A 144,179-nucleotide genomic window follows, 5' to 3' on the forward strand; every position below is an offset into this window, starting at 1 on the left:
ATCTTTCAAACTTCAGCGGAGTTTTTCTCTATTTCTCTATTTTAGCCTGCTATGTGTCATATACTATGGAGCTCTCCTTCTCTGGTTTGTTTTCTCACTTTACCCCACAGATTCCCTGAAATCATCAGCCTCTCTGATGTCGTTACATCTTTACCCTTAAGGTGGCTCTTGACATTGGTTAGACAATTTAATTAGAATAGCCCCTGAAATTTCTTATGGCAGCTCTGAATAGATGTTAGATATTTGGGTTTAGCCTGAAAAGTACAATAGTAAATAAGGAAACATAACACATACCTGTCTGACCAGTTTGGAGAACAGCATAAAGCCCAAACTTTCCCTTGTTTATCCAACTATTACTTCTAGACGGTAGAGTACAAGCACACAGGATACAATCATCGTCCATTCTTAGGTCATTCTATGTTCATGACCATGTGAATAAGAGGAGAGCACTGAGGTGAGTAGTACATAGTTAGTACAGTTAAAAACCATATGTTATCTGGTGCTTTAGAAATTAAATATGCTTTATAGTGTATCCTATGGTTGTAGGAAACTAAAAGTAGAAGCTAAAGTATTACTATATGGGGGCCTATAAATAAGGACACTTACTGCATGGGGGCCAATAACGGGGCAGTATACCGTGTGTGGGGCCAGTAAAGAAGGCAGCAAACGGTTGTGTATTGTATGTAAACCTTCACATGTATAGCACCATTAAAAATAAATAAAAAATAATAATAGTAAAGTGGAAGTGTTTGGGAACCTAGTGTAATTCAGTCACCATACTTTTGTCCATATTGTGTAGAAGGCAGTATCTAAAAGCTGCAGCACCAATCTTCCGAGGACACAAGCCTCACTGCACACACCCTCCACACACACGGGATGGAGGGGGGAAATCTCCTATCCCTCTCTATTCCCAGAAAAATGGTGTACATGGGAATAGTTGTGCACATCATTGGCGTATGGCCCTTTCCTCCTTCAAAGATGAACCACTTTCAGTGACCTGTAAGACAATTTCTAGTGAAAGTGGGTGTAGACACTTTTGTCTGAAAAATTTACGTCCCAGAAAGTGTGTAGGCTATAGGTGTGCAGTTATAGAAAGACATAGTCTCAGACCCTCCTCCTAACTGAAGCTGACATTAGGGGGATGGTAACATAGACTTTTATTTATATCAACCCTCCTTCTACCATAAACCAGAAATATGATGAGTGTTTTCTCCTCTCTTCACTCCTCTATGTCTAAAAAGGATTGTATGATTGTATGCATAGTATGGAAACAATAAAACACCTGCATTATTGCATTAACCCCTTCCCGCCGATGGCATTTTTTGATTTTCGTTTTTGACTCCCCTCCTTCTAAACCCCATAACTTTTTTATTTCTCTGCTCCCAGAGCCATATGAGGTCTTAATTTTTGCGGGACAAATTTTTCTTCATGATGCCACCATTAATTATTCTATATAATGTACTGGGAAGCAGGAAAAAAATTCAGAATGGGGTGGATTTGAAGAAAAAATGCATTTCTGCGACTTTCTTACGGGCTTTGGTTTTACGGTGTTCACTGTGCAGCCAAAATGACATGTCCCCTATATTCTGTTTCGGTACGGTTCCCGGAATACCAAATTTATATGATTTTATTTACATTTTGACCCCTTAAAAAAAATTCCAAAACTGTGTTAAAAAAATTTTTTTCTAAAAGTCGCCATATTCCAACAGCCGTAACTTTTTTATACGTAAGTGTACGGGGATGCATAGGGCGTCTTTTTTTGCACTTTTTAGTTCTACCATTTTCGGGAAATGTTATTGCTTTGATCACTTTTTATTCAAATTTTTATCAGATTCAAAACAGTGAAAAAACGGCGGTTTGGCACTTTTGACTATTTTTCCCGCTACGGTGTTTACCGAACAGGAAAAATATTTTTATAGATTTGTAGAGCGGGCGATTTTGGATGCGGGGATACCTAACATGTATATGTTTCACAGTTTTTAACTACTTTTATATGTGTTCTAGGGAAAGGGGGGTAATTTGAACTTTTAATACTTTTTATATTTTTTTTCTTTTTTTTTAATTTTTTTTTTGCATTTATTAGACCCCCTAGGAGTGTTGAACCTCAGGGAATCTGATCATTAATGCAATGCATTACAATGCTAATGCATTGCAATGCATTGCAAAAAATCATCCTCTCTTTTGCTCTTGCGCGGACATTAGCATCGAACACTAGCTGTGTCCATTACATTTTGCATTGATTTAAATGGATATCGGGTGCGTTCTTTTACTGTCCGTGGGTGTCCTTAACTGTTTCTTCACAAAGATGTCCGATTTTTCAAGCGTACAGCAAAACCCTACATTTTGTTGTTTTTTGAGCCAAAGCCAAGAGTGCATTAAGTAGAAGGTAAAAGTATAAGAACTTCCTATATATTTTCCATTCTTCATGTAGCCACTCTTGGCTTTGGCTCAAAAAAACACAGCAAAATCTTCAACAGATAAAGCTGCATTTCCGCAACGTGGGGCCTTAGCCTTAAAGGCTATTCCCTCCTGATAGTACAAGTACGGGGGGGGGAGGAAGCGTTCCTCACCGCTCTCACAGTACAGCACAATAGGCGCTGCTGTGAGGAAGGGCATTCCTGATTGGCTGTCAGAAACACCCTTCTGACAGTGAAGAGCTACGGTACCGGCACAGATCATGCAAGCCGAGCTGTCGGCTTTCTAGCAGTATATAAAACCACATGTACCCCAGGTGATGAAAGGTCCTCTTTAAGGAGTTTTCCAACTCATTTTTATTGATGATCTAGACTCAGAATAGATCATCAATAAGAGATCAGTGACTCCCCACTGATCAGCTGTATGAAGGGGCTATGGCGCCTGTATATATCACATGCTGTCTGTTTATAGTGACCGTGTGATGTAATTACAGTCTTATCAGACGTATATAGAACGAGGCTGTAGTTACATTACATGGCCTCTATGAGATGAATGACACTATGTAGAGAGAGAAGCAGTCACAGCACTTACATAGACACCACCGTTCAAACAGCTGATCCTGGGGGGCCCCGGTATTGGAACCCCACTATTTTTTTTTTACCTTTTAATTAGGAAACAACTGCCTGCCCATTATTAATAGGGGGCACTATTTATGGGGTTACACAGGGAACTTATTAATTTAAAGATGCACTTGTGGGTATTATTCATTATGGGGGGTTATATTATATATTTTATAATTGGGGTAGCAGCAGGATGGATGTACAAGTGAGGACAATGTGGGTCAGGTGCCTGGAAAAGTAAGGAGCCAAAGATGTCTGTGCTGAAAACTTTACAGTGACAGGAAGAAGTGGTCATGTCGGTCCAGATGTTAGAGACTGGAAATGTGAATGATTGGTCAGAGACGTCACTGGGAAGTCACTAAATGTTACTGCTTTTTATTCAACTAAATCGTCTGCAGAGTCCCGTGTAGAGACGATATTTACCTCTATATGGTCATCATATAGTGATATCAGTATACTTGGACATGTCCGCCCCCTCTATGTTCGGGGCCCACTTGGACATGTCCGCCCCCTCTGTGCTCAACCCCTAGCTATGCCTCTGCGCATATTCATTATAACTAGTGCTTAAATTGGGCCAGAACCCAGTTCCAGCATAATTACAAAATGTCTTTCAGCGTTTCAGTATAAAGAAATGTGTCTGACGCGGGATGCAGAACATAAAAAACACTCTCCTGGCTCCGGTAAGCTTCAGGCTTACTTGGTGACGTCCCAGATGTCAAATGGGCCGGGGCTTGCATCCTTATGCGGTGGGACACAAGCCCCGTGACGTCCTGTAAATCATTGAAGATGGTCGTCATCTTCAGGAGCCAGCGAGAGGTAAGTAACAGTGCTTTTTATGTTTGTATGCCCCTTGGTCTCTGATTAATCTGGGGTGTGAAAAGACTCCAGAGTATAAAAATTGTTCATGGGTGTCCACAATGGGGTATAAGGGCCACTATGAGGCATAATACTTTGCTCAGGGGTCGCTATGGGGCATGATACTTTGTGCACGGGCCACTTGGGGCATAATACTGTGTGCAGGGGGCCAATATGGGGCATAATACTTTGTTCAGGGGCCACTATGAGTCATAATACTTTGTGCAGGGGCCACTATGGGGCATAATAGTGTGTGCAGGAATGCAGGGTGTCGTCGGTTGGTCTCTCAGGGTCTTGGGGTGGGGGGCATTATTCCAGAGTTCCCCCTAAATTTTTTCCCCAATTTAAGCACTGATTATGACATACCATCAACAATCGGTCATGTAAATTGTCCCCATAAACATACATTGATTTTACTACGATTGTCTCAGAGCTGTGAACATTGTAGGTGTAAATACAGGCTAAGGCTTCACTAACTTTTCTCTAAACTCCCTCTCACCCCTTGTCCACACCTGTCCCCACTCCTGTGGCTTCTTATTTGGGTGTAGAAGATGACCTATATAGCCTCCATAGAGACTCATGCAGTACTGAAAGAAACGGCGTGCTGTGTATAACGACATGTCAGTGCTGTACAGACACACAGACCATGTTATCTGAGTAATGACCGGGCAAGAGTGAAAGCTGTGAGAGACTCCCTTCAAGACAAGGGGAGATGACGTCTCAGCTCTTGTCAGGCATCTTCCAGGCTGCTCCGGCAGTTCTTGCAATTCAGGGCTGAGCCCGTCCTGTGAGGCAGGGGAGCTGCACACTCACTAGTATTGTGCTGACATCCCCCGCCCCTCCTCCAGCCTCTGTGAGCTGCCGAGCTGCCCTGCTCTGGTATTTACCCCTCCACAAGTAGTTGTGCTGGGCTCGGGGTACAGCACTGGTAGTGCCCCCGCTCTGTGGGCTGAGACATCCCGGGTGTAAAAGAAGAAGGAAGCCTCCTGCCAACTTAGGAGACAACACCCTGCAAACTTTCCATCGTCGCCTGCAGCTGCAGAGAAGAGCTCACGTCCTGCATTCACTATGGCTTTTCACAACGATGAGACCTCCCTGGAGCTGGACGAAATGTCAGAGGACGGGGAGATGATAGGTGGGTAGTACGTGTGGGTAACATGCCCTTCTGGGAGATGATAGGTGGGTAGTACCTGTGTGGGTAACATGCCCTCCTGGGAGATGATAGGTGGGTAGTACCTGTGTGGGTAACATGCCCTTCTGGGAGATGATAGGTGGGTAGTACCTGTGTGGGTAACATGCCCTCCTGGGAGATGATAGGTGGGAAGTACCTGTGTGGGTAACATGCCCTTCTGGGAGATGATAGGTGGGTAGTACCTGTGTGGGTAACATGCCCTTCTGGGAGATGATAGGTGGGTAGCACCTGTGTGGGTAACATGCCCTCCTGGGAGATGATAGGTGGGTAGTACCTGTGTGGGTAACATGCCCTCCTGGGAGATGATAGGTGGGTAGTACCTGTGTGGGTAACATGCCCTTCTGGGAGATGATAGGTGGGTAGTACCTGTGTGGGTAACATGCCCTCCTGGGAGATGATAGGTGGGTAGTACCTGTGTGGGTTACATGTCCTCCTGGGAGATGATAGGTGGGTAGTACCTGTGTGGGTAACATGTCCTCCTGGGAGGTGATAGCTGGGTAGTACCTGTGTGGGTAACATGCCCTCCTGGGAGGTGATAGCTGGGTAGTACCTGTGTGGGTAACATGCCCTCCTGGGAGGTGATAGCTGGGTAGTACCTGTGTGGGTAACATGCCCTCCTGGGAGGTGATAGCTGGGTAGTACCTGTGTGGGTAACATGCCCTCCTGGGAGGTGATAGGTGGGTAGTACCTGTGTGGGTAACATGTCCTCCTGGGAGATGATAGGTGGGTAGTACCTGTGTGGGTAACATGCCCTCCTGGGAGATGATAGGTGGGAAGTACCTGTGTGGGTAACATGCCCTCCTGGGAGATGATAGGTGGGTAGCACCTGTGTGGGTAACATGCCCTCCTGGGAGATGATAGGTGGGAAGTACCTGTGTGGGTAACATGTCCTCCTGGGAGGTGATAGGTGGGTAGTACCTGTGTGGGTAACATGTCCTCCTGGGAGATGATAGCTGGGTAGTACCTGTGTGGGTAACATGTCCTCCTGGGAGGTGATAGCTGGGTAGTACCTGTGTGGGTAACATGTCCTCCTGGGAGGTGATAGCTGGGTAGTACCTGTGTGGGTAACATGTCCTCCTGGGAGGTGATAGCTGGGTAGTACCTGTGTGGGTAACATGTAGTGCATATTGTATCTGGCTGAGGCTGTGGTGTAAGCAGTGGGGTTCTACAGTCCTCTCAGAACGTCCCACCTTACTGCTACTATGCAGTGTACTTGGCAGAGCCCGGAGTGGGCACTGGTCAGCCTGTAGTAAGGACCCCAGCACAGGTAATGCACAGAGCACTTCCAGAACACTGCTGACATATCAAGCAGGACATACCCTATTGTATATACTAGACAATTGTGCAGTGGTTTTGTGGATGGACAGTTTTTACAGGTAAAATGCATTTCTTTTACGTTTTGCTTGTAAAACAAAAAAAAGACTGCTGTAAAGATACCCTAATAGGAGTAGGACCCCTTTTCTCAGGCAGTATGACTGTGGAATATGGCCAGTATGAATGAGGAAGAGTGCATGCCGAAATCTCTGGCAGTCAGATGTTAATGCTGGGGGAGGGGGGGAAGCTGACATTTACCCTCTAGGCTAAAATCACACATGCAGGTTTGATGCAGTTTTTTTTTTTTTACAGAACTTTTGAATAAATACAACTAAAACCGATCAGTCCTTCATACTATTCCTTCTGTTTGGATCCATTCCTGATTTTAGCTCAAAAACTGAATATGTGAATCCAGCCTGAGGCTATTTACACATTTTTCATCATGTTTTTCTAGCTACAACTAAAAGTGAAACTTATACAGAGAAAACATATATTGGAAAGTTTTGTGCCTGTACTTTGTAATCCCTTGTGGCACGGATTTACAAATGCCAACTAAATCCTGACCATGTGAAAGTGGCCTTAGCCTCTATCTAAGCGAGTAATGTGTACAACAGCCATGAAAAAGGGACATTCATAGAGCACCTGTATTCATGGATCCCTCATAGAATAGTGGCACCTGTTTTCTCCCTTATATATTTGAGTGTATTGAGGGATACGTGAAATGCATAGCCCCATTCACATATATTGAATTCAATGCACCCATGTTACGGTCGTTAACATTGGATATGTGAATAGGACTTTATAGTAAGTTTGTCAGGCCGAGTGTCCTCATGCCTGTCTTAGTCTCCACCCTGCCCTATCACTTTCATAAAAAGTGGGGAGTGGGGCACAGAACCAACATTATGGGACATTTGTGGTCTGTGTGCCAAAGATGTGCCACATTACACCCATCAAAGCCAGTAAACCAGCATAGATGGGCTAATACATTCCAGAAAACAACTCTTTCAGTGCCTCAAACTGGATGATTTGACTTGATACAGAAATTTCTGTCATTGAGGCTAAGGCCCACGTGGCGTCCAGCTGTGGGAAAAACGCATTGCAGTTCTTCCCGCAGCGCTCTGGACAGAAAGTTTGCAGAGTTTTCCACTGTGGACTTTCTGATTCACTTATAGGGAAACCGTCGGCGTTTCCATTGGTATAATTGACATGCTGCAATTTCCAAAACTGAAATCAGTGGGTTTTAAAATGAACCATTCAAAATCAGTTTTCGAGGATTTTGAGACTGCTTCAGAAACTGATTTTGTAAGGCGAGCCAAACACAGATGTGAACCCAGACTAAGGGATTCCTTTATAGTTGCCATTGCTTTTGTAGCCACTTCTGACCTTGGTTCATAAAAACGCAGCAAAATCTGCAACAAAAAAACCTGTGTTTTTGCAACGCGTGGCCTTCCTTTAAACTAAAAAAACAAGAACAAAGTAAATGGCACTACTACTTACATTCTGCCATAATTCACAATAGCTGCACACTGGAAGCAGTAAATGTATTAGGAGATTTCCATTTTAGACATCTATTGTGGCATGGTGCTCTACATCCCGTAGATGAAAAACAGTAGATGTATAATCAGATTAAAGAAGAAATAAACGGGGGGCACTCAGCCAAATCTCATGTATCAAACTTTTTGACACATTAGGCTTGAGAAAGCGCCCGTAGTCGGCGTGAAACGGCTGTTGCCTTCGCTTCCATGTCATTTCTCGCTCCCTGAATGTTTTTATACAAGTACCGAATAAAGGACTGTTTTTAAACGAAGACATTTGAGATTTGGCTGAGTGCCCCCTGTTTATTTCTTCTTTTGCCTTCCTTTAAGCTGTTGATTTGGTAAGGACAGTTTTCATCAGTTAAGGAATGACCTTCAGCTGGGGTAATGTTGGACACTATATGGGAATAAATGTGTTAGAAAAAAGGTTTTTGGTTAAATATAGTAAAGCCAGCCCCCCATAGTACAGGAGATCAGGAGAGGAGGGTGGTTAGAGGGCTGGATCCGCTCACATGACTTGGGGGTTGCAAAAAACCCGGAATCCTGGTGGTTCTTCATCAATAATCTGTTATATGAATTAAGATAATTTTAACGCCCTGGACAACACCTTTAATGAGTACTGGTCCCCCTCAGAGTTATCATTGCGTGTATGGGCACGTTATCATGTTGTATCTGTCTCAAAACATTCACTTGTGGTAAATATAAAAATTCAAAGTTGCCATCGCTTTACCAAAAAGAGGTTAAAAATACAGGAAGGTTAAAATAGATAAGCATTGTAATTTGGCCCCTGACCTTCGGTCCTTGGGTGGGATCACTACACATGTATAATGTAATTTCTAAGCTTTTCAGTGCTTTAAAACGTGTTACCCACAGAAACCCATGGACCCCATAGACAAGAATGGGGTCATCTAGGTTTCCACCCTAAAAATGCAGCATGCAATGTTATTCAGCTGCTTCTAAGGCCAGCAGGCTACTGTCTTGTATTAAATGAGGTATGGACTCACAGCAAAGGGATGTAATATTACCATTTTATAAATCATTGGAATGTCCCCATCTGGATTATGCAGTTCAGTTTTGAGCGCTCATATAAAGGATGTCCTAAAGTTGCAAAAAGTACATTGTAGGGCCACAAAACTTATAAGGGGTTGGGAGGACTTCAGTTATGAAGAGAGATGACGGCTAAAGCTCCATGTTGCCGAAACACAGAGTTTTTTATTATAGCTTTTGCTGCGCTTTTTGAGCCAAAATCAGGAGAGCCTACAAAAGAAATGTAAAAATATAAAGAAATCACTTAGGTTCACACCAGCTCTTGAACTCTGTTCAAATATTGCAAGAAGTGCTTTTCTCTCCATATTTTTTGGGCAGAAACCTGGCAGACCCTGTTGTAGTCTATGGGATCTGCGGGTAACTTCTATTTTAACCAGACCCCCTAACGGAAACCCGAACGCAGGTATGAACCTAGCTTTAGACTTTTCCATTCTGTTAAAGTGGACCTTTCACCACTTGGGGCACAAGCAGTTTAATACACCACTAGAAAGCTGACTTCAGCTGAATTCAGCTCACTATCAGCTTTCCCGTTCTTTGCCCCAGGTGAAGAGCTATTGGTGCCGGTACCGTAGCTCTTCACTGTCAGAAGAGCATTTCTGACAGTCAGTCAGGAACGCCCTTCCTCACAGCAGAGTCTATTGTGCTGTACTGTGAGAGGAGGAGCGTTCCTTACCGCGCAGCGTTGACAAACGCCCCCCGCCAGTATTCGTCTATGGACAAGTACTATTAGGAGGGGAGGGAGACGTTCTCACAGTACAGCACAATAGGCTCTACTATGGGGAAGGGCGTTCCTGACTGACTGTTACAAACGCCCTTCTGTATAGGTGGCATTAGGATGGATGTAAATCATGGAGCAAATAGTTGTGTAGTAATTCTTCTGCCTCTTCTGTAAATATTTATTATTTTTTTTATTTATTTATTTTTTGTTCTTACACATTAGGTTAGTATTCAGTAATACCTGAAACCATATTTAATTGTATGGCTGAGTAACCTTATTGACATGCAGTCTTTATCATCCGCTATCTTTAACTGTAAATTGCTCAATGTTGTGCTGTTCGGTGGAATTCCAAGCAGCTGGACTCCGCCTTTGTAATAAGAGCTGAGCTGGGATTTTATACAAGATCCCGTTATATCTCAGCATAGGATTGTGCAATTGACGTTGTTTTTCAGGTCTAGAGGCAAGTGTGTGATTTCAGTACAGTTACTGCATTACTGTTCTATACATATCCAGACTTGTCTGTGATTTGGGGCGTAACGTGACATTTGTTCAGGTTATGAAGACTTCTACACTTCCTGTAACATGATAAATTCAGTTACTATAGCATAGTAGTGTAAAACCACACAGGACACAATCTGACTTGGAAACAAAGCCTTTCTGTTTCCTGACAAACGTAGTTCATATGCTCTATTACGCTGTCTGTAGACGGAAGCTAGAAAGCTGCTGATACACAATATAAGGCACAAGTGCCACAACTGTTTGATTAAAATTGTACCACTGAAAATACAGGTTTACATAAGAATTGTGAATGTTACCATTCCCTCCCGTAAGTCAAATAAAGGGATGAATGCGTTTATTACATTGTATAAATAATGAATACATGTATTATGTACATAGTATTAGCAATGTAACTGTTCTCAATGTACTGGAAAAAGCTTTGTTTAGATATCAGCTGCGTGAGTACACTATAGACATTAATACAGATGATTCTTTTGACATTAGGTAATTTGGCACGTGATCATTTTAGGCCCATTTCACATGAGTGTTCGGGTTTTTGTTCGGGGAGTCCGTTTGGGGACCCCGTGAACGGAAACCTAATCTGCATAAAAAGCGGTTACCTATGAAAACCCGCGGACCCCATAGACTATAATGGGGTCTGTGTGGTTTCCTGTCCGTTTTTGCATGAAAAATGTAGAGAGAAAAGTGCTGTTTGCAGGACAAATGCGGAGAGGGGAACAGAATGGCCTGAACGCAGATGTGAACCAGGCCTTAGTATGTACATCCAGCCATATGCCTGGTAATCTATACAATGAGCTGAATGCATACCAAAGTTCTGCTTGCTTGATATGCACCATATAACATATAAACCATATGTACCCTAGTTTCAGCTGCATTGGGAAGCAGAGTTGTGCATATCTTAAAAAGTATTGTTCTGGATGACTTTTTTTGGGATAGATGTCGATGGCATATGTATGTAATGGTATGCTATACAGATAATGTAAATGCCTGGCTTAATAGGGAAGTGTTCATTTGGAGCTGTGTGTGTGAACAATGCCTTAGAAAGCTGTCGAGACTTCATATTTTATCACTAGGTAGAGGGGATTATGGGAAAAATATGCAAATGGTTTCCCAGGATGTAAATAAGGAAACACTGCCTCAGTATGCTGCCCTCTATTGGAAGCAGCTCCCTTGAACATCATGCCCGACTTTTCAACAAGCCTTTAATTGCAATGATGTGGGATTTTGCCAAGTCAGTATCATCCCAACTGTGGACGGCCGTTTCGATCTGATTGGATCTCATCAGCACAGTCTAGCAAGAACTGACTTGGCAGAGGTGAGAGACTTCTAGACCAGATTAAGGGGATATTGTCACTCCATGTAGGTGTGTGGAGTCTTATAAAGCCATTTTCGCTCCACTGTGGGGGATTGTGGGAAAAATATGCAAATAGAATTATAAGACTCCACACACCTACATGGTGGTCTCTCCCTAAAGAGTGACAATATCCCCTTAATCTGGTCTAGAAGTCTCTCGCCTCTGCCAAGTCAGTTCTCCCTAGACTGTGATGATGAAATCCAATCAGATCGAAACGGCCGTCCACAGTTGGGATAATGCTGACTTGGCAAAATTCCACATCATTGCAATTAAAGGCTTGTTGAAAAGTTGGGCATGATGTTCAAGGGAGCTGCTTCCAATAGAGGGCAGCATACTGAGGCAGTGTTTACTTATTTACATCCTGGGAAACACATTTGCATATTCTTCCCACAATCCCCCACAGTGGAGCGAAAATGGCTTTATAAGACTCCACACACCTACATGATGGTCTCTCCCTAAGGAGTGACAATATCCCTTTAATTAGGTAGAGGAATACAGATAGACTCCTAGCTTTAACTTACAGGTGAAAATTGTCATTGACAACCAGTCACCCATTCTGCAGCTGACAACTGGCTGCTTTCACCGGGTGACAAATTCAAGGATCCAGGTACTGTCATTTCATCAAGCCATACTTTCCCAAGGCAGGAGCAGCCACTGTCCATTCCAATCAGGTAGAAGAGACCTGACATCACCTGTCACCTGACATCACTGTGTGCCCCTCCTTCATCAGTCTCTGTTACCTGAAATCCATGCAGGATGCTACATTATATGCTACCTAATGTAAAGCCTCCTGACAGCAGAGGCAAGTGGGAGGAGGCGCTTGAAGGAGACCTGTTGTGACTGCTTGTTGAGGAAAGAGAAGGGACTCAGCTGTGACTACTGGAAAAGTGTTGTTTGCTGTTACTGCTGAGGAACTGGAGAGGAGATCTGCTGTGACCGATAGGAGAATTGTAGGAAAAAATGTAAGACACAATTTTTGCTACTAAAGGGAAAGGGGGGATCTGCTGTGACTACCATTAAGGCTGAGGGCCCTGATGCGGAAACGCAACTTTTTTGCAGATTTTGCTGCGTTTTCTATAAGGTTAAAGCCAAGCGGGGCTACAATGGGAATGGGACATATATAGTGTTGGGGACATTAAAGTGTCATAGATAATACTTATACTTCTAGTTTCTGCTCAATCCACTCCTGGCGTTAGCTTAAAAAGCCGCAGCAAAATCTGCAACAGAAAAAGTTACGTTTCTGCAACGTGGGACCTCAGCTTAAGAGTGCTTTCTTGCAAACAATGGGCCAAAATATCAAGTGAAGAGTAATGCCTGGCTTTAGTTTTTCTTTTAAATATGCACAGATCTTGCCCTACCTGAAGTCAATGCTGTATCATATCTTCAAGAAGTTAAGATTTGAGTACAGTAGATGGATTTTATTATTTTTCACTTGGTTTATGATTTTTCTGTATTTTCTTAATTTACTTTACTATGTTCTACTCTATAAACAAGTTAATGCATTCGTGACATCTAGTATTCTCGAGGGAGAATAACCATACTATTGCTAATAATGTGTAGAGACAACTTTCAGTACATAAACAAAGGTGCGTGTGTAGTAAGTTCTGTGCTTTTCTGTAGGGACACAAACAGACCATATCCTTTATGGCTGTTTCTGTGGCCTGCTTTAACATCATTTAGGTTCGCATGGTGACCTGAAAGACTGAGAGCCCATTTGCTAAAAAAGCAGTTACACTCAGACCCTATAGACTATAATGGGGTCCATCGGGTTTTCGCGAGTTTTACAGATGCAGGACTTTGCCAATTTTGGACGGAATCTGCAGTGGAGTCTCTTACGTCGACTCCAATGCAGATGTAAACCTAGCCATGGCTCTCATCTGCGTTTGGTAATCTGTTTGGGGAGTCCACATGGGACCTCCCAAACGAACTACTGAACGCATTTGTAAGCGGTGTGTAGTAGAAGTACATAGACCCCATAGACTATAATGGGGTCTGAGTGCTTGCCAAGAGATCTCCGCCCGAGTCATGCGGAGAGGAAAGTAGATTGTGAAGTACTTTCCTATCCGCATGTTCCCTGTGGAGATCTCGCGGCAAGGACACGGACCCTGTTATAGTCTTTGGGGATCTGTGTGCTTTCACTGCACAGCGCTTGCAAATGCATTTGGTATTCCGTTCGGGGGGGGGGGAGTTCCCCATGTGGACTCCCCGAAATCGAATACCAACGCAGATGCGAACGAGGTCTTAGTTACACACTGTAGTCAGTAGGGAGAGTCAGTTATAGAGGGAAGTGTAATAAGTTCACATCGTCACTCGTATGCGGTGAGTATCTCTATACTTGTATTGCATTTCGGATGTTAAGTACTTTAGGGCTAAGGCTCCTGGTAGTGGGTTGTAACGAAAAAGTACTGCGGGAAAAACCAAGACAGAAATGCATTAGTTTTTCCTGCAACTCTTACGCTAACAGCTTTTACACAGAAAGTCCACAATTTTTCTCTGTGGACTTTCTGTTTCAATTATACCTATAGGGAAATGCCAGCATTTTGATCCCAAGGTTGCTGCAACTGCAACTTCTAGTGTGGTTATGGGAGAGGCAACCAAAATGGCTCTGCAGGCCTAGCCTTAACATCTCTTTCTGCATGACATTTTCATTTCTGTACGGAAGAATAAGCAGTTTTAAGGGGTCAAAACTGCTGACATACTCCCTTTAAGAGGTGCATGAACATGTGACTTGTACATAACCAAGACCTGTTGTAGCCAGACTAAAGGGCAGTGAAAAATAATAGAGGAAGCCATATTTGTAATAAAAATCAATAAAGTTAACTTATTTCAAGTTTATATATCCTCTGATTATCATGACAAATAAAAACAATTGTACCTGGAGAACAACTTTAGTTATGAATTGGCAGAGGATAAACTTGCTTGGTGGGAAATCTGAAAATAATTGCAATACCTCTGGATTTACTCTGCTCAGTGTGTGTTTTTTTGTTTTTTTTTTTGCTTTTAGTGAGTATGCTTGGTTGTATTGCATGTTGTTGTGTTTTTTTTTTGTTTTTTTTATTTAATAATCTTTCCTATTGTGATGCAACTATAATTGTATCAGATGTCTGGAATGATATCTAACCTTATTAATGTCAATTACAAGGACTGAAATTGTGTTACATGGCTCTGCAGAGGATGATGGGGCATACACCAGCTCACTAAGGACTTGTTATACAAATGGAATGGTAAATGTTTGCATTTCTACCTGAGGGTGTAACTATAGGTTTTAGCTGTTCTTGGCTGCAAAAGTACAAAAGGACAGAATGTTAGCACATTGCATATACTTAATGGGAATCTAGACAGATCACTACAGGAATATTCTATTCTGGGGCGCAATGAGTTATCTTAGATGTAAGTAAAATACTTACTGTATACTATTTTGCTTATTGTAGCTTTTAATATGTTTGCTTATAAAAGTCAGTAGGAATTCATATAGTTACTGTTAATGTTACTAATATAGTAAATGTCAGTGAGGGAGATTTACTAAACCGAATGTGCCAGAATTTTAGCTTTGTTTGTGCCAAAAACTGGCCTGTATGCTGTGCACCATATTTCTGTGTTTTAGACACAATGTGGCCCAATTGCTGCAAAATTCTGGCACATCGTAAGACGAACAATAGGTGAGGATAAGACAGTCTAAACATTTAGGATGTTACGCTACTGTGTTTTAAGGAGTTACATTCGGCTGGGGATACTTTACATATATCTTGTGAACTTTCCCAATTATTCAACGTCTTTGGCAGTCCCTCCATCGCTTTTTTTTTTTTTTTTTTTTTTTTTTTTTTCTTCCCCCCCCCCCTCCAAGTGGCATCCTCAATTCTTCTATCCCTCTCTTTGCTTCCAGTCCAGGCTCTCCGGGTCAGCCAGTCACATGCCCCTAGGCTGGACTTACTATCTACAACTGTAGAACTGGGATGACCATATTCTTCCGCATTCCTTTCAGTTATGCATCAGGGCTATTTTAAAATCATTCACTGCAGTGTGTGTGTGTGTGTGTGTGTGTGTGTGTGTGTGTGTGTGTGTGTGTGTGTGTGTGTGTGTGTGTGTGTGTGTGTGTGTTATTTATTTTATTTTTTTTTTAAATATCTATACCCCCTTTCTCTGATGTGAACTGTTAATTTTTTTTTCATAGAACTGATCTATGTATACTCTTTGTACTTGTGCTGCCTGTAACCTAGTTTTCATTGGTATTGCTTCTGGACGCATATTGATACGTTTGACTGTGAAGTGTAATGTGTTGATCACTGTTGATGATCTTATATATTCTATTAAATTTAATAAAAACTTTTGAAACTAAAGAACAGTCATCAGACATGATTCAGTCTGTAACTGTAATGTTGTCTCTGTTCATGACGGAAATCACATTACAGTATGCATTGTACAGAAGATACTAAAGGCACCTATTGGACTGGTGATGGTTTCCTTTTGGATTCCATTGCGATGTCTGTTATTTTCACAGGAAATAGTGCTGTTCCTTCTATCAAATCTGAAATTTGGAACAAAGCCTCCAGTGCAAATGTGAACACAGCCCAAGTTTATAGTTACTACTACAAGCATTGGGATTAGAGATGAGCAAGTACTGTTCGGATCAGCCGATCCGAACAGCACGCTCGCATAGAAATGAATGGTCGTAGCCAGTACGCGGGGGTTAAGCGGCCGGCCGACGTCAAAGCGGAAGTACCAGGTGCATCCATTCATTTCTATGGAGAGTGCTGTTCGGATCGGCTGATCCGAACAGTACTCACTCATCTCTAATTGGGATGTCTGTGCCTGGCCTAGTTAAAGTACTATATGGTGTTTTAAATTAACTTGAAAACGAAAAATGGTATGACGCAGTCTTTTCAGTTCCTTATTGACTTAGAGAAGATCCTGGCAGTCAGCCATCACTTCTCTCACTCGGCTGAAAGCAATCTTGCAGTATTGTGTAGAACAGTAGTAGAGTAGAAGAGATCTAACATCTGTAATCTACTCTGCCTGTGTCATCATACAATTAAGTTATTGTGTAGAACAGAGATGGCTCAGGGATATGATGTGTATAAGAGATTGTGAACACTGGATGTTATACACTGTTCTGTTTAGCTCAATTTAGTATTAGCTAATAATAAAGGGAAGCTTGAGAAGAGATCCTTGTAATTCTTGTTTAACAACTCTTACTTTTATTTTAGTGTCTGATGAAATGGAGCAAACCATACTACCAGCCTATGGAACCATGCAAGAAAACGTAACGCGATTTCACTCAGCAGAAATGGTAAATCTCTGTATTTATGGAGTAACACTGTCACTGTACAACTCTGTACTTTCCTGATAATTTAGTTTAGGCATTAAGTTAATGTACTGAACATGTCTCACCGACTTATTTTTACTGACACTATTCAACAATACATTCTCTCAAAGTAGATGGTATAAGCAACATTCTTTGATCTGCTCACACCATAACACATTAACTTTACATTGTATGACTTCTGAGCTTGTCTGTTAATACTACCTACAATTTGCAAGTGGCCCATATGCTATGTTAGACCTCTCTTTTCTTTTTTTTTCTTATTTAGCAGATTTTTATTTAACCTACCTAATGTATTTGTATAGTGTAAAAATTGGTCTTGATTGCGTTTCACCATGCTATAAGATACACCCTCACCAAGCATACTCAAAAACCCACTATAATTAGAAGTAGCATGAGATCGGCTGGAACTCTTTAAACTGCTGTCTATGCTGTTATTGGTCAATGTGTGACTCAATGGGTGAGTTCTCACAGGGTTTTTTGGACTGGATGGGAATCCGCCTCAGAATCCGGTCCAAAAAAACGCCTCCCGCAGCTAGCCGCAACTGTCGCGGCATCCTGTCAGTTGCGGCATTCCGCTCCGGATTAGGCCCAAATGAATGGGCCTAGTCGGGAGGGAACCCGCGGCAAGAAAGGACAGCTTGCTTCTTTTTACCGCGGGCGGGAAGAAACCACCCGTGGAAAAAGTGAACGGCTCCCATTGAAGTCAGTGGGAGGTGTTTTTTCGAGCCGGAATCTGAGGCGGATTCAACATCAAAATCCGGTCCAAAAATCCCATGTGAACCCACCCTTAACAGCCTATTAAGCATCATGATATTCAGTGCAGTTATTAGAATAAATGTCTTGTTCCGCTGCTGAATAGCCAACCAAGGAGCTTATCGGTCGGTATATTGCATTTAAGTAAAGAGGTATGTGTTGCCGATAATAAATGCACCTGAATGACGGAGGAATAATCACTGCAGTGATCCACTTTGCCTACATTAGTGTATATCGGTAGTTGCCAGTCATTCTATGTCTCCATTTTCAGGTGTAGTAGGAATATTAGACTCAGGATAATTAGCTTGGAACCCATCAAGTGCGTGCCAAAATTAAATTCATACATTGGCCTGGGCTCTGGTAGAATCACCCTTGCAAGTAGTCACTAAAAACTTGTCTGGTTTGGGTCAAGTTAGCATTTCATATTCCAAGAAACAAGAAAAGACCTTCCTCCAAAACTAAAATTAGAAATTTTCTTCATTTACACAAGTCCTTGATCACTGAACAATTAAATACCGCAGAAAGAAATGCTGCATTTTAAGTCCCAGAGAATCCCATGTCAGATTGTGGGAAAATAGGCATCGGGGACAGGCTGCGATTTCCAAAACTGTTGCAGCTTTGGAAATTGTGTCAGCAGTTTCCCTATAGGTATATTTGAAGCAGAAGGCCCGCAGAGGTTTTCTGTGAAAAGCGCTTTGGGAAAAACTGTGATGCGTTGCGTTGCATACTTTAGGTACTCTTGTATATCCCTGCAGAATATTAAAGTCTGTGGGAGTTATGGAAAGAGAGCAAGCAATGTTTATCTATCCATTGAACAGTTTGGTGAGTGCAGTGGCCAGCTGTTATTGAATGGGGAGGGTCACCACATCCCTGTTCTTCTGATATGTGGGGGTTTTAGGTGGGACTTGCGTTTTTTTGAAGACATGTAAATGCTTTTGACTCTTTTCTGACATTGGAATATGAAGAGGAATGCAGGGTAGCTTTCCACTTCTGATTTAGACCCCGGTGAATGGGACTATTTGCAGGGAGTCTTGAGCTAGATCAGCAGAATGCTTTTTTTTTTTTTTTCAGCCTCTTCATTGAAAATAATAATAAATAATAAATTTTATTTATGTAGCGCCAACATATTCCGCAGCGCTGTACAATTTGTAGGGTTCAAATACAGACAGAAAGATGCATTACAATGAAAGTCATTTCACACAATGGGACTGAGGGCCCTGCTCGCAAGAGCTTACAATCTATGAGGTAGAGGGGGTGACACAAGAGGTAGAAGAGGCGGCATTGACACAATGGGAGGCAGAATCAAGATGGAATCTGCTGCTGATTATGTGGCAAAATTCGCCCCAAAATGAGCAGCTTATTCTGTTGTGTGAACCGGCATGACAGCACATGTACTGTATGCAATCGTGCTTTAAAGAGATGGAGAATCCTCAGTAACAATGAACAGTCATGAATTGGCTCCAACATTTGCTCTTAATCTTTCCCAATTTGAAGAGAGAAAATTAGAGCAATCTTTGTATAACGGCTTTCATATATTATAAATAGATTGAGGATTATGAATGCACTCGATGACCGAGTAATATTTAGCTTGCAAAAGTTTGGGTTTTTTATTTTTGCTAAATATTACATTGTGAGGCCCACAGACAAATGACAGATGCCTTAACTTCCTTTTATTGCTCTAGTTAAATCACCACTTCCTCCTAAAATTCATTACTGAAGTTTTCAGACAAAGACTATGCTGAGAAATTTGGGTTATTTTTTTGCACCTCTTGTCAGTGTTTGTTGTTACAATACAAGAGGGTAGTCTTAATAACCTATGATGTATTGGATCCTGTAGGCAACAAAGACTAAGGAAAAATAATACAAGTGTAAAAAAAAAAATTGTACACTTAAATGTGGATGGGCTTGTACTTTCTAGAGGAGCATTGCAATTGCAGTAAAATGTCTGTGGTTCTTTCACAGCCCTGCAACTTTAGAAGTCTTATGGCTTACTTCTACTTTCTTGAAAAATTCTGATGTATTTATGCGACTTATCAAAACTTTCCTGTAATTGGCAACACTGTAAACCTAATTCTGTGCAGGTTGTCTCTGTAACCTATTTGTTCGCCCCTTGTTCCCCCCCCCCCCCTTTTTGCTTTGTGCCTACTAAGGATAACCTGAATCATCCGGCATAGACATTATTTTATAAAAGTTCAGGATTTAACAGACATTTAAATTCCTACAATCTTATTTTGTTAGGATTCTGGTTTTTACCCAAAGATTATAAATAATACCAAGTTATTTTTACATTGTAGAGGTCAGGATGTGATATCTTTCCCAACCTTGTGTGTTGAGTTCCTGTTTTTCTCATTGGTGTGGCTCTTATATAGAGGGTTAGCAGAAACTGCTATGGAAAATAGTGTAACTTTCCAATATTATGTTGGATAGCCAGAGAGATAAAGAAATAAAGTAGGTATATATTGCAGGTATCTTGATGTGTTTTAGTTTCACAGTTTTTTTTTTTTTTTTTCACAATCCTAGGTAGAGTTTAATCAGAACTCTGAATCCTTATACTTCAACGACGATCAAAGGAGAATTGATTATATTTTAGTTTATGAAGACGAGACTCTGAAGGAGCAGACCAAGAGTACAAAAAAAACCCTGTTCCTAAAACAGAAGGTACGTTATGTTTTGGGTAAAATTGATTTTCAACAGATGTCAAAGTAATTAACCAGTACAAGATAGGGGGCTTTTCTCTCCCTATCATTATGTCTTTGGAGTATGGGAGGAAATCCACGCAAACATGGGGAGAACAAACATACAAACTCCTTTCAGATGTTGTCCTTGGTAGGAATTGAACTCAGGACCCCAGTGCTGCAAGGTTACAGTGCTAACCACTGAGCCACTGTACTGCCGAGATAGGGGACTGTTTTTTCCCAGCTAATGATCAGATGTCTTTTCAGAATTTTAGATGGCCGGTGGTTTCAAATAGATAGATTGTTTTACTCACTTATGCAAATAATTTTTGCAATTTTATTTGCAAAGCACATGGAGATTTGCAGAGCAGGGAAGTCAGTGGATGCCATACAAGTACTTATCCCAAGGATCAGAGAAGGATCAGTTTTTATGGGAAGCCAATTTACCACACAGTATATTTTTGGCATGTGGGACAAAACTGGAGTTAGGCTGGATTCACACCAGCGCTATGTATCTGTTGGGGAATTTTGTTCCCCATTCCGCTTGAAAAATTAATTTTTTAGGCGGAAACCCTGAGTACAATATAAACATGACCTGCATTCTGCCTCCTCGCCTCAGGTACTCACCTTCTTTGAAAATGAATCCTGACGCAGTGCACTTGTGTAGTTCTAAGGAGCACTGAGTATGCATCTGTTCAGTATGCTCATTCATAAAGAAAGCGCAGTGAAAAGGATTCTTTTTCAAAGAAGGGGCATATCTCAGACTAGGAGGAGGTGGAATTCAGGCCATGACGATGCTGTACTTGGAGCACAGAGCTAATGTCCCATGAGCTCCGTGAGCTGAATTAGCATATCAGTAAAATTATTCAAAAACGTCTGACAGGAACAGAAGCAGGAAGGTATGACTAGAATAGCCTTTCTAGAGGCTATTCCAACATGTGCTTATTGAAAAATACATAGCTCCAATGATAGATTCCCTTTAACAGAAGGGAAACGTCTAAGAGCTTTCTTTATGTTTTCCATTCCTTTTCAATGCATTCCTGTCTTTGGCTTTAAAAAAAAAAAAAACACAGCAAAATATGCAACAAAAAAATGCTACATTTCCACAACTCGGGGCCTTAGGCCGGAGCCCCACTGGCCGGAAACGCCACGATGGAAACATCGCAGTAAAAATCTTGGCGTTTTACAGTACTTGCAAAGTGGATGGGATTCATGCAAATCCCATGCCTACTTTGCGGAAAAAATCGTTGCGTTTTTGAAAATCGCAGCATGTCAATTATATTTACGGAAACGCTGACAGCTTTCCTATAGATATAATTGTAACAGAAAGTCCGCGGAGGAAAGCTCTATGAACTTTCTGTTGAAAGCGCTGCGGGTAGAACAGTATTTGCAAAGTGGATGGGATTCATGCGAATTCCATGCCCACTTTATGCAAAAAATCGCAGCACGGACATGAAAATCACAGCATGTCAATTATATCTACGAAAGCGCCGACGGCTTTCCTATACATATAATTGTAACAGAAAGTCCGCGGAGGAAAACTCTGTGAACTTTCTGTTGAAAGTTCGGAAAGCGCTGCAGGAAGAAACGCAATGCGTTCACGCCGGGGTTCATCCCGCAGCACTTTAGGGCTGCTTTTCCACCCAGTGGGGCCTTAGCCTTAGGCTTGAATTGTTTAGCCTTTCTGTAGTAGTCATTTAACCACTTCCAGACTGCCCATAAACTATATACGTCCGGATAGTGGCACAAAATCATGCAGCTGCTGAAACAAGGAACTGGCTGTAACTTCAGCCAGAAGTCCCAGTAGGAAGGCAGAGAAGGTTCATTACCTTCCATGCCTTCCCAATCACTGTGTATACAGCACTCAATGAGCGCTGTATACACAGCTATGGGTGCCGCCATGATGCGGCTTCCCTCTGACCCGCGGACATGTGATCCACTAAGATCAGAGTCTGTAAGAGCTGCTGGGTCCTACAGGACCCATATCAGCTCTATAAGTCCTGTAGTTAGGTACAGGAGGCTGTATTGCTCCTGCTACTAGGGCTAAATGTACAGCCCCAGTTACAGGGAAAATCGGCCTCCCCCACAAAAGAAACAGTGATTAGATGTCTCCAAAGGTCTATTATGACCTTATGGGGACACAATGTGAAAAATTCTTTTAAAAACAGTAATAAAATAATTAAACAAATAAATAAAATAATACATTGAAAACACACCCTTATACAAAAGAAAATTTGCCGTAATGGAGAGGAAAAACTATTTTAAAAAGCACTTTGTGCTATTAAATTTAAAAAAAAGTGAAAAACACCCTTTTTCCCTCCTCTTTTGTTTATATCTTCCCAGATATAAAAAAAATAAAAAAAAAAAAATTTAAAAGCCATGCAAAAATAAAAACAACATAAAAATAAAGCCCTATGTGTCACCGAAAAAAGACACAGAAATTAGTTGAATACCCCAAATGTTACATGGGGCCTTAGCCTAAACGGGTTTTCAGGCTTAAATATATTGTGGATCTTAGAGATAGGTCATCGATATCTGACCAAGTTTAGCAGTGCTTCTGGCTCCATTCTCTCTGTTCCTTCTAGCTCCATTAGCTGCTGTGGTCCGTGGGACTTCTGGGCATCGGATGCCCACCAATTATATTATCTGCTTTTGGTTCTCTATTTAGATTTTACTCCGTGCACACTACATTGTATCTTGGGTACAAAGCAAAAAAAATGCAGTTCTATAGTCATGCCTCATTTAGTAAAAGCCATATGTGCTAAGCCTTTCCTACTTTCATCAGCAGACAGATGCATTGAGGTGGCTGCCCAGTATCTTATATAACTGTAGTGAAAGATGATCAATGAACCTAGGGCCTATTACGACAAATCTGGGTGCTGATAGGGCCTTGCTTTTCTGTGTGTACCTGCCAAGGGGAGAGCATATGACCCTCAACATGGAGGAAATTGTAAATTTTTGGTTGTTTTCAAAGATTGTTTTCATTGCCTGGCCATCGCAGTCAGGCTGGTTCATGAAGTCTCCATCTTTCTTGCCCACCACTTTATTTATTTTATGCTTTTATTTGATTGTTTTTAAATGTAGAAGATAAAATGCGTAGACCATTCAATTATTAATAACTGGTAATTAGAAAATATTTAGCATAACTGCTAAGTAGTTCATCTTAGTGAGGCGTTATGGGAATGATTCTCACACTCAGGTCATTTCACTATGTCTTTTATGCTACCAACAGGTTTATATTGTAGAACTGTGGGTGTTTTTGTTTTGTTTTTTGTTAATTCATTTGAGGATTTGGAGACTCTCATAAAAGAGAAAGTTGGGGAACACTATTAGATTTAGTTAGTGGTAGGCATTAATAATGTGCTGTTTCTAAAATCACTTGCTTACAAACAAACGTGTAAAAGTCTTGACCTCTGAGACCTTCGTTCTGTTAGTATCCAGTTCCCAGTCCAAATGAAAGTAAAGTTCCCCAGCATAGAATGAAACTAACTCCCATGTTCCTGAGACTCGCCAAGATCCTTGTGTAATGGAATAAACACGCATCCTACTAGCGGGGGATTTCCTGCTGCAGCAGATGTGTTGGTAGGACGTTCACTTTTTTTATTATGTTTTTTCATACCAAGAAATCTCTTCGGACTTAATGAAGGATTGTACTTAAAATTGTTCTTCTGGCTTTCGGTGTGTAACTAGGCATGTATTAAGTATTTGTTTTTCCTCAAATATAATAATGGAACAAAACACAGCACGATTTTTATTTCACTGTGTCTACTATACACCCATGTTTTTCCAATTTAAACTTCCATGTGTAGTATGTGCGAGTCATGCAGTTTATGGGAATCTTCCAGTTTCACAATTCATTGCAGATGTAAGGTTGATGAGAAAACATTTTCTTACATAATGTATTATATGAGTGATTTAGTTGACCAATGTACTCATTCTGTATCTATATTTTGTACTTTTTTTTTTGTTATAGGTTCCCTGGCTGTTGTCAGCAGTGATGTAACATTTGTGTTAGGTGACCGCGGAAGCAAATCGCAGGCCTAAGCAGTGACCTCTTCACGAAAAGCACGTCACTGTCTGGCTTCATCAGTAACATATTATTTATGAAAAAGGTCACCCTGAGGCTTGTGACTGGCTGCCTCAAATGGGACATAACTGCAGACAATAGCCAGGGGATCTGACAACAGAAGCCACAGCTGGAAACTGCACACTGTACAGTCAATGGAAACTTGATTGTAGTGATAATGATAATAATGGTTATCTGCCAGGGGGAATATGGCAATATCTCCACTTAATGTTCCTACAGAAGGAACAGATTTTAGGAAGAAATATTTTGTTACTATGTACTTAATGTATATTGTCACAAACATTAGGCACCAATTTTTGGGGGGACAATATTGTAACTTTATTGCCAACCTTAGGGACAAAAACTATGCATACCTGTTGAATTTGAGAAAGAAATCCAGTATTACTGCCGTCATGTAAGTTAGTGAGGAAGATGATTATCATCTCAGTGGGAATGTTCTTGGCAGAGAAATATTATTACTTGTTTGATCTCACTTTCCATTATACAATCAACATTGAAATACAACACCAAGAAGTACAAGTCATAAGGTTATGCAACTTTCAAGCACCTAGCTCCATTCTATGGCATGTGGAAGGGATTCTGGGTAAAAAAATATGCAAATCTATTCTCCAGGATGTAATTAGGAGAACAGTGCACTCTGTACGCAGCCCTCTAGAGGGCAGCCTCCTTAACATCATGCATGACTCAGTTACAAAGTCTTTTTAATCATGATGTGGATTTAATTGCCAAATTAGTATTTCTATCCCAAAAGGGACAGATTCCCAGGAAGGGATGTAAAAGTCAACTTGAAAGCAAAGTTACCTACATGAAACCTCAATAAATCCAATTAAAAGGTGTGAGATTATATACCAGTTATCGCCACTTGACGCAAACTGAGAATGTCAAAATCGTTGAATCGAGAGACCTTGGTTTATCACTCTGGCACTATGTGCCTAGGCTGACATGTCAGTGCTGTTATATGTTGCGTGTTCTGGTGGTTCGGCGAACTACACCGATATGTGTGCCCACTTGCTTTTAGTGTTGTATAGCAGTCCTCAGAGAATTATTAACCTCATAGATGGCATGCCATGGTGTAAGTGTATGTATTTCTACACATGGCGCTCATACTCTATAGTGAATAAATTGTGATGTTTTGAATATTTTTTAAATCATTTTCATATCATATGCATATCATTACCATGTCTGTCACTCCTATGATTTCCATAATTCCAAGACTATTTCTTGTTGGTGTTAAAGTTTCAGTGTTGAAGAATGTATTAACCCCTTAAGGACCAGGCCATTTTTTGGTTTCGCATTTTCGTTTTTCCCTCCTCACATTTCAAGAGCCATAACTTTTTCGTTTTTCAGTTCACAGAGTCACATGATGGCTTATTGTTTGCGGGACAAATTGTACTTTGTAATGGCACCATTCAATATGCTGTGCAATGTACTGGGAAGCTGGAAAAAAATTCTGAATGAGGTTCAATTGGAGAAAAAATGCATTTGCGCCATTTTCTTATGGGTTTAATTTTTACAGTGTTCACTGTTTGGTACAAATGACATGTTACCTGTGTTCTACGTGTCAGTACGAACGCGGTGATACCAAATTTATATAGTATTTGAAATGTTTTGATACTTTTAAAAAAATGATAAACTTTGCAAAATAGAAAAAAAATTTTGTGTCATCATGTTCTAACACCTGTAACTTTTTCATATTTCCATGTATGGAGCTGGTTGTGGTGTCTTTTTATGCGGGACAAGATGACGTTTCTATTGATACCATTTGGGGAAAGATCTGATGGTTTGATCACTTTTTATTCAATTTTTTATAGGAGGCAAAGTGTTGAAAAAAAACACTATTTGGCTATTTTTATTTTTTTTGCCGCTACGTTGTTCGCAGTACAGGATAAATGTTTTAATATTCTAATAATTCGGGCATTTTGGAGCGCGGGGATACCTAATATGTTTATGTTTAATGTTCTTTAATTACTTTTATAGCTGATCTAGGGAAAGGGGGGTGATTTGAACTTTTATATTTTTTTAATTTTTTCAATACTTTTAAAAAAAATTTTTTTTTCTTGTTATACATTTATGATCAGACCCCTTAGGTACCTTGAAACCTAGGGGGTCTGATCGCTCATACTATTCACTGCAATACTACAGTGTTGCAGTGAATAGGAAAATCGCAGCACTTCTATTAGACGATGCCTCTGGCATCGTCTAATAGATCTAGTGCAGAGACAAGCCTGGAAGCCTTCAATAGGCTTCTGGCTGTCATAGCAACCGATCACCGCTCTCATGTGACGTTCAGGAGGGCGGCGATCGGCAAAACATGGCGGCGCCCGTGCCGCCGGCGCCGTTTACACACTGCGGTCACGTTTGACCGCAGTGTGTAAAGGGTTAACAGCAGCAATCGGCTCGGGCACCGACCGCTGCTGTTAGTGGCAGGTCCTGGCTGTATGATACAGCCGGCATCTGCCGTGTATGGAGCGAGCTCAGCGTGTGAGCTCGCTCCATACATCCCCATGCGACCCATGACGTACAGTTACGTCATGGGTCGCTAAGGGGTTAAATCAGAGAGAGAGAGGAAGCTAAGCACATACATTTGTAGTTGGTGTGTTCCAGATATTGGACCTACATTAAACTACTGTAATTTATGTACCATATGGAGACAAATCTCCATAGCTAACCTACTGATATAAAATGTTAGCTTGACATGTTAAATTACTTGAATGGTATGTAGCACATTAATTGTTACCTTAAAGGGGTAAATGTTGTTGTTTGTATAATGAAAAGTTCTGCTGTACAATTGACTTATTGTATCAATTCCTCATTGGTTTTCTACATGTCTTGCTGTCATTCTTCATTTGCCTCCAGTGGATAAAAATCAGTCTATGGTCATGTGATGGACACACAGGTACACAGCTCATTACCAGGCAGATGTCTGATTATTGTGCTGTTGTAACAAGCCATGCACCTGTGTGTCCATCACATGACCATGAACTGATTTTTATCCACTGGAAGTAAACAAAAAATGATGGCACGTTACAAATGTTAAAAAAAACATGAGGAATTGATAAAGAAACTATATTGGTAAATTGTACAACTTTTCATTCTACAAACAATAACATTTATTTGACGGTGCTGTCCAAGAATTGGGACAAAATATTCCTTATAACAGGATAGTTCATTAGTATCAGATTGATCAGGGTCCAACATCCAGATCCTGTGCCGATATTAGCTGTTTCTGCTTCTGGAGCCATATACTGCATAAATGGCAGGAAGCAGCTCTGCTTGTATTCAAGTTAATGGGCTGCAGTTCCTTGTTACTACATTGTAAGGACCTCCATACACTGTATACAGCTTTTGTTCCGTACACTGTAGTGGTGCTATTGGAGAAATACAGCTCTGCTCCCATTCACTTGGTATGATAGGTCATATCCATTTTTCCTATGTCTTGGATAACTCCATTACTCCTCTAACATTTGCTAAATCTGTAACATGCAGGGATTTTGAGCACATAAAAATGGCTTCTTTTGCAATAAATAAAAAAAAAAAAAAAAAAAAAATCTGCTTAACTTGACTGCCATACAAATAAATATTAATGTAGATCACACTAAGTATAAAATTTGGTTTACATTTTATAAATGCTTCTGTGTCTACCTATTTCTGTTCCATGCACGGGTGGTCAGTGTTGGTGGTCACACTGCTTCAATAGGTCAGTTCCACTGCCTGGTTTCTCTTTAGGCTGAGTTCACATGGGGTATTTTGGTCTGGATTTTGAGGCGGAATCCGCTTCAAAATCCTGACCAAAAAACGGCTCCCACTGAAATCAATGGGAGCTGGTCAGTTCTTTTTTCCGGGAGCGGTTTGTTCTGTCTCCCGTTAAAAAGAACCGCCTGAAAGAATGAGCATGTTGCATTCGCCTTGCGACATTCAGCTGAAGACACCTCCCTCCCGACTAGGCCCATTCATTTGGGCCTAATCCGGAGCAGAGTGCTGCGACTCAAGTTGCGGCTACTCGTATTTTGGACTGGAATCTGAGGTGGCCTCCGCTTCAAATTCCAGTCCAAAATAACCCATGTGAACCCAGCCTTAATGTGAAGGCTAATCTGTGATGATTTGTGCACTAAACACCTTAAAGGGGCTCTATCACTGTGAAAAGTCATTTTTAACTAATCACATCCTTGCATAGCCTATAAAAATGCTATTCCACACCTACCTTTAGTATGTTGATTGCCTCAGTGGTTTCTGAATGAGCCCGTTTTTATTCATATGCTAATGAGCCTCCAGCCAGCACAGGAAGTTCCCAGCAGCCTCCTCTCTTCTATTATCTTCTATGTGTGTGCAAACAGGAAGGTGAGTCATCAGCAGAAGCAGCAGTCTCCCATAGGAAACAATAGCAAAGTGGGTGCATGATGCATTGTGCACCAGTTTAATTAGCATATGCATAAAAACTGACTTATTCAGAAACCACTGAGGCAATTTACATACTAAAGGTAGGTGTGGAATAGACTTTCTAAAGCCTATGCAAGGATGTGATTAGTTAAAAATGACTTTTCCCAGTGATAGAGCCCCTTTAAGTGACATACTGAGGAGAAGTTAAAATAACACCTGATGGGCCATAACAAGTGTATAACAACAACATCTAGACCCAAGAGCATTTCCTTGATGATTCCAGTAGAAAATCTGGTGTAGCATAGTAAGGGGGCGTTCACACTACCGTCTGTGTCCAACAGGTAGTGTCCGCTCCTAGTGTCCGTTCAAAATCTCGCACGGACATTAGGAGCGGACACTAGCTGTGTCCGTGACACTTGTCATTTATTTAAATGGCGATCAGGTAAGTTCTTTTGCACTCCGTGCCCCTCCTTCACTGTCTGCTTGAAAAGTCGGACATCTTTACAAGCGGACAGTGAAGGAAGGGCACGGAGTGCAAAAGAACGTACCTGATCGCCATTTAAATAAATGACAAGTGTCACGGACACAGCTAGTGTCCGCTCCTAATGTCCGCGCGAGATTTTCAACGGACACTAGGAGCGGACACTACCTGTCGGACACAGACGGTAGTGTGAACGCCCCCTAAATGAATATGTAATTTTGGGATATTCCCCATTACATGTAAAGAGGTCCATTTAATTCTGTTTGTTGTATAATAATCTTAATAATTAATATTAATTTTATTTTTATAGCACCAACATATTCTGCAGCACTTTACAAATCAGACGGTACATTGACAGTATTTGACATTACAAAGTGACAATATCAAACAAATGGAATAAGGGCCCTGCTATAGTACTAATGTTTTAGAAATCCTTCCAAATATGTTTCCTTTTTGATTACTGGTAACATAATGCCAGTGTAGTGGTAGTTACTTCTAAGGACTGCATAAAAAGAAAAAACCCACACATTCTTCTTATCTGAGGTTGTAGCTTGTGTTTCCACAGACGTATCCTGTAAAACTCTGCTTTCTCACAACTTGAGAAAATATCTCGCTGAGTGATGTGGTTGCCAACCATGAATATATTTAGCTTTAATTATAACACTGTTCTTATATTGTGGTGTAGAGCAGAATACTATGGAGGGTTATGTTGCTCTTGGTTAGTGTCTCAGTAGTATAATTAAGCTGGCCAAAGGGTTGTATCTTTACTTCCAAGTGAAGTAAATTATGCACTTGCCACCTGTTACTATCTTTCAGACAGGGCTCTTCTACTTTATAATATAGATTGTAGATATACATAGAATTAAATGTAAGGCTCTGTTCACATCATGTTAAGAGCCTTCCATTAGAGCTATGTGTTGGTAGAATCTCCCAAAGTGCACCATTTGCTGCTGTAAACATGGAATGACAAGGGAACTGACTGTAATTTTGCTTGTTTCCCTGAGTCCCTCAATGTAACAGCCATAATTTCTCTATATTTTCGCAACCTTATTTTTTCACTTTCAAATTATTGTTTTGCTCCCATGACTAAAAGATATTTTTTTTATTCACTGTTCGCTGCCTCGGGGTCATATTTGACGCAGACCTTTCCTTCACCCCTCATATTGAATCACTCGCACGTTCATGTCACCTCCACCTCAAAAACATCTCCAGAATACGCCCTTTCCTTACCAGAGATACACTAAAGACACTTATTGTCTCTCTGATTCATTCTCGCCTTGACTACTGTAACTCCTTACTAATCGGTCTTCCCCTCACTAAACTCTCCCCTCTACAATCTATTCTGAATGCAGCTGCCAGGCTCATCTATCAGGCTAGACGCTACAGCGATGCCTCTGGTCTGTGCCAGTCACTACATTGGCTGCCTATTCATTATAGAATAAAATATAAAGTTATTACTCTCATCCACAAGGCTCTCCATAATGCCGCACCTCCCTACATTTCTTCCCTCATCTCTGTCTACTGCCCAACCCGTGTTCTCTGCTCACTCAATGATCTAACACTTACATCCTCTATTATCAGAACCTCCCACGCTCGTATACAAGACTTCTCCCGAGCTGCACCACTTCTCTGGAATGCTCTACCCCGGACAATAAGATTAACTCCCAACTTCTACAGTTTCAAACGCAAACTAAAGACGCATCTTTTCAGACAAGCCTATCACAATTCCTAATGCACAAAATTGTCTGAACACTGTATAAGCAATGCCGCCCCTGTTACCTCTTGTCACCCCCTCTACCTCATAGATTGTAAGCTCTTTTGAGCAGGGCCCTCAGTCCCATTGTGTGAAATGACGTTCTTTGTTATGTATGTCTGTATCTGAACCCTATAAATTGTACAGTGCTGCGGAATATGTTGGCGCTATATAAATAAAATGTATTATTATTATTATTATTATTTATTCACTGTCAAAATAATCCTCTGAAATAATTGTAGTATATTGTCTAAATGAAGGTACATTTACACTTAACCTAATTTGTTATACAATTATCTCTAATCTCTTCTTGAATGTTTGAAGGGAGTTCCTTTAACAGTATGGTAGGAACAAGTCAGCTTTTTTTTTTTTGTGAATGTCCACTAAAAATTTTTTACACGTTACAATCAATATTCTTGACACCTAGGACCCCCAAAGATTAGCTGTTTACAGCTCCACTTCCTGAGTGGCGCTACTGCTTCACTGGTCATATGACATTACGGTCATCGGTGACATGGCCTGATCACAGCTCAGTCCTCAATCCAATCAAATGAATGGGCAAAACTGTGATGCTAAGCATAGCCACTGTACAGATAGACGGCGCTGTGCTTGGTAAGTACTGTAGAGGCTTCGGTTCTCACCCAAACACCGCAACCTTTTCAAACAGCTGATAGTCAGCTATCTGACACCCGGAACTTAGCTTTTCTTTAATTGGTGACCTACCCTTAGGATAGGTTGTCAAATATTTAGCCTGTAAAACAACTTTAAATTCTTTTTATTCTCTTCAGTGCTTTCGTGTTTGATTTTTAGTTGTGATTCATTACAGTGCTGTGATCATTGACACTGAGTAGAGTTTAGCTATAGTTATAATAAATTACACTGTTTAAATAAACAATCTGAACCTTCAAGTTTCCATTGGTCCATACGCGTCATGTGATCATGTGTATTTGGATATCAGTGAAAAACCTGCGATTGGTTGTTATGGAAACCTGGAGTAAAGCTGTGTGCATGTGGAGACTAGGCGCCTGTGAATTTCCATTGGCAGGCAAGAGACGTGACAGATTTTGAATAAGCTGCAGCCCAGGTGTGGGTCATAAACTTATTACTGGGCCATAAATGGCTGCTGAGCCTGCACTTCAGGGCAGATCCTGGGAGGAGAGGAAATGACTTGGTCTGTCCTAACACTGAGAGCTTTGTGTACAGTACAGTGTTGTTTTGGTTTATTCATGTGGTTGTTAGTAAGCCACACATACAGCATTTTCTGTTTAGTTAGCATTCAGACGAGCAGGTTTTGTTTTGCCTTTTGGCCTGAAGTTAAGGATGTATTATATTTTGCTTATCCTGTGCCTGACGTAAAGGTTTATTTATTTTGCTGGGGTTTTTTTTGGTTTTTTTTTAAACAAACCAGTTTTGCTACAAGAGTTGTGTTCCTATCTTTGACTGCACCACTGCTTCTACCAAGCTACCTTCCCCACAATATATATATATATAATCTCTTCTTGACTTGCAGGGGGTATTGCAATGTATTAAACGGGGCTTCTCAATTATTTTCTATGCTTACCTCCTGAATTTAGGTGCCAACCTCAGCAGTATCAAATGAATATCACAATGCAGTATGAATAATACTGTCTAGCTACATATACCACATTGTAGCACCACATACCTCTCCAGCAGCACCAAACTGATACCACAATGCAGCATAAAATACTTCTCCAGACCCGCCAAAAATACCACCATGCAGCACCAAGTACAACAGTGTTGTACAAATTACTTATTCATAAGTACCAAACTCAACCATACAGACCGTGCCAGACAAATGCTATTGTTCAGCAGCACAGGCAGCAAGCCTCACAGTTTGAGAAGCCCTGGTGTGAAACACAATTTCTGCATAATCGAGAATCTATGCCTATTCTGATTGGCTGCTGTGTAAAATGGTTATAAAGTATACTGTAGCTTGCCAAACCACCAATGAGAAACAGATAAACATTATGCACATGTATGAGCCTTAGTAAAAGAGAGAATCAGGTAGTGTTTGGTTAAAACGGAGATGGACAAATGTCAGAAACTAACCAAAAGAAAATCAGCATTGACACTTTGTGTGTGTTTATTTGGTTGTTTTTTTAGTTGACTATTGACCTGACAATTCAAATAAAGATTAGAGGTTAGTTAAGTTGTGAATCATGGGTTAGCAAGTTGGGCATATAGGTAAATTCAGACAGTATACTGCAATATCTACAGATACCTGTACCAAGGTAGGGTAGTCATGTGGACTAAATAATTACTTTAAAGTGGTCAGCCACAATATTTATGTACTATGTTTGGCTGTAAGGTGTGTGCTGTTATACGTCATAGTCTTCATTCATTTGCAACACAAAGTGGTTCTATGGAAATAGGGCAAAACTGGTTTACCTACTTTCTTAAAATTACTTTGTATATGCCCTTAAGTCGTCTTATAAATAGTTTAATCTCTTGAACATTTTTGTTGTTATATTATTGGCAGTAATAATATAAATTATTCCAGCACTCAATATTATGCAAAATAAGTACTCCAAAAATAACCTGTGACTTTTGGTCTCATTGGACCTTTCATCAGATATCTGTAAGGGTATATACAGACATAATAAGATAATACAGAAGATCAACATAAGTTTTTATATGTCCAGATGCGCCTGCCTAGAGTGTGGCTGCATGTGTTTACAGCTGCTGAAACTAAACTGATCTTTCTCTATCCCGTCCTTTTTTTCTTCACTTTTTTTCTATTACTATAAGGAGTATTAGTATAAGAACTTACCATGGGCTGGAATTTGATGCAGAAACTCTTATAAAGAAATCCTTTTTGAGCCTTTTTGTCTGAAGCATGCCTCCACACAGACAAGGAAGACTGGTTTACACTAAGGAGACACTATTACACCTTAGAAGCATGCTGCAGGACAAGCTGGACAAGCATGCTCTTACCATCCCCCACGAACTAATAAGGAGACGCAGAAAACGCAGAAAACGCGGAAAACGAGCCGGCATACTGAGACGCGAAGGAAGAAAACGCAAAAAGCATGTGATCCCGTCCATCATTATGGGGAATGTGAGATCAATTGTGAATAAGATGGATGAACTGACAGCACTGACCAGACATCAACAGGAGTTTCGTGAGTGCAGTATGATGCTGTTTACAGAGACTTGGCTTACTGAAATCACTCCGGACATACTTGCCTCCGTGGAGGGCTTCAAACTTCTTCGGGCGGACAGAACACTGGAGAGCGGTAAGCGAATAGGCGGAGGAATTGCAATATTTGTCAATGAGAGATGGTGTAATCCAGGACATATTGTGGTTAAGAAACAATTGTGTGGAAAGGATATTGAACTGCTAGCCGTGGGCATGAGACCTTTTTACCTGCCAAGGGAACTATCACATGTTATTGTACTAGCTGCCTATGTCCCCCCCCTCTGCTAAAGCTGACGCTGCCTGTGAAGTCCTCCATGCTGTTGTGAGTGAGCTGCAATCATCTCACCCCCATGCCCTGCTCCTAGTGTCTGGAGACTTCAACCATGTCTCAGCATCCACTCTACCAGGCTTCACACAGTATGTAACCTGCCATACAAGAGACAACAAGACGCTGGACTTGCTCTTTGCCAATGTAAGGGATGCATATAACTCATCTGCCCTACCACCCCTAGGCAGATCAGATCACAACCTGGTACATCTGCGACCCACATACATTCCACTGGTGCGCAGAGAACCGGCGGTTACCCGTACCGTGAAGATTTGGTCAGAGGGAAGTGTCGAGTCTCTAAGGGACTGCTTTGATATAACTTTATGGGAAGTGTTTCAAGACTCATTTCCAGAGGACATTGAGGGACTCACACACTGCATAACGGACTACATTAATTTCTGTGTGGACAGCACGGTACCAACTAGGAAGGTGAGGTGTTTCTCCAATAACAAACCATGGATTAACTCTGAGATTAAAACTCTCCTCAAGCAAAAAAAAGAGAATTTTTAGGTCTGGGGACAAAGATGGCCTGGGGGCGGTTCAGAAACAGCTGAGACAATTGATCAGGGAAGGGAAAGCCAACTACAGACGGAAGATGGAGCTACAGATGGGGGAGGGTAGAATCTCTGAGGTGTGGGACAGCCTTAAGGCAATTTCAGGACACAAGGAAAAGACAAGGCACCGAACAGTAGGGGACAGGAAGTGGCTTAACGAGCTTAATCTATTCTTCAATAGATTCGACTCCAAGCAAATGCTCCCTCCACCAGCATGTCAGCCAACCGCCCTCCCCTCACACACCAAGACCCAACCCCCACCGACCTGCGGTCAACTGCAATCTGACTATCTGATCCTGCAGGAGTCTCAAGTGTGTAAGGAAATGAAGAACATTAGAGCGAACAAAGCAGGGGGACCTGATGGTATAAGTGCAAGAGTTCTTAAAATGTGCAGTGACCAGCTGTGTGGTATTATAACGCACATGTACAATATGAGTCTGAAGCTGGGGGTGGTACCTCAACTGTGGAAAACATCTTGCGTGGTACCAGTCCCAAAGAAACCCAACCCGATGGGCTACAATGACTACCGACCTGTAGCACTGACATCACACCTAATGAAGGTCCTAGAGAGACTGGTCCTGACACACCTACGCCCCCTAGTGAGCTCCGCTCTGGACCCCCTCCAGTTTGCCTACCGGCCAGGCATTGGGGTAGATGACGCCATCATCCACCTTCTTCACAGAGCTCTCTCTCACCTGGAGAAACCCGGGAACACTGTGAGAATAATGTTCTTTGATTTCTCCAGTGCGTTCAACACCATTCAGCCAGGGCTACTGAGGGAGAAGCTGAACCTTGGTGGTGTGGACCATCACCTGTCCAACTGGATCCTAGACTACCTGACAAACCGCCCTCAGTATGTGAGAGCCCAGGACTGTGTGTCTGACACTGTGATCTGTAGTACGGGGGCACCTCAAGGTACAGTTCTTGCCCCATTCCTCTTCACACTGTACACTGCTGACTTCAGGCACAACTCATCCAGCTGTTACTTACAGAAGTACTCCGATGACTCTGCTATAGTCGGCCTTATCACTGATGGCGATGATAGGGAATACAGAGACTTAAACCGGGATTTTGTTGAATGGTGCCAGCAGAACCAGCTCAGGATTAATGCTGGGAAGACCAAGGAGATGGTGGTGGACTTTAGTAAACGGAGAGGTGCTCCGACCCCGGTGGAGATCCAAGGAACATGTATTGAGATAGTCAGGACCTATAAGTACCTGGGCGTGCTCCTCAATAATAAACTAGACTGGGCTGATCACCTGGAGGCGCTGCACAGAAAGGGTCACAGCAGACTCTACCTGCTCAGGAGGCTGAGGGCCTTCGGAGTCCAGGGGACACTTCTTAGGGCCTTCTTCAACTCTGTGGTTGCCTCAGCCATCTTTTTCGGTGTGGCCTGCTGGGGAAGCAGTATATCAACCAGGGACAGAAATAGACTTGACAGGCTGATCAGGAGGGCCAGCTCTGTCCTGGGGAGCCCCTTGGACCCAGTACAGGTGGTGGGTGACAGAAGGATACTGTCTGTGGTGACCTCCATGCGGGAGAACAAATCCCACCCCATGTATGGGACCCTGATGGGACTTGGCAGCACTGTAAGCGACCGTCTGCTTCACCCCAAGTGTGAGAAGGAGCGCTATCGCAGGTCCTTCCTTCCAACCGCGACCAGGCTGTATAATCTACATCAGACCAAACGAAGAGCTCTCCGCACAGAGAACTAATGATTATGAGGATGACCATGAGGTCTTCCTCTTTCTCTTCTGTTTTTCCTTAGCTGCCATGGACTCCTAGTATATCTTCTCTTCTCAGCTTATCTGTGTCTACGTCTGTAACATATTACTCTGTATTATCCTGTATCTGTATTACTATGCTGCTGTAACACGCTGAAATTTCCCCAAGGTGGGACTATTAAAGGATTATCTTATCATATATATATATATATATATATATATATATATATATATATATTTACATAATATGTAATAAAAATAGTATAATTAGTATAAAAACGAGTATATAAATCTGCAAGTGGGTGAACTGTAGAGAGAGCCCAGGGAATAGGGCAATACATGTAAAGTAAACCCCAAAATAGGTGTACATGTATAGTAGTTAGTGCAGTGACAAAATACGGGTTAAAGATCCCTTGCTGCTTACAGTCAACAATAGATGATAGGAGATGAAGTAAACAACAGCAACATGTTATATACATATGGGCTAGAGCCTGTATTGGAGGTCCGGTGTACACTCCTGCATTGTAGATGAATGATTCACTAATGGACAGGAGACACTAACACTGGTTCAGTATCGTAGTCAGAATTCACAAAACCTTTGGAACATTTGAATAAGTCTGTCAATGCAAAATGTTTTCTTGGTTACTAACCACACCTTTATTTGTGTCTATTGTGTTGCAGTAAAACACAGAAACTGAATGACCATACATTTCTGGTACATAGTTTCCAATTTTACTCACTTGTATATGTCTGTGCTCATGGCAGCTGTCCTTTTGTAGGAAAGGCACTGTATATACTAAAGTATAAGCTGAGTTTTTCAGCACAGTTTTTGTGCTGATAAAGCCCCCACTCGGCTTATACTTGAGTCAAGAAAAAAAAAAAAAAAGTTTTTGTTTTTTATGGGGGGGAAGGGTCTATGACCAGCTGCAATAGTAATGTATAGAATCTCCCATAAAATAGTGGGAAAAAAAAGCTTTAGAAAAATAAAATAAGTAAAAGTTCTAAATCACTCCTTTCCCTAGAATACATATAAAAGTAGAAAATTACTTTGAAACATACACATTAGGTATCCCTGTGTCTGAAAGTGTCCGGTCTACTGAATATAGGGTATCTGCAGTGCTCCTGTTCCGTTGGAAAGGGGTTAATAGCAGCACTGCAGATACCCTATATTAAGCCAGACTGAGTTCCAAGTAGGAAGAAAAAACCTCAAGCTCCAGTCCTCAAGCTCAGGGAAGGGGCAGACAGACAACCAAAACACCCCCTCCCGTTGCCCAGCACCCAGCAACTACTGCACCCAAAAACTCCGACCATTTTAATTTTTGAAATTTTCCAGTAGCTGCTGCATTTCCCCCCTAGGCTTATACTCAAGTCAATAAGTTTTCCCAGTTTTTAGTTGTAAAATTAGGGGCCTCGGCTTATATTTGGGTCGGCTTATACTCGAGTATATACGGTAGTCTAGTATTTTTCTTTCTCTTCCATTATCCCTATTTGCAGTTTTGTAGAGGTTTCTTAAATATCAAAGAGTCTTATGATTCTAATTATTAATGGCTGTTTTATTGGTAGTTGTTCAGTAATTCTATTTATTTATTTATTTATTTAATGTAAGAACTATTTCCCATATTTGGCATATGGTAGGCCTCTAATTTTTTTCTATGTATCTATCAATTTCTCAACACTTCAGTTTATTACAACATAGTTGCCTTTTTTGTCACCGACATGCAGAGTATTGTAATATCCTTCAAGATTGCCAAAACAATATGATCACTGCATAATTGACAAGATATCCAGTACCCTGATTGCTGTGGGTTTTCCCTATTGACGGGGACCTTGAATACGACCTGTATGTTAACCGTCTGTAAGAATTGTCCTTGGACTATACAGTTCACAGAGCTGGAAGGCCGGCCGCTGTTACTGCAGCTCAACTCCCATAGTTGTCAATGGGATTTGAGCTACAAGGGTGCATTCACACGGAGGAAAATGGTGCTGAATTTGATGTGGAATCCGCTAGCAGAAAAAGCAACCTATTGAAGTCAAAGGGAGGCCTTTTTTTCAGCGCTGAATCTGACATGGATTCCACACCAAACTCAGCACCATTTTCCTCCGTTTGAATGCACCCTAATGGTGTCTGGATATGCACTTTATAGTAGGATCGACCACATCATTGACCAGCTGATCAATGCAGGGGTTAGCTATCAGTCCCTTGCTGAACAGATATTTATGGCCTACGCTAAGTAAGATTTTTGCTTGATATAGACCATCATAATCCATTTTACAATCTGCAATATGGTTACAACATCTAGGTGCCCCACAGTTTTACAACACTGAAGTTAAATCACAATAGAACCCTAGGGACCCAGACCACTTGTTGTGCCTGTAGTATGGATCCTAAAATATGGTAGTATTACACTCATGTGTATCTGGCCTTGTACAGAAGAACAAGAAACACATTTCAGTAAACTATTTGGCTATGTGCAATATTTGTCACTTTAATTTATTATAAAATCCCTTTCATTTCATATCCACTGGCTAACACGGTACAAGGATATATATTTTTTCTTTTACAAAATGGATGATACCAGAATCTACCGGATATTTATGGACCTAAAGACACTTCTGAAGAAACGGGCACAACTGGACAGCGACATCTTCTTCCTATCCAAATGCAAAAAAGAGAAATTAATTCCCAAAGGACTCTGGCTCAAAAATCCTATCCTACACACCTATAATACTCACTATGCACGAAACTTATGTCACAGGACTTCAGAGCGACTGAGGAACCATCTTATACATCATTTGTACAGCGTCAAGAGAAAAACCAAATGGGGATTGAAACAGATTGGAACAACATTGATGAAAACTCAAGGAGAATGTTGCAACAATACTACGAGAAACTGTGGACATCTCTAATTCACAGTAAACAAAAGAAACTCCACAGACTGAGACTTGCTGCAGGAGTCTATAAGAATACACACAGAGCAAAAGCTATACCTAACAAACGGGACCATCACTCACACTCAGATTTGGAAACACCGAACTGTGTGATCAATCTCTCTACTTATGAACCCACTGAAGCAGAATTTGGGGTACTCTCCAGGGGACTCTCATTTTGTCCGTCAAAAACCGTGGACAAAATAGAACTGTGCAGTGACATGGAGGATTTTTTCAGGAGACTGCGCCTGAGGGAATATTTTCATGACACGGATGACACAGAGGGAACCCAATCTACTCATACAGAGGGTCCAACCTTTGTAAAAAAGGAGACATCTGATTGGACTCCTCCCAATGGACGCAATATCCATCTTGATAATTACATAGACTGTTTTAGACACATGGTCAAATCAACTATACTGGATACAAATAAAGCACTGCCATCTAACATCACTGCCCAGGAAAGAAGGGCCATAAAATCTCTGAGAAATAATAACGACATCATCATTAAACTAGCGGACAAGGGTGGCGCTATAGTCATAATGAACACATCAGACTACATACAGGAAGCACACAGACAACTGAATGACACACACTACTACTCCAAGTTGGATTCAGACCCCACAGTGGAATACTCCAAAAAACTAAAAACGGTGATCTCCGGTCTATCTGATGGAGCCAAAGGCCTAAGCAGCCTCATACCAGCAAGTCCAAGGACAGGGACTTTTTATATGCTTCCAAAACTGCACAAACCTGGGAACCCAGGGAGACCGATCATCTCATGTGTTGGGACTCTTACTGAACAGATCTCTGGATGGGTGGAGGGCATCCTCAAACCTTTAGTGAAAGATACAGCCAGCTACCTACAGGATACTACAGACCTATTAAATAAACTATCTACTATAGGTCCCCTTCCAGATGGAACCATCCTGGCCACCATGGATGTAGAATCCTTGTACTCCAACATCCCACATCAGGATAGTGTAAACGCCTGCCAGTTTTTCATGGAAAGACAAGGTATGAATGCTGAAGCTGTGGTGAAACTCACAAAATTCATCCTCACCCACAATTACTTCTCTTTTGGTGACTGCATCTACCTACAGCAGACTGGCACCGCAATGGGGAGCAGAATGGCGCCACAGTACGCTAATCTCTTCATGGCCAAGCTTGAGAGTGACTTCCTCTCCACCTGCACCATCAGACCTCTGGCCTACTACCGATTCATTGACGATATCCTAATCATTTGGACTGGGTCTGAGGAACAGCTGAAAACCTTCCATGAACAATTCAACCAGTTCCATCCCACCATCAACCTGATGCTCAATCACTCCTTCTCAGAAATAAACTTCCTAGACACAGTCATCAAGATACAGGACAACAAAATTGAGACATCACTGTATCGGAAGCCGATTGACCGCCCTACCTACCTAAGATGGGATAGCTTTCATCCGAAACACATAAAGAAATCCATTGTCTACAGCCAAGCCATCAGATACCATCACATATGTTCAGACCCGGTGGACAGAGACAAGCACATTGGGAGCCTCAAAAACACATTCTTGAGGCAGGGTTACCATCCAAGAACAATTGATAACCAAATCACCAGGGCCACCAGAATACCAAGATCGGAGTTATTAAAATACAATACCAAACAGGAGAACACTCGGGTGCCCCTGGTTGTCACATATAACCCCCACCTGGAGACGCTGAGAGGAATTACACGCAAATTACATCCACTACTGCAAAAAGACAACCATCTAAAATCCATATTTCCAGAACCCCCTCTCCTGTGTTACAGACAGCCACCAAACCTCAGGAATATGATTATTAGCAGCTCACTGTCACCTCCAACTAACAAAGGAACATTTCCATGTGGACAGAAGAGGTGCAAAACCTGCCCGCGCATACTGACTACGGACAAAATAAAGATCCCGAACTCTGATCGACACTACAAGATGCCAGGTAACTTCACCTGCAGCACACCTAATGTAGTGTATTTGATATTGTGTACTAAGTGTCCTGAGGGCCTGTATGTAGGTGAGACAGGACAGTCACTTAGGATGAGGATGAACTCACACAGACATACGATTAGAGAGCAAAGAATGGACCTCCCGGTGCCAGAACACTTCTGTAATCAAAATCATAATATGACCCAGGATATGAAGATCCTGGTACTAAGGGGGAATTTCAGAGACAGAAAAGATCGCCTCATATGGGAATTTAAACTTATGAAGACCTTTCGCACTCTCCAACAAGGTTTAAACAGGGCCCAGGGTTTTATGGCCTTTTATAACCACTAGACACCACGTCACTGATCAAAGAAGCCATAAACCCAGAGAACTTTCCTGCGAACTGATATATATGTGTTTTTTTTTTAAACTGTTTATGTTCTGTTTTCCATCTATTTTGCATCTAACACTCCATTTCTCTGTATATATATGCCTACCTTCAGACATTGTGTTATACCATCCTGATGAAGGGACCTTTATAGTAGTCCCGAAAGCTCAAAATATGTCATCAAAAAACTTTTTGAGTTAGCCATTAAAAAAGGTATCAACTACTGAGGACTTCTCTCAGAAAATTTCTTTCATTTCATATCCACTGGCTAACACGGTACAAGGATATATATTTTTTTCTTTTACAAAATCCCTTTAGTAACTTTGTCTTTTCAATGCTGTTACTGTATATTCACTCTCACTTTTAACTCCATAATTTAGTATTAAGTGGTGGTTGTATGCTGGTACTGAAATTCTCCATTCTAATTTCATCTTTGCAGAAAAAGCGTCAGGCCTACGAGTCCAATCTTATAAGAAATGGCTTACAGCTGGAGGCAACAAAATCTGTAAGTTACTAAATTAATTCCTGCCATTTGCTGCATTTCATGCATTAAGTAAGTGTTAGCAAGGACATTTCAGTGTCAGAGTGCTGCGCTAAAAGCCATTTAATGTGTTTCAGGAAAAATTGAAAACCTGTTACTGTTTGTTTGTTCAGAACTGAATAATGATATTTTATGTCTTCCTGTAGAAAAGTTTAACATAATTAAGGACCAAATAATTATGTTGCATTGCAGTTTGGTATTTTAGGTTATGCGCACACTTTGTAGCTTGTTAATGGATTTTATTTTGGAAGGAAATAAATACACTGCAGAATCTCACATACAATAGATATCATAGAGTCTATAGATTTATGACATAGTATCTACTATACATAAAAAATAGTGCATACAGTTATTACATTAAATATGCCATAGAATCTGAGTGTGAATAGAGCCTAAGATGTACAATAAGGCAGTATTCCATTTTTTTTTTTTAAATGTGAATTCAGCGCATTGTCAGCTTTCCAGCAGTATGTAGAACTGTCTGTGCCCAAATTGGTGAAAGGTACTCTTTAATGTGTATGTATTAAGAGGACCTTTCACCACAAGTCCAGCTTTGCATCAATTAGAAGGGCCCTGCTCCACTGATTCCGACAAATGGAATTTATTCTATAGCCCCCACCATTTCCGAGCAATCGATACTATTAGTTTTGGTGTCTGATATTCTATTTATGGTCTGTACTGTTAGGAGGATGGTGTCAGGCAGGAGCAAGCAAGGGGTGTAATTCCCATCTCTGATATTGGCTGCTTGTTACTAGCGAGAAAATTCCAACTGGGTTGGAGTCAGTGGAGCGACACCTACTGAGGATGTAAACAGTTGGTGGAGGTAGTGTAAGGACCTCTTTAAGTTTACTTTATGTAATGGTAATGGATAAACTGTTCATTGGAACACCATGATCGGTGCTCATAGAAACATGTCTTACTTATGGGATCTTTATTTCCTCCCGCTCCATTTCTCCTTCACACACACCCCCTCTGCTACCACCAATTCCTTCCCTCCCTAATTTTCTTTTTCTATTTTAGTTGAGAGAGATTGCTGCGATTGTACACTAAGAATGTTCTGAGTGCACTATGGTATATTTTCTGTAATGATTGCTTTCAATAAAAATACAGTTAAAAAAAACCTAACTGTTTTTAATTCTGATTTAGGTGTCAAATGATGGACTAGTGTTTGTGAAGGTGCACGCACCATGGGAGGTTCTATGCACGTACGCAGAAGTAATGCACATCAAACTGCCTATACAACCCAATGATCTAAAACAGAAACGTTCAGCTTTTAATTGGTTCACAAAGATTTTTAGCGTGAGTGAGGATGTCATCAAGCCAGAACAAGAGTTCTTCACTGCTCCATTTGAACAGGATCGCCTAACTGACTTTTATATAAAGGACAGAGATTCCTTCTTCACTCCAGCTACGCGAAGTCGCATTGTAAGTAAACTTTCAGCAATGTGTGAAAAAATCTATCATTTTTACGATGGTGTATGATTAAAGGGGTATTCCCACCTCGCATACTCACCAGTCCACTCCTGTAAAATCTTCTTTCTTCCTGGTTTCATGCATCATTTGGTGGGCGGGGTTTCACAGGCAACCAGCCGTTTAGCTCCGCCCCCACATTAACATGTAGCTCCGCCCACCCACATTGGACTATGAAGTACAGGCAGCAGCAACTCCATTCTGTGTTACATACAGAGACTGCCTGTCTCTGCCATAATGAACACAATTGAATTAGCTAACCTGATAACTGGGAGAACAGAAGAAATGAAAGCAGCTCCTCTCCCCTATCTGATAGCAGGAAGGTCACGTGGTGTAGACACAGGAATAGCTAGATACACAGGCTCGCTCCCCTGCACTTAGCCCCTCCTCCCTCCCCGCTGAGAGCAGGCAGATACATCAATTGACTTTTGAGCAGATAAGTCAAGGGCTGTGTCAACAATGAATTGAATAAAGTAAGATAGTGGACAAACAAAGCAGTTTTGCTGAAGCAATGTATTTAGGAAAAGTCTTACATCCACATTAACAAGCAGTATAGATAGGATCCTTGTGATGGGACAACCCCTTTAAGCATGGTTGTCTCAGCAACTTATGGAAAGCTCAGCTTAGTAGAGCTTTAAATATTACAGTGGATTAGGGCTCTGTACAACCTCCACTTTACAGCACAAAGGTGTTTCAGCTTCATAGACTTTTTTTAATGGAGTGAATGAGCTGCGTTCAAGCTCTTCCTCACTAGGATTGTGTATTGAGGAATAATAGAGAACTCGGGACCCCTGTCCTTGTGACCAGTGAGTGCAGGTTGTTGGAGCCCAGAGTAATAATATAGCTATCACCTAACCTGTGCTAGTACTCTAAGGGTAAGTTTACACAGGGTTTTTGGATCGGAACCTGAGGCAGAGGCCGCCAGATCCAAGAGCTGGGTAGCCGCAACTGAAAGCCAGTGCACTGCACCGGAATCCAGTCGCCCACTCTGCTCCGGATTAGGCCCAAATAATGGGCCTAGTCTGGAGGAGGGAGTGTCTTCAGGCCGAATCACGAGGCGACTCGGTCTGAAGAATGAACATCTCGCTGCTTTTTTCCGGGAGCCGGAAGAAACGGCTCCCGGAAAAAAGACCTGAGTGGTTCCCATTGAATTCAATGGGAGCTGTCTTTTTGGTCAGGATTTTGAGGCGGATATGTCCTCAAAACCCTGACCAAAAAACCCTGTGTGAACTTACCCTAATAAAGGCAACCTAATATAAAGAAAAGGTCATGGTAGAGTTAGTCCAAAAACAGTCCGAAAGAGTCTAATAAAAATGTAGAGATCTCCTAGTTATATACAGTTATGAGAAAAACAAAGTCAACTTTCTTTTAATTCTATGGTTTTACATATAAGGACATAATAAAAAAAAACTTCTGATACCTAATGGTATGAAAGACTTAACATTAGGTAAATACAACTCAAATGAACAACACACAACCAATTGAAAAGTATCACTATTCATTCAGCAAAAAATAAGCTAAAATGGAAGAGCCATGTGTGAAAAACTAAATACACAATTGAATCACTAGCTCATAGAACCAACCTTAGCCGTGAAATCTTAGTATTGTATCGGGGGTGTGGCAAAAATTTTTGCAATTTGTGTTAATAACCTATCAAACTTCCTTTCAAAAGAAAACAGACTGTAACGTTCCCCTTATCAATGCTCTAACTGAGCATTAACAGGGGAGCTGTCTTTTTGGTCAGGATTTTGAGGCGGATACGGCCTCAAAATCCTGACCAAAAAACTCCATGTGAACTTACCCTTGTACCACCTAGAAAAATGGTATGATTTGGGTTGAGGTTTCTACTTAAGAGTCTACTTTTTTAGATATAACATGGCCAGAAATCCTCTTTAAAAAAGTCCTATCTGCTGCAGAGCGGTCGCCATAGTAACCTGGTCTCCGCTGTAACTCTTACAGCGGGGACCTTGGCGCTAATGCCTGAAATTAGAGTCTTCTCTGATCGCCTGCATTAATATTTCAAAGACACCCCCCTTAAGTTTAAAAAATAGCCCTGGGCCCCGTCCCCACACCTTGTGAGGTCGCAGGAGCCAACCTGTTCCTATGACAGCCGGAGCCTAATGAAGGCTTCCAGGCCTGTCATAGCAATATTGCTATTGCAGCTGATTTATGACCAGCCTCAATAGTAATGTAGAGAATCTCTCATAGACGGCAATACACTTTTATTGCCGTCTATGGGGCTTGCAATTGAATGATTACAGGTTCAAGCCCCCTAGGCGGGGGATAATAAAATAGTAAAAGTTAAAAAAAAAATGCTTTAAAAAATATAGTAAAAAATTAAAATAAATAAAAGTTCTAAATCACCTCCTTTCCCTAGAATACATATAAAAGTAGAAAAGTACTGTGAAACACATACACATTAGGAATCCCTGTGTCCGAAAATGCCTGGTCTACTTATATTTTTTCTGTAGGGTGAACGTCAAAATTAAAAGCCCCAAACCGCCGGGTTTTTTCACCATTTCGCCTCTGATTTAAATAAAAGGTGATCTAAGCAATAGACATTTCCCAAAATGGTATAACTAAAAAGTACATCTGGCCCCACAAAAAAACGCTCTATGCGTCCCCGTACAGCTGCAGAGTCACCTGTCAATGTGGCCTTTCAGCTGTTGCAAAACTACAACTCCCATACATTAAATATTTTACCATTTTTTTGCTTCAAAATTTTTTATCCCTATTTTCCTCCTCTAAAACCTAGGTGCGTTTTATAATCCAGTGCGCCTTATAGTGTAATAGTAGCATCAAAACTTCCATACAGTCAGACCATTTAGAAACTATACAGTTATTGCTATATATTCAGGGAGGAAGCAAGCATATATGTAATGCATAAAGCATGCTTTAACTTAATCATCAGACTGCCAGATAGTATAACAGAATTATTCTCTATTGAAATTGCCTTGAGCTAACTTTGCTTTCAGTATGGCGTCTGGCAATGGATGTTGCAACTAAATGTATTTATTGTTTTATGGCCACAAGTCTTATTGCTCATCAATGAATGACCATACAATACTCTGCAAACATTTTAGCCAGGTATTTAAAATATGCATAGTAAGAATTGGGGCTGGGGGCAATTTTGACCTAAATCAAAATCGCAATCTTTGGGCATTTTACCTCAATGGTAATTATTTAGGTCCAGTCCCTTTTAAACCATGCCTCTTTTATAGTATGAGTTTGGGCTGAACTGAAACTGCTATTGTACTTTGGGATGGGAGAGACCTCGGCAGTGGCGTAACTAGGAATGGCGGGGCCCCGTGGCGAACCTTTGAAATGGGCGCCCCCCCCCCCCCCCCCCCGGCTGACGTCGAAAACCCCGATCGACGCCGAAAACCCCGACCGACCCTACTCCCCGCATTCCTGCACACACTATTACGCCCCATAGTGGCCCCTGCACACATTATTACACACCATAGTGGCCCCTGCACACATTATTACACCCCATAGTGGCCCCTTCACACATTATTACACCCCATAGTGGCCCCTGCACACATTATTACACCCCATAGTGGCCCCTGCACACATTATTACACCCCATAGTGGCCCCTGCACACAGTATTACACCCCATAGTGGCCCCTGCACACATTACACCCCATAGTGGTGCCTGCACACAGTATTATACCCCATAGTGGCCCCTGCACACAGTATTATGTCCCATAGTGGCCCCTGTACACAATATTATGTCCCATAGTGGCCCCTGTACACATTATTATGCCCCATAGTGGCCCCTGCACCCAGTATTATGTCCCGTTGTGGACACCCATTAACAATTATTATACTCTGGAGTCTTTTCAGACCCCAGAGTATAATAATCGGAGACCCAGGGGAAGAACAACATAAAAAAAAACCCACTGTAACTTACCTGTCTCCCGACTCCCCGCTGGCGGCCATCTTCAATGACGTCAGGGACGTCATGTGACCGGGAGCCTGCGTCGCGACGCACAAGGACGCAGGCCCCGATCATGTGACGTCTGAGACGTCACACAAGTAGGCCGAAGCCTGCGCGGAGCCTGGAGAGGTAAGTATATGGGGCCCGTTAGCGGCTGGAGTAACTCCAGCCGGTAACGGCCTATTAAAAAAAAAAAAAAAAAAACGCAGCGGTAGCGGCTGTCACCGGGCCCCTAATGTCCCGGGCCCTGTGGCAGCTGCTACTGCTGCTACCATGGTAGTTACGCCACTGGACCTCGGTGTATAATTTGCGGAGGTCCAGGGAAACTGATCAAACATTTAATGCTTCACACATCTCCTGGGCTCCAGCTTGATTTTCTGCTGTCTTTGGCACTTCTGACTGATTTCTGTGTCACGATGTCACGTGACCAGCTGAGGCCTAATCATAGGCCTTGGCAGCCCCTGATGTCAGTCAGAAGGGCTGAAGACAACAAAGAATCGCATCGGAAGTGTACCTAGAAATATTGATGCTGTCTTGAAAGCCTTGCAAGCAGCGGGACCTATTGTATATTCTATACAAATTCTTTGTAGTCCTATAAAACGAGTATGACAAACAATACAAAAACGCCCGCTACGTAAGTAGGGCTGGTAAACAAACTATATAAAATACAGAAACAAGCATAAGTTCAAGTGGGAGATGCTAATAATGATAATACTAGTAGGGATAAGGATGTATAGAGGGTAAGAGGAACAAGAAAGTGGGTAGAAGGGGAAGAGAAATGATGAAAAGAAGAGAAGGGAGAAAGAGGGAAAAAAGGGAGAAGGGGAATCGGGTCAAGAAGTTCCATCTACCCCACCAATGCCAATGACATACAGCCTACCTCATTTGGTCCCTACAATTGTATAAGCCCTGGAAAGTGATCCAAGGGGTCCAGGTTGCAATGAAAGATTCATGCAAATTCCGGAGACACGCAGTGAGGTCCTCTATGCTTTGGATATCATCCACATTACGGATCCAATGAAAGAGCGAAGGGGAAGATATCCAGAGTGCGGGAATACAGGTCCTAGCTGCATTAACTAGTTGTTTCAAAGTGGATTTGCAGTAAGCGCAAAGAGAATAATCACAGAGGTAGAGAAAGTAGAGGGCTGGTGTCAAAGGGAGAGTGATCTGATACACCTTAGAAATCATCCGGTGGACCCTGTCCCAAAAATCCCTCAGCCCAGCACGCTGCCAGAAAAATGTTCAATAGCATCCCCTCCTCTTTGTCACAACACCAAAGACTGAAAAATTTTGTGGCATTTGGACGGGACATTATACCGTCTGGTTAAGAGTTTATATCCTACCTCTTGGTATTTACTTGCAATGGAGCCTTTGTGGGCAAATTCAAGAATCCTGGCGCACTGCAAGTCAGAGAAGACAATATTTGTCAGTCTCGCACTTAGTCAAGAGGCAGGATTGTTAACCGGAGGAGGGGAGACCAGCAATAAATAGAAGTGTGAAAGGGAGTGCCAATCCAGGTTTTCATGTTCCTGTCCCATCCATTTTATATGTGTCCTCTAATGATGCATTTGATCAACTAACAAGTCTATCTCTGGTGAGGAAGAATTAAGATAAAGTGAACCATGCATCACCACCGCCAACTAATTGAAGCCTTCAGTAGATGCAGTTCAAATTGTTTCTCTAGCCCACAGTTCCTGAGTAATCATTTCTGTTAGTGTCAGAACCCAATATGCTAATTAGGAGCTCTGTAGGTTAGGACCACCCACCTGACAGTAGATTGGCTTATTGGGTGATGGTACTAACTGCAACAATTGCTCTGGAATGGTAAGGAATAGAGATGAGCGAGTAGTATTTGATTAAATACCTCTCCTGCATAGGTATTGGTGTAAAAAAAAGCGCCAGGGAAGGTGGGAGGGGAATCAAATTTTTACTGCGTTTACCACGTGGTATTCGACCGAATACACCAATAACTATGCAAGGGAGGTATTTTATCGAATACTACTCACTCATCTCTAATAAGGAATAGAGAAGAAATTCCAACTGCATCAAAATCACTGAAGTGGCACCTATTGAAGGATCCAAAGAGATAGAAGTGATGGCGGTCGTGAAGGATTCCTGGCCATGTTATATTGACACTCCCTCTAATTAACTCTTTTCATCTGCCAACCAGCATTGTAACTATACAGACTGGGAGTTGAGCTGCAGTACTTTGCTGCCAGCTCTGTTTCACTGAGAGTCAATAGGTTCTTTGCCATGACACATTCTTATGCTAGTGTTCTCTGTAGCTTTTAAAAGATTATTGTAATATCATGTTAGGTAGCAAAATCTATATGATGTTGAATACTTTTTTTAAACACGTTTGATTTTTATCAAACTATTACATTAAATTACTAAACCCCCTAGTATGGAGTGCCTTCATACATTTGCAGTGCATGTCTATTAGTTACTATATCGGATGACTACAACAGGTAACCACAACTGTGGTTCTTCATATTTGCAGGTTCAATTCATTCTGTCTCGTGTTGAATATGCAGTGAAGGATAACGTGAAGAAATTTGGGATCAACAAACTGCTGGATTCTGGGATCTACAAGGCAGCATTTCCTCTCCATGATGTAAGAAGTTGAGAGAATTACTCATAGATCTTTGTAGAATCTTTAATGACACACTGGCCACATGCACAGTTACCATAGCTTGAGTACAGTTTTTTTTTTTTTTTTTGCAATTCATAGTTTTATTAGTTTTCTAATATTGTGAATAAGAAAAACAGAACAGAATCAATGTACAATTAAATGATTAATACAATAACAAAACCCTATCAAGGGTGTGTACTAAATATTTTTTAGATATCCTAAGTACAGTACAGTAATCAACAGTTTTTAATTAAAACTTTGTTTGAACCTAGTAAGACTATTACTCAAGTATATTCTGAAGTTGCAAAAGATTAAGGCTAGGTTCACACAGCAGCAAATGAAGAGAAATTACTCTTCATTTTCCGCCCTATTTTCTTTGTCGGAATCCCAATGCAGTTCATTGGGATTCTGTTGCGGCTTTTGTCTTCTGATTAGGTCCAGATGAATGGGCCTGATCAGCCCGTGGGAGGGTTTGAATCCGCCATGGATTCAGAAGTGGAATCTGCTCCCAAATCTGTGACAGATTCCTGTATGTCAAATTAGCCTCAGTATTCTACTTTACCTGATCTACCTTGCTTATTCCTTTTGCAGTGTAGGTTTAATGTCAAGTCTGAAGATGCAAGATGTGTGAATGAAAGATATCTGTTGTACAGAGAATGGGCCCATCCTCGTAGTTTTTACAAGTTGCAACCTTTGGATCTTGTAAGGTAAGGTGGACTAGGGTATTACTTAAGGGGGTTGTTCGGGCTAAAATTTTATTTTTTAATGAGGCTGGGGAGGTGAAGGAAAAAAGAAACAAAAACATTCTCTCTTGTCCCCTGTGCTTACCAGCATGGTCTGATTCTTCAGCTCCATTGTTGTCTTCTGACGGAACATTTGGCTTAAGCCTTAATCTGTATGAAATAAAGTGTTCCCTGTGCACCCTAGGCCTAGTCATGTCTACTCGAGCATCTCTTTACACCTGTTGCTTACACCTACCATCACCATACAGTATAAAGATTGATATATCACAATGAAAAATGGGGTCATACCCTGGGCTCCCCGAACAGCAAATGACTTTCTTGACTGCAAGATTGCTGTTTGACAAAAGAAGAATATGTTCATTATGGTAGCTGCAACAGCTTACAAGAGAGTGGTTTAGTAGAGCTTTTAGTAGACTCACATCAAAATAAAATATTGGTCCTAGCCCTGATCTTGGACTCATAATTTTGTTCCTGATATCCTAATTACATTACAGGCTAGGAAAGTGTCCTAGTAAATAAATTCATTTTGATGGAAGTTTATTTTGAGATTCTAGAGAAATTTTTGTTACATCTCAGTTAGGCCATTAAATTAAGAAACCAAGTGCTTTTCTTTTTCTTCCATAGAAAATACTATGGTGAGAAAGTTGGGATTTATTTTGCTTGGCTGGGCTTCTACACGCGAATGTTGCTGCTGGCAGCAATAGTTGGACTTTGCTGTTTCTTATATGGTTATAAATCTCAGGAATCCTGCACCTGGAGGTAAGATATTTGGATTTACAGTAGAATGCATCCAGTTTATGCAAGCTGTGTGATTATGTTCCTATCCATATTAGTCGCAGATGAGTGATCATTCTGTTTCTCCTGTAAAATATTTAGCTTTACTTCTAAATGATGAACTTAACTATAGATTAAGAAATTTCAGTCATTAACTACACTCATCCACACTCAGTTCTACTAGCCAGTCCATTTGTGCTTTTAGCGAGGACAGCAACCTACAACTTTCACCCTCCCTTATTTCTTTGAAATTCTTAAACTGGACCATAATTGCACATTGTATTGGTTTGTTTTGTTTTTTTATTTCAGTCACTGTGACAGCTCATTTTTGAATTCTTTCAAGGTGTCCTAGTCTAAATGCATCACAATTTTGCTTGAAGGGCTATTCCCGTTATAGAGGGTTTCTGGCTCATCACTAGGATATGACATAGGAAGAATATGCAAATCTGTCTTCCATGATGTAAATAGGAAGACAGTGCCTCAGTCATGCAGCCCAATAGAGGGCGCTCCCTTTAACATCATGCCCGACCTTCCTAGAGGCCTTTGCTGCAAAAATGTGGGATTTTACCAAGCCAGTCTTCTCAGCCAAGGACAGCTGTTTCGATCTGATTGGATCTCTTCAGCCCGGCGCAGAGAAGACTGACTTGGCAGAGGTGAGAGGCTTCTAGACCGTGTTAAGGGGATATCGTCACTCCTTAGGGAGAGGAAACCCTTAGGATGTGCCATACATTTATGACTTGTAGGAGTCTGGCGTCCTGTTGCCTGTTCAGTGAAACACTATAAAGGAGCTTCAATGCTTAGGTTGCACCAGAAATGAAAGTTATCCCCTAACCGCATAAAGGTCTGATCACTGGGGGTGTGACAGCTGGGATTCCCATGAGAACAGGGGCACCTAATCCCTCTATTTTCAAGGAGCAACAGTATATTCACCTTAATGGGACTGCTGAAGAGAAGTGGAGCGCAGGGCTTGGCTATTTCTGGCAGTGACCGAAGAATGGGGAAGACCCATTCTCATGAGACCCCCACGAGTAATGCTGTGTAGTGGTCTAACGTAAACCAGTAAAATGCTTGCACAGTAGAAAGCTATCTATCATGGATAAGGATAATGCTTACATACTAGGGAGCGCAATTGCGATCTGTATCTAGCCATTCTAGCATTCACTGTATGCAGGAAAAGCCAGATAGTATAAATGGACTAAAATATTTACTTTGTTTCAGCAAAGAAGTTTGTGACCCTAATATTGGAGGAAGCATTATTATGTGTCCGCAGTGTGACAAGGAGTGCACGTACTGGTACCTTAATATTACCTGTGAATCATCAAAGGTATTACTTCAGAAGCAATGGATTCTCTCTAGTGATGAATTCTGAATAGTATCCATCCTTCAATGTTTTTCATATATCTTAGCTGAGGAGACTTCTTCTGTGTCGTCCATTTCAAAACTTCCTTGCCTGCAATATTACTCGGTGCACTGCTCAGACACATCTTCAGGCAAATCGAGCTACATAAAAGTCTATGAAAAGGGGAGGGTGGAGGAGGATCCCAGTGAGTGCAAAATAGACACATGAACCTGCTGCCTCAGATAATGGAAAGTGTTTAGCATTATATAGCAATTGTCTAGCTTTCCAGCTGGTTTTATTAGTACTGAACAGTATAGATGTGAATAAAGCTGATGAGATTAACTCCAATGTTAAGTGCTTTGCTTGAGTCTGCCTGCCTCTCACCAATTCTGTGGCACTTCCTTCTCTCCCTCCCCTCTCCACAGAGTACTATGAACTGTAGCCTGACTTCCCTGAAGACGTCTGAGCAGTCAATTGAACAATTTAATTATAATTAGAGATGAGCGAACACTAAAATGTTCGAGGTTCGAAATTCGATTCGAACAGCCGCTCAATGTTCGTGTGTTCGAACGGGTTTCGAACCCCATTGTAGTCTATGGGGAACAGATACTCGTTAAGGGGGAAACCCAAATCCGTGTCTGGAGGGTCACCAAGTCCACTATGACACCCCAGGAAATGATGCCAACACCTCTGGAATGACACTGGGACAGCAGGGGAAGCATGTCTGGGGGCATCTAACACACCAAAGACCCTCTATTACCCCAACATCACAGCCTAACAACTACACACTTTACACACTCAATACCACCTCTCTGACAGTAGGAAAACACCTTGAAACATGTGTATTTGGCACTTGCAGTGAGGAGAGCTTGTCACCAGCAGTGAATTTGGCCCTTGTAGTAAGTTGAGGTTGGCACCAACATTTGTTTTGAAAATCAGGGTGGATTGAGCCTCTAACCAGCAGAGTTTGGGCAAATTCATGGTGGAGGGAGCCTCTAAAAACCCCAGTTTGGACCAATTCATGGTGGAGGGAGACTCTAAAAACCCCAGTTTGGACCAATTCATGGTGGAGGGAGACTCTAAAAACCCCAGTTTGGACCAATTCATGGTGGAGGGAGCCTCTAAAAACCCCAGTTTGGACCAATTCATGGTGGAGGGAGCCTCTAACCAGCCCAGTTTGGACCAATTAATGGTGGAGGGAGCCTCTAAACAGCCAAGTTTTGGGAAATTCATGGTGGAGGGAGCCTCTAACCAGCCCAGTTTGGACCAATTCATGGTGGAGGGAGCCTCTAACCAGCCCAGTTTGGACCAATTCATGGTGGAGGGAGCCTCTAAACAGCCAAGTTTTGGGAAATTCATGGTGGAGGGAGCCTCTAACCAGCCCAGTTTGGACCAATTCATGGTGGAGGGAGCCTCTAACCAGCCCAGTTTGGACCAATTAATGGTGGAGGGAGCCTCTAACCAGCCCAGTTTGGACCAATTAATGGTGGAGGGAGCCTCTAAACAGCCAAGTTTTGGGAAATTCATGGTGGAGGGAGCCTCTAACCAGCCCAGTTTGGACCAATTCATGGTGGAGGGAGCCTCTAAACAGCCCAGTTTGGGCAAATTCATGGTGGAGGGAGCCTCTAACCAGCCCAGTTTGGACCAATTAATGGTGGAGGGAGCCTCTAACCACCCCAGTTTGGGCAAATTCATGGTGGAGGGAGCCTCTAACCAGCCCAGTTTGGACCAATTAATGGTGGAGGGAGCCTCTAAACAGCCCAGTTTGGGCAAATTCATGGTGGAGGGAGCCTCTAAACAGCCAAGTTTTGGGAAATTCATGGTGGAGGGAGCCTCTAACCACCCCAGTTTGGACCAATTCATGGTGGAGGGAGCCTCTAAACAGCCCAGTTTGGGCAAATTCATGGTGGAGGGAGCCTCTAAAAAACCCAGTTTGGACCAATTCATGGTGGAGGGAGCCTCTAAACAGCCCAGTTTGGGCAAATTCATGGTGGAGGGAGCCTCTAACCAGCAGAGTTGGGGGAAATCAGGGTGGAGGGAGCCTAGTATTAGCAGAATTGTGCAACGCTTATGGTGGATGAGTATGAGGATGCGGAGGAATTGGAGAGGTTGAGTACAGACATGGAGTTTCATGTTGGGGTGCTTTACACAGGTGGGCACAAAAATGACGGCTCTACCCAGTGGTGGTTCATTTTTATCAAAGTGAGCCGGTCGGCACTCTCAGCTGACAGACGGGTGCGCTTGTCAGTGATGATGCCACCGGCTGCACTGAACACCCTCTCAGATAGGACGCTGGCGGCAGGACAGGACAGCACCTCCAAGGCATATAGGGCAAGTTCAAGCCACAGGTCCAACTTCGACACCCAATACGTGTAGGGCGCAGAGGGGTCGGAGAGGACAGGGCTGTGGTCGGAAAGGTATTCCCGCAACATGCGCCTATACTTCTCACGCCTGGTGACACTAGGACCCTCCGTGGCGGCACTTTGGCGAGGGGGTGCCATCAAGGTGTCCCAGACCTTAGACAGTGTGCCCCTCGTTTGTGTGGACCGGTGAGAACTTGGTTGCCTACTGGAGGAACTGCCCTCCCTGCCGCCAACGTCACATGCTGGAAACATCTCCATCATATTCTGCACCAATTGCCTGTGGCAAGCATTGATGCGATTGGCCCTCCCCTCTACCGGAATAAAAGACGAGATGTTGTTTTTATACCGGGGGTCAAGGATAGCAAAGATCCAGTACTGGTTGTCCTCCATGATTTTGACAATACGCTTGTCGGTTGTAAAGCACCCCAACATGAACTCAGCCATGTCTGCCACAGTGTTAGTTGGCATGACTCCTCTGGCCCCACCGGAAAGTTCAATCTCCATTTCCTCCTCATCCTCCATGTCTACCCATCCGCGCTGCAACAATGGGACGATTCGAAGTTGCCCGGAAGCCTCCTGTATCACCATCACATCATCGGACAACTCTTCTTCCTCCTCCTCCTCCTCCTCCTCCTCCATTAAACGCAGTGAAGCGGACAGATGTGTGGACCTACTCTCCAGCTGTGACGGATCGGATGCTATCCCTAACTCCTCTGTGTGATCTGAGTTATCCCTGATGTCAATCAGGGATTCTCTCAGAACACACAAGAGCGGGATTGTAAGGCTCACCATCGCATCCTCAGAGCTCACCCTCCTTGTGGACTCCTCAAAGACCCGTAGGATGTCACAAAGGTCTCTCATCCATGGCCACTCATGGATGTGAAACTGAGGCAGCTGACTTTGTGGCACCCTAGGGTTTTGTAGCTGGTATTCCATCAAAGGTCTCTGCTGCTCAACCACTCTATTCAACATCTGAAACGTTGAGTTCCAGCGTGTGGGGACGTCGCACAAAAGCCGGTGTTGTGGCACATGCAGGCGTTGCTGGAGAGATTTTAAGCTAGCAGCGGCTACTGTCGACTTGCGAAAGTGGGCGCACATGCGCCGCACTTTCACCAGTAGCTCTGGAACATTGGGGTAGCTCTTTAGGAAACGTTGCACCACTAGGTTGAAGACGTGGGCCAGGCATGGAACATGTTGGAGTCCGGCAAGCTCCAGAGCTGCTACCAGGTTCCGGCCGTTATCACAAACGACCATGCCTGGGCCCAGGTGCAGCGGCTCAAACCATATTGCCGTCTCATCGAGGAGGGCATCCCTCACCTCGGAGGCAGTGTGCTGTCTGTCCCCCAAGCTGATCAGCTTCAGCACAGCCTGCTGACGTCTACCAACGCCAGTGCTGCAACGTTTCCAACTCGTAGCTGGGGTCAATCTAACAGCGGAGGAGGAGGCGGTGGCGGAGGAGGAGGCGGTGGCGGAGGAGGAGGCGGTAGAGGAGGAGGAGGAGGAGGGGGGTGTTCTTCTCGTGTCCCTGCCAGGAATGTTAGGCGGGGAGACGAGGTACACCGGGCCAGTTTGGGAAGCAGTCCCAGCCTCAACTACATTCACCCAGTGTGCCGTCAGTGAAATGTAGCGTCCCTGTCCGCATGCACTTGTCCACGCGTCGGTGGTCAAGTGGACCTTTGTGCAAAGCGCGGAACTAAGGGCCCGCCTGATGTTGAGTGACACGTGCTGGTGCAAGGCGGGGACGGCACACCGGGAGAAGTAGTGACGGCTAGGGACGGCATAGCGAGGTGCCGCAGTTGCCATCAGGTCCAGGAAGGCGGGAGTTTCAACAAGCCGGAACGCCAACATCTCCTGGGCCAGCAGTTTAGCGATGTTGGCGTTCAAGGCTTGCGCGTGTGGGTGGTTAGCAGTGTATTTCTGCCGCCGCTCCAATGTCTGAGAGATGGTGGGTTGTTGTAAAGAAACGCCTGATGGTGCCTTTGATGGTGCAGGAGAAGGAGATAAGACAGGACCAGGGGAGGATGAGGTAGAAGTCAACAAAGTGGCGGAGGCAGATGAAGTGGTGTCCTGGCTCGTCCTCTGGAGTGCATCGCCAGCACAGTCAGCAGTGGCAGTGGCAGAGGCAGAGGCAGAGGCAGTGGCAGTGGCGTGAACGGCAGTCGGCCTTTGTCCTGCCGTTGCTGCCTGCCACTGATTCCAGTGCTTGGATTCCAAATGACGGCGCATTGAAGTGGTGGACAGGTTGCTCTTCTCAGAGCCCCTAATCAATTTCGAGAGGCAAATTGTGCAGACAACACTATATCTGTCCTCGGCGCATTCCTTGAAAAAACTCCACACCTTCGAGAAACGTGCCCTCGAGGTGGGAGTTTTTCGGGGCTGGGTACGAACTGGAACATCTTGGGAGATTCCGGGTGTGGCCTGGCTTCGCCTAAGCTGCTGACCTCTGCCTCTGCCTCTAGCTACCCTTTTTGGTGCTGCACCTGCCTCAACATCCACACTACTTTCCCCGCTTGACATCCCCCCTGTCCAGGTCGGGTCAGTGTCCTCATCATCCACCACTTCCTCTTCCAACTCCTGTCTCATCTCCTCCTCCCGCACAATGCGCCGGTCAACTGGATGCCCTGACGGCAACTGCGTCACATCATCGTCGATGAGGGTGGGTTGCTGGTCATCCACCACCAAATCGAACGGAGATGGAGGAGACTCTAGTGTTTGAGCATCTGGATACAGATGCTCCTCTGTTAGGTTCGTGGAATCGTGACGTGGAGAGGCAGGTTGAGGGACAATGAAAGGAGCGGAGAACAGCTCTGGGGAGCAGGGACAGTTTGGGTTATTGTTCTGTAAAGCTTCGGAATTTTGGGAGGAAGGAAGACAAGACTGTTGGGTAATAGGAGGAGAGGAGGCAGAGTCTGACTGGCTGCTGGACAATGTGCTGTAAGCGTTCTCTGACAGCCATTGCAAGACCTGTTCCTGGTTCTCGGGCCTACTAAGGTTTGTACCCTGCAGTTTAGTTAATGTGGCAAGCAACCCTGGCACTGTGGAGTGGCGCAATGCTTGCTGCCCCACAGGAGTAGGCACGGGACGCCCTGTGGCTTCACTGCTACCTTGCTCCCCAGAACCATTCCCCCGACCTCGCCCACGGCCTCGTCCACGTCCCTTTCCGGGAGCCTTGCGCATTTTGAATTCCTAGTTAGAAATTGGCACTGTATACCAGTAGTAAAAATTGTGGGTGCACGTAACCCCAATATATTCTTTGAATTCCCAGTCAGACACTGGCACTATATGGCAGTAGCAAGAAATGAGGGTATTTGTATTCCCAATATACTCTTTGAATTCCCAGTCAGACAATGGCACTGTATACCAGTAGTAAAAATTGTGGGTGCACGTAACCCCAATATATTCTTTGAATTACCAGTCAGAAACTGGCACTATATGGCAGTAGCAAGAAATGAGGGTATTTGTATTCCCAATATACTCTTTGAATTCCCAGTCAGACAATGGCACTGTATACCAGTAGTAAAAATTGTGGGTGCACGTAACCCCAATATATTCTTTGAATTCCCAGTCAGACACTGGCACTATATGGCAGTAGCAAGAAATGAGGGTATTTGTATTCCCAATATACTCTTTGAATTCCCAGTCAGACAATGGCACTGTATACCAGTAGTAAAAATTGTGGGTGCACGTAACCCCAATATATTCTTTGAATTACCAGTCAGAAACTGGCACTATATGGCAGTAGCAAGAAATGAGGGTATTTATAACCCCAATATATTCTTTGAATTCCCAGTCAGACAATGGCACTGTATACCAGTAGTAAAAATTGTGGGTGCACGTAACCCCAATATATTCTTTGAATTCCCAGTCAGAAACTGGCACTATATGGCAGTAGCAAGAAATGAGGGTATTTATAACCCCAATATATTCTTTGAATTCCCAGTCAGACAATGGCACTGTATACCAGTAGTAAAAATTGTGGGTGCACGTAACCCCAATATATTCTTTGAATTCCCAGTCAGAAACTGGCACTATATGGCAGTAGCAAGAAATGAGGGTATTTGTATTCCCAATATACTCTTTGAATTCCCAGTCAGACAATGGCACTGTATACCAGTAGTAAAAATTGTGGGTGCACGTAACCCCAATATATTCTTTGAATTCCCAGTCAGAAACTGGCACTATATGGCAGTAGCAAGAAATGAGGGTATTTGTATTCCCAATATACTCTTTGAATTCCCAGTCAGACAATGGCACTGTATACCAGTAGTAAAAATTGTGGGTGCACGTAACCCCAATATATTCTTTGAATTCCCAGTCAGAAACTGGCACTATATGGCAGTAGCAAGAAATGAGGGTATTTGTATTCCCAATATACTCTTTGAATTCCCAGTCAGACAATGGCACTGTATACCAGTAGTAAAAATTGTGGGTGCACGTAACCCCAATATATTCTTTGAATTCCCAGTCAGAAACTGGCACTATATGGCAGTAGCAAGAAATGAGGGTATTTGTATTCCCAATATACTCTTTGAATTCCCAGTCAGACAATGGCACTGTATACCAGTAGTAAAAATTGTGGGTGCACGTAACCCCAATATATTCTTTGAATTCCCAGTCAGAAACTGGCACTATATGGCAGTAGCAAGAAATGAGGGTATTTATAACCCCAATATATTCTTTGAATTCCCAGTCAGACAATGGCACTGTATACCAGTAGTAAAAATTGTGGGTGCACGTAACCCCAATATATTCTTTGAATTCCCAGTCAGAAACTGGCACTATATGGCAGTAGCAAGAAATGAGGGTATTTATAACCCCAATATATTCTTTGAATTCCCAGTCAGACAATGGCACTGTATACCAGTAGTAAAAATTGTGGGTGCACGTAACCCCAATATATTCTTTGAATTCCCAGTCAGAAACTGGCACTATATGGCAGTAGCAAGAAATGAGGGTATTTATAACCCCAATATATTCTTTGAATTCCCAGTCAGACAATGGCACTGTATACCAGTAGTAAAAATTGTGGGTGCACGTAACCCCAATATATTCTTTGAATTCCCAGTCAGAAACTGGCACTATATGGCAGTAGCAAGAAATGAGGGTATTTGTATTCCCAATATACTCTTTGAATTCCCAGTCAGACAATGGCACTGTATACCAGTAGTAAAAATTGTGGGTGCACGTAACCCCAATATATTCTTTGAATTCCCAGTCAGAAACTGGCACTATATGGCAGTAGCAAGAAATGAGGGTATTTGTATTCCCAATATACTCTTTGAATTCCCAGTCAGACAATGGCACTGTATACCAGTAGTAAAAATTGTGGGTGCACGTAACCCCAATATATTCTTTGAATTCCCAGTCAGAAACTGGCACTATATGGCAGTAGCAAGAAATGAGGGTATTTGTATTCCCAATATACTCTTTGAATTCCCAGTCAGACAATGGCACTGTATACCAGTAGTAAAAATTGTGGGTGCACGTAACCCCAATATATTCTTTGAATTCCCAGTCAGAAACTGGCACTATATGGCAGTAGCAAGAAATGAGGGTATTTGTATTCCCAATATACTCTTTGAATTCCCAGTCAGACAATGGCACTGTATACCAGTAGTAAAAATTGTGGGTGCACGTAACCCCAATATATTCTTTGAATTCCCAGTCAGACACTGGCACTATATGGCAGTAGCAAGAAATGAGGGTATTTGTATTCCCAATATACTCTTTGAATTCCCAGTCAGACAATGGCACTGTATACCAGTAGTAAAAATTGTGGGTGCACGTAACCCCAATATATTCTTTGAATTACCAGTCAGAAACTGGCACTATATGGCAGTAGCAAGAAATGAGGGTATTTATAACCCCAATATATTCTTTGAATTCCCAGTCAGACAATGGCACTGTATACCAGTAGTAAAAATTGTGGGTGCACGTAACCCCAATATATTCTTTGAATTCCCAGTCAGAAACTGGCACTATATGGCAGTAGCAAGAAATGAGGGTATTTGTATTCCCAATATACTCTTTGAATTCCCAGTCAGACAATGGCACTGTATACCAGTAGTAAAAATTGTGGGTGCACGTAACCCCAATATATTCTTTGAATTCCCAGTCAGACACTGGCACTATATGGCAGTAGCAAGAAATGAGGGTATTTGTATTCCCAATATATTCTTTGAATTCCCAGTCAGACAATGGCACTGTATACCAGTAGTAAAAATTGTGGGTGCACGTAACCCCAATATATTCTTTGAATTACCAGTCAGAAACTGGCACTATATGGCAGTAGCAAGAAATGAGGGTATTTGTATTCCCAATATATTCTTTGAATTCCCAGTCAGACAATGGCACTGTATACCAGTAGTAAAAATTGTGGGTGTATATAGCCCCAATTCTATTGCTAGGGGACTTGCAGGGTATTTCTGGGGTGAAGGTGGGGGGGCACACCGTTGGAACGGGTATCGGGGTATATATCGGGTATACGGGAATACACTGACAGTGTATTCCATTCAGGATCCTGGGAAAGCTGGGTTGCGGCGATTGAGCCCGTCAGTGCCACGTTACACTGACAAGCTTCTCCCTGGAATTTAGCTCTTACAAGAGCTGTTGGTTGTCTTCTCCTTCCTATCCTAGCCTGTCCCTGCCTACCCAGAATCTAAGCCCTAGCTAGCTGGACGGAAACCTCCGTCCTCGGTGAATTGCAAGCTCAGAATGACGCGAAGCTGGGCGTCGCTGTTCTTTTAAATTAGAGGTCACATGTTTTCGGCAGCCAATGGGTTTTGCCTACTTTTTTCAACGTCACCGGTGTCGTAGTTCCTGTCCCACCTACCCAGCGCTGTTATTGGAGCAAAAAAGGCGCCAGGGAAGGTGGGAGGGGAATCGAGTAATGGCGCACTTTACCACGCGGTGTTCGATTCGATTCGAACATGCCGAACAGCCTAATATCCGATCGAACATGAGTTCGATAGAACACTGTTCGCTCATCTCTAATTATAATCAATGTAAAATGCCTGATTAATCACACTAGTGCTGATACATTAGAGGACCAGAAAGACAGACACTAGGACCACTACAACAGCGTTCACATATGGAGCCTAGTAGACCCATTTATTTGTATTGAGATCCTTTGGGTGTCCGTTCTTTTAAACAGAAACTGCAAAGCAAAAAAGTCAGACTTGCAGGACTTTTTTGTCTGGCAATTTTGGATGCACACACTAATGGAGTCTCCAAATGGAGCCTTCAATGCAGCCTTAGCGGTGAACATAACCTTAGAGGTTCTCAACCTTAAAAAAGCACAATCTATTTTTTTCTTATGACCAAACAATAGTCCTAAATATAGCAAAATTGTACAGTAGTATATATTAAAAATATGTCCTGACAGTATAAAAGTTGTTCTTTTCATTTTAGTTGGCCATGTTATTTTATTTGTAAACATCAGCCATTGCTTTGTACTGTACTTTTCACCTATTGCCCTTGCTGTAAAATGTTTGTTAAAAGTGAAAATCTTAAACATGAGTGCTATTTTACACATAGTTATCCTATAACAAGCCCTTTATAAAGCTGTATCATTTGCAACAGATGCAATAATCGGTTTGATCAGACCAATACTGAAATAAAATATATTTATGATCTGAAATATGTCTTTTATGTTGCAGAAACTTTGTATATTTGACAGTTTTGGAACCCTTGTGTTTGCAGTGTTTATGGGAATATGGGGTAAGTTTGTTAAATACTCTTTATTAAAAGTCATTGTACATCTGTCTATGAAAAACATTGGGGCAGATTGCTCACACCAGTCTTCATAGCCCCAGAGACAGTGGAGGGGGTGCCTCATGTCTAATGAGGTGCATGATTGTTTATAAATGAGACACACGCTCCACGGGGTGTGTCCTTTGGAAAAAAAATGGACGCTAGCTCATAGCATTTCCCACATTATTTGCCAAAAATTGCGACTTTATAAGCCTTGGTTGCCAGAAAATGATATACAAGACATAATTAATCTGCCCCATTGATCTTACTTAAAAAGTGTTGCCTGATTTGGACAATTAATATCTTCTTAGACTGGAGCTGCCCTGATGGTCAGCTGATCCCTGCAAGTTTTAGATTTTCTAGTTTCTGGCAAGCTGTTGTGATGGACAATTCCATGTACCATCCTATTTTCCCAGCAGAGTAATGTAGTAGTACAGTATTCATTGCAGTGGTAACATATGGTTACATCAGATCAGCTACTGGGTTGCAAACATCTACCGTATATACTCGAGTATAAGCCGAATTTTTCAGCCCAGTTTTTGTGCTGAAAAAGCCCCCCTCGGCTTATACTCGAGTCAGCAAAAAAAAAAAAAAAAAAAAAAAAATTTTTTTTTTTTTTTTTTTTTTTTTTTTTTAGGAGGGTGAGGGGGGTTTATGACCAGCCACAATGTCAATGTATAGAATCTCCCATAAAACAGTGCAAATTTTTTTTTTCAAAAAATAAATAAAGGTTCTTAATCCCTCCTTTCCCTAGAATACATAGAAAAGTAGAAAATGACTGTAAAACACATACACATTAGGTATCCCTGTGTCTGATAGTGCCCTGTCTACTGAATATAGGTTATCTGCAGTGCTCCTGTTCCATCAGGAAGGGGTTAATAGGAGCACTGCAGATACTCTATATTCAGCCAGGCTGAATTCCAAGTGGGGGGAAGAAAAACAGTCCTCAGGCTCAGGGAAGGGGCAGACAGACAGACAACCAAAACACCCCCTCCCCTTCCCCAGCATCTACTGCACCCAAAAACTACGACCATTTTAATTTTTGAAATTTTCCAGTAGCTGCTGCATTTCCCCCCCCCCCCCCCCAGGCTTATACTCGAGTCAATAAGTTTTCCCAGTTTTTTGTGGTAAAATTAGGGGGGTCGGCTTATATTCGGGTCGGCTTATACTCGAGTATATACGGTATATGATATTTAAATAGAAAAACTCTTAACAATTAGACAAAATATATATGTGACCAAACCAGTATAAGTATAGGGTGCTCACCAATGGGAAAAGTATCTTTCACGTTCAATATAACTCCAAAAAAGCAGGTGGTACACCAAGAAGTAAGTGGTAAAAAAAAAAAGTTAAGGAGGTTTATTGCCTCATGCAGCGACGTTTCGGCTTGAAGAGCTTGTTTCAAGCCGAAACGTCGCTGCATGAGGCAATAAATCTCTTCACTTTTTTTTTTTTTTTTTTAAACCACATACTGTCTGTGTCCGACAGGTAGTGTCCGCTCCTAGGGTCCGTTCAAAATCTCGCACGGACATTAGGAGCGCACACTAGCTGTGTCCGTGACACTTGTCATTCATTTAAATGGCGATCGGATGCATTCTTTTGCACTCCGTGCCCTTCCTTCACTGTCCGCATGTAAAGATGTCCAACTTTTCAAGCGGACAGAAAAAACGGACATCGGAAGTCGGACATCTTTACATGTGGACAGTGAAGGAAGGGCACGGAGTGCAAAAGAACGCACCCGATCGCCATTTAAATGAATGACAAGTGTCACGGACACAGCTAGTGTCCGCTCCTAATGTCCGTGCGAGATTTTGAACGGACACTAGGAGCGGACACTACCTGTCGGACACAGACGGTAGTGTGAATGCCCCCTAACAGATCTTTCTTTTTATTGGTATGCTTTTGCATTGTTTAGGTAAATTGTAATATTAATTTAAAGAGGACTTTTCGTTACCTCCAACAAGTCCAACTCTACATGAATTAATAGGTGCTGCTCCGTTGATTCTGGCAGAGTAGGAATTTTTTCTCTCGCCCCCAATGTTCTTGAGCAATCAATGCTTTTATGTTTGTCGAGGGGGTGGTGTCTGGCAGAAGTAGCCGCCTCTGCTTGGAGCTTTGGATCATACACCCCACCTGACACCTTCTGACATTAAAGAGTATAAATAGAATATCAGACACCAAAACTAACTGCTTTTGTTGCTCAGGAATGTTGGGTGGTTAAAGAAAATTCCAATTGTATAGGAAACAGTGGAGCGACACCTATTAACACATGTTAAGAACTTGATGGAGGTGGTGAAAGGTCCTTTTAAAATGTTAACAGGGAAAGCTCTGCAACCATTTCTGCCAGTTGTAATGGTTGGAGAACGTGTGTGTGTGTCTTTTTTGTTTTTTATTTTTCCAGAACAATCTTATAATTATGCTTAGTTATTGGAATCATCTATCTGACATTTATTTGTACCTTAAAGGGAACCTGACAGGTGTTTTTTCCTCCCTAAATAGGTTAAAGCATGTGTAGCATTAAGTAATAGCATGTTTTCATATGGTCTCCTCACTAAACTTTCTGGGGCTGAAAAGTCAAGTTCAAGCTTTTACAACTTTAGATCAGCATATATAAATTTACCTTAAAGGGGTATTCCCATAACTCTTGCTCTTCAACCTGCAGGGCTCTGTGCTCTCTTCACTTCCTGGATTTCTCGGCACATTGGTGGGCAGGGTTTCACTTGCTCTGCTATCTACTATGTTTGCAGTCAGTAATGAGGGATTGGTTGTAAATGCATTACCACAGTATAAAGCTGATGTGGAAACTGATGTAGCAGAGCTGGATTTGAGTCGGCTTGCATTACATACAGAGGTAATGGACTCCATATCTCAGCCCTTATCAGCCAAATTCAATTAAACCGGCTGATAAGTGGAAAAGCTGAAGATAGACAGCACAGTAATCCCGAAGCTCTCACCTCCCCCCTCCCCTATCTGAGAAGCTCCGTTGCTTGTCAGCCCCTCCCTCCCCACTGAGAGCAGGCAGTTACCTCACTTGGGAAATGAGCAGATAAGCCCAGTGACCATAGAAACGCAGTGTTAACAATGAAGTGAATAAATTAAGATATCGGCTAAACAAAGCAGTTTTGATAAAGCAATGTATTTAGGAAAAGTCTTAAATCCACATAAACTAGCAGTATATATAGGATGCTTTTCATGGGACAACCCCTTTAACTGGTCAGAAGGTCTAGGAATAGCTTAACTCCTTCCCAACATCCGCCGTACTAGTATGGCAGATGCCGGGTGTTTAATTATGGCAGTCGCCATAGCGGAAGCTGGGCGGCCGCCATAGCTGCCTGGTGTCTGCTGATTTATACATGATATTCTAGGATGATGTTGGGACTCTTCATAGAATTTGTCATATTTGTGACATTTCCCTTTTTATATTTTAACAGTTACTTTGTTTCTTGAGTTTTGGAAGCGCCGGCAAGCTGAGCTAGAATACGAGTGGGACACAGTTGAGTTTTTAGAGCAAGAAGAACAGCCCCTTCCAGAGTACGAAGCAAAATGTACCCATGTGGTTGTGAATCCCATTACTCAAGTAAATTGTACTGTAGTTTCATATTAGAGAGCTACACTGTCAGTAGACCTGATTTCATTAAGCTCTTGATTTTTAATTTCTCTATGCAGCAAGAAGAGCATGTTCCTTACACAGCATTTGGAAAGTGTCTGAGAATGGCTTTCTGTACAAGCGCAGTGTTGTTCTGGGTAATGTTGTATGGCTACATGTTTCTTTCTTGTCCAAAAGCAATGGTTTTAAACTGCTCTTGTGCTAAAGAAAAGTGACACACCAAAGTTCCCACCCTGTGGAATTTGTGTACTAAATAAATTAATTGCATGAGTGCACAAGTACCTATATAAGGATTTATGAGGGTCATATCAGCTGCTATGGAGGTAAAGTTGAAGGAATGCTGCATGACTCAGCTACAAAACAATATTTTAGAATCTGTTGATCAATAGGGAAAAAGTAGATGGGAAAGCATTATTCCACTCCACACTCTGTTGCGGTTTTGGAAATCGCAGCAATCTGTGGTTTCCCTATAGGTATAATGGAAGCAGAGACATTCTGTGAAAAGCATTGCAGGAAAAACCATGTTGCAGCGCTTCTTTGCAGCAGGGCACTACGTGGGGTCTTAGCCTAAAAGCCGATTTTTGCAGTTCTTAGTTGGAATGTCACTTCAACCCTATGTACACAACCAAGTGTGCTTCTGAAGAGGGGCCAAATTTGCTGTAGAATGCACTCAGACGACACTCAGAGTGCATTCCATTATACATTCACATCTCAGATTCATTCCGTGCCCATAACATGAATGATTATAGAGCAAGTCCTATCTTATTGTGTCATTGGAACAGAATGGATTTGACGCTCCCATAGATTTGCATACATAACAGAATGCACCCAGCTGTCACTCTAAGTGCATTCCGCTACAAACTCGGCCCCACATCGCATACACACTGAGACGTGTGCATGGTGTCTCACATGAGCAGTAGTCCTGTTAATATTGTTCAACCATATGCATTTAAATATTTCTATATTTCTTGTGTTCTGTATTGAAGAACTCTACAGTCCTCTTCCCTCCTATGTTGAATTTTCCATTTAGAGAGACTTAAAGACATATTGAACTCCAGTTCATAAAAAATGAACATAAAATAGGTTTTAGGTTTAGTGTTACTATAAGGCCCCAGGGAAGTAAATCTGTAATAAGAGACTCCTAGCTAGTTCAGATTTGTTCATTCTCAGGTGTAAATAGAAATTCAGCAGGTTTGTTATTGCAGCAGGAGAGAAAAGCTATTGTTTGTCACATGTACCCTGTTGCAGTCCTGTCACTATCTCTAGTATTACATTATATTTTCCGGTGCAGTTGTAATCATATTTTGTTTTTCTTTTCACAGATACTGCTGATAGTTGCATCAGTAGTTGGGATTATTGTGTATCGACTTTCTGTCTTCTTGGTGTTTTCTGCAACACTGCCAAGGCACATTAATGGAACAGAAGCAATTCAGAAGTACTTAACTCCACAGACTGCCACCACGGTAACTGCATCCATCATCAGCTTCATCATTATCATGCTCCTGAACATGGTCTATGAAAAGGTGGCAATAATGATTACAGATTTTGGTAAGCACAGCAACTCTGGCTCTTCAGTGGTTTCTCTCTCAGATGAATTATAATGATAATGACCACAAAATCTGTATTCATGAAGGAAACCCCCTTTTAATCAGAAGCTGACCTGATGGTACGCTGAATGCCACAGATTTGGTTTCTTTAACCCCTTTGTCATCAGCCGCTATCATCAATGGAAGTTGCTTCTAGCTACATTTCCTCTACATCATAGCACTACATGCCAACCATTCCATGTAATACATACAAAGGCTACGTCCATCAGAGCAGGAGCTTATCTTACATAGTGACACTGAGAAACCTCCTCTGTGGAGGCAGTATACCCAAACACAGTATACCATCATGGTTCCTCATGATTAGAGATGAGCGAGTAGTATTCGATTGAGTAGGTATTCAATCGAATACTACGGTATTCAAAATACTCGATCGAGTACCACTCGCTATTCGAATGGAAAAGTTCGATGCAGAACCAGCATTGGTTGGCCGAATGCTATACAGTCGGCCAATCAACGCTGGTTCTTCTCCTACCTTTAGAAGTCTTCTTTGTGCAACTTCCCCACGGCGTCTTCCGGCTCTGAATTCACTCTGCCAGGCATCGGGCCTGGGCAGAGCCGATTGCGCATGCCCGCTTGTAGTGCGGACATGCACAGTCGGCTCTGCCCAGGCCTGATGCCTGGCAGAGTGAATTCAGAGCCGAAAGATGCCGCGGGGACGCTGCACGGAGAAGACTTCTCGGAGGATCCAGCCCGACCCTCACCGTGGACTTGGTAAGTATAATTAGATTGAACGTTGCCTACCCCTGAAACGAGCATTTCCCCCCCCATAGACTATAATAGGGTTCGATATTCGAGTAGTCGAATATTGAGGGGCTACTCGAAACGAATATCGAATCTCGAACATTTTACTGTTCACTCATCTCTACTCATGATCTTAAATCCCCTTTAACAACTACATGCACATAAATAGAAAAATGATGGCTCAAGTACAAAAACTTTAGGTTTTTTTGGCAGAAATAAGTTTACTGTAACAAATAAAAAAATTAAAAAAATAAACTTGAGCTGAGTGCTCTATTTAAGAAATTGTCTACATTGGTATGACTTGGATGAAATATTATGACCCTATTGTGTACATGAAATACATGTTTCAAAGATCAGGTACTAGGAGCAGGATTGTAAACTGTAGTCCGCTCCCATTCTATCTCCTGTAATGTTACAGTTTATGTGGAATAAAATCTAAAACAAAAATGTTGAATTTCGCCAGTTCTCATGCTGATTCCTCGAGCAGTTTTCAGCAGCTCACTTGTCAGCTTGGAGCAAGTTCTTCTTTTCCACCAATGAGGTCTGTACTTCATCCTTCCAATATTGCTAGAAGAAAAGGATAAAACCAAGAGGGTGCTTCATGAATTGCATATGTTGGTGCTAAATAGACTCCAATACAATGGATATAATGAGACGGTTGTGTGGCAAAGGCACAATACTCCTTCTGGCTTATACTGTACAACAGAATGCCAATGTGCAGCGTGACATTTTCAGAATACTCAGTGGGCTGATCGTCAGATACGCTGGTATGGAACTGGAGTTGCATGAGGTGCTGGGCTGTCCACAGAAAGGTGGGTTACTGTCACTAAAATGAAGATTTTGTGTCTTAAGTTCATAGCAAGGAATTTCAACACTGGAACTGTGTCCTCTTCAGGCCATAAAAACTTCTACAATTTTATGGCCGGCAAAGACCTCATTCCAATGTGGATACATATTCCTTTGAATTTAATAAAGGCATGAGATCTAGCCACTGTGTACCAACATCTTCATTTTAATGCCAGGGAGTGCAATTGCAAAGTAACCCACTTTTCCATGAATTCAAAGGGACACGCCAACACTACGTCTAACTCCAGTCCCATACCAGTGTGACCTTCCACTATTGTCTGTATATCCAGGAAGTAAAGTGTATGTATTGAATATGGCTGCTCTCGGGGAAGTTAAAATAAAAAATAGCTAAAGCATATAAAAAACTGAGCATAATATATTTCTGTTCTACAGACCTAAATCTAATTGTAAGATTAAGTACACAAGACATTTCCCTTAAGATTTTATTCCGAAGTCTGCTTGGTACAGCACATAACACTCATTACTTAATTTACCAAGATAAAAATCTGTATTGATGAGACATACTTTGTGTGCTCTTTATAGATTTTACATGCAAAACCGAGGCAAATTCAGCACCTTACAATTACTTTCCCTGGATGGAAATACAATAAGCAATGCAAATGAAAAATTGTCCCGTAAATGTGTATAATTCTACAGCCCTCTTTGATCCTCTTCATCCCCCCCAATGAATTACAGACATAGATTTTTTTTTTCCATTCAGGCATTCACTTTAAAGCAAAGGATAACATTGAATGCCTTTTTTTGTTTGTATCTACCGTTATTATTAATGGCTCAAAAATAGTGTTATAGGTCATTAAGGTTTTGTTTATTTTTTACAGAGCTACCTCGAACAAAGTCTGAATATGAAAACAGTCTTACCACAAAGATGTTTTTGTTCCAGTTTGTCAATTATTATTCGTCTTGCTTCTACATTGCCTTTTTCAAGGGGAAGTTTGTGGGATATCCCGGAGATCCAGTATATTGGTTTGGAAGGTTTCGCAATGAGGAAGTAAGTTCTTTTTCTCTGCAAAACCATTTTAATAGCTGACAACTTTACATCAGGTTTCCCTAGAATTATACTTTTGCAACGGTTTCACTCCCATGAATTTAAATAATATTGACTGATCCATTGGTGTGAACTTAAAGTTGACCATACACATAAGATAGCTGATGACTGAATCATTGTTTGGTTAGCAGCGCTTTCTCCAAAATTCCCCCTTAAAGGCTCCGTTCCCACGGAGTAATGCGCCACTCATTCTGACATATAAACACGTGTCAGAGTAAGCGCTGTAAAACGGAATCCCATTGACTTCAATGGGTGCCGTCTTACGCGCGCTACACATTGAAATCAATGGGAGGCTTTTTAACCCATTGATTTCAATGAGTAGCGTGCATAGGATGGCACCCATTGAAGTCAATAGGATTCTGTTTTACAGTGCTCACTCTGACACGTGTTTATGTGTCAGAATGAGCAGCGCGTTACTCCGTGGGAACGGAGCCTTACACATAAAGCTAATGTTTATGGCCTCCTTTAATGTGCTTGAAATGCAGTAGCAACGCTACTATAGCAACAAAAACAGGATTAGTAATATATAATCTGTTTAATAGTTATAGTAGGTACGGTTCTGGTTCAAGTGATAAACTTTTAATTCTCAAAAAGAAGTTTTAAGGATGTGAAGGTATGCATGTTTGTGTACTTTTTTTTTTTTTTTTTTTTAGGATGGGTAGCCAGACACTATAAGTTTTTGCTGATGTAGAAATCAAACAGTAATAACTCTTTTCTGAATGTGGATGCTCAAAAATCAGCTTGGTAAACATAACATGGCTTCCATCTTCAATATGACTGATTTGATGAATCTGTCCTCAAATGGATCTAAAGAAATCTAGATTTTGGGTACATTCACACTGTATTTGCAATGTATTTTAGAGCCACATATCGCAGAAAAATAGTGATGTTTTGTTGTGGTAGAATTTAATTATGATCCCAAACAGGGAACCCTACTTATTGTCTGTGAGTTTTCAATTCTTAAAGTCAATCTGTCAGGGCGATTTGGGACACTAAACCACTCACAAGGTCTTATGGATCAGGTTTTGTTGTCTCAAATCTCCCTGGTATAATGCTATCTATGCTCATATTAAAAATTAAAAAAAACCTCTATATTTACTCTGCCACTGTACTCTTCACACCAGCAAAACACTTCACTGAAATCATAGGAGTACACGTTGGCTTCAATGCGCGTGCCCCATACCTCCAGCACCTGCGCAGTGAATCTGGGGTGTATGTCCGTGGATGAATTTAAAATAGTCCAAATTGGAACACTAAACTCCGGATCTCTTAGGACCTGAGGGTGGTTTAATGTCCCAAATCGATCCAACAGGTTCTCCTTAAATACTATTTGGGTAGATATAGTTTGGCCGAATAATAGACACACTTATGATGGCTAGCATATGCATGAAGTCTCTAGCCCAATCCCACAGTTATCCATTTATTTATAGTATCAGGCTTTACAGTTCAGAAGCACTGAGACTGACATTTCCTTATGAGAGATTACCATACAATGTTTAACCCTTTTATGCTCTAGTCTACCATCTCAGCTTTATCTTTCTACACTGAGGTCACTAACCCGATCACTAAAAATGGCATGGACTTAAAACTTAACTGTTAATAAGATTCACTGAAGGGAGAAACATCCCAAAGAAAGTACCATAGATAAATATAAAACTTCACCTTTATTATTTATAGATTAAAAAAATAACAAAGAAGAGGTAAAAACAAAATTCCGGCACAACAGGCCCCTATTCAGCCCTTCAATCAAAAATCCTATCTCCCTATAGAAAAAATATGTCCGGAGTATATTGGAACTGAATAATGAATAATGTCAGCCTCAAAGCCCCGATATTACAAAGAGTGGGAGTATCCACTTCCTCCCTGAGGAGATTGGCCTAACGCCACACCAACAGGGAGGGATAGCGGAAAAACTACACCACTGGGTCTAGAGGATTCAGTCCATAGCTCCCAGACATACATATAACTGCTGCAATTTAACCCTACGCGTTTCGTCTCATACGAGACTCATCAGGGGTATACAGTATACAATAGTGTTGCAAACAAGTGGCAAAAGCCACACGATAGTGCAAATATCTGGCGGTACGATGCACTGACCGCCGGCAGGACCGCTCCACAGACAGCGGTGAAGTGCCCTGTTACTGCCGGTCTTTTAAATCAGTAACCACGCCCCCCAATACCGTGCTGAGCCAATCCGGCACAGTATATGCCGACACACCAGTCTCTCAGTATGTTAGTGCAGCACACACCTCCTCAATGAATGGCTACGTGCTGCCTGATACCTCCCTTGCAATATTGCACAGTGGCTACATAAACAACTAACTTAACCGATAGTTACATTGTATCCATCATACTCCTCTTGAGCAGTTATCATTATTTAACCCGCATATGAGAGTATAGATATTCCCATAATACTCTCACTATGTGTTGATAAAGGACTCCACACCTATATGTTTATACACAAGATGACATCACACGCATGCGCGAACACTTAGTCAAGAAACATCCATAAGCCAGCTCAAAGTAGCGGAGGTTATATAATAGATGACGTCACACGCATGCGCGAAAACTTCATCCAGAGGCATCGGTAAGTAAGCTCGTAGTAGCGGAGGTTATACAGCCATCACTGCCACATCACTTTCTATTTCGGGGGTATAGCACCAACAATTGAAGGCTTGGTGAAGCATATAATCAGGGGCTCTAAACGTATACTGACCACTTAATACAACAAGGGATACATTAGCCAGATTTGTGTATGCTTTCAATATGAAATAACTAAGCAGTAGAAAATGTATCAAAGAACGGAAAGGACAGACAAATTTATACATATATGTGTGGCGCTTACTCTCCAAAAGCAAAAACCAAAAAACAAATATATAGAGATGTCAATACAAGTAACTACCAGGAAAACATCAGCGTAACCGCTTAGAAACCCTAAACAAAAATACGAAGAGTGGATGGACAACTATATAGGTAAGTAATAATCCCAATAGGATACCAAAGTATTATCAGAAAAAAGACCGAAACATTATTGTCAAATAAAACAAGAAAAATCCATTTGTTCGTTAAGTCCCTTTGGGAATATTGTTGTAAGGATTGGAGTCAGGGTCAGGCAGTGCAAAGTGACACAGCTGGGAAAGCAACACTGTGCAACTAATGACAAAAGGGGTCGTAGGCCCTGCAGCTATAACTATGCTGTAATATCTGAGATGAGGCAGACCAATGCACTTCCTAATTGAAGTGCGCCTACCACGACTCCTTACGCTTCTATCCCGGCGGCTAGGATAAGGGAAGAGGAGGCCCTGAAAGTCCTAGGGACTGGAGTCACGGGGTCACACCTAAGCAGAAAGCACAGTGTAACTGCAATGCAAAACAAAAGACTAAACAGCATGGAACCAGGGAGGACCACAAGTCCCAGCAAGACACAGAAGAGAAGGCGAGGTCAGACGAGCAAGAGGTCAAGCCAGGAGATATAATAAAGGTACCGAATCAAAAGACAAGGGATAGTCAAAAATACAAGCCGGGTAAATAACCAAGGAACAGACTGAATACAAACAGACAGGGAAACAGACTGAGCAGGGGAACCAGGAACCACAAAGTGAATGGCTGGCAAGGATCCATGCCTGGGTGGGGTTTAAATAGCAGCAGAGAACACACCTGATGGCTAATGACATGGAGACTGAAGGCAAGGAAAAGATTAACCCTTAATGACCTAAGCACACCCAATAGAACTCCTAACACGTCTCCCAGGGAGACGCCGCGCAACAAGGAGACCGCGGCGACTCCGTATCCTGACAATTGTATCCAACCTATAGATCCATTGTGTCTCTTTTTGCAAAATGAGACGGTCCCAATCACCTCCACGTCTAGGGGGTCTAATCACCTCAATCACCTGGACCCTTAAGCCTGTCACCAAACCTGCGTGACAGGCGTTGAAATGACGTGCTACTGGTGTGTCCCTTTCATTCAGCACATCACACACATGGTCCCTCACTCTCCTTCTCAGCTGTCTAATAGTTTTTCCTATGTATACCATTGGACATGGACAGCTAAGGAGGTAGACTACCCCCATGGTCGAGCAGGTGGCAAAATCCCTACAAACAAAGGTTTTCCCTGTTTGTTTATTCCCAAACACCTTGTTTCTGTCAGTGAATGGGCATGCTGTGCATCTCCCACAGCTGTGTGTGCCAACCCTCTTACCACCGGTTAGCCAAGTACCCCCTCTAGGAATTTCAGGAAGTAGGCTATGAACCAGCCTATCTTTGAGGTTTCGACCACGTCGAAATGTCAAATCAGGTTTATCACCCAACAGTTCTCCTATTTCAGCATCCGCTTTCAGGATGCCCCAGTATTTTTGTAGCAGGGATCGTACCTCCTTATGACATGAATCAAAAGTACCAATCACCCTACAATTTTCTGATCCCTGTGTACGAGGTTTTGGGACCAGGAGTGTTTTCCGTTCTGTCTTTTGTGCCCTCCTAAAAGCTCCCTGAATCACTGGTCTTGGGAATCCTCGCTCCTCAAACCTCTGTAACAATTCCCTTGATTCTCGAATAAATTCCGAGTCTGAGGAACAATTGCGCCTTGCCCTCAAAAATTGTCCTACAGGGATACCCCGTTTGAGAGGAATCGGGTGAGAGCTACCCCAATTTAAAAGGCTATTCGTTGCAGTTGGTTTACGAAAGACTGTTGTAGCTATCTTCCCATCATGCATTTTTTCCAACTTCAGGTCCAGAAAGGTCATGGAGTGAAATTCAAACTCCGTCGTGAATCTCAACCCTAATGTATTAACATTTAATTGGCTTATGAACCGTTCAAATTGTTCTCTTGACCCTTTCCACAAAATCAGCACGTCGTCTATGTAACGACACCACAGGTCAATATGTTCTGTCCACCAACTGTCATCGTCCGAGAAAACCACAGTTTCCTCCCACCAGCCGAGGAAGAGATTGGCATACGTGGGAGCCACAGGGCTCCCCATCGCCGTCCCCCTCAGCTGGTGGAAGGTCCACCCCTCAAATAAGAAAATATTTCTCTCAAGGACGAAAGACAGCAATTTCATAACAAATTGGTTATGGGGTTGTAACTGAATCCTTCTGGTCCTAAGATAATGCCATACTGCCTCATAACCCTTTGCATGTGGGATCGAGGAATATGATGCCTCGACATCCAGACTGGCGAAAGCACTCCCCTCCTCCATCACCACACCATCCAATTTCTTTAGGACGTCCACAGTATCCCTGGTGTATGATGTTAATCCCAAAACAAATGGTCTCAATATGTTATCCAAATATATACTTAAATTCTGTGTAAGACTATCAATTTGGGATACTATGGGTCTACCCCTAAGAGGCTCCAGCCCCTTATGTATTTTGGGCAGTGCGTAGAAGGTAGCCAGTACTGGGTGTCGAGGAAATAAGAAATACTTCTCTTGTTGATCAATAAGACCCTCTTGCAATGCATGGTCAAGGATAAGCTTCAGTTCAGACCTGTACTCTTCAACTATCTCCTTTTTTTCTTTTTTTTTTTTTTTTTTTAACTTAATAAGAATCAGATAAAAAAAATAAAGCTGATTACCAATAAGAACACTGTAAACTAGGGTTTGCATACTCTGAAATAGTCACAATATGTATTTGATGCCATCAGGAAGAGTTTATACACCACAGAGGGCTGAGCTGAGAGTATTCATATGTGCCATGAAAATAGGAAATATGAAAATCTGTTTTCCAGGATGTAATTAGCTAATACTTGCCCTAGCCACACCCTCACCAATTCTCGGTATAGAGTATGACCACTAGGTCCCGCACCATAGTTCCACATGTTCAACATTATATTATTTTACAACATTCTTCTGTATAGAATAGCACAGCAGACTGCACTATTCCACAAAGCAGAAAAGAGGTATATCGATGTATATTGGTCCGAAGGAGGCCACTTTCAGCTAAAATGGTGCCCATGGGCAAACTGATATATGCATTGGAAGCTTTCTCAGCAAACTGCAGTGTGAATGTAGACTCCCAATGTTTTTTTGCTTTTTTTATTAAAGCAAGAATAGTGCTGCATCATTATGCTGTTTGTTTATTTATAGTATTTGAAAAATAATCTGAAATTTATGTATGATATACAATTTCCTGACTTTTCCAGTGTGATCCTGGTGGTTGCCTTCTTGAATTGACAACACAGCTCACCATTATTATGGGAGGCAAGGCCATCTGGAATAATATTCAGGAAATTCTTCTGCCGTAAGTATCTTAATCTCAATCCCCTCTCTACTAGCTAAAGCCAGCAGTCACTCACAGCTCCTTGTTTTATTGGACTGCACACCTTTATACATCAGTGTTTACATCTCAGTGCTAAGATTTGTCTACAAAGGCTCAAAAGTACAGGTTTGCAGGAATTTAAGGAGAGAAAAGAATGAATTTGTAGCTCATCCAACGCTAGCTCAGCAGATGACCAGATATGCAAGGAAACACCTAGTAATATAGCAAAAGGAAGACCCATCTTACATCATCAGGATATGATCGGACCTTTATTAAAGTTCTGTTATGAACCATTGAATAACACCCATCAGTCTCAAGAAACTTTACACATTGCACAAAATGGAAACTTCCAATTACATTCAATAAACTGGATCACTTGATCTACCCCTGGAAAATTTACAAACATAAAATATATACAGAAAACCAATGATTTCCTACATTGTACACAATGAATATTAAATAATGAATATTATGGGAACTTAAATAAACAATGATTTTAACTTGATGGTGGATGCTAGATCTTCATTTAGCTTTAATTTAACTTACAATAATATTTAATATGGAGGAAAGTAGCGGTGATCATAAGAAATTCTATTTTGAAACGCAAACCTTGCTATGAAGGGGAAGCCATACTAAACTGTATAGATATTATTACGCATTTGACTCACTTTACTTATAATTCCCTTTCCTTGACTGTTACCTTGATTTCTTATTTTCTCTATATTGAGTTGTATTCAATGGTAACACAGAATCTTCATTACATTGCAGCTGGATAAAAAATCTTATTGCAAGATGCCGTTCTTCAGGTATAGAAACAATAAAGCCTCGGTGGGAACAGGATTACCATCTGCAACCTGTTGGAAAATTAGGATTGTTTTATGAGTATCTTGAAATGGGTAGGTTGTTTATATCGTTGTTTTTAAGTCATCTGTTTACAGTATACCTAAAGTTTAATGTGAGGCTAATCAGCGAAGGGTCTGAATGTCACTACCTCTTGAGGCTGCTGACTATCCTCAGCGGTCACGTAACCACTGAGGCCAGTTTCCTTAAGTTGTCCATTATAAACTTTATAGTCTGCAATATGGCATCGCTGAGCTTGCAACCGTACAAATCATTTCTACTACAGTTGATGAAAGAAAGATGTACTACTTTCATATCAAATAAAGAAAACAGAAACATTGTTTAAAAAACTTATTAAATACATACAGTTTGGGTGTGATTTTATTTTTATTTTTATTTTTTTTTAAAGATATGTTATAGAAATGCTTCTGCGAAGGTCTATGATTGGTGCATTGTCTGAATCCCACTACTCTGTGTGAAATTTTAGAGGGTTTATCCAGGACTGTTAGGAGATGGCTGCTTTCTTCCAGAAACCGCACCACATTTGTCCATAGATTGTATGTAGTATTGCAGTTAAGCTCCACTGAAGTAAATGAAGCTTGAGATGCAATATGACATGCAACTTAGGGAAAGGTGTGGTGCTGTTTCTGGAAAAAGCAGCCATATTTTCTTAATCCTGGACAACAATGTTAATATCTAACGCCCTGTTCACATATGCGTTTGTAGAGTGCACTTGGGGACATCCCAAACGGAAACCTATTGTAAAATATACAATATTTGGTGAAATCCTTACTCACGCCTTGACCCATAAGATAATATTATTGGAGGACTCTGCTTCTTATAAAAACATGGCAATTTATTAAAGTCTTCAAGGAAAAATAGATGCAGAGACAACTTCCAGAATAACAGAAATATCAGTCAAAGTCTTATTAGATTACCTCACTGGAGAAGTTCATACAGGTTTTTTTTTTGGACCGGAACCTGAGGCGGAAGAATGAGCACCTCGCTTCTTTTTTCCTTTTTTTTTCTGATTTCAATGGGAGCCGTATCCGCCTCAAAATCCTGACCAAAAATCTCTGTGTGAACTTACCCTTAGGTTTCTTCAATCTGGATATCTTGTATTTCCAGCTTGGTTTATGCTTGTTTATCTGGTTATAGGATTCTCATGGGATAGTCACGACATTTTATCCACTATAATACTGAACTTTACATACGGATTAATGACTTCAAGATACTGTTTTATTAATCACAAGTGTGTATTCAGGGCAGTAGTAGAGTTAGATGTTTTTTGGTCGGACAAGACCTTCATTAGACTCTCAGTAATGATCTAAACAGCCCATACAAAATGCCAAGGAAAAAAGAAAGGGTTGGTAGCCCACCAAGCACTCGTGCGCCTAGTGTAGTGTGGTAGCAGTAGAAGACAGCTCGCTTTCTTCTTTTTTCCTCAGCATTTTGTACGGGCTGTCTAGATCATTACTGAGAGCCTGATGAAAGTCTTGTCTGACCGAAAAACGTTTGCACTGAATACACGCTTGTGATTAATGAAACAGGATCTTGAATTCATTAATTTGCATGTAAAGTCCATCATTATATTGAGAAGACGGGTTGGGACCCTTTCTTTACACATTGTCTAAAGTTACCACTGCACTTCTTCTTCTCCATGTGATAGAGAGGAGAGATAACAGACAGAACCCTACATCGACCCTCCCCCCAGACATGCATGTCTGCCACTCATTTACGTCCATGAGAGGGGGTGTTCCCCATCACCCTAAAGCTAAAATAGTGTACCCTAACCACACAATATACCATAAGATAGAAGAGTGTTGTCAACAACTAAATTTAATCCATGAATATTGTAATATAATAATAGTTGACAACCTATAGGCAAGCAGTGACTAACCATGTCTGTAAAGCGCTGTGGAATATATTAATACTATGCAAGTAAGAGAAATTATTTTGGATAGTGTAGAATATTATTTCCATCCAGAGTCAGTTCTTGGAGGAGGAAGGCTGTAGGGATAGCTGGAAATTATCTGCTTGGCTCAAGTATTACAGAATGTAACCAAAAGTGGATAGGCAATAGAACAGTTTAAAATGATAACTCCATTCCCTTACAGTAAGCTCACATAGATTCTGCATGAAAATCTGCTCCAAATTCCGTCTAGAATCTATATAAAAAGGAATTCTCCAGCGCTGCCTCTCATTGTAATGTCCCACTTGATCTTGCTGTGAATTCTGTGGCTGATTTAGCCGCAAAACCCTCTCAATTTCCAACACGTAAACCCAGTTGAAAATTATGAAGAATTTAAAGGGGCTCTATCAGCAAAATCATGCTGATAGAGCCCCACATATGTGTGACTAGCCTTTAAAAAGGCTATTCAGGCACCGTAAAAGTTATATTAAACTACCCCCCCCCTCGTTTTAAAATAATAACCTAAAAAAGAATGTGCTCTACTTACGGATCGTGCACGCTGGGCAGGCATTCAGGGTGTGTCTTCATCTTCGTCCACGCCTCTTCTTCCTCCGATGTCCTCTGGTCCCGTCCTCCTCTGGCGTTTGCGAGCGGACACTGATAAAAAAAAATAGCCTGGGCGCATGCGCAGTAGCCGTAGTAGAAGCCGCATGCTTCTGCGCATGCACCCAAGCTATTTTTTTTTTATCAGTGTCCGTGAGCGAGCGCTGGAGGAGGACGGGACCGGAGGACATCAGAGGAAGAAGAGGTGTGGATGAAGATGAAGACACACCCTGAATGCCCGCCCAGCGTGCACATTCAGTAAGTAGAGCACGTTCTTTTTTAGGGTATTATTTTAAAACTGGGGGGTAGTTTAATATAACATTTACGATGCCTGAATAGCCTTTTTAAAGGCTATTCACGCATATGTGGGGCTCTATCAGCATGATTTTGCTGATAGAGCCCCTTTAAGGAATGAGGCCTATCAGTGGAGTGTCTCATGTTGAGAACTCTGCGCCTAAATCAGCCATGAAATCCTCAGCAAGATCAAGCAGGATGCTTATTTTTTTCAGTCTTTGCTTCCCATTGAAAGCAATGGGAGGCAGGATCAGAATTCCACTATGTTTGCATACCCTTAATAAAGCAATATTTCAAGCCCCGAAAGCTATATGAATATTTGGAGCAGTGTTGACGAATATGAATATTCTTTTATACTGTAGCATTAATCTGTTTCCTAAAAGGTTGCTTTTCTCTTCAGCATTTTATCACAATATAAATGTATTTCTATTTGCATTTCTGTTGATAACACACAATTCAAGGCAACACATTTACTCCTTTTTCTTTCTGACAGTGATCCAGTTTGGATTTGTTACTTTGTTTGTGGCATCATTTCCTCTTGCTCCTCTTTTGGCCCTTGTGAATAACTTACTGGAGATTCGGGTGGATGCCTGGAAGCTCACCACTCAGTTCAGGCGTATGGTACCTGAGAAAGCACAGCACATTGGAGCTTGGCAACCAATCATGCAAGGAGTGGCAATACTTGCCGTGGTAACCAATGTAGGTCTGTTTTTTCTTAATCAATCGCATTGTGAAAAAAAATTCCTTCCTATAGACTTAGTCTTTTTCTTTTGTATACGATTTCCAATTAATGTTCGTGAAATGGAGAAAACTTTGGAAATAAGCTGAAAGGAATAAAACTGGAATGGGTTTGACATTTTATAAAAGAAATGCCCCTTGGTAAACCCAACATAACATAATAATAACAATATTTAGTACAATAAAGAACATTTATTATAATAGCACCAGAAATACTTATATCTAGCATGCATAGATTTTAGTTCTGGCCCATGCAAAGCCTGAGATGCACCATGATTAAAAGGAATTCACTCGAAAATACCTTTGGATTCTGTATATTGGAACTAGAGATGAGCGAGTACTGTTTGGATCAGCCGATCCGAACAGCACGCTCGCATAGAAATGAATGGACGTAGCCAGCACGCGGGGGGTTAAGCGGCCGGCCGCCGTCAAAGCGGAAGTACCAGGTGCATCCATTCATTTCTATGGAGCGTGCTGTTCGGATCGGCTGATCCGAACAGTACTCGCTGATCTCTAATTGGAACCTCTTGCAAATGCATTTAGTTTGTGTAATGTACACTTGATTGTACTTAATGTACATTTAGGCTGGGTTTGCACTAATGTTGTTAATTTCGGTTGATGTCTTCCATCATAGGATGACAGCTGTGGACATTAAACTGTTGCAGATTTAGGAAACCAAGTGATCATGCATGCACAACTTTAGCTTCTGTTACAAAAGTAAACAAACGTGACATGTCATGTTGTTTACATTAGTGTCATTGGGAACAGACCCAGAATCACTCTGTGTCCGTTTTCTGCAACAGTTTAATGACCGTTGCTACCACCCCATGATGGAAGACTGCAATGGACTTTAACAACGGTATTGTGAAACCAGCCTTATAAAATATGTGGGTATAGGACTTTTTTTTTTGTTGCCATTGTACCCAAAAAGGATAGAAAGGTCAAGCACCTATTACCTACATCTCCCCTGCATCATACATATGGAAGATGGGTGGTCCATTTGAGTTACTGTTCCCCTCTTCACATACCACATGTATCAGCAGTGTAGACTACCTTTAGTGTATGTACACCATTTATTTACAAAAGTAAGTGTTTACATCCAAATACTGACCTGGACATCTGTGATGGTGAATGGATAGATCTCTTTATATAAAATAATTCCTATAATAAAGTGAAGTATCTATGTATATTTGCTTTATGTACCTCTTTGCGCTCTTAAAACTGACTTTTTTTGTTATTGTAGGCTATGATCATTGCCTTTACATCTGATATGATACCACGTTTGGTCTATTACTGGTCTTTCTCTGTTCCACCCTTTGGCACCCATGATTCTAATACTATGCAAGGATACATTAATAGCACACTTTCAGTGTTCAGCATATCGAATTTCAGAAATGAAAGCAAACCGGTTCCACCAGATTGGTTTGGCACAGCAACTACATGCAGGCAAGTATAGACTGAATATCCCTAAGCTAATATTACAGTTATTTCAAAATGAAATAGTGGTAGTGCAATTGTGATTTCAGCAGCAACTTTATTTCTTCTGAACTATGATTTATGCTCATTTTTATATTATTAAATGATCTGTGCTTGCATTTACATGAGACCAATAATTTGAATAAAAGCAGACCACTCACTATTTAACAATTTCCTCTTTATATTTTTCACTTTGTCTATTAGCCCTTAATCAGACAACTATAGTATGGCCATATAATCCAAACTTTATTGTATCCACAAATGCTGTTCAGACCGCGGGGTATAATGACCTGAATGAATCTGCATCATAGGGATCTGTAATGCAACTAGTGCAGGTCATTAGACCACAGATCAAGAGGTGATTTGTTCATCCTGGTATTACATGAACTGAATGGGTCCCCTAGACCAGTAGTTCTCAACCTATGGTACTTGTACTCCAGGGGATACATCAAGCAGTCTCAGGGGGTACGTGCCATGGCTAAGAACCACTGCTCTGTAAATAACCCACCATCTTCAACTGCTAAGGCACAGTGACTGCCAAGCATAGGCAAACATCAGGTCAGATCTCCTCTACAGCAGCAGGTAGTCTGTTCTGAATAAACAGACAATTTCTGATCCATGATCTTATGAGTGAAAATCTGGTGGGGAGCTACAAGACCCTAAGAACTTTTAGTGTGTGCCACAGGTCCCCCACAAACAAAAGGATCTGTTTGCCACAATATGCATGACAGTTTTTCTTTCTCACTTGCAATTGGGAGCAAGGTTTGTCACATGACCAGTGTCCATTGGGGTGCTGTGTTGGAATTTTTTTTCCTAAGGGGGTACTTGACTTGAAAGTGTTGAGAAACTTTGCTCTAGACCAGAGAGCCCTCTCTGTGACGCCTATATAACCTAAGGGCAGGGGTTATCCTAATAGGACAGCCCCATACAGAAATGTGTGCTTCAATGTTGTTTAACTATTTTTTTTCTTATTTGATTGGATTTATTTTTTATACGCTATATCTTCTCTGTATTTTCTTTTAGATCAGACAGCAGTTAAGTCACGCTGCTTGCTTAAAAACATTAAGAAAATATAGGAAAAGTGGCATTTTATATTATGTAAACTGTAACGCCATATTTTTACAAAACAAATACCGTCAAAGCAGGCAGCAGTCCAAGAATGTAGAAAGCCTATACATGGAAATGAGTTGCATATATCAGTGTCATTTATCAATAGTCTTGTATGCAGTAAACATAACTACACATAAGCCAGGCACAGAGTTGCTCCATCTTGTGGTTACTGCTTAAGATTACATGTGACAAAATATTTGTACCACTCCCCAGGTACCGAGATTTCCGATATCCACCTGGCCATGAACACCAGTATGAACACAGCATGCTTTATTGGCATGTTATTGCTGCCAAGTTATCTTTTCTCATTGTGATGGAGGTAAGTCATTCATGGATCTTTGTGTCAGGAAGTTATTTCAAATAGTATATTTCTATCTGCAGTGGATTAGATTGATTTCTGCAAATAATCTTTGACCCTATTACTTGGTTTTTAAACATAAAAGTAATGCTCTTTGAGTAATAACCAATATCACAATTCCCATTGCTTCTTGATATTCCTTAATACTTAAAATAGAAAAAGTACTAAAAACTTTCAGTTTACTCAATTTGTGATATCTCTATAATATTGGTGATTGTTTTACCTTAAGACTCTTAGTGCGCGGCCGCTCCCATTCATTCCTATGGAGTGAGGTATTCGAAACTGCAGTTTCGAAAACTATTCGCTCATCTCTACTTAAGACCTTTATATATGGCCAAAATAGACAAACAGACAAATAGACAAACAAGCGTTTGTTGGAACTGAAATGAGCAAATGTATATGTATTCTGTTACCTAACTGTCATCCTCTCTTCCACAGCATATTGTCTACTTTATTAAATTCATTATATCCTACATTATCCCTGATATTTCTAATGAAACCAAAGAAAAGATCAAGAGAGAAAAGTACCTTATACAGAAGCTACTACACGAGAAACATCTGAAGTTGGTAAAAAAACAAATGGGAAATTTGGCTGATACAATTCTCAAAGGTGTGAACAATGTGACTGTGAGCAAGTTAGATTAGACCTCATTGGTTTGCAAGTCATCGAAATACAGACTACAGGACCTTGTAGTCCTTCATCACTTCACATCAAGCCTTAAAAGATGTAACCTGGAATGAAGAGTCGCCATGTCTATACATTATATATTACATATACATTATACAACTTTGCCATTAGTTTCCAGTTTTAATTGAAACTATGATATTTCAATAGCAATCTTTTATATGAAGTTTTACATATATATTTTATATTTGTACGCATTGTATCCTCTGGAGGTTATATTTAATGTATGTGTAAGTATAGTATTCGTGTGTGTGTGTGTATATGTATATATATATATATATATATATATATATATATATATATATATATATATAAACAAATACACTAGTTGGCCAAAAATGTAACACACATCCATTTTATAACAACTCACTACAAGCTATAAAAGTCTCCATGCAAATCCCTTTTTATGAAGCTTACTTTGTGCATACAGGGTACTGCTATACAAAGTTTTTTCCTTCACTAGCCAAGGAAAGACAGTCTAAGATGTTCCTGTGGCTCGTGGCAAGACACTAGTTGCAGTGGTAGTAAAGTTTTTACACACTACTCATACCATACACTTGGGGTCTTTGCATGGCTACCAAAACATGGATCCGCTGCCACTGCTTGTAGAAACTAGAACCACTTACAGTTATCAAGAAAGCACAAGCGGGGCAAAACAAATCGGTGTCCTCTTATATCATGTTGAGAGAGGCTTCTCAGTATAACCTAGTATGCTAATAGATATTGTATGGCTGCATACTTCATTTTTTTATGTACTTGTTTGCAATGGGTGTTGATATAAGGGCTATACCACTATTATGAAACCAGATAAAGTATATATTATTACCTGTCAAAGCCCTATGAAATGCTGAACAACTAAAAGGTCACCAATGCATTAACTAGGACTAAACCACTATTACACCAAGTGGAATGGTGACCAAATACCTGTTACAGCTATTCTGCAAAGAAATGCCCTATCCGTGTGCCAGTATATTCCGTTAAGTAACACAGATGACTACTATACAGTTCTATAACCAGTGCCAAATATGACTGGAATGTCTGCAGTCACCATGATAAATCCTTCCATAATCCTTTTTGTATTCTTGTAAGTGCTTTAGTTAACAAGAAGTTTTTATACATAAGATACAACTATTACCTGTGCTACATGTTAAAATCCACTGTGCGTAACCTCATACACAGCGGTGGATGATGGAGGCGTACACACATCCCCTTTGGGAAGTCCCGTCTCTGGGTAAGTGTACACATGGTGTATACTCTGCAGACTTTCTGTCACAGGATTGCTGGCAGAAAATCTGCAGCATTTTACAGGAGTGAAAATTTGCTGCATGTTGATTTATGCTGCGGATTGCACCATTTGCTATGAATAGGTTAAATTATATCATATCTGAATTAATACACGTTGGGTTCCGTCCACATGGGTCAGATCCACTATGAATTTTGTTGCAGAAATGCATGTGACTACAGTAAATTTCCCTTTGCAAAATCTTAGGAAAAACCCTCAAAACTCAGGCTATACGTGAACAAGTCTATATGTGAGAAATCCATGTGGACATCGAGAGATTTATTTATTTTTCTGTGCCTGTAAAAGACTGTGTTGATTTTTTGCAGCCGATCCAGTTAGTGTTAATGGACCCTAATATATGCAGATTTTGGAGCAAACTCCACGAATGAAATCCCACTCCATTAAATATGTCTTATGTGGACATACTCTCCAGGACATTTCAGAAGTAAATCATGTTTGTGCTCACTGACATTTGTTGGATACTTGACTGTCCGTTGATACACTATGTTTGTAAGACTGCTTGTGTTTTTCTTCCATAGGCACATGTGTATTTAATCCATCCTGTATGTATTGTATTTGTCTTTATTAGGTTTTCATTTATATATTTTATTCAAAAAACCACTGATCCAAAATCAGATTACATATGAAAGGCTTCCTTTCAAATTGCTTATGATGCCTTACACATAAGGACTTATTATTACTGAGCATGACTTTCTATGTATATACCTGTATGTACTTCCATATGTAGCAAAGGATTCTGGATAAATCCATAGAAAGAAAAAGTCTTGTTATGCTAGAGTTATTTTCAACGCAGTGGCACATAAAATATCCAATATAATGTTATTAACCATTTAGAATTGGTTCTGATATAATTTCTTAAGAGGCTCCCAAAGCATAGTCAGCTGTCACCACCGTCCTATAGAGAACATAAAAATGATAATCATATCTTTATTATTCATGTCACTTTTGTAGATTTTGGAATTAAATAAAGTTTTAAGTTTTATACAAATGAGGGATTTGATACATTAGAGACAGGTGTTCAGCTCCTTGGAACACTGCTTTTGCCACTCAGACTCTTACCATCGCTTTCCTGTGCCACCCTGGGCAGTGTAAGGGCTCGTTCACATCTGCGCCCCGGTCTCCATTTTGCAGGTTTCCATTTGCTGCCTGAAACTGGACAGGAGACGGAAACTTGCAGTCATTTTTCAAAACCATTCATTTGAATGGGTTTGGAAAGTGTGTGCCTTTGAGCGTTTTGTGCTCTCCGCGGTGAAACTGTTTTTTTTTTAACTGGACACAAAGTCAGACATGCAGGACTTTGTGTCCAGTTACAAAAAACGGTTTAGCCGCAGAGAGCACAAAACGCTCACCGGCGCTCACAGCCGGACACGGCCTGCCAGGTTTCAGTCTTCTGTCGGAAACCAGAAAACGGAGATCGGGCGCTAGTGTGAACCCAGCATAAGTTGATCTTTCCACTGCTATGACATCACCTATCCTACTTGAACAGAAACAGCAGTGCTACAGGGTGCTGAAGGCCCGCCCCCAGTGCATCAACTGTATTCTGGGCTTGAACAATTTGCATTACTGTTCACCCCAAGTCTAACACTTTCACTGGCACTTTAAACTATAAACAGCTCTAACTCCAGAGCCATGGGGATGTTACAGTTGTTATAGAGATGTTAACCAGTTAGGGCTACATGACAACAATGTGATATGGGATCGTGGATGGGGACTAGTCTTTATAAACTGCCATATATTGCTTTAACAATACTGCCTCCCCTTTTACCTCCAGCAAAGTCTGCCATGTAGTCTAGCCTTGGCCTCTCATGTATATTTTACATGATACATTAATAACTATTTTTTTATATATTTTTAAGTGCCTACCCTCTATAGATGAGCCAAACCTATATGTAATATTTGCACTTCTGGTTGTGACAGTTTGTTTGTTACATTAGGAGCCTGAAGAAGGGTCTTTCATTAAAGGGCTTCTCTGGAACATAAAGAAAAAACTAAGAAGAAAAATATCAGGATGCCTGCCTTCATATCTACCTACATCCCCTTTCCTCTCAGGGACTGATCAAAAAAAAAAAAATAGCCACCACTTCTCTTTGGACTGGGGCCAGAGCTTAACACCATGATTTCTTTTCAGACTGTGTATCAGCCTGACAGGACTTCTAAGGCAGTGACCATGGTTAGATACACAAATACCATAACCTGGGGGAGCAGCACAGCCTCTTATCTCAGCTGCTCCGCCATCTTTTGGTATTAGTCCAGCCTTGGTCACTGCCTCAGAAATCCTGTCAGGGCTCCTACACTCCAACCCCCCTCACAGCAGGAAACCACTCCAATCTGAAAAGAGGCCATGGTGGTAAACCTCACCCCCAACTCTGCCTGTCTCAATCCTGCCTCTGCCATCCAGGACAGGTTTTACATAGAGAAGATTTTTTTGTACAATCATACCCCTAAAGGCAGAACAAGCTCCCATATCTTAGGGTTGATTTACATCTGTTTTTGTATTCCGTCAGGGGAGATTCCACATGGAGACACCCCCCTCCCACCACCCCCGAACGGAATACAAATACAATTGCAAGCCCTGTGCTGTAAAAGTACACGGACCCCGTAGACTATGATGGGGTCTGTGTGCTTACCGCGCACTCTCCGGACGGAATACAAAAGCAGATGTGAATAGGGCATTACTAACAGGATGCAGGTAGGTATCAGGGCTTTGTACCATTCCTTTTAGTTTTTTATTTTGTGATGTATTCCTGGAGAACTCCTTTAACTAGTTATGTTCAGTTTTTTACACCCTTTTATTGATTGCACAATTACAAATCTTGTAATCTACATGTTAAGTGTCATTTATGTAGTGGAACCTGTGTAAAAAATAAAATTTTCCCTATTCCAAGATTTTGTCCTGTTACATATTTTCTATAACGTTGCTATTAAATGTTATTCTTTTGTACTTGCGTTACTTTGTCTCATTGCACACAGTCACCATGGATTGATTTTTATCTACTGGAAGTAAGCAGAATAAATTAATGAACAGCAGCAAACGAAGATCTTGAAAACCCTGAGGAACTGATACAAAAAGTATATTGGAAAATTGTATAACTTTATTATACAAACAATAACATTTGTCTCTCCAGTATTTGTCTGAAAATAGACAACCCCTTTAACAATGTTGTCCTTTGTTTGCAGGATTTCTAACGCTAGGTTCACACTAGCGTTCGTGTTTCAGTCTTTTGGGTCCACTCTAGGACTCGGAAGACAGAAACCCTATCCACTTAAAAAGTGGTTATATGTGGACACACAAGGACCCAATAGACTATAATGGGGTTCGCCAGGTTACAGCCCAGTTTCCACCATTTTTATACTGAAATCAATGGAGAGAAAAGTCCTTCCCGAAAGCTGCCCAAACGCTAGTATTAATCTAGCAAAAGACTGCCGGGTTAACCTAGCAAGAGACTAATTTTTATTGAAAGAATTTTTAACATACAGAAAAAAAAAATTACACAACGGTCAAAAAGAAAGGTATACTGTACACTAAGGCAATAACAAATCTGCAACCGTGTTAAACAACATTGACAAAATAAATTCACCGGGGGAGGGGGTGGGGTAGGGTTTGTGTGAAACAAACACAAGAAAGGGAGAGAAAAAAGGGGGGGAGGAATCCGAGACCATTGAGAGCACAATAAGCGTCCCAGGATGATCACACAGCCTGAAATGCATCCAAGGAATGGTTGAGGGAAACTGTCAAAAACTCTATACTACGTACATCTTTTATACGGGCCAATAATTCAGGGCCAGAGGGAGGTAAACTCTTTTCCAATGGAGGGCAATAAGCGTCATAGCATCAGTGCACAAATACAAGAATAATTTCAATGTCTGCTTGCCTAAATGGGCTGGGGGAAGATTAAGCAGGTAAGTAAAAGAATCCAACGATACTCCTCAAATAAAAAGAGAATCCATAAGACCCTGCTCCTCCTGCCAGAAAGGGCAAATTCCTGGGCAATCCCCCAAAAAATGTGGCACAATTTACCAACCCCTGTCCGACAACGCCAGCAATTGGGGTGAATGCTAGGATTAAGGCAGTGAAGCAGGGTGGGGGTGTGGTACCAGTGCATAAGCAATTTATATTGAGTCTCCCGAAAAGTGATACATGTGGAAGACTTGGCCGCACTGGACCAGATTACCTGCCACTGGCCAGGTGAGATCCGCCTGTACATTTAGTTTTAAACTCAGTAGGACCAATGGCCCTTGGCACAACACATCCTTGCCATGCCCTCTTTTTGGAAGTTTATGTCTCAAATGCCACAGAAGTGGTATAAAAAAAATTGTAGCTTTCCACATAGTTTTCTTGTAGCAGTACAAATGTTTTTAGTTTGTGTTCACATATCTGGCAAATATTTTTTTTTTCAGTTCCGTCAAAGGAACTGAAAAATTGAATGACTCCCTTACGCGACCGACACCAACATGGCCAACAGATCCATTAATTATAATACGGTCAACCATTATACCGAATGAAAAAGTGTGTATCATTTGTGATCGCTTTTGCCATAGAGGCTCCTAATGGAACTCTTCAACTGCATATGTGAATGCTACCTTTAAAGAAGCATTAAACGGAGCCAGTAATCAGTTTGTTTTTTGTTTTTTTCTATTGATTCTATTTGAAGGGAGTCTGTCAGCACCAAAAAGAAAAGTTATTAAATCAGACCTAGTATTTCATAGTGCTTAGAGCTGTGAGCACAGTGCCATAATCTGTTTATGGAATGGCTGCTTCATTTTGTTGAAAAACTGCTTTTTAGTCTTATGTAAATTAGATAAGAGTGCATTAGGGTAAGTTTAGACGGAGTATTTTGGTCAGGATTTTGAGGCCATATCCGCCTCAAAATCCTGACCAAAAAGACAGCTAGCATTGAAATCAACGAGAGCCGGTCAGTTATTTTTTCCGGGAGCCTTTTGTTCGGGCTCCCAGAAAAAGAAGCGAGATGCTCATTCTTCAGGCCATTTCGCCTTGAGATTCGGCCTGAAGACACTCCCGACTAGGCCTATGCATTGGGCCTAATACGGAGCGGAGTGTGTGGCTGGATGTCAGTGCAGTGCACCGGCTTTCAGTCGCGGCTACCCATATTTTGGACCAGAATCTGAGGCCGCCTCCGCCTCAGGTTCCGGTCAAAAATACCCCGTCTGAACTTACCCTTATAGGCATGTCCTGGGACGGATGATCTCCTTGCTAGGTAGAAGGCAGGGGAAAGCTTGGTGTGATGCTCAACTGTCCCAGAACACCCTTCCCCCGATGCACTTGGTAGAATGGCTCATTAATTTGGATTTTTATTCCTATTCAAATGAACTAACAAATTCTAGCACTGTGAACAAGACTCAGCACTATAAGATTTTACTAATATTTTTGATGCTGACTTTCTTTAGATGATCATTTTTTCCATTATTTCTACATAATACATGTTTCCTGAATGTCTTTCCTGATAGAAAATTGCCTAGATTGTTCACTTTGAGTATTATGCATATTGCACATAGACTACTGTTTACATCTACATTTATATTACACATAAATATGTGAAGGTCATCACACTTTTACTGAATCAATAGTGGTTTAGCATATAGACTATGTAATCTGAGATTTCTATTATTTTACACTAAATCCATCTGAAAATGCTATCGAGCAGTCTTTTGTAAAACTATTCAACATTTTGCATGGTTGAACACTTTTAAATAGACACTTATTGGGTGTCAGTCTGGTCATGGATTGAATTACCCTTACCACATGGTTCTCCAAATGTTATCCAATCTGACTAAAGTATAATCCATAATAGCATTCTATTTCCTGCAACACATGTATAATGGTTTATAATTTCACCAAGTGTTATTTGTGCCATATGCAGTTCTGTTTATGAATGTCACGTTTCGTAGGTCTAGTAGTCTATAACATAAAAGGGATCATTATTAATTCAGGGTTAATAAAAATTGAAGAATTTTGAAATTAGTATGTTAAATATGTGGATTGCAAGCGCACATTAATAGACAACCATCAGAGACTCAGTTCAGAGCTGTCAGGACAATTTTCACAGTTTGGAAATGGGCAAATAAAACCTAAATTGCAACATTAAAAAATTATACTACCCTTTCCCCCATAACTAGATATTTTCTGAATGTAGACATTGTTAATATTCCACGATACTGTATTCAAACTGGCGCCTTCATACAATTTTGATTTAAAGTATATGTTTTATTTAAAAAAAAAATGGATTAGTATCAAAAACCAAATGTTATATGCGCCACACCTCCTAAAAATAAGAGTTCAATAGAATTCATTCATATCACTAAGACCTACACCTTCACGCACATCTCTATAAAATCACCAGAACTTGAAGGAGCAAAAATCTGCTTTTAGGCTAAGGCTGAGTGCACACGGGGGTTTCTGGCCCGGAACCTGAGGCGGAGGCAGCCTCAGGTTCTGGACCAAAAAAGGGTAGCCGCAAATGGATGCCGATGCAGTGCACCAGCATCCAGTCGCACACTCCGCTCTGAATTAGGCCCAATGAATGGGCCTAGATGGGAATAGGGAGTGTCTTCAGGCCGATTCGCCTCGTGAAGAATGAGCATGTCTGTTCTTTTTTCCAGGAGCTGAAACAAACGGCTCCCAAAAAAAAGACCTCACCGGCTCCCATTGATTTCAATGGGAGGCGTCTTTTTGGTCAGGATTTTAAGGCGAATATGGCTTCAAAATCCTGACCAAAATACCCCGTGTGAACTCAGCCTTAGGCTCCATGTTACGAGCCTCAGACTAAAAGCACTGTGGGAAAAAAAAGCAGCAGAATCACATCACGTTTTTTTTCTGCCACACTTTTCACAAAAAGTCTGCACAGAGACTAGGGTGGAATCAGGGGCGTAACCACCATAGAGGCAGCGGAGGCGGCTGCCACAGGGCCCGAGCCATTAGGGAGCCCAGTGACAGCCGCTACTGCTGCGTTTTTGTTTTTTTTTAAATTGGCCGTTACGGGCCCTATTTACTTGCCGATCCTGGACATAATACTGTGTGCAGGGGCCACTATGGGACATAATAGAGTGAGGAGGAGGGGGTCGGTCGAGGTCGTCGGTGTCGGTTGGGGGGGGCCCATGTCAAAAGTTCGCCACGAGGCCCCGCCATTCCTAGTTACGCCACTGGGTGGAATGTAAATTGGGAGAAGTCCTCACTCATTCCTTCAAAGTTAAAGAACTTTCTGGGCATACAGCTAGATTCCTCCTGTAAGAGGCCCTTCCCAAAGACAAGGTTTTACAATGAACATGCAAGGTATTAGACTTTTTCCTCTCCACAGTTGCATTTACAGGCCATATAATTTCAGAGTTGCATGATATTTATTATTCTCGCTGTCATATGGGCCCAATTCCACTCCCTACGTTACAATAAGAACGGGTCAACAAGTTTTTTTGAATTCCAGGTTTTAACTCTCCTCAAGACAAGTGTTTTCCTTCTCTGGTGAGTTAATCATGAAAACCACCTACCAGGGGCCCCATGGTCTATTGAGTCTCCCCTAATGTTAAAGGGGTTGTCCAGGATAAACTGATAATTATCTAAACTAAACTCCCACCCCCCACCTAACTTCTAATTTACTTCAATTAAAAAAAATGTATAATTACCCATATCCTTGGAGCAGTCACGTGACTACTCCAGGGATACTTTCTGATAATCCGATGACGTTCCATTTCACCGCTTCCGAAATGGAACATCACCATCACTCTTCTCTCTCCCCTATACCCTGCAATACTTACCAAGCTTTCCTGTGTCCGGGGAATGGGTTCTCCCCCTCTTTCTGTCTTCTGGTAGTGGGCAGAAAAGGGTAGTTAGGAAGACAAGGAGTGAGAGGGGTCAGTAATGGTTGGGATCGCTAGGCTAAAGAGAGAGCAGGATGGGAAAGGCTAGTAATGGGCGGGATTGCTAGACAGTGGGGGGTGAGAGGGGTTAGGTTAGTAACATGGAGGGTTTTGTAATGGAGTGAGAGAGGAGGAGGGGGGCTGAGTGAGTTAAAGGGGTTGTCCCATCACAAGGATCCTATCTATACTGCTTGTTAATGTGAATGTAAGACTTTTCCTAAATACACTGCTTCAGCAAAACTGCTTTGTTTGTCCACTATCTTACTTTATTGAATTCTTTGTGGCCACAGCCCTGACTTAGCTGCTCATGAGTCAAGTGATGTATCTGCTGCTCTCAGGGGGGAGGGAGGAGGGGCTAAGTGCAGGGAGCGAGCCTGTGTATCTAGCTATTCCTGTGTCTACACCATGTGACCTAGCTTCCTGCACTCAGATAGAGGAGAGGAGCTGCTTTCATTTCTTCTGTTCTCCCAGTTATCAGGCTAGCTAATTCAATTGTGTTCATTATGGCAGAGACAGGCAGTCTCTGTATGTAACACAGAATGGAGTTGCTGCTGCCTGTACTTCATAGTCCAATATGGGTGGGCGGAGCAACACACTAATTTAGGGGTGGAGCTAAACGGCAGGTTGCATGTGAAACCCCGCCCACCAAATGATGCAAGAAACCAGGAAGAAAGAAGATTTTACAACAGTGAAGACTGGTGAGTATGCGACGTGGGAATACCCCTTTAATGCAGCAGCTTACACAGGAAACTGTACAGCAGGAAGGTAACAGCATGTAAACAACCCAGAGGATGCCAGCAGCAACCAGAGACACCCAGAAATCACTCCAATAACTACTAAATGGGTGCATGTATTAACACATCACTAGCTCTAACAGACCTTTATAAAAATAAAAAAAAAAAAAAAAAAAAAAGATTTTCTACCCCTTTTAACTATGGATGCCAGTCCCTGGAAGTAAGAGGTTCATTTAGGAGAAACATTTAGGCAATGCAGATGGCCAGTTGTATTTGGGAGCTCTTTGTCAAATTTTAAGGAGTTAATGACTGTACAGAAAAGCATTCTGGCTTCTCAGCATCTGGGCAGAAACATAAAAATTCTGCCAGACAATGCTACAGTTTTGACTTACATAAAGCACCAGGGAGGAACCAGATCGTAGTTTTCTCATCTAACCAAGTAAGAGGGAAGGAGAACTTAATTGCGGATTTCCTCAGCAGGTATCAGGTCAGACTGTGTATATGTTCCAGAATGTCTCAGAGATGAGGGCAAACAGGGTCAACAAACAGGTAGACCAATTCTATTCCCTCTGTTATCTCTCCCAGAAGGGGTGAATGCTTTTTACTTGCAATGGGATAAGGGCCTGGGGATTGCCTTCCCTTTACTTTGCCTGATCCTCAAGGAACCAGAAGATGTCAGTTGCCCTAAGTGCCCCCAATTGGGGCCGGGAGGGCCTGGTTTTCCATCCTCCTTGGAAGTGCTCCCTCCATGGCAGCTTCGAGGAAGGATCAGGGTCCCTGTTTCATTCCTGTGTCCACAGTCTCCAATTAAGGGCTTGGAATTTGAAAGGCTGATTTTTCTCTATGAAGTGCCTGTCAGAAGGGGCAGTTTCAACCTCACTTCTAATATCTATATGAGAGTGTAGCGCCCTTTCAAGGAAAGAGCAGGACCCTTTGTCATCTCCTAGTGTTCCTCCTATTCTTGACTTCCTTCAGGCTGGTCTAGATATAAGCAGTGGGGCAGAGGATATGCCAGGCCCAGGCTCACTGACCTGGTGGGTTCCACCCGTGTCTGGTCTGCCCTGCCTGTTCATACAGTGAGTCACTGAGTGCAGAATTACTTGATCTTCCCTCCCCCTTAGTGTGTTAGAGACAAGTCCTGGGAACAGAAGGTTGTAGCTTCAAATTAAATCAAAAAAGCTTTACTGGCACCTCCGAATATACATTTGGCATTGCCAAAGCAAAGAGAGTAGTTGGTATGGCAGGGAGGGGGGCTGGGTTGGGGCGTATGGGAGTGGATGGGTGATTAGAGGGGGCAGTAATGGGGTATAACAGTCCATGGGGTTTCATCTTCCCCTCAGTTGGTGGCAGGTGGACACGTATTGGGCAACGACCTCCACAGTGGACTCCTCTTCTCCCAGTAGGATGTAGAGTTTCCTCTTATCAGCTACAGATGTGAAATCCGGGATGTGAGCAGAGAGTCTTTGGAAGTAGAAGGCCCTTACAGCTGAGTATTTGGTGCAGTGTAGCAGGAAATGGACCTCGTCTTCTAGGGCCCCCTGGTCACAATGATGGCACAGTCTGTTCTCCCGTGGCTTGTACGTCTGCCTGTATCGCCCCATCTCCATCTCCAGGCATTTAGGGATTGCTGTGAAGGAGAGCTGCTCTAACATTCCTCATGTCCATTAATGTGATCATTTGTTTCTGTTCACATGCAGAGTTCCTGTGGTAGATAAGGGCAGTGGCAGCTCTGGCTTTGATGTTTGCTGTGTGCAGGCCGTCCTTATCTTTCAATACCTGAGTAATTATTCTTCAATACTTTCATTGGCTGCTCTGATCAGTCGTGACTTTCCCTACATGATGTCTCCACTCTCACTCTGACCCTATGCATTGCCGGCTCCAAGGGTTGTGCTAACAGTCAGGGCCGGCGTCAGCACACGGCATAGTCGGGCAAGTGCCTCTGGGGCCCCCGGCACTTGCCCGACCCAGCACTTGCCTGCATAGCTCCCAAGAGTCCCGACAGTAGTCTGATACTGGGACTGTCTGAATAAACTTTATGAGATCATCATCCGGCTGTTATCCCCGGGTAAAAGTTTATACTACACTCCTGCAAGGACCTGCTGATGACATCAGACATCACATGACAGGGAGGGGGCGTGTCTATGCTTGTAACACGATCCTTCACATGAAGAAGAATCATATCAGTGGAGGAAAATGGAGAAAGGACAGGTGCCTGGTGTACTGTGTGAGAGGTGCAGAGATGGGGGGTGCAGGGTGTACTGTGTGAGAGGGGCTGCAAATTGAGGGATGACATGAAACTAGGGACAAATGAAGGGGGCACATTAAACTAGAGACTGATGAAGGGGGGGGGACATAAAACTGGGGGCAGACATACAGGGGACATGAAACTGGGGGCAGATGGAGGGGGGACCATTAAACTGGTAGCAGATGAAGGAGGGTTATTAAACTGGTGGCAAATGGAGGGGGCGGGGACATTAACTAGGGGAAATTAAGAGGGACATTAAACTGGTGAAAGCTGGAGAAGGACATTAACAAATAAGGGTCAGTGGATGGATACATTAAGCTGGGGCAATTGGAAAGGGACAATTTAATCTCCTTCTCTAGTTGCCCAGAGCTTAATATCCCACTACAGCTACCATTAATTTGTCCCCCTCCAACTACCCCATTGTTTAATGTCCCCCTCCAGCTGCCCCAGTTTAATGTCCCCCCCTTCGTATTTTCCCCCAGTTTAAATTGGGGCATGAGAAGAGGGACTTATTATTGTGGGGAAATTGGAGGGGAACATTATAATATGGGGGCATATAATGTTAGGGTGACTGTAGGAGCATTATACTGTGTGGGAGCACGTGGAAAAATGGATGAGAATAGGCGGAGTCACAGAAGTGGGCAGAGCTAAATTTGACGCGGCACGCATAGCGCACCGCACATTTTGTCCATCTTTCTGTTCCTTGAAAGTTGGGAGGTATGTTGCCTGTCCCAGCACAGAACGCAGGTGCGGACTCATTCATCGCTCTGGAGCGTCTTCGCCGGCCGGCTGCGTAGGTGACGCCGCGCTCCTGTGTGACGACACTTGCTTTGTCTGGCCGCAGTGGCGCGCAGTGTCCCAACTCCCGCTGCCTACAAGCAAGGGTTTTTTGCTCCACAAGGGGGCCCACTGAGTCTCTGTCGCCAAGGGCCCATAAAAACCTGGAGCCGGCCCTGCTAACAGTATATATAGCAATACTACAAACACATTATATACACACTAGATACCATAGACACATATGTACTGTATACACTATGTACACTGTAAATTCCATATATTAAAGGGGTTTTTCAGAACCCAATGTGTTCACAGGACCTATCCACAGGATAGGTCACCAGTATGAGATCTTAGGGGATCCAACATCTAGCCCCCACAGATCAGCTATTCCAGTGGCCTCCAGGTACCAGAAGCTACTAGTTGGCAAGGAGCATGTGCAGGCTGCTCCTATTTAAGTCCTATTTCTTGAATAAGAGTAGCCTGCATGCTCTGACCCCCACAGATCAAAGAGATGTCTTCGTGTCCCGCCTTCCTCCAGCGCTCGCGAATTGCCATTGATAAAAAATGGCTTGGGTGCATGCGCAGTAGCAGCAGTAATAGTAGTAGTAGCAGCATGCTACTGTGCATGTACCCGCACCATTTTTTATCAATGGCAGTTCGCGAGCGCCGGAGGAAGACAGGACCCAAAGACATCGCTGGAAGAGGAGGCGTGGCTGAAGATGCTATGGTACCGGCACTGATAGCTCTTCACCCAAGGCACCGATCGTGAAAGCCGACAGTGCGCTGAATTCAGCGCACTGTCGGCTTTCCAGCGGTATATAAAACCGCATGTGCCGCAAACCATGAAAGGTCCTCTTTAAGATTGCAGGTACTATAGCTGCAATTCTGTTACTTATTGAACATCCAGCTCCACCATTCTGTGCCTACAGACTACCATTATCGAAACATATTGTGCTTTCCCGACAAAAGAATACTCTAGACATAATTGCAGTAATTGACCCCCCTCCCCCAATACCTTGACGTAAGAGCTGTATTTGCCATGAGGCAAGATGAGCTTCTCACCTCAGGCAGCAGAATGCAGAATCCCACCAGGAAAACTGTAGACTTAGTGGAGGTGGCCAATCATTACTCTACCCCAGCTCTCCTACTGAGCCTGGACGCTGAGAAGGCATTTGACCGTCTGGATTGGTCATTCATGCAGGCTACGCTAAGGGCCTTTGGGTTTATGGGGTCCTTCTTTGCAGCAATCCAGGCTCTTTACTCTCACCCCTCAGCGGCGGTCAAACTTCCCCATGCTTCCTCACCTCTTTTCTCTATTCATAACAGAGGGCTGTCCCCTCTCTCCCCTAATTTTTGCCTTATGCATTAAACCTTTGGCGGCCAAGATACAGCGGGACCCTAATGTCCAGGGAATTAAAGTCCGCAATACGAAATTTAACATTTCCCTATTCGCTGACGATGTACTCCTCAATCTTACCTCTCCTCATACTACACTCCCTAACGTGCTTCGTTTGCTTGAGGCCTATAGTGACTTCTTGGGGTATAAGGTGAATCCCTCAAAAACCGAGGCACTTCCCCTTAAAATCCTGCAAGATCTCCTTACTCTCCTCCACGGGAGTTATGACTTCCAGGGGCAGACATCTTCCATGCGCTACCTAGGGATCCAGATTTCCCCTCCTATGCGACCTTGTACTCTGTGAACTACCCAAGGCTGTTTCGCGAATTGAGAGCTCTCTTGGACAGATGGCGGCACAGAAGGCATTACACTCAGTCCCCTATGGCAGAGCAGAGCAGGGACATTACAGATCCCTACTCATAGGTTTTTAACATTTGGGGCATACGTTTGTTTGGATAAATTATTCATATGTGATATGAACATAGCCTTACGCTAGATTCGCACTAACTGTCAGGTCTCTGTCGTTTGGGTCCGCATTACCAGTGGAAATGGAGTCTGCTGAGTTTCAGTCCAGTTTCCACCAGTTTTATATTCAAACTGGCCGAGATAAAAGTCCACCTTGCAGAACTTTTTTCTTTGCCAATTTTAAGTGGATTCTGTAACGTAGTCGCTTACAGAGACTCCAACGCAGGTGTGAATCCAGCCTCACTCTGTTTGATGCAAATATACTACTCACGCCCAATCTCAGTAATCTGAGATGTGTGTAATAGAAATAGCAGTTTAGCCTAAGGCCCCACATTGCGGAAACACAGCGTTTTATAGTCAAACTCAGGAGTGGCTTGAAAAGGAATGGAAAAGTATAAAGGAAGCAAAATCTTCAAAAAAAATCGCAATGTGGAGCTTAAGCCTTACAATGTTTTACTTTTTCACTGTTTAAGAAGATCACAGGAAAAGATGCAATGAAAACCGCTGCGGGAAGAAATTTGATATGTTTCCTCTGCATTTTTTTGAACAGTGCTTTTTAGCTGCATTCTACCGCGTAGGGCCTTAACCTAGAAGTTAAATGGCTTTTGCACCTTTAAAAAAATAAATAAAAAAAAAAAATTCTGTCAGCTGCATCTTGGCTAAAATACCAACTGAAGTCATACCAATAGTCCCCTGCTGATGTGTTTACACTGCCGATGTGCTGTACAGATACATGCTAGCATAGCACTGGTTGCATCAATTGCATGCTTAGCAACAGTACTGCTGCTGAGTGTTTTTGTGACATCGGGGTTCCAGTGACCGGCCTGTACTAGCAATATGCTATAACTACTTAACCATCTATCTATGACTTGTGAATATGCATACAGTGGAGAGAGAAATATAATGTAATAGGAAAGATAAAATGAGAAGTTTGAAGTTAAAGATCTGTACAGGTCATACATTGCTCAGACCACTAGATGGCGATCAATATCTCAATATCATGTATACTTTTTAAATGGTGGGAAACTCTCCCTGAGCAAGAAAATCCATATGTTCATATTTGTTAGTGTATATTTATATTTTATAAACATTTTATGTCCAGTTTGATTTCTCATCTCATCTTTCATAGCACTCTAACTTTTGCAGTGTCCTGAGTTGTCATAAAAATTACGATCCTTGGATAACATGCAGAAACTTTTTAATTGTGTATGCAGACGCAATTCAAGCAAGTCTCAAATGGGCTCATAGTATCCAGCAAAGAAAAGCTATAAAGATAATCTTTCACCATCTCATTTCACCATTTGTTTTTCTTTTAATAGGATTTCTCCACTGTTTCTAGTGTAAATGGAATTTTTTCTCTAGCCCCTACCATTCCAATCAGTGCATCTACTTTTGGTGCTTGATATGCTAGCTAGGCTTTCTAATGTCAAGCGGGCTGTCTGACAATATCTGCCTCTGTGTGGACTGTGTCAAAGAGCTCAGAATCGCACTGCCTGCACTTGTTCCTCCCAGACAGTGCCACATATACCATGAAGTAAGGCCTGGTGCACATTGGTGTTCAGTATTCCATTCGGGGAGTCCACTTGGGGACTCCCAGAACGTAATATTGAATGCATTGACAAGCGGTGAATTTGTAAAAACACACGGACCCCATAGACTATAATGGGGTCCGTGTGTTTTCCGCACAGTGTCTACATGAGTTATGCACATAGGAAAGTAGTTCATGAAGTACTTTTCTCTCAGCATGTTCAATGCGGACACCAAGTGGAAAACACACGGACCCCATTATAGTCATCACTTGTCAATGCGTTCGGTATTCCGTTCTGGGGGTCCCCAAGTGGACTCCCTGAACGGAATTCTGAATGCAGATGTGAACCAGGCCTAAGATGAGTAACTTGACTCAGACAGCAGATTGTTGAGTCCCTGAGGGAGCAGCACTAAGAGTATTTGTTAGGTGAACCTCGTACGGTTTTGCCAGCATTTTCGTTCAGGCCAAATATGTCCGAAATGTGCTATTATAATACTCTGACATCTCTTCAGACACTAGAGTATCATGAGTGGAGGTACAAGGGAGATAATTAAACATAACAAACAGTTTTTCTCACCTCCCCTGGGCTCCATATTACGCTTTTGGACTCTTTCAGTCTCTGAAATGCCATGAACAGTTGTGTTATGTCGGCGTCATTATGCCTCATTACACCAGCGTGACCAAAATGACTATTGAGACCCAATCACAGTCCTCAGTGGTCTCTGGGCCCCTTCACACAGCGTAAGCGCTCGGCTCATTCCGGCTCGTAAAGCCAGCTTTACACGCACTCCCATTGAAGTGAATGGGAAGTATTTAGAAGCGCTTGCGTGTATGGCTCGGAATGAGCCGAGCGCTTACGCCGTGTGAAGGGGCCCTCTGACTTCATTCATAACATCTCTAAGGGTGCCTTCACACAGCATAGCGCCATTCCTTTAGACAGAGCCCATTGATTTTAATGGGTGCCGATATATGCGCGCTACCCATTGAAATCAATAGGTAAAGAAGCCTTAGACCGGAAGAGGCCAAAGAACAGTGCCAGAGCCTAGGTGAGGTAAGTAACACTGTTTATGTTTAGTCACCTTCCCTGGGTGTCCGCTAATTATACTCTGGTATCTAAAGAGTCTCCAAAGTATAATAATAGCTTGTGAATGACAAATCTCAAAACTCGAAATGAAAATTGTAGGGGCCATTATGGGACGTTATACTGTATGGAGAAACCACTGTGGGATACTATACTGTCTGGAGGGGCTACAGTTAGCCATTATATGGTGTGAAGGGGCTACTATGGGACATTATGCTATGCTTGCTGCTCACAGGGGGAGAGTGAGCTTGCAAATGAAACATCACAGCAGCATGCCAGCTAATATGTGTAAGTGATTTATTACCTGTGTAAGCCGATGGCTGGTCAGGTAATGGAGGGGGTGTACATCTCATCCAGACTATTAAGGTGGATGAGCTGAGAAAACTCCAGAAGGAATGTATGTTCTCAGCAGACAACTTTTCGTCTGCTGAGCATTTTGGTAAATGCTCAGTATTGAGCTGGATTTTTAGGAATGGCAGGTAGGTTGGTAGTGGGACCTGTCATACCACCCCCCTCCAGTCCACACTTTGGGGATGTTGCGGCAGCGACTCAGCTGCAGAGAGTCTGCTCATCAAGGAAGCTTAAGAAGTCAGCTCCAGCAGCAGACTTTGGGCAGAGCTTGGCTGGAGAGCCAAAGAAAGATGTCATATTTTTGGAGCTGTGTCCTGAGTGATTGAATTGGTTTTTGATTTTTGTTATCCTAGGTGAGGTAACCTATTCTCTGTATAGTTAGCGTCTAGCCGAGCAGGTATTTCTTTTTGTATTGTTTCCTTTTGTTGCTGCACTATATTTTTGAGTGAAAATAAAACTCTACCTTTGTTTTGGACTAAAGAAACTGGACTTGTGTGTCTATGCCACCCCACCTAGCAACACCAGACCCTGACACATGTTATATCATTGCATGGGAGTGGAGAAGGGGAGGGGTACACAGAGAGTGAGAGCAGGCAGACGAATCATGGGGAATGTAGTTTGTCCACAGATTCACTGCATGTTAATAACTGATACAAGGAGCAGAAGGTAAAATGAAGCCAAGCAAAGGGTGCACAAGGTAACAATGAGTATTTAGGAATGTTATGAATGTATTTGGAGGTAATTTTTGGAAGCTGCATAACCCCTTTAATGTTTGTTTTAATCTGACACCGCTTACTGCTATCTTTTTCTGGATTTTGGGATAAGTTCACATGTGTTACATAAGAATTTTGTCACAGATTTCACATGATGTAAGAGTGAAATCTATGGTAAAATTGTGCAATAAATCTGAAGTAAAACTGACTGGCTGTATGTCCACAATTATGTACAATTTTTTTCCACCAAAAGTGGATTAGATATTTTCAAAATCTCACTTACTTGAAACTGTAACTTGCTGAATACACACTAGTTTTGCAGCACGTGAATTTGCTGTTACACCATAACTTGTGTGATCATGTGAATTTTAGGCTACAAGTGATGCAAATTAAAAAACTGAACTTGCACTCAAAGCAAAAAAATATTATTCATATGTAAGGGCTCGTTCACATCTGCGCCCGGTCTCCGTTCATGCAGGTTTCCGTTTCCTGCACAAAACTGAGCAGGAGACGGAAACCTGCAGGACTCTTTCAAACCCATTCATTTGAATGGGTTTGAAAAATGTCTGGCCGTGAGCGCCAGTGAGCGTTTTATGCTCTCCGCTGCGAAACGTTTTTTTTTTTTAAATCGGACACAGAGTCGGACATGTAGGACTTTGTGTCCGGGTTTAAAAAAAACGGTTTCACGGCGGAGAGCATAAACGCTCATTGGCGCACACGGCCAGACCCGGTCTGACAGCTTTCCATCTTCTGCATGCAGAAGACGGAAAGCTCAGAGTGGACTCCGGGCGCTAGTGTGAACCTAGCGTAAGCTGAATTGATGCTTCCAAATATCTAAAAACAACACAGCACAAGTTTTAATAATGAAAACAAAAATCAGAATAAACATATGAGTTTATTCTCAATACATATGCACTGAAGGTTCATTAAAATATTTCCGACAGTATGTTTGGCAGACTGTTGTCAAAAATTTAACTGCGCATAATAAGCTCATATATCTTCCTGTTGCTTTCGAAAGTCTGAAAGAAAGGGTCTGACATCTAGCTGAAAATAACTGTAACCTCCTGTACTTGTCACTTGTGAATGCATAGCTGTGCTGTTTACAGAGTACCCAGCAGAGGGAAGGCATACCCCATGAAGAAGAAAGTCTACTTCAAGGAAAACCACCAGGAAGCAAGCTCCATCTGTTAATCAGTAAAAGTGAAGCCACATTCTGAGAACAGAGGATGGAAAGCATGGCTGTGTTACAAGCTAGTGTTGTTAGTAAACAGCACAAAAAGACACACTGTGCTATTGTTTTCTCAAAAGCGCAGCAAACTTAATAGAATTAGAGAAATCTAAGATACTAAAAATGTACAGTGCATTTGTTAGGTATTAGCAGAAGGAGTAATATAACGGACCAACAGGTTTGCAAAAAAATATATATATATATTATAAACTCTGGAGTACAACTTTAAAAATTCGAATTACTTACAAACACGTGAACGTAAAGGCGAGCTGTAAGAACTGAACATACCTGTATTTAGTGGAAAACAAGTCCACATTACAAAAGGTACTCAAAATGTCCTCCCCCAACATCTGCACACAAGGAAACACGACCCTCCATATTTGAGAATGTCCTCTGCAACATGTCACTGTCAATGGCAGCAATTTCACGCTCGATGTTTGCTTTCAGTTGTTCCATGGTCCTGGGTTTGCTTGCATAAACCTTGCCCTTTAAATATCCCCATAGAAAAAAATCTGGGGGAGTTAAATCAGGCAATCGAGGTGGCCACAATCCTTTCAAGATCATCCTGTCTCCAAAAAACGATCGGGTCTTTTCCATACTGGCATGAGAGGTATGGCATGTTACCCCGTCCTGTTGAAATTAACCTTCTTGAAGTTCATAGGCATCCAGTTGTTTCACAAATTCATCAAATATGGACAATTATTGGTCACTGTTCACAGTCTCTTCAAAAGAAAATGATCTGAGAACGAGAAATCGTGCACCACACTCCGATCTTCTGATCATGTAAGGGAGCCTCCTGCAAGCCATGGGGATTTTGCGAGGCACATATATTGGTGTTTTGTGAGTTTACGTAACTAGAGAGATGAAACCACGCTTCAACAGTGAACCAAGTGATGTCTAGCAGTATTACATTTAGGGAAAAAAAAAATTTGAAGGAACCATTGGCAGTATGTCACACATTTTTGAAGATCCGGCGCCTTCAACTCATGAACAGATGTGACGCGGTATAGCTTGATTTTCCCTTTCTTGGCAGCTCATGAACAGGTCGACTTTGAGTACTACGTTTCTTGAACTAACCGACGTAATGATTTTGTTGGGGAATTTTTCAAACGGTCCATCTTGCACAGTCTCATCCGACATCCAAGATCATCCTCCAGAATGCTGATCAACCAGGCTTCCCGTCGCCTCCAATTTTTTGGCCAATTTTGTGATGCCAGTTTCTTGTCCCCCATCTCTGCCCCCAGTTTCTTGTCCCTCCCTTCATCTGACCTCAGTTTCTTGTCCCTCTATCTCTGCCCCATTTCTTGTCCCCCCTTTCATCGGCCCCCAGTTTCTTGCCCCTCCCATCTCTGCCCCCAGTTTGTTGGCCCCCCATCTCTGCCTCTAGTTGCTTGCCCCCCCATCTCTGCCCCCAGTTTATTGTTCCCCTTTCATCTGACCCCAGTTTCTTGTTCTCCGTCATCTCTGCCCCCAGTTTGTTGCCCCCCCATCTCTGCCTCCGGTTTGTTGTCCCCCCCCATCTCTGTCCCAAGTTTGTTGTCCCCCCATCTCTGCCTCCAGGTGCTTGTCCCCCCTTCATCTGCCACCAGTTGCCTGTCCCCCCTTCATCTGCCCCCAGTTTCTTGTCCCCCATTTCTGCTCCCAGCTTTAGGCCCACTCCCCCATCTCTGCTCCCAGCCTCAGCTCCCCCATCTCTGCTCCCAGCCTCAGCCCCCCCCCCCCCCACATCGTTCCCAGTGTAGTTGGACTTACCTTGCCATGCTCCATCGCTGCTCTCTCCGCTCGCTTGCTGTTCATCAGTGTCGGGCGGCTGGCTGTGTGTGGCGTATAGGAGGCAGAGCGAGGGCGTCAGGTTGCTATGACAGCCGGAGCCTCGCTCTGCCTCCCTGGCCTGTCAGGTGTGCGCTTGTATTGCAGCCTAGGCAGGTAGACTGCAATCCAGGCACCGGTATCATACAGTGCATTGCCGAATTGCCCCCCCTGGGACACCCCCACCCCCTGTACCCACTGCACTTACCTGTAGTATATCGGGTGCAGCAGCCTCCTCCATCCGAGAGCTGTGTAGGTGGGCTGGGACAGCTGCGGCGCCGGGAGCATGTGGGCTACCACCATCTTCCTTAGTGTTTCCCTGCTGAATCGGCACGCCCACCTTCAGGCCCAACCTATGGTGCCACAGCCCTGGCTCCAGAGCCTGCCCAAAGCCGGCCATGCACCAATAGGAGGTGCTTGCACAGACCAGCGCTGGCAGAATGCCAGCTTCTACAGCCGAGCCCGGAGGATTGTTTGGAGGGTCATGGTGGCGATTTGGGGTGAGTGACCCAAATTTAAAGTAGCCTACTACCTTTTGATGGCAAACGTGTGTGTGTGTGTGTGTGTGTGTGTGTGTGTGTGTGTGTGAAATTTCCCCAAAATCCATTCAGCCGTTTGGCTGTGATTGAGGAACAAACATCCAAACACACAAACCCACAAACATCCAAACTCACAAACTTTCACCTTTATAATATTAATAGGATTCATATGTAATTCATTGGCAGTTTCTTATTGAAGTTACTGGAGATTGGCACACAAATGCCACACTGGCACTATATAGCTAATATGTTAAGAAAAGAAAATGCATTTTTTTGTTGTAATGCTTCTTCAGTTGTGTTTTGGTTGCTAAAATGTATTATCCATATTTTTGGAAGTAGGCAATGGAATAATATGAAAGTCTCTTCACATGATAGGATGGATTTTCCAATGTACTGTATTAAAGCCAGTTTTCTCAAGATTTATGAAGTCCCCAGGACAATTTTTCCGACATATATGTATATATTGGATAAAATGGGCAAGGCATCAAGAGTTCCATTGAACACCATGAAAATTTCTCAAAAAATGTGTTTTCCACTGCTGCATGCATCTGTATAGATTTTGAGAATAGGCGGTGGCCATTGAAAGTGAATGTACGTAGGTGAAACTGACGACCGCATGCCTATTCAGGGATAAATGACAAATCACATATTTATGAATAGAGATGAGCGAACACTGTTCGATCGAATACATATTCGATCGAATATCAGGCCGTTCGAGGTATTCGATTGGAATCGAACACCACGAGGCAAACGCAGTAAAAATTTGTATCCCCTCCCACCTTCTCTGGCACTTTTTTTGCACCAATAACTGCGCAGGGGAGGTGGGACAGGAACTACGACAACAGAGGCATAAAAAAAAAATCGGAAAAAGTAATTGGCTGGCTAAATCAGGCGACCTCCAATTTAGACGAATGGCGGATTTAACATTCGATTAATTTGAGACTGTGAACTATGTGACTGTGAGACAGGGACAGATCTACAGGCAGGGTTAGCTAGGGATTACCTTTATTTAGGTGGGAATGTTACTCACCCAGCTCTTTGGGGCTCTATCTGGTCGGGATCCCTGTCAGCTTGCGATATGCGTGAGCTGACTTTTTCCCCATAGGAATTCATTGACCAGCGTTGATTGGCCAACTGCCATATAGAGTACAGCATTCTGCAAATCAATGCTGGTTCTGCCGGAGGAGGCGGAGTCTAAGATCGGTCCACAGAAGTTTCCATTGTGGTCCGATCTCAGATGTAGCAGTCCTGACACAGCTCAGCTATACGGAGAAGCAGCAGAGCTCAGCATACACAGAGATGTAGCAGAGCTGAGTGTGCAGCAGGGTTCAACGCACACTCAGCACTGCTACATCTTGTAGCAGTGCTGAGCGTGTGTTGAACCCTGCTGCACTCTCAGCTCTGCTGCATCTTTGGAGTAGCCGAGAAGAGCGCACGGCCAGCTCTGCTACATCTCGGCATAGGAATGCATTGACCAGCATTGATTGGCCGAATGCCATACAGAGTACAGCATTTGGCCAATCAACGCTGGTTCTGTCGGAGGAGGCGGAGTCTACGATCGGTCTACAGCAGTCTCCATTCTGGTTCAATATTAGACTCTGCCTCCTCACAGACGAGCCTCCGGCAGTACTCTGTATGGCATTCGGCCAATCAACGCTGGTCAATGCATTCCTATGGGAAAAAGTCAGCTCCCGCATATCGCAAGCTGACAGGGAACCCGACATAATACAGTGACTTGGGTGTGTTAGATGCCCCCAGACATGCTTCCCCTGCTGTCCCAGTTGCATTACAGGGTGTTGGCATAATTTCCTAGGGGGTCATAGTGGACTTGGTGACTACGCTGAGTGGAATGGTGGGATCCCCTGAAACAAAGCATTTTTCCCCATAGACTATAATGGGGTTTGATATTCGTTCGAATAGTCGAATATTGAGCGGCTATTCGATACGTATATCGAATATCGAATATTTTACTGTTTGCTCATCTCTACTTATGAACTATCATTTTTACACAACATATTTGCTTTGGGAAAACCTTGAGTTCTGAGATTTTGGGCTAATCTCATTAATACAGTTTGACAGCCATAATGTTTTCTTCTGTACTCTACATGTTACTCAGGCTGGGTTTATATGTACAATTTTTTGGTGGATATATTTGAAGCCAAAATCAGGATTAAAGAAAAGAGGAGTAGTAGAATCAAGTTTTGGCGTCAAAAGCAGTGACAAAAATATGAACATGAAAACACAGTTTAGGGTATTTACTTCCGTAGGCTACATATGAAAAACCTCACCACCATTCAGCAGTTATTACACTTCCTTCTAACTGAGCCACATTGCAGGTGTATGTCACAGTGTCATAAACTGAACTTTATAGAACTGCTAACCTCACAACCTAAATTCTACATTTGACTAAAGCTCTTACCATGCATTAAGGTACTGTTACTAATGGAGTACACGGGGGAAATATTATTACTATTTGCTGGCTGGACTGAAATAATTCTGAGGGTACTAAGCGTGACACTAATGACTGTGGGCAAACTATATGTGACACTAAGTACTGTAGTAAGAATGCTCTGTGTGGTACTAGTATTTTCATGGAGGACTATTAGAGTATTTGGTGGCACAGTATTAGGGGCAGTAGCAGGCTAACACTGGGCACCAGGATGGACAGAATGGTGCAAAATTAAGGAACCAGTATCTTCCCCAGTTCCAGGTGCCATTTGTTTCATCTGACTGTGCTGTCCAAGGGGTCATCATTACAACTCAGCGTTATCACTGCATGGTGGGATAACTCCCTCCCCCCCCCCTTCCCCGACAGTGTCACTTCTGTAGTCTTATGAAGCATACTTCTATGAAGAAGGTGCTCCCCACTACCCAACAATGACATGATCTGTGAGGATGGCCACTCTGACAGTAGTGATATTGGTAGCCGATGCTAACGGCACCAATATCTCTGAAACAAGGGAAGATACCAGCAAAACTGAAAGTGCACTGAGTTAGCACACAGATAGCTTTGTTATTATATATTACATTCCCTGTCTTAAAAGATAGGGGTATTCCAATATCAGTATTTATGGCTATATCCACGTTATGTCACAATTACCTGATAGATGCAGGTCCCACATCTGTCTGAGATTGAAGCCCCACTGGTGACCACAAGTGAATGGAGAAGGACCACTCATGTGTGCATTTCTATTCTCTTGTATGAAAATATCTAAACTACCTTTGGATAATTTGGGTTCCAAAATCTTGCACCCACACTGATGACCAGGCCAGTGATGTCACTTTCATTGGTCATGTGGCCTGTTTGCAGTCCAATCACCTGCAAGTGAATGAGGTTTTTTTTTTTTTTTTTTTTTTTTATAACATTAAGTTAGAAAATGGTGACTCTACATGTGTAGGAAGCGGAGAATGAGGGGGAAGGAGGGTCAGGAATAAAAGCTGACAGTCAAACAAGCAGTATGCTTATGAGCATGCCCATCCTAAGGCCTTATTCATGTGTCTGCAATTTACATAAGTAAGTTGGCAAATTTTCAGAGATGGCATATGATAAGAAAAACAAATTAACCACGGTAAGCATAGTGGAGCGCACTAATGAATGAACAGTCTTGTGGCGCAATAGTTAGATGGAATGTTGCCTTGGAGTACTGAGGCAAGATCTGCATGAAGTCTATATGTCTTCCATACATTAGTGCAGGACATATTCCACTACAAAACATTAGGTAAATATTGACCTTGTGTGAGAAACAAATGTGACACCCTCTACAGTTGCTACTCTGAAAACACGCCTTGGATCCAGTGACTATCCACTCAACTCATTCCTCCCATTCCTGAGGAGTTTCTTTCCTAGTGGTACGCTGGGAAGTAGGAAATACGTGTAAAGATCTGGAAGGCCGATATATTTTCCTTCAAGCCTTCAGCATCTTTCTCACTACTGTATGAGGTCGCTAGCTTTGCACTTTCTTAACCTCAGGCATATGTGTGGAAGACTTCAATTTTTCATGAGAAGAAAAAAGAGAAAGACTGATTCCTCCCACGGGTACCACTTAACCCAACACACCTTCAGCCTGGGTCCTTCAGACAATTCCTGGATGAGACTGGGTGGCAAGACATATGGAGATTCTATCATCCTACACTGTTGGAATACATTTGCCACATGCCTGGAAGGAATTCTCTCGCACGCATTAATTACATATGTGGAAACTCGAAGACCTACTCTGCAATGTCGTCTGTCGCTCACCTTGCATGTGACCCTTCTGATCACTCACCTATCTTGGTGTATCTCAACATAGATGAGACCAGCTCAAACTTGCCTGCCAGGAAGATCCACCCATTCTGGATTGCCCTTCTTTCTCAATCTGACCATGTACAAAGCCAACTTCAGGCATACCTCTCTGACAACAGGCACCCAATCATTCTGCCTACTATGATGACTTTAAGGTGTTAACTCTGAGGTTGCCTTCAATACACAATTTCATATCTAAAGAAAGAGAGTGAACTGGATGCATCATGTCCTGCCTTTGAAATGGTATATATTGGTGACCTGAAAGACAATAAGAAGGCCTGGATACAGACTAATAGGAATCACCTTTTTTGATCCAAGAGAAGGAGAAACAAAGGGCCACTAACAAAAGTGTTGCAAGCGTGTTAACCACTCCGGCAACTTGCTTGTGAATGCAGTTAATTCATCAAGATAATGTATCACCTGCCATACTTAAGATTTGCTCTGGAACTGGAGCATCTTGGCCACCTTCACTGATTTCTATAGCTCTACAGCTCTCAGGTGGATGCCTACCCAGAAGACATTATGGCATACCTAAAAGAAATTACAATCTTAAATTTCACTACCTGTCAAGCAGAGATGCTGGATGTCAGACGCTTTACAAGTGATGGCCTCCACTACTGCATACATACCAGGCTTCCTTTTCAAAGGGAATTCTTCTGGACTCCTTCTATAAATTCACAATTATCATCCTGCTGACCAAACAACGATCCATTAGAATGTGGATCCTACAGAACAATTTCTCTCTTTAATATGGACTAAATATAATCTTGGCCAACAGGCTGAGCTCCATTATGGAGGGTATGGTGCATCCTGACCAAGTGGAATTCATACCTAGGCACAGAACCTCTGACAACCTGAGAAGGACACAGGTGATAGCTCAGAATAGTGTTACTAGACAGGAGAATTGGGCCTTGGCATCGCTGGATGTGGCCAAGATCTTTGATTCCTTCAATTTGCAGTTCCTCACCCAAGTGTACCCAACTTCTTTAAATGGAACTCTATCCTCTATCGGAACCCGAAAGCTTTCATATTCCACAATGAGCTCACATCCACTTATTTTCCACTGACACGGGGCACCCTATAGAGGTTCCGGCTTTCACCACTTTCACTTGCCCTTGAGTCACTAGCCATACACCTCAGATCCATTCCCCAGTCTACAGGAGAAGACCAAGTCAGCTTGTATACGGACCACATGATGCTGTACCTGGCCAACCCAGGTGCTACCCTTCCATATGCCATCGCTATAACTGACGGGTTTTATTATACTTGGGTCTAAGAATAAACTGGGACAAATCCTGTAAAGTGTATAATGTATCTCCCCTCTACCCGACACTTTCCTGCTGGGGCTACTGTGTCAGGTTTGCACATTGTCGGCTGACAATCGTTAGGCCTGATATCATTGTTATAATCTAATCTTCTCCATTGCAAAGTCACCGTAGAACCTCTGCAGGTTATTGAGAAATGGAAAATTCTTATTCCATCACTCGACGGTGAGTTGATTTCTGACCTACTAGAGTCTCATCTGTACATTTCACTGGCTATTAAAAAAAACTCACCCAACTTTACATTATACACCAAAGCTATATTAATCCTGTAAGGGAATTGCTAAGACAGCAATTACCAGAACTGTTAAACCCTGGGAGGGGCACAAGAGACAGTGAGCCCTAAGCTGAAGCCCCCCTCTTTCCCTTCCTATTGCCAGGCCCTATCCTAGGTAATAGGCGACAACCACGAGGACAAACCCTCCCTGAATACGTGAAACACAAAACGCAGACAAGACGAACAACAACAAAGGGAGGTCAGCTAGCCAGGGTTCGGTAACAGGAGAGCGATGCAGTGCCAAATCGGAGTAAAGAGAATAGTCAATGAGAAAAGCCAAAGGTCAGGTATAATAGTATAAGCAAACAGGGACAGTAAGAGCCGGTATGCGCACGGCAATAACAAGCACTGGTGTGAATGGGAACCAAGGCTAAATAGGGAGGAAGAACCCGCCCATGGAGTTCACAGGAAGGCAGCTGTCAATCACAGGGCAAGGCCAGATTAACCACTTAATGGACAGAGGCAACCTTGGCAGAAGACGGGTGTGGTGCAAATCCAATTAAGGACTAGAGCCGTGTTCACACAGTGCAACTAAAAACTTTAAGCAGATTATCAAACTGCACGCGCCTCCTGCGCCGCAGCACACGAGCAGAGGGTGGCGCAGGGGCCCGAACAGGCAGAGACGTTACAAATCCTCTACGATTATATAGAATGAGTTGTTCCCCAACCCATTAATATCATAAGGGTACCTATTCCCCAGCAGATTTTCACCATATGATCTGGTCATGTTCTGTCATACAGGACTTTTGGAGAGAAGTCATGGAGGTTGTCTCTGTGGTCATGGACAGGCTGGTTCCCTGTTTGTTGGCTCTACTGGATGAGGAGCAGTGGACACACCACACAAGGATTATGCTGCGCAAAACATTATTTATGACCCAGAAGGTGATAGCTCTACATTGGATGGATCAATATGTGATGTTTGGAAAAAACTTAGAAATGCTATCATCCCCTAGGAAAGACTCTTATATAAACAGGAAATGTCCAACATAGTTTAATAAGGTGTGGGATCTCTTAGGGGGCGTTCACACTACCGTCTGTGTCTGACAGGTAGTGTCCGCTCCTAGTGTCCGTTCAAAATCTCACACGGACATTAGGAGCGGACACTAGCTGTGTCCGTGACACCTGTCATTTATTTAAATGGCGATCGGGTGCGTTCTTTTGCACTCCGTGCCCTTCCTTCACTGTCCGCATGTAAAGATGTCCGACTTTTCAAGCGGACAGAAAAACCCTACATGTCGGGTTTTTCTGTCCGCTTGAAAAGTCGGACATCTTTACAAGTGGACAGTGAAGGAAGGGCACGGAGTGCAAAAGAACGCACCCGATCGCCATTTAAATAAATGACAGGTGTCACGGACACAGCTAGTGTCCGCTCCTAATGTCCGTGCCAGATTTTGAACGGACACTAGGAGCGGACACTACCTGTCGGACACAGACGGTAGTGTGAACGCTCCCTTAACTATAGCTAACATTACACTCTCCCAAAATTGATTGTCCTGAACCTGAGGCCCATGTAATAATAATAATAATACATTTTATTTATATAGTGCCAACATATTCCGCAGCATTTTGAATCTGAAAGGTTCAAATACAGACAAGAAGATACATTACAGAGAAATAGTCAATTCACACAATGGGACTGAGGGCCCCGCTCACAAGAGCTTACACCCTATGAGGTAGAGGGGGTCACACAAGAGATAGCAGGGGCGGTATAAGAAGTAGCATTCCTTATACAGTGGTCCAGACATTTTTGTGATAGAGGCTACTGTCATTACACATAAAAAAGCCATCACCAGTCAATGTCCTGTAATGTGCATATGGTGCCTGGGCATATAAAGTTACAGTCTGATATGGCATCATATCATGTGCGGTAAAGCAGGAGTGTGAACAGAAGAGGGTAAATTTTAGGGATTCTAACTGCAGAAGGGTTTACATAAGGAATTGCGATAGGCCTGTCTGAAAAGATGTGTCTTTGCGCTTGAAGCTGTAGAAATTGGGAGATTAAGGGTAGAGAAATCCAGAGAAGTGGTGCAACTTGTAAGAAGTCTTGGATATGGGAGTGAGAGGTTCTGATAATAGAGGATGTTAGTCTTACAACAGTGAGTGAACAAAGAGGATAGGTTTATAAGTTTATATTGTATCCTGTATTGAATAGGCAGCCAATGTAGTGACTGGCACAGACAAGAGACATCCCTATAGATGAGCCTGGCCACTGCATTCAGAATAGATTGTAGAGGGGAGAGTTTAGTAAGGGGAAGACCGATTAGAAGTGTGTTACAGTAGTCAAGACGAGAGTGAATCAAGGAGACAATAATGGTCTTTAATGTATCTGTGATAATGAAAGGGCATATTCTGGAGATGTTTTTGAGATGGAGATAACATGAACGTGCAAGTGATTGGATATGGGGGTGAAGAAAAGGTCTGAGTCAAACATAACCCTTAGGCAGCGGGCATACGGCCTAGGAGTTATGGTAAGGCTGGAGACTGAAATAGAGATATTAGGGATAGATCTATTAGATGGTAGAAACAGCAGTAGTTCCATCTTTGAGACATTCAGTTTGAGATAAACTGAAGTCATGATATTTGAGACAGCAGAGAGACAGTCACTGGTATTCTGTACTAGTGCATGGATGATGTAATGGGATGATGTATATAATTGGGTGTCATCAGCATAAAGATGGTACCAGAAGCCAAATCTGGTGATGGTTTGTCCAATAGAGACTGTGTAGAGAGAAGAGCAGGGGGCCTAGCACCGAGCCTATATATACAGCTGTAAAAGTACCACTTGTCTTAGATGTGAAATCACACATGTGGCCCATAGTCATCCATTCCTTTGCTTTGACCTCTTAGGATTGAAGACACTCTTATGCAGCTCAGGAATATGTTAGTCCCATGCCACTGAATCGGTATTGTAATTTCTGAATCTCAAAGGTCTATTCAGTATAGGATTCTATGTATTCTGAGGATATATCTTATGTGACTGACCATATTATGTATATGTATGTGATCTTATATTACCGTTCAATAAAATGATTTATTTATTTATTTTTTTAAATGACCTTGTATGTCTGAGAAAGTAGATTATTAGACCCATTGGAAAAGGTGACAAAGGAAAAAAAAGTCTTCTTACAGTTGCCAAGGTATTGTTAACATGAGCAGCCACAAGTAGAAGCAAATTAACATTAGTCTTGTCTAGTAGCTGGTGCTTTCATTCTTTCTTTGTGGAGTTATTCAGGTCTCTACTCCCTGGCAGTGAAACTGCTCAGGTTAATTATTGTACTTTGAATAGAGATTTGTGCAATAGAATCCTTACAAGTGGTGATGAAGCACTCCCCCTCCTCCTCCTCCTCAATGCAGACTTACAGGAAGGTAAACAATGAAGATACCTAGCACAAGGGGATGATATGGAGGGGGTCAGATTTCATTAACCGCCTTTGCACTGTTTTGCCATCTACTTTTTTTTTTTTTTTGGCAGTATAACTTTGTTTGCAATGTTTGGCTACCACATGCAAACCCAAGCTAAGCTGCAACACATTTTTTTTATAGATGTGTCCCTGAATGTTACAGCACATTATCCCTTTAGCCACCATTGCAAATACAACAACAGACACCTGCAAGGATTAACTGCTCTGTACTATGCATCATTTACCAGCCATAAGAACAAAACAATCTTTCTACGAGGAAGAAACAGATATACAGATTGTACTAAATCATTTTAGTTCTGTTGTGGAAGAGAGAGAATTGTATTGGCTTACCTCGCTTTAGATAACAGAACATCCTTTTCTCTTAGGCCCGGTTCACATCTGCGTTGGGTATTCCATTCGGGAGTCTGCTTGGGAACCCCTCAAACAGAATACCGAATGCATTTAAAAGCGATGAGCAATGAAAGCACATAGACTATAATGTGGTTGGCGTGTTTTCTGTGCTGTGTCTGCACGAGTCATGCGGAGAGGAGAGTAGTTCTTGAAGTACTTTTCTCTCCACATGACTCGTGTGGACACTGCGCATAAAACACATAGACTCCATTATAGTCTACGGAGTCCGTGTGCTTTCATTGGTCACTGCTTTTTAAGCGTTCTGTATTCCGTTCTAGGGGTCCCCAAGCGGATTCCTCGAACACAATACCAAACACAGATGTGAATCAGGCCTTACGTTTCAAAATGACTCTTATGATTTATGAGTCTTTCTGCCAAGGATGTATTCTATATGTCATGGCACTGAAAGGGTTTACTAGAATTTGTTTAGTATACTAGCAGTAACTCAATGAAATTCCAGTGTTCAGAATAATAATGTGTCTAGTGAGAACAGTAAGCCTCAGGATCACTAGATTATGAGTATGCACAGAGCTGCTCACAACACTAGCAGACTTCTGACTGATGGAGCCGGAAGCTAAAGGGTAGATACTAGAATGTAGCAGTTAAAATAAGGTTGTTCCTTCTGTGGCGTGGATCCAGTAGGTAGCACTGTCTCTGCTCTTGTTGTGCTAGCTGTCCTTGTAGAGACTAACTATGCCTCTCCTAAATGCATCCCCAACCCTGGTTTGAGGTGGACACAGGGGTTGGTGCCTCACACTATCAGTCACAAAAGTTGGCGCCGACACGGAAGCTAAAGCAACTCCACCTATTGGATCCATGGCAGACCAAGGAGCACACTTCATTTAACCATTCGATTGGCTAAATGCTTCCTTGAATGTTGACATGCAGGCATCTTCCTACCCATGTGTCATGCCCAGTTGGGAATGGCTGAGTTATAGCTTGGGCTTCATATGCTCTCCTCTCCATTCCCAAAATTCCTTTTATGTTTAGCAGAAAAAAGGCTATTAGAACATGATCGGGATTTTTCAGTAAATGAATAACATGCAGATTTAAACTGAATAGAGAAATTGAACTCTCTGAATATAATTTTTTACATGGATACCCTTTATTATATCGAGTAAAAATGTGATCATGTAAAATGTACAGCTGTTTGTAGGGACATCATAATCTATGGTAAATTGAAAGGAGTAGAGTGGTATTGAAATTTACTTAAAGAGTTTCTGAGGTTGTTTTTTTTTAACTTTATTCTCTTTCCTCATCTTTTTTCAGAGACCTGCTGCATCAAGCTGGAGACCTGAGGAAGAGAGCAGGAGAGAGCTACAGGGGAACAAGGATGATCAAGTGTTACAGATTCTTATTTATATAGCATAACTGGACACTGGGGAGCATTGTATCTTGTCTGGGGTCTACTAGGGAGGATTATTTCTTGTATGGAGGCCATGGGGATGAATTATTACATGCCCACAGTCCATTGGGAGGGTTATTCTTGTCTGGTGGGTGCTTGGTGAGCTTTAATTCTTGCCGGGGTCAATGGGGAGCATTATTACATGCCTGTGGGGTCTCTGAGGAGCATTATTACTTGTCCGGGGCCATTGGGGAGTATTATTACTTGCCTAGGGAACACCGGGGAGCATTATTATTTGGCTACAGCACTGGGGAGATTTACAAGATTATCTAAGCCAAAGATCAGGGAATGTGTCATATCTTTGGCGCAAGACAGAGCCTTGTGTGAAACATGCAACATATTTTCACACATCTCCACAGAAAACTGGTGTAGATGTATTATTGAATTCCTCAATTGTAAATAATAATTTATTTTTTTTTAACCACTTCCGGACCGCCCATAGACTATATACGTCTGGGAAGTGGTTGCCTAGTTCTGACAGGACGTACCTGTACGTCCACCAGAACACAGCAGCTACACGGAGATCGTAGATCGTGTAGCTGCTTTCACTAGGAGCCGGCTGTAACTTCAGCCGGAGCTCCCAGAGAGAAGACAGGGCAGATTTATTACCTCCCCTGCCTTCTCAATCGCTGTGTATACAGCGCTCAATGAGCGCTGTATACACAGCTATGGACGCAGCCATAATTCAGCTGCCCTCTGACCCGGCGGACACGTGATCCGCTGGGAGCAGCGTCTTACAAGAGCTGCTGGGTCCTACAGGACTCAGATCAGCTCAGTAAGTTGTATATACAGTGTGCAGGAGGCTGGATTCCTCCTGTATCTGAGGTTAAATGTAGCAGCCCCAGTTATAGGAGAAATCAGCCTCAAGTACAAAAACAAAACAGTGATCAGATGTCCCCAAAGGTCTCTTATCACCTTATGGGGACACAATCTGAAAAAAAAATAAAATAAAATAATAAAAAAGTTTTAAAAAATGTAAATAAAATAATAAAAAATAAATAATACGCTAATAAAACGCCGTTATTAAAGGTTATAGCCCCACCCCCGACGACACCATACAAAATAAAAATTACCGTAACGGAGAGGAAAAACTATATTATAAAGTTTTTCAGTGACACTTTGTGTTATTAAATTTAAAAAAAATAATAATTTGAAAACCAGACACAATTTCCCTCCTATTTTGTTTATAGTTTCCCAGATATAAAAAAAATTAAAACACATTCGAAAATAAAGATAACCGCTCCAAATCCTCAGGCATTCATGCAGAGGAACAATTACAATGTTCTGGAATGGCCATCCCAGTCCCCAGACCTGAATATCATTGAACATCTGTGGGATGATTTGAAGCGGGCTGTCCATGCTCGGCGACCATCTAACTTAACTGAACTTGAATTGTTTGTCCAAAATACCTTTATCCAGGATCCAGGAACTGATTAAAAGCTACAGGAAGCGACTAGAGGCTGTTATCTTTGCAAAAGGAGGATCTACTAAATATTAATGTCACTTTTCTGTTGAGGTGCCCATATTTTTGCACCGGTCAAATTTTGGTTTAATGCATATTGCACATTTTCTGTTAGTACAATAAACCTCATTTCAATCCTGAAATATTACTGTGTCCATCAGTTATTAGATATATCAAACTGAAATGGCTGTTGCAAACACCAAAATATTTAGAACTAAAAATGATTAAGATTAATAGGGGTGCCCAAACTTTTTCATAGGACTGTATGCCTGTCTGCATGTCTGGAACAGACTCATTCATGTAAGTGTAGGTGTTTTTGCAGAAAAACTTCAGTTTCAAAAACTTAATTTTAGCTGCGTAATTTTCAACTCCTCATGTATTTAATAGAAGAAATTATGCAACGAAAAACACTGTAAAAACGTAATAAATAATGCTGCAGAAAAACATGCAACAAGGTTTCTCTGTTTTGGTTTTTTTCTGGAACTTTTCACCATATAGGGTCTCAGCCTCATGGAGGTTTTACATTCAACAAAATAGATTGAGCAAAAAACAGACAGGAATGGAAACTGTTTCATATTGTACAGGATCAGTTGTGTTCATGGGATCATAGCTTATTCCTCATTTTAAGCTTATTCCTCATTTTACTGTTATTATTGGTTGCAGAAAGGGCCGCTTTAACCACAGAGTCAGTGGTGAACTTGTCCTGATTTGGACATATGAATTGATACGAGATTTTTTGCTACTTGTGTGAAACAGTTTTTATCATAAAGTGTTTAGGAATTTACTGTATGATATCTACTGATGTGTATGATTTTTTTTCCCCTGAAGAACTCCATAATCAGAGGGAAACGCGTTAGCCTCTACTTTGATTAATACTCAATATACATATATGTGGGCATGACTGTGGGGATGCTTATATTTAGTGCTCGTAGAAATAATATGAGACCCCCAGTCACTGTTATATCATAATTGTAGGCAACGTGGCAATGAAACCACCTCAGGATTAATGCTGGGAAGACCAAGGAGATGGTGGTGGACTTTAGTAAGCGGAGACGTGCTCCAAATCTGGTGGACATCCAAGGATTGAGATAGTTAAGACCTATAAGTACCTGAGTGTGCTCCTCAATAATAAGCTGGACTGGGATGATCACCTGGATGCGATGCACAGAAAGGGTCACAGCAGGCTCTACCTGCTTAGGAGGCTGAGGGCCTTTAGAGTCCAGGGGGAATTTTTTAGGGCCCTTTTCAACTCTGTAGTAGCATCAGCCATCTTCTTTGGAGTGGCCAGCTGGGGGAGTAGCATATCAACCAGGGACAGAAAGAGACTTGACAAGCTGATTAGAAGGGCTAGCTCTGTCCTGGGGAGTCCCCTGGACCCAGTACAGGAGGTGGGTGACAAAAGGATACTGTCCATGGTGAGTTTCATGCTGGAGAATAGCTCCCATCTCATACATGAGACCGTGACAGCACTGGGCAGTACTGTCAGTGACCTACTGCTTCACCTCAAGTGTGAGAAGGAGATCCTATCGGAGATCCTTCCTCCCAGCCACGGTCAGGCTGTATAATCAACATCAGACCAAGTGAAGATCACTCCGCACAGAGAATTAAATGATCCTGAAGTCTTTCTTTTTAGTTGTTATGACTCCTAGTATCTTTTCTATCTTCTATTCTGAGCTTTCTATGTGTTCTTTCATGTAATATATTACTGTATTATCCATACTGCTGTAACACACTGAATTTTCCCATGGTGGGACTATTAAAGGATTATCTTATCTTAACATGTTTTTGGAGGCAGGAATATGTTTTAATTACTCTTTATTCATAAAAGGTTATGTTTTAGGGTTGGTTATCCATTTGCTGTGATTTTATTTTTTTCATTCAACATTTACACCAGAAAACTTGCAATGATCAACGTGTCAGGACCAATGGCTTTAGCTATGCCATGCCTCCTTTTTGGAAAGTGGTGAAGGTAGTGTAAACATGCTATAAATGTCACAAACCCCTGGAAATATGGTGAAAATAAAAAGAGGGATAATATACTGCTCCTAAAAAGTTTTTGTTTAACCATGCTTTCATTTGTTTAAACCTCCACCATTAGTATTTTTTTTCTCCTATAGCAAGAGTCAGAAACTCCTGGCATGCGTGTCTTGTATGCCTCCTGGCACACTTTCTCCTCTGTCCTTGATAATGGCAGTGAGTGAGGATCATATCACTCAATCTCTTCTATAGAAACACACCACAATCTGCAAACTAGTGCGGGTACGATGGAGGAGGCTGAGTGACAAGTACAGTCAGGGCCGGCTCCAGGTTTTTATGGACCCTTGGGCGACAGAGCCTCAGTCTCTCCCCATCTCTGCCCCCAGATTCATGTCCCCCCATCTCTGCCTCAGTGCCATGCCGTCCCCCCCCCCTTCATCTGCCCCAGTGTCATGCAGTTCTCCCCCTTCATCTGCCCCAGTGTCATGCCGTTCTCCCCCCTTCATCTGCCCCAGTGTCATGCCGTTCTCCCCCCTTCATCTGCCCCAGTGTCATGCTGTTCTCCCTCCCCTTTCATCTGCCCCAGTGCCATGCCATTCTCCCCCCCTTCATCTGCCCCCATTTTCATAGGCCCCCCCACATTATGTTCCCCTCAATGTTTAACACAAACACTTGTACTCACCTTCCAAAGCTCCCCCGCCGCTCTCTCCACTCACATAGTTGTAGGCCCGACGTGATTTCATCACATCGCGCCTACACACGCTGAAGCGCAGTGGTAAGGCAGGAGCTGAGCTGTGACAGCTCCTGCTGTACTTGTTTATATGTTCAACCATCGGCGTCCTCCAGCAGCCAGGCATGAGCACAGAACGCTGCACCTGAGTTCTGTGCTGGGACAGGCAAGTGCTAGGGGACCCCAGAGGCTCTGTGGGCCCCGGCACTTGCCCAATTATGCCGTGTGCTCACGCCGGCCCTGAGTACAGTCACATGGCCCTCCCCCACCACCAGTCTATAGACTGGATGGATGGATGCAGGTGCCAAAGGTTCACAGAATGGAGAAGGCGCAATCATCTCTTGTGAACCACAGGGCACAGGGTGGGTAAATACAGAATACTATGTGGGTCACTAATGGGACTTTATGCTATATGATGGTAACTAAAAGGACTAAATACAGAAAAATACTGTGGAGCCATTAATGTGCTTTGTGCACTTTTAGGGGCACTTATGGGACATCATCCTGTGTGGGAGCAAAGTGGGGCATCATACTGTATGGGGGAGAGGGTCCTGAGGAGCATTATACAGCGTATAAGGGGTGCTCAGGACCATTATACAATATATAGTGGGCACTATGGGGCATTATACAATATTGGAGTAGGGCTGGGCGATTAATAACAAATTACTGAAACCAAAGGTCAACCAGGATAACCATGATTTTGTTCACATTGGAACATGTCCAAATCAAAACTGCTATTAGTGTACTCTGGGGTCTCTTCATCACTGTTCTCTTCAATGATACTGCGTGTTGGTAGGGACTCATGGGGTCATGTGGCGTTGTGAAGCTTGCATCTATGAGACGCTGAGGCAAGATCACAGTTCTCAGTTGTCCCTGACGTCAGGTAAAAAGGTTACAGAAAATCTTGTGTCATTTTAATTTTACCTGCATTTTGTCCCCATAGACTTATATTAGACTCCTTTGATCTAGAGGTTTGGTTTAGGCTAAGGCCCATTGTAACAAAACACAGCTAAACACATAGTTTTTGCCACAACGTCTTTCATTGAGTCTTTGTTGGATATTGATATTGCATGTTTTCTTTCCCTATTGGATAAATTCTGCAGCTAAAATTAATATGCTACATTTTTTATTTTTATCATTAAGAATTTTGTTGAAATTTTTGTTACAATACAAAGAACAAATCAAATAGGAAATCAACAATAATGGGCATACAAGGCAGAGGGATGGTTCGAGGGATGGTTCGGGGGATGGCGGAGAGGATAGGAAAAAGAAGAAATGGCACATAAAGAACAGGAAAGAAACACAGGGGGAGGGAGGGAAACAAAAACTCTCAGAGTAAGTTATTTAGTTCAAGAACAATAACCATGGTAAATGCACCTAATGTCATGTAGGAAGCGAAAAAAAGAGTATTAGCAAAGAAGGGAAGAAAAAGGAAAAATCAAGAGGACACAGAAGGAAAGGCAGACTGAAAGTCAATAGAGTAGTAGAAATAGTTCCACAGGAGCTACGTTTGCTGGTGGGCGCTGTCATCATGTTTCCGTTCTGCAAGCAGATTCTCCATGCTACATATGCTTAGGATCTCCTGAAGCCAAAACAATAGAGAAGAAGAAATGGTGAATTTCCACAGTCTAGAGATAACGGTTCTCGCCGCTACCAGTAGGAAACCTAAAAGCCTGCGGTTATGATTCTGGAACTGATGTGGGAAGATAATTTGAGCAAAGGGGCAGGGTCATCTACCAAGGCAATGCCAGTGACCGTCTGAAGAATATGATGGATCAAAATGGGCGTAGAAGTGTACATCCCCACCAGACGTGCCCTGGTCAATATTATATTTCCAGTATCGGTTCGATGCGGAGGGATAAATCTCATGAAGGACAGATGAGACTCTGCACCATCTAGAGAGGATCTTGCAGTTTGTCTTCTATGCTTTGCAAGATATGAAGAACTTGTGCATGCCTGAAAAGCCGAAGACCATGCGTCTTGCAAGAACAAAATCCCCAATTCACTTTCCCAACTACCAGTAAATGTTGGTAGACCGTTGGCGGAATCCTCCATGAGAATGCCATAAATGACAACATGAGTTGGAGCACTGGATGAGAGGCACAAACCTTCAAAAAGCAATACTGGCCTATGGAGGTTGTGAGATGTCTTAAGAGCAATATAGAAATGGAAAAGCCAAGGATACTGCCAATGAGAGGCAATGGAGTCGGCATTCAGGGTCAGGGCAAGAAGCACAGAATGAGGGAAGATGGAGGTATAACCCAATGAAAGCTAAGGGTGGGGTGACCCATGGAATAGGAAACGAAAAAGGAGTGAAGAGTGTCAGGAAAGTCTTGGTTGCCCGAGATTGGAGTTGAAGGGCCATCATTACAGAAGTGTCTTCGAACAGAACCATAGAGTTGGCAAAACCCAAGAGTCTGGTGCATGACATGAGTCTTACTATTTGACCATAGTTTTTTATGTAGCCATGGAAGAGCAGTGAGAGGAAGAGGGCTCAGAACATTCAAAATGGTGCCAATCAAGAATGTGTCGTGAATGCAGCCAGGAAGTAACTAGAGCAGACTGGGACTGCCAAAACCCCTCCCCATTTAGGCCTAACCAGGGTACTTTCAGCAATCACCAGGGGATATGATGCCTAGATAAACCTAGTGCTTTCCAGGCCGCGGTAAAGAAGTGTTTAGGCAGGATTACGGGAGCAGTTTGACATGCTACATTTTTAAAAATGCATGCGATTTTATAGACATAGCTTTTTTTATTCCTTAGCCTTAAGGCGCCATGTCGGGAAAAGCAGCTTTTTTATTGCAGATTTTGCTGCATTTAACCTAAAAATGCTTTCAAGCACCAGCAATATGGAGTTTTTTTGCATTCTTATTATGGAAGCAACATCCGAGCCTTCTGTGATTTACCAGAACTGATGTTGGTGTTCTATAAAAGAATAACCTAGCCATGTGCATGGAGTCTGCAAGGAAGATATGGAAGCCTAATAAAAAAAATAGAGGTTTAAGACATCCATGTGAATTTACAGCCTCTGTCAGCAGTTCCATAATTTGATGGTAAGAATAGCACAGCCTGTATGCTTTATTGACTTCAAAATTATGGACACCAAAACAGAAAAAGGATTTGGAATAGTGTTGAGGCTTCTGTTATTAACAGAGGCCACTATGCCAATGTGTAACCACATCAAACTTGAGAATCGCAGTCTATATTCTCTATTTCAAACACATACACAGAGTGTTACAAAACCCATGTAATCAAGAGAAGAACGCACAAACTCCATGTACAGGCTCCAAGCATGTGGCTCACTTGAATGGGATAGCCTGTAGTCATTGTGCTATTTAAATAATCCAAGTACTGTGGCCATTTTGTTATGTTGATTGGGGAATATGTATGTGGGCACTTGACTATCAGACCTACAGTATATGAGCTTTTGGGAAGCCCATTCCACAAGCATGGGTGTGAATATGTTATTGACGTTCCTTAACAGCATCCACTCTTCTGGAAAGGAATTTGGGTGTTTATCAGAGTGGTTCTTATTTAGAATTGCCGCCATATCAAATCTGTCACAGGAAGTCTTTATGGACCTCATTGTGCAGTCATATAGGAGCACAATGTAGAATTACCATCTGGGACATTTATGGTATAAACATCTGAGACATGGTTTATCTTGAAAATGAGGATTGGCGTAGCATATTCTCCATTCAATGCAGACATGAGATGGGGATCCACTCACTGCTAACATGAGATAGAAGCCGGGGACCATTGTTCTTGAGAACAGGTCTCAAAAGGTGGGATCTGTATCTAGGGTATATTTATGGCATATCCTGTGGATATGCCATAAACATCCAAGATAGGAATACCCCTTTAACATCACCATTCACTAGAAATGAGGGGTGTAGCCTAAATCCTGAAAACAGCCTCATATAATTATTTCTCTTCTACTAAACTTTACAGTAGGCACTGTGTTCCGGTTCACCACCCTATAACAGTATCATGTTATAAATCACTGAGCTCTTCACTTCCATGTATACTTATAGAAATTGTACTACCTCCTCCCACAATGATTGTGATTGGAACACTTGAAATTCATCATTATTTGAGGTATGTATACATTTTCAGTCAAATAGGGTAAGTAGAAACCTTGCAAAAAAGGTCCTGGACGCAATTAAAGGAAGTGAGAGCCATATTTATGAAACATGCACAGCATCATCTTAAGATACTTACAACATATGATTTTGGGTTTTACAGGGGTGGAGCTTATTAGTCACAGCTGATGCATCACAGTAATGAAATTCTAATGATGATTTTGTTTTATAAAAAATGGCAGACATGTACAACAGGTCAGACTTAGCCTAGAAGTATTAAAGCTATCTGCAATGAGACTATTAAAAAGCACTCAGCAGGCTTTAGGTGAATTGGGCTCCTTACACACTCTACTTTCACTATAAGTATTTGTGCAAGAGCGCATACTGTAAACTCTGACACGTGTATACGTGCCAGATTGCGCGCCAGTTTACTCCGTGTGAACTGGCCCTTAACCCTAGAATCTATGACATTAGATAGCTACACTTTTACATAACCCCCTCTTCCCCTTCTGCTATAGGACATGGGGGGCGGCCGTGAGCAGGCCCAGACCTAGGCCGCGATCCCAATACCACTATTATTATACTCGGGGGTCTTTATAGACCCCCGAGTATAATAATAGGAGCCCCAGGGAAGGTGAGGGAACATAATAAACACTGTTACTCATCTTGCCTGGGTCCGGTGTTAATCCTAGCAACCTCTATTATGCCTCACAGCGGCCCCCTGCAACCTCTATTATACACCACAGTCTATTGTGCCACTGTGGGGCATAATTAAAATTGCAGGGGCTGCTGTGGGACATACACTCACCGGCCACTTTATTAGGTACACCTGTCCAACTGCTCGTTAACACTTAATTTCTAATCAGCCAATCACATGGCGGCAACTCAGTGCATTTAGGCATGTAGACATGGTCAAGACAATCTCCTGCAGTTCAAACCGAGCATCAGTATGGGGAAGAAAGGTGATTTGAGCGCCTTTGAACGTGGCATGGTTGTTGGTGCCAGAAGGGCTGGTCTGAGTATTTCAGAAACTGCTGATCTACTGGGATTTTCACGCACAACCATCTCTAGGGTTTACAGAGAATGGTCCGAAAAAGAAAAAACATCCAGTGAGCGGCAGTTCTGTGGGCGGAAATGCGTTGTTGATGCCAGAGGTCAGAGGAGAATGGCCAGACTGGTTCAAGCTGATAGAAAGGCAACATTGACTCAAATAGCCACCCGTTACAACCAAGGTAGCCAGAAGAGCATCTCTGAACGCACAGTACGTCGAACTTTGAGGCAGATGGGCTACAGCAGCAGAAGACCACACCGGGTGCCACTCCTTTCAGCTAAGAACAGGAAACTGAGGCTACAATTTGCACAATTGGACAATTGAAGATTGGAAAAACCTTGCCTGGTCTGATGAGTCTCGATTTCTGCTCCGAAATTCGGATGGTAGGGTCAGAATTTGGCGTCAACAACATGAAAGCATGGATCCATCCTGCCTTGTATCAACGGTTCAGGCTGGTGGTGGTGGTGTCATGGTGTGGGGAATATTTTCTTGGCACTCTTTGGGCCCCTTGGTACCAATTGAGCATCGTTGCAACGCCAAAGCCTACCTGAGCATTGTTGCTGACCATGTCCATCCCTTTATGACCACAATGTACCAACATCTGATGGCTACTTTCAGCAGGATAATGCGCCATGTCATAAAGCTGGAATCATCTCAGACTGGTTTCTTGAACATGACAATGAGTTCACTGTACTCCAATGGCCTCCACAGTCACCAGATCTCAATCCAATAGAGCATCTTTGGGATGTGGTGGAACGGGAGATTCGCATCATGGATGTGCAGCCGACAAATCTGCGGCAACTGTGTGACGCCATCATGTCAATATGGACCAAAATCTCTGAGGAATGCTTCCAGCACCTTGTTAAATCTATGCCACGAAGAATTGAGGCAGTTCTGAAGGCAAAAGGGGGTCCAACCCGTTACTAGCATGGTGTACCTAATAAAATGGCCGGTGAGTGTATATATATATTGTGGTAAAGTGTAAGATAAAGTGGAGGATGGGGTGTATATCTCGCCTGGTTTCCTCAGCCAGGCGAGGTGAAGGAAACCCAGAAGTGCTGCTTTAGCAGAAGATAGTCTGCTAGGGCTCTTTTTGGTAACCATAACATGGGCTGGTTTTTCTGGACTGGAGGGCAGGTTGGTAGTGGGAGCTTTCCCGATCTGTGCCCTGGGTAAAGTGCTACCAGTCCCGATACCGTAGCGCTTTACAGTCAGAAGGGCGTTTCTGACAGTTAGCCAGGGACGCCCTTCTGCCCAGCAGTGCCTATCGCGCTGTGCTGTGGAGCGGGGAGGAACTCCCCCCTCCCGCTCCTGATAATACTCGTCTATGGACGAGCTGTGTGAGCAGAGGGAGGGGGCGTTCCTCCCCGCTCACACTGTACAGCGCGATAGGCGCTGCTGGGCAGAAGGGCGTCCCTGGCTAAGTGTCAGAAACGCCCTTCTGACTGTAAAGCGCTACGGTACCGGGACCGATAGCGCTTTACACCGGGCACAGATTGGGAAAGTCGACAGTGCGCTGAATTCAGCGCACTGTCAGCTTTCCAGCAGTATATAAAACTGCATGTGCCCGATCTGATGAAAGGTCCTCTTTAATGTTACCACTAGTATTACCATTATTCAGTCCAGAGAGGAAGGGAGGACGTCTTTTGATCATCCACCTCAGACAACACAGAGGCTAGGTTCACCACTGAGCACTTCGTGCTATTAAAAAAATAAAATAAAAAATGAAAATTGAAAAACTGACACGATATCCCTCTTGTTTTAATTATATTTTCCCAGATATAAAAAAAATTAAAAACATTGAAAAATAAAAATATAGAAATATAACCCTATGTGTCACCGAAAAAAGACACAGAAATTAGTTACATAGCCCAAATGATAAAAATATTACAGCCCTCAAAACTGCATACAAAAGAAACTTGAAAATGTGCCGATCCAGAAACAAACATTGGCCCAGTACTGAAGTGGTTAAATAACAGCAGTGTGACCCGGCCTTACCTGCCAGGGACATGTGTACACCCATTAGCAATAAGTGGTGAGCGGACAGGTTTCTGCCAGCTCCTCCACACACTGCTGCCTCACTACTAGTTACACAAATGCTCCGAGTTATTTGTGCACTTTTTGTATATAGTGTATCCATTTATATTACATTGTTATGTAAATGGTGAAAAATGTAACATATGAACAGGCCCAGGCTGCACGCCATAGGTAGCACATCTTATGGCGTCCTAGCCACAGCTGCACTACCACAATATGGCACAGATCCGTGGCTAGGAGACACAGCGTGTTCTAAGGTACATTACACCCCTTTTCTGTCACATTTCACTATATTTCGCCCCTTCTGTATTCCCATGTGTATATCCCCGCTTATATCGGCTGTGCGCAGCTTTGACTCCTCGGCTCCGCTGTCCACATGGACTCTACACTGCTAGTCAAAACAAACTAACCAGAAAAGAAGCGCATGACGTCTACAGTTTGAAAAAAAAAAAAAAAACACGACTCTTTTACCACGATCCCTTGACGGTCCCAACGGTCGAGTTGATGTTGTGAGAATTTGGTTCGTCCTCTACCGCTGTCGTCACTTTATTCACCTCCCCTAAGAGAGCACACAAGCTCCGCTTTTCCTTCCTATTGTTTCCCGCCGCGACCGCGCCACAGTGCCCGATAGAAGCGCGCACACGAGTCCCCGTCCCCCTCCTCAGTGGTTCCCCCTCGTGCTCGGGCACGTCGTCCCTTCTCCACCGGTACGTACGCGAGCATGTCTCGGGGTCGCGCTCTCTCTCTGCGAGGTACAGGCCCGGCTTGTAGTACCTGCGGCCGACGCTAAGGGGTCGCTGTTCTGCGCTTTTTGCCCCCCTCACCACCACCACCAGCAGCAGGAGCAGCAGTGGCCGCCGCGGCCTTAGGTCTTTTTGTCTGTGAAGCAGAGTGAGGAGCGCTCGATTCCGCGGCAGCTAAGCTCAGCCGCCTTTGCGCGGGTACATGAGAGAGAAGGCACCGAGAGGAGACCGGAGGAGGCAGCGGACAACAGCGCACACGGATCCCAGCCGGCGGCATAAGGCACTAACACAAAGGGAGACTGGGGAGCCCGCAGCGGCCCGGCAAAACATGCTCCGTGTCAGGCTACAATCAGCCGGGTGTCCGTGCTGAAGAAGGGGGACCGTGAGAACGAGGTGGCCGGTGAACAGCGGGCCGACCCTCCGCCGTCACCTCACAGTTACCGCCGTGAAATCCCCCTCTGTGCCCGCGGCCTGAACTTTTCCGTGTCCCCCCTCTCCCCCCTGAACCGGCTCCCCCGCTCCTGCCAGCGCCTCCTGTGCGGTCCATGAGCGGGATCGGGCCGGCCGCTGGCTCCCTCCTCTCCTGAGAGCCGAGGAGCGGGAGGCCGCCACCCCCTCGCCTCCGAGCCGCTTTGCCTCCCGCATTAACTCTGTAACGCTCTCTACCCCTCGACATCACTAATCGGTTATTTGAGGACACCCGGGGTTGCCCTGTCTTCTGCGGCCAGGTCGTACGATGTCGAACTCGACGGTCAAATCGGAGCCCGATCAGCGGAGGAAGGGGCAGGCTTTCCTGGATGAGCTGCGGCAGTTCCATGAGAGCAGAGGGTGAGAGTGCTGCACATGCAGCGGGACTGAGAGGATCACCGGGCGGGCGGGGGAGGGGAGCTGGGGGCTCACCGTGTTTATTCCTCTATGGAGGGAAACCCTGCACATGGACTCCACTTGTAGGCTAGTGTCATGTGTACATCCGGCCTGTGAGCCTGAGCCCCTGCCTGTGTACATGTTACCTTATGTGTGGGGGCAGAAGGGGAGTCCCCAGTGCTGCCTTACTGGATGGAAGTTGTGGTTAGTGTGAGATGCTGGGGTTACCTGATGTCATAGACTGGAGGCTGCAGCCAGGACAACTTGTGGAGCTCGTCACTCGTGCATGCTGGAATGTTATTTACTATGTGCCTGGACCCCAGACATCACTACCTCTATGTATCTCCCACTACATGGGGCTCCCCAGCTCCTGGAACACTACAACTCTCAGCATAGCCTGCCACTTTAACTCCCCCAGACATTACTGCCTCTATGTATCTCCCACTACATGGGGCTCCCCAGCTCCTGGAACACTACAACTCTCAGCATAGCCTGCCACTTTAACTCCCCCAGACATTACTGCCTCTATGTATCTCCCACTACATGGGGCTCCCCAGCTCCTGGAACACTACAACTCTCAGCATAGCCTGCCACTTTAACTCCCCCAGACATTACTGCCTCTATGTATCTCCCACTACATGGGGCTCCCCAGCTCCTGGAACACTACAACTCTCAGCATAGCCTGCCACTTTAACTCCCCCAGACATTACTGCCTCTATGTATCTCCCATTACATGGGGCTCCCCAGCTCCTGGAACACTACAACTCTCAGCATAGCCTGCCACTTTAATTCCCTTTTCTATGTTCACATGTTGGGAGCGATCAGGCGGTTCTTGGTGATATCATTGATCATAGATTAGGATACAGCAGGGCTCCATTATTTCAGCCATGACAGCCAGTTTATTAAATTACAGGTTACATAGCCTGCACCATCTGTAGACTATTACCTTGTTTTGGGATTCATTATGGTCTTTTTTATGGTCTGGAGCTGTACTTGATTCATTTGGCATGATGTAGTGTGTTATGATGAGTTTGGAGGAGCTGGGCAATGTTGTACCACATGTGTTTGGTCAGGTGTTTCTTGGTAGCAAAACTCCTCATAGGCTTGACTTGGCTGTCAGTAGAGTCAGGCCCAACAGCTACACTCTGGCAGAAGTCTGTACTCATAACACTACATTTACATTGACTCTTGAGCCCAAAATGTATAGTTTACCCAGGTCCTTAGTACTCTTTTACAGTGGACGGTGTATTTAAATCAGGAGTAGAGCCTACCGTGTATAACGTAAAGCTTTCAAAAATAACAAAAATACTGCCACGTGACCTTAGAGGGCCACATTTAGATTCCGGTCAATAATATCTTCTTGATTTCACATCTTCACTTCTTAATATCCTAATATATTTTTGGTAGATCATTGATACCGTATTACTAGTGTATGTGGTACCATATTTGTTGTATTTCCACATAAACTTTTCCACGTTCCTTTCAGTAGCCTATATGTTTTATTCATGTAAAAGAGGACACCAATTTACGGTTACAGATATCCTAGAGCAGTAATGGTGACCCTTTTAGGGTGCCTTCACACCTAGTAACGCTCCGCATTTTGCTACATTTTACATGTGTAAAAATACACGTGTAAAATGTAGTAAGCCATTGAGTTCAATGTTTGTTTTCGTATAACGCGCATCATTTTGCACGCGCAAAATTGCGTGCACAAAATGACGTGGGTTATACAGAAAAAAAACATTGAACTCAATGGCTTACTACATTTTACATGTGTATTTTTACACATGTAAAATGTAGCAAAATGCGCGGAGCGTTACTCCACGTCAAGGCACCCTTAATTAGAGGCAGAGTGCCCAAACTGCAATCCAATAATATGTTACAAAGTACCAACACGGCAATTTAACCTTAGTACTGTGTGGATCCCACAATTGTGGACAGTTACGGGCGTGAAAGGGGCATTACAGAGCCTTCAATGATGAAAACAACTTAGTACTGAGAGGTAAAGGCCTTTGGTACTTTGAACAATTAATGTTCACTATTTACATTGCAAAGGATCTGTTTTATAGTGACCGTGTAATGTTATTACGGCCTGTACTGATATCACATCTGCTATAAAACAAATACTGTGTGATATAAATAGTGAATGGGGCCCACACAGTACAATGTGCTCTACCTGTGGGTGCCCACAGAGAGGACTCTAAGTGCCACGTCGGCACCTGTGCTATAGGTTCGCCACCACGGTCCTAGAGTAATATTAGTGTATATATATATATATTCTTAAAGCCCAGCATGCATTTCTGCCAACAGAGGAGCTGCGTACATTGAAGTCTATGTATGTGGACATGTGACCCCAGGCTAAGCTGTGTTTATTTACTGGTCAAGTGAACATTAGTGTTTGTATTTCCATTTTCTGTCCTCTTGTAGGAACAAAACAATGAAAATAATGGCAGTGCAGGATCTGTCACATGATGGACATTAGTTGAGCCAAATGGACCTCATTGACTATAAAGGTCCCCGTTGGCTTTCTATTATGGTGGCCATACTTTTTTAATAGAAAAAACTGCCTTCCAACACTGTTGTAAACACAGCATCATCTGTACTGCTGTGATCCTTGAGATCTAAGATGTTTCAGGATGTAACCCCCCCCCCCCCCCCCCAATGTATATGGATGACGTGTTGTGTGTCCATGTACTTTATTTGAAGTATAGACATGCTGTTGTGGAATTTGAGAGCCTCTATCTATCTATCTATCTATCTATCTATCTATCTATCTATCTATCTATCTATATGTCTCGTGCTTGAGATAGGTTATGGTGCTGGTGTTGTGCCTGGGTAGGAGATCAGTGATCCTCAGCCGCTCCTATATGTAAGATAGTTGTTTCGCTGATAGCTACCTCACCTGATATCTGCATACCCCCCCCACACACACACTTAGCCAAGTATGCATGTCTTTTGGATAGGCAGAGTGGAAATAACCATGCCAGGCTGTGGCTTATCACCTTGGAAAAAAAAATTGGTTCAAATCCAACTGGTCAAGTTGGTTGGACCATATACACATTAGATGGATGGTCAGTCAGTTGGCTGCACTGTTTACTTGGATATGTGACTTTTCAGGCCTGAGGCTAGGTGCTAATTTTAGGAAAGCACATGTAAGTGTATATTCACACTGGAATTATTGCAGTGGAACTGCCACAAATGTTTGCTTCCTATGCGTATCCATGGGAAGCAGATGCTTCTTCTTCCACTGGATGAATAGTCAGATAGTAGATAGAAGTGTCCTGCCTGAACTTTTGGAAGATTTTCCCTGGATATCCCTGTAAAGTAAATGGGAGTAGGAAATCTTTCTGCCAAAGGCAGGTGGATTTCTGTGACTGACTTTGGATAGCAGGTTCCGCTGCAAAATTCATGTGAACATAAGAAAAGCAGCAAAGTTATAACTTGTGTTATATCATTTACTGAAAGGTAATCTGTAACAAGGATATGCTGAATGCTTGTTTGCCTGAGCCCACCACTAGTCTTCACGTCTGTCCATATTTCTGCAGGTCACGCTTCCGGAAGATTCCTGCAGTTGGGGGCAGAGAGTTGGACCTGCACTCACTCTACACCAGGGTCACTACTTTGGGAGGTTTTGCAAAGGTAAGGAACCGTCCATGTGTTTTAACTGCTGACCTGTAAACCTGCTGCACAAATTCTATAGGGCACCAGATGAATTCCTATATTCACAACACACTGTCTGACTCTTCCTATTTAGCTGCAGTAGTAGGGACATAGGAAGGATGAACCTGCTGTACATGCTTTACATGGCACAGTATCTATCCATATGTACCAAACACACGGTAAAACAACCATAAGGCAATAGAATAATTTTCCTAATTGTAGGGAAAAATCCCTGGATGAGAGCCCCATCTCCAGTAATCTATTATCCATAACTTGGAATATTATTGTGAGTTCTCTGCAGGTACTTGCAAGGGCTGAGCATAATCTTGTTAGTGTAGAAATCTTCTTTTCCCTAGACATCCAGTAGGAAATACTCCTTGTTATACTGTAGTTAGTTCTGTGATACACGCCTTATTATCTGTCTACAAGCACAGTCAGCATGTCAGGGGAAGCCTGCAGTATATAGTATATGGCACCAGATCAATTCCTGTATACACCAAGGGAAATTTAGGACTGGCGCTACCTGCACAAATCTTCATAAAGTTCCCAATTGGTGCAAAGTGCTCCTGAATCATCAAGTTTGCCAAAGATGCTCCATATTAATACCCAACTAGGCCAGAAACCTGGACCATATGGTTTCCCACATAATGTTATCCTTATTACTCAGATAACATGATGTATACAGGGATTGAATCAGTTCCTGTTTACAACAGGAGTCTACTGTATATATTACATATGATATTGGATCAGTAGCTGTATAAGTAGTCGGCTGCCCTACTGTCTATTCACAAGCGGCTAATACATGGCATGAAGGGGGGATATGCTGTAAATTGTACATAGGGCACCAGATCAGTTCCTGTATACGTTGTTGTCTGTATGTAATAAATATATATGTCCTGTATACATTGTAGTTTGTACACGATGGAGCCTGCAGTATGTATATGGCATCAGTACCTGTATACACAGTCTGTACATGAGAACCTGCTGCGTGTATATGTGTATATTAACCCTTTCAGTGTGTGTACATGATGGCTCAGCAGCACCCAGTGTTCCTATACTAAGTATTAGTGTCCCACATCCAGGGCACCGGTGTCTGTTATTCACTCTCTCATCCTGGCCGTGTAACCTGGCAGGAGCTGCGTCCATGTGGGCCCTGTGTTTACAATGACTTCCCAGGCAGGGTGTATGGGCCTAGTAGGCCTCCCGTGGCTGCAGGCACCTCCAGGCCCCAGTCTATACCGCTAGCGGGCCGGCCTGCCGCGGCTCCATGTGTGCAGCTTCCCCTCACTGTCTACTCTCCGTGCAAGTCAAAATTAGCGGGCAATGCCTTACACATCGCTAATCGTCCCCAGAGCACGGCGCCGAGGCGGGAGGAGGGCACACACGGCTCCGGCCTCACTCCCAGCGCCTCTGCCCGCCCTCCTCCGCCTCCTGTGTACGAGCATAGCACGGCGTGTTGTGTGCTCCGGGTTCGGTCCGGTGAGGTATATACGCTTGTTGTGGGGCTTGGAGGTGTAATAGAGAGGCGGGCAGGAGCCGGTGTGCTGCTCCCGCCCTCCCCCGGCACTCCGGGGCTTCCCTCCCTGTCTCTGACAATTGCAGCTGTGCTGTGGAGGAGGCACTAGGGACACTCTGCACTACTTCACCTATCACTCCAGCTACTACTACTCTCTGCTTTACACCCTAGGTCTCGGAGAAGAACCAGTGGGGAGAAATAGTAGAAGAGTTCAGCTTCCCTCGGGGTTGCTCCAATGCTGCCTTTGCTCTCAAACAGTATTACCTGCGGTGAGTGTCCTTTACTTTTATATTGAATTCTGATTTTTAAGTAAGGATTAATAGATGAAAGACACTGTACAGGTCCATGCAAGATGGGGGGATTCCAATCTGTTCTCTACATCATCATTTTACAGTGCATTAGTGTGTTATTGTCTCTTTAGCCTATCTCTTGTACGTTTTCTCTTATCCAGGCTGTCTAGAGAGGAGCTTACTAGGCTGCCATTTGTAAACCTGTTCGTAAATATAATGAACAATTGTTCAGAATTTTCAAGATTTTTTAAATTCATCTTAGTTGTTGATAGTCTTTTATCTAGATAGTTTGCCTGTGGATGCGGTCATGAATGGTCTGCAACTTGTCAGAAACCCAGCCATGATTTCCTTATTGTGGACAGGTTATCAGGCAGGGACACTGCTTGTATGAAAAGCTAATCCAAGCACAATAAGGAAAGCATTTACTGTCACCCCTAAGATGATTAGAAAAAAAATCTTTAAAACGCTCTGAAATTTGTATTCATATTTGCATAAATCTTTAACTTTTAATTCCATTTGTTTAAAAATGGTTAAGTTTATGGGAAGATCCTGTTAAGACTTTATCTATAGTTCTCATAGACATTAAATCTTTGCACACCTAATAGGCTTCAAATGTTGACAACCTGCTAGGTTTTTGGAAATTTGGATATGGTTTTGCATTCTATTTGTATGTTTGTTTACTCTGCTTGTTAGTGTAGCCATGGTCAGTGTCTGCCTCTCTGCAGTTTGTGGAATTGCTGTTGCTAGTTTCATAGTTACATAGTCATTGTGTAGCTTTTTATTTATTTTCCACTGACTTTCTAGTGACAGATATATAGTTTCAACTGTTAGCAGAGATTTAGCAGTTTTTGTGTTATTTAGTCCCTTTCCTCGTGTCTTTTCATTACTCTGTCCTTAAAAACAAAGGACAATGCTTGATTTCAGAGATGTTATAATTGTGGAGAATTTCTTGTTTATGCATTGTAATTAAAATACTAGGAAATGGGTGAAATCCCAAAACGCAGTAGCCCACTTTTCATATGCTACTTTTAATGACCATGAAAAATTGCATGTTGTGGTGGTTTGTTTATCCCTATTTTTTAAGCTAAACAAGCTCATGAATATATTAAAGGGGACCTTTCTTGTCCTGCACATGCAGTTTTGTATACCACTGGAAAGCCAATGGTGCGCTGAATTCAGCGTACTGTCGGCTTTCCCGTTATGTGCCCCCGGGCTGGAAATATTGGTGCTGTTAGTTTCGGCACTGATCGCTGTCCACCATCAGAAGGGCGTTGCTGACAGTCTAGCTGGGTTTTCTGAGGAGCGCCACTCCTGACAGTACTTGTACAGGGGAGGGGGGGGGGCGCATTCCTCACAGCTCAGTGTCATCACTGGGCGGTAAGGAACACCCCTTTGACAGTACAGGGCTATGGACGAGTACACTGGAGTCGGCTGGCTGAGAGACTACCTGGTAAAATCCCAACATTATTGCAAACAAAGGCCTCTGAGAAGGTCGGCATGATGTTAAAGGGAGCGCCTTCTATTGGGTTGCATGACTGAGGCACTGATTTCCTAATTACATCATGGAAGTCAGATTTGCATATTCTTCCAATGGCTTTCTAGCAGTATATGAAACAGCATGTGCAGGAGGACATGAAAGGTTCTCTTTAAAGGGTTTATATGATTTCTAAGATTGATGGTCTATCCTCAGGATGGGCCATCAGTATTAGATCTGCAGGGATCTGACACCCGAGAACCTCACAGATCAATGGTAGCAGTGCGGGAGAGCCACTGTGCACTTACTGTACTAAATAGTGCTGTACTGCAGCACTATCCTGCGCTGCCTCTGTATCGGTGATCTGTAGGGGTCTGGGTTGTCAGACCACTGCAGATCTAATATTGATGGCCTATCCTAAGGTAAAGATAACCCATTTAATTATACACGTCTTGGTTAGGATCACTGGGCTTAATTTATAAAAGTATCTCAGGGAGTAAAGGTTTGTAAACTATGCTTAACAAGAAAGTTGAATTTAGTTTCCATAGGTGGCATACAAGGCAAACCTCGAATGCGAAGGAAATATAATTATGAGATTAATTCACATTGGAAAAAAACTTACAAATTGAGTAACGGCAAAAGTAACATGTTAGAAGGGCCCCATGGTTACTACCTGGTGACTGAACTCAAACACATAAGTCCCGGTTCACATTTGCGTTCCGTTCGGGGGATCCCTAAACCTATACGCATTAAAAAGCGGTTGCCTAAGGAAACCACACGGACCCCATAGACTATAATGGGGTTTGTGTGGTTTCCACATGAATCATCTAGAGAGAAAAGTGCTGCTTGCGGGACTTTTCTCTCCACATATTTCGTGCGGACACTACACGGACGCCATTATAGTCTATAGGGTCCGCAGGTTTCCCAGGTAACCACTTTTTAATGCGTATAGGTTTTCGTTCAGGTGGTTCCCCAGTAGACTCGCTGAATGCATATGTGAATAGGGCCTGAGCATAACTAAACAGGTTTTCTGCTCTAGATTTTACCATTTGTAAATAATAAACCTTTTGGATTTTATGTGGAATTTGCTCTGGAATTTTTCCCTTGGATATTACACTGACTCTTCTTTCACAGACTCCCTGTTTATGGAGTGCTGGAAAGACTTCTTTATTTTGCTATAGGCAGCAGGGCACTCTTTCTCTCCAAAGTGTTAAATATAGTGACTATTTGCTTCATTCATAAACTAATGGAAATCCGTTGCCTTGCACGTAACTTCTGAAGATCAGTGTGTACATTCTGAGGCTGTCATCACACACGTTTTATACACCGGGCTTGCATTACTGGCTAGATGGGCTTTGACTGTTCAGGCTGCCTTCCTATTGGCTGTCCTAGATTGACTACCCACGTGAATCTGTAGTGACTACAGCAGCATAGACCTATACTGCCAGATTTGGAGTTCTGATTCTTTTTGTAATTGCTCATTGTTTCTTGTCCTTTGCCGATAGTTTATTAAACAAAAAAGTCAGAATTGAAGGATCAGATACTGCGGTTTATATTTATAAATAAAGGAAGGCAATATTTCTTAACTTCCATAATCACGAGAACACTTCTATGCCTGATTTTTTTTTTTTTCTAGTTTGTAAGGTTCCATGATTTTATTGCTTTGTAAGATTCAAGATGTTGCACAAGATTTTTGCACAGATTTTTTTAACTTTTTTATTGGGGGAGGTACATATTTGCTTTGACTAACTTTTAACTCTCTCTGTTAGGGAATGGAAAAAGACAGGAATTCTACGACTGTCACTTTATCGAATAAATTTGCACCATTTGCTTTGTGGCTTAAATTACCTGATACATGTTTCTCTGGGTTAATCCGAGTGCATCAATAATAAATGTATATAGTTTTTTTTTTTTTTAAGTTTTAATATGTTTAAACAATAACAATCCTTTTCTCTACTAAATGTATTTATTTATATTTTTGCACGCCTAACTTCATTATTTTCAGTCAACAGAACTTTGTGGAGCTTTATTTTTGTGGAAAGACCTGATGACTTTTTCAACAGTGGGCGACAGAAAGAATGGCAAAAAAAAATAAATATATATATTTTTTTTTCTGTAATGCCAAGAACCATGCATATCAAACAGCAATAAAGTTGCCTTTATAAGGGTATGTTCACATGGAGGTTTTTGCAGGCGGATTGTGCCGTGAAATCCGCCTGAAAAACCAACTCCCATTCATGTCGATGGGAGTCACTAGCAGTTTTTTTTCCAAAAGCAATTTTTTTTTTTTTTTTGGCTAGTGGGAAAAAAGCGGCATGCTCAATCTTCAGCCGGCGTCCGCGGCTCGAGACTCCCCCCTGATTAGGCTCATTGATCTGGCTAGCTGTGCGAAAAAGCCACACGGTGGAAAAGGTTTCCACCATGTGAACTTAACCCTAAGGGCTATTTTACTGTGTTATTAGTTTAGTTTTTTTTTTTTTTTTCGATGATTGACTCCCTTTGTTTTGATTTAATAAAAAAAAAATCCTCCCAATACCAAATATTTTTTTTAAAACTTTTTTTAAAATGTTTTTTGGTAAAGCTTTATTTGTTTTATGCTTTTTTTTGTCTCTCTAGTGAATGTGAACTGTTTATGTAGTGCAATGTATTATGCAGCCAGTGCAGAATTGATAGGCATGTATGGCGGTTAGGTCTGGGACATTGATTGGGTCTCCGACTACCATTCTCTGCCATTGGTCCCTCTCAGCTCTTTCTATCCATTGCTGTGTCTGTACTAGCGGTGAGTAGTGAGAGGAGAAGCCCCTCACTCAGAAATTGTGAGAGCTTTTCAAATGATCTTTTATGTCGTGATGCCGATTTGGCTTGGCAGTTAGACATTGTAATGAAGAGATACGGTTAATTAGATTCATAGTGTTTTTTTTACATATTTATTTCCATAGTAATTGTCAGTAGCTTGTTAATGAGTTAGTGTCTTTTCTGCCTCTGACAGACCATGGCTGGCAGCCATTTATGAAGGAGTGTTGGCCTACTGACTCCACAGTCCTGCTGCATAGCTAGTTAAATAAGAAGCCATATACTATAAATATTGATTGACCCTACTGAAATATTTTAGGCCGAGTTCACTTATGCACAAAAGTTATTCATTATTCTGTTCCATCGGTAAAAATAGGAAAAAAAAACCCATTGGTTAAAAAGGCCACTGGTTTCAATAGGATTTTTTCTTGTCATCTGTTTACATGCATTTGGCTTTGTTAGCACGTTTGAACTCTGCTTTTGTGTATGGTCACATATGCCAAAACTTCAGCTTAAAGGGATTTTCCCAACTCGCCTGCTCACCAACTTGCAGGCTGTATGCTCTGTTAACTTCCTGGTTTTCTCGGTAAATTGGTGGGCGGGGTTTCACTTGCTCTGCTAGCTCTCTTCATAGTAGTTCATGTTTGCAGTTAATAATAGGGGATGGTTGTAAATAAATTAGCACAGTATCGCTGGAAGATGCACAATATGAAGCTGATGTAGCAGAGCTGGATTTGATAGGTGATGAGAATCCCAAATCTACAGGACCAAGAGTCAGCTTGCACTAAACTCAGTTTTAGGTCTGTATTTACATACGAGGGGGGACCCAAAAGTTTCCAGAATGAGGCTGCTGCACGCGCAGTTTTCGTAGTACGCAATTCGGCAGCTAGTTATTTGTTCAACCACGCCTTCTCAGTGTACCAAGTGGCGTTGATGCGGAAGGTTCTGTCTACCCGCAGTGAATTTTCTTGCAAGAGCTGTTTTGTCCAGCCGTCGTTTTTCTTCATGGAGAAGTTTTATGAGCAGCACGCGGCTGTGAAGTTTTGCTTTCTGCTCGGGGAAAAAAGCATCGGAAACCGTTCAAATGTTGAAGATCACTTACAAGGATGACTCTGTGTGTCAAGCTCAAGTTTGCTCGTGGTTCACCCGTTTTAAAAATGGTGAAATGTCAATTGATGATCAACCACGTTCTGGACGTCCATCAACTTCCCGAACGGATGAAAGTGTCCAAAAAATCAATGAGCTCGTGCGTGAAGATCGACGACGAACCATCGAGGAACTCGAAGAGTTGTCTGGAGTGAGTTGGAGGTCGATTCAGCGCATTTTATCAGAGGATTTGCGCATGTCATGGGTTGCTGCAAAGTTTGTGCCGCAGCTCTTGAATGATCAACAGAAAGAGCGTTGCATCGAAACATGCCGTGCCATGAAAGAACATGCTGAAACCGACCCAGAATTTTTTTTCTAAAATTGTTACGGGAGGTGAGTCTTGGTGCTATGCTTATGACCCGGAAATCAAACAACAATCAAGCCACTGGAAGACGCCAACCTCACCCGGCGCTAAAAAGGCTCGTCAAGTGAATGTGAAGACAATGGTTATTTGTCTTTTTGATGCAAAAGGAATTGTGCACTCTGAATTCGTTCCAACAGGTCTGACCGTCAACCAGGTTTTCTACTTGGGGGTTCTCAAGAGGTGGCGCAACAGTGTGTGGCGAAAAAGGCCCGAAATGTGGTCTGGTGATTGGTTTTTCCACCATGACAATGCCCCAGCCCACACCGCCATCTCGGTGACCACTTTCATGGCAAGAAACGGCATGGCTGTCTTGCCCCACCCACCCTATTCACCCGATATGGCTCCCAGTGACTTTTTTTTTTATTCCCACGAATGAAGAGGAACCTCAAGGGGAAGCGTTTCGCCGATGTGGAGGAGGTGAAGAGGAAAACGACGAAGGCGCTTGCACACATCAAAGTAGATGGGTTTAAAAAATGTTTTGAACAATGGAAGATGAGATTTGACAAGTGTATTGCCGCTAAAGGAGAGTACTTTGAAGGAGATTGAAGGAATTTTGTACAAAAAAATAAACACGCTTCAAAAATAACTTTTCTGGAAACTTTTGGGTACCTCCTTGTACATAGGTAACAATCTCCCTGTCTCAGCCCTTATCAGCTAAAATCAATTAGCAGACCTGATTACTGGAAGAGGGAGATAAACAGCTCAGAAATACACGCTGCTCTGAGCACTCAGCTCCCCCTCCCTGAGAGCAGGGAGCTACGTCACTTGTCCTGGGCGGAGAGATAAGACCATCCCCAGGTCCGTGGTTATGGAAACGCAATGTATTTAGGAAAAGTCTTAAATCCACATAAACTAGCAGTATAGATAGGATCCTTGAGATGGGACAACCCCTTTAATATAGTACTGACAATGTAAATGAGAGTTTATTAAGTTGCATCCACAAGCTGCATAATTTTATCTGTGGATTGTGTGGATTTTATATCTGTAGCATGTCCGTTTATGGTATGGATTTTCATTGCTGATTTCATCCTTGGTCATGGAGGAGGGGGGGGAGTAGAATGTGTTGAAATCTGCAGCATTTCTGCAACAAAGAACATCATTTTGTAC

The 144,179-nt window shown here is 42.5% G+C and overlaps 2 protein-coding genes across 4 annotated transcripts in view; both read left to right on the top strand.

Annotated features, from left to right (window-relative positions):
• The first annotated feature begins 4,689 nt into the window (after window positions 1-4,689).
• Window positions 4,690-89,901, top strand: ANO6 (anoctamin 6). Of its 2 annotated transcripts, XM_075274330.1 has the most exons (21): window positions 4,690-5,025; window positions 16,774-16,856; window positions 20,166-20,303; window positions 42,489-42,554; window positions 43,737-44,015; window positions 50,502-50,615; window positions 51,225-51,340; window positions 52,001-52,135; window positions 53,369-53,474; window positions 63,511-63,571; window positions 66,267-66,350; window positions 67,036-67,181; window positions 67,271-67,348; window positions 68,534-68,759; window positions 71,245-71,414; window positions 77,616-77,713; window positions 78,500-78,627; window positions 81,874-82,079; window positions 83,362-83,564; window positions 84,918-85,023; window positions 85,501-89,901. In XM_075274330.1, exons 1-21 carry the CDS (start codon window positions 4,959-4,961, stop codon window positions 85,705-85,707), a joined length of 2,817 nt encoding a protein of 938 aa, XP_075130431.1. In that variant the 5' UTR covers window positions 4,690-4,958; the 3' UTR covers window positions 85,708-89,901. The 2 variants fall into 2 exon arrangements, with proteins under 2 accessions (XP_075130431.1, XP_075130433.1); XM_075274332.1 differs by lacking the exon at window positions 66,267-66,350 and having other exon boundaries at window positions 4,691-5,025.
• A 41,153-nt stretch (window positions 89,902-131,054) lies between these two features.
• Window positions 131,055-144,179, top strand: part of ARID2 (AT-rich interaction domain 2) — a 71,271-nt gene continuing 58,146 nt past the window's right edge. For both annotated transcript variants that reach the window (XM_075274313.1, XM_075274314.1), the window contains exons 1-3: window positions 131,055-131,793; window positions 135,375-135,468; window positions 137,177-137,274. In XM_075274313.1, the coding sequence (XP_075130414.1) occupies window positions 131,702-131,793; window positions 135,375-135,468; window positions 137,177-137,274 (284 nt within the window). In that variant the 5' untranslated portion in view covers window positions 131,055-131,701. The remainder of the gene's footprint in view (window positions 131,794-135,374; window positions 135,469-137,176; window positions 137,275-144,179) is intronic.

This window comes from Leptodactylus fuscus, chromosome 5 (assembly GCF_031893055.1).
Source record: "Leptodactylus fuscus isolate aLepFus1 chromosome 5, aLepFus1.hap2, whole genome shotgun sequence".
Taxonomy (NCBI): domain Eukaryota; kingdom Metazoa; phylum Chordata; class Amphibia; order Anura; family Leptodactylidae; genus Leptodactylus; species Leptodactylus fuscus.

Excerpts from the sequence above, each read along its gene's own strand:
- ANO6 (XM_075274330.1), top strand. The coding sequence starts at position 4,959 with ATGGCTTTTCACAACGATGAGACCTCCCTGGAGCTGGACGAAATGTCA. Across the intron at positions 66,351-67,035 it reads TGCTATCTACTATGTTTGCA|TTACTTTGTTTCTTGAGTTT; the intron begins GTCAGTAATGAG and ends ATATTTTAACAG. Across the intron at positions 67,349-68,533 it reads CAAGCGCAGTGTTGTTCTGG|ATACTGCTGATAGTTGCATC; the intron begins GTAATGTTGTAT and ends TTCTTTTCACAG.